This window comes from Peromyscus leucopus, chromosome X (assembly GCF_004664715.2).
Source record: "Peromyscus leucopus breed LL Stock chromosome X, UCI_PerLeu_2.1, whole genome shotgun sequence".
Taxonomy (NCBI): domain Eukaryota; kingdom Metazoa; phylum Chordata; class Mammalia; order Rodentia; family Cricetidae; genus Peromyscus; species Peromyscus leucopus.
The window spans coordinates 39,930,958-40,075,136 of record NC_051083.1 but is presented as its reverse complement, the minus strand read 5'-3'; the positions used below and the strand labels follow the sequence as shown (position 1 = coordinate 40,075,136).

General features: G+C 40.7%; 4 protein-coding genes across 4 annotated transcripts in view; 2 read left to right on the top strand and 2 right to left on the bottom strand.

Annotated features, from left to right (window-relative positions):
• Window positions 1–3,329, top strand: part of LOC114686658 (odorant-binding protein-like) — a 3,560-nt gene extending 231 nt beyond the window's left edge. Inside the window, exons 2-5 of the mRNA XM_028861294.1 lie at window positions 302–441; window positions 912–982; window positions 2,121–2,231; window positions 3,187–3,329. Of these exons, the coding sequence (XP_028717127.1) occupies window positions 302–441; window positions 912–982; window positions 2,121–2,231; window positions 3,187–3,329 (465 nt within the window). The remainder of the gene's footprint in view (window positions 1–301; window positions 442–911; window positions 983–2,120; window positions 2,232–3,186) is intronic.
• Window positions 3,330–41,531: 38,202 nt separating this feature from the next.
• Window positions 41,532–47,038, top strand: LOC114686657 (odorant-binding protein-like). The gene is made up of 6 exons (XM_028861293.1): window positions 41,532–41,588; window positions 42,033–42,172; window positions 43,071–43,141; window positions 45,189–45,299; window positions 45,979–46,080; window positions 47,034–47,038. Exons 1-6 carry the CDS (start codon window positions 41,532–41,534, stop codon window positions 47,036–47,038), a joined length of 486 nt encoding a protein of 161 aa, XP_028717126.1.
• A 24,052-nt stretch (window positions 47,039–71,090) lies between these two features.
• LOC114686656 (anomalous homeobox protein-like) lies at window positions 71,091–87,605 on the bottom strand. Its single transcript, XM_028861292.1, has 8 exons — window positions 87,357–87,605; window positions 81,952–82,079; window positions 79,178–79,301; window positions 78,186–78,394; window positions 77,764–77,952; window positions 76,676–76,887; window positions 73,540–73,654; window positions 71,091–71,307 (listed from the first exon to the last, which is right to left on the bottom strand). The coding sequence occupies exons 1-8, from the start codon at window positions 87,603–87,605 to the stop codon at window positions 71,091–71,093; spliced, it is 1,443 nt and encodes a 480-aa protein (XP_028717125.1).
• A 1,380-nt stretch (window positions 87,606–88,985) lies between these two features.
• Window positions 88,986–122,084, bottom strand: LOC114686655 (odorant-binding protein-like). The gene is made up of 6 exons (XM_028861291.2): window positions 121,971–122,084; window positions 121,379–121,518; window positions 120,839–120,909; window positions 119,596–119,706; window positions 118,216–118,317; window positions 88,986–89,188 (listed from the first exon to the last, which is right to left on the bottom strand). Exons 1-6 carry the CDS (start codon window positions 122,049–122,051, stop codon window positions 88,986–88,988), a joined length of 708 nt encoding a protein of 235 aa, XP_028717124.1. The 5' UTR covers window positions 122,052–122,084.
• Window positions 122,085–144,179: the final 22,095 nt, after the last annotated feature.

Sequence of the window (144,179 nt, the reverse complement as noted above, 5' to 3'; positions counted from 1 at the left end):
TGCTTTCAATGAGATCTGCCTACAGCGTGAAGGAAGGTTAAGATGCAAAAATTCCAGATTGGACTTTCCCTGTAGTTGATTGACACAGTGTGAACTGTATCTCAGTGTCCCAGCTTCTATCTAGTGTGAAGGAGCGATGATGTCATCTCACGATTTACTCTCCAGGAAGAAGACATCTACATTTCACTAGGTCTACTTGTTGACTGACCTAAAATATATGTAATAATTAGGATGAATGTTGCTGAAAAAACAGGAAATAGATTGACTAATCGACATTCAAAATGGGGTCTGTGCTCCTTAGGTTGACGGGAATTGGCGCACCCTTTACATAGGTGCAGATAATGTGGAGAAGGTACTCAAAGGTGGACCTCTGAGAGCTTACTTTCAGCACATGGAGTGCAGTGACGAATGCCAGACACTCACAATCACATTCAAGGTCAAGTAAGTGACATTCACCCAATGCACAGGGACAGGACTGAGAAATAGGAACATGAATGTCATTGTGAAATTTTCACTCAAATATGTGGGCTATGCATGAAAAATGGAGTTGGTCTCCTGGGTGTATTCAGAGAACAGCAGCCACAGCCTGAGTTGTGTCCTTGACTTCAGCCAGATTGGCTGTGCCATTTTCCTATGGTCTTAGCATGTTGGGTAATTCTGGTTGAAACCAATCACAAATAGTAAAGGTGTGTAGACAATTGAGGACAGAGTCTTCTCTTGGAAGCCTAGATTTACTGCCCATGCCAATCATGACCCCAGAGTTGCTGTTTCAGTCTTCAAAAATGGGTTTATTTACCCTACTCAAAAATTACTTCAACACTACTGTGTTGCTACCAACACAGTAATGAAATATTAGCAATCTGGAAAGAGTAAATTCAGAGGTGAGTTTTTGCTGTTTTGTTTTTTTTAAGGGTGGAAGACGAATGCCAGACACACACAGTTGTGGGAAGAAAAGAGAAAGATGGCATATATATTACAGACTGTGAGTATGTGTGTGTGTATGTGTGTGTGTGTGTGTGTGTGAGAGAGAGAGAGAGAGAGAGAGAGAGAGAGAGAGAGAGAGAGAGAGAGAGAGAGAGAGAGAGAGAGAGAATGAGAATGGGCACTGTTGGCCCAGGCCTCACATCAAGGGGCCCGGATTCCAGAACAATTCCATCTGATAATTTCTGAAAGTTTCAAAATCCTAACTAAACTTCCAAACATTTATTGGAATATGTGAAGTTAAACTGAATAACACACATTCCTGGAAAAAATTATTAGAGACACGTCAAACTAAATCCTAGGATATGAATGGCATATGGTTGACAACCATTGAAAATGACTGGAAGATCATCTAAAATATTAAAGGTCATTCGCAATAGTATTTCTTTTAGTTCAGATGATACGATTTTGTTGAATATGAAATTTGAAATTTTTACATATACAGAAATACTTAAGGAGTGAATGACTCAAGTCCCAAAGCTAAGAAGGGCAATATATAATATGGCAAGTTGGCAAGAAATTATTCTGTTTAATTTGAATTTTGCTTAAAACCAACAAGAGTAAAAATTCAGATTTCCGTGCCTATTATTTAGGAGAAGTCTAAATGATATTCAGAAGACAATATGATGATGTTCCCTGATTGCTTTCTTAAACTTTTTATTTTGTAGAAAACTATACAGTGTGTTTTTTGTTGTTGCTATTTTTTTTTTTTTTTTGAGGCAAGATTTCTCTGTGTAGGCCCCACGGTTCTGGAACTTCCTCTGTGGACCAGCCTGGCCTTGAACTCACAGAAACCCATCTGCCTCTGCTTTCTGAGTGCTGAGATTAAAGATGTGTGCCACAACTTATGGTCTACAGTGTGTTATTTTAATATTAGCCTGATGAGTTTTACTTTAAATAGGCTGTGGAGACTTAATGCAATTATACACTTTTTATTGAAAATAGAATTTTTTTTGTAAGAGTAAGGTAGCGTCTAAAGTGTGTGTCCTACTTTGTAGCTCTCATTTCCAATTTTATGTCATTGTGAAGGACATTTGTGATGCAATTGAAGGAATAAAAAGTGTGAAAAGTATGTCAAATATAATGAAAAAACCCTGACAATTCTACTGAGTTCTAAGTTGTTTCTGCTTTACTTGCAGACTCTGGTAAAAATTATTTCCGAGTTATGGAGAAGGCAGATGGCATCATCATCTTTCACAATGTTAATGTCGACAACAGTGGAAAGGAGACAAATGTGATTTTAGTTGCTGGTGAGTGTGGTGCCTATCATATGGTTTCTATTGCTGGGATAAAACATCATAACCAAAAGCAAGTATGGGAGGAAAGAGTTTATTTAACTTCCACTACCACATTGTGGGAGCCCATTCTCGGGTTCCTCATGACGTTACCCAGCAGGTCTGCATAGAGGATGATCAGGACCACGGGCCTGAGTGCAGGTGTCTGAGATGCTCTGCACTTGGCTGTGCTGGGGGAGGAGGTCTTTTGCTCCACCCCTTGGCGTCTCTATAAAAACCCTGGCCCAGAGACAGTCTAATGGAGACGTTTTCTTAATGGAGGTTCCCACTTCCCATGTGATCTCAGCTGTGTTAAGTTGACCAAAAAAAAAAAAAATTAGCTTGCTTTGTTTGACAAAGCTATGAGGAGAGGGATGGGGTAGAGTGGGGGCTAGGGGGTGGGAGTGGGCATGGGTGAGTGGTGGATACTGAGGGTGAGGTGAGGGTTTTGGGTGGTTGTTGATATTTGGTTCACCTGATTTAACTGTTCATTTCAATAATAATCAACAATTCCTGGGTATGGATTCTAGAATCTACAGAGAAATAAAATGGAAAGTCAGACCATGCAGATATTTAGTTCACTGGTTCCTACTATCAGGATTCCATACAGCCCCTTTTGAAAAAAAAAAAAAAACATGCTGATGTGGAAAGCATGAATAAATATCATAATTGTCATAATAATAATAACAATAACAACAACAACATACTTAGTCTTCAAGGTGGGGGAGGTCATGGTTACTCACATTTTGATTCCATTAGATGTGTTCTTTTCACTTTAGAAATCTTAGGCTGAGCAGAATTGGGATGAGGGATAGTCCAGAAGGTAGGATGTCTCCATGGGTCAGTACCAAGTGACCCATTTTAACTGGGGGCTGCTCTGAGTTACCCAGTATCTTAAGGGACATTTGGTTTTCTGTTCCATGCAATGTAGGGAAAGAAGAGAATCTGAGCAAAGCACAGAAACAGGAGCTTAAGAAGCTGGCGAACAAACTCAATATTCCAAATGAGAATATCCAGCACTTGGAGCCCGCAGGTAACAGCATTGTGTTTCACACAGCACACAAATGCATCTGAAAATATTCAGAACAATCATTGATTCACACTTTTAAATTTCAAAATCACTGGAAATATTAAGGGAATTTAACAATGTTTTTTATTTGTGCTTATTTTCTCCCTTTCTCAAAACAATCTTTCATAGACACTTGTCATCAATAAAGACGCTGTATGGGTAAGTACAAACAGGGCAGAAGAGCTTTCTCACTGTTTAATCTGGTAGAATTCATCCCTTAGTCGATTAGTTATATATTTAATAGAAAAAATCTATTATATATACTCAAATGTGGCAAAGTTATGATTGACATTGCCGTTAGTGTTTATAACATGACAAGAAGCAACTCTCCCCCTAAAGCAAAGTGTAGATTTCTTTTATCTTGATGTGAAAAATTTTGTGAAATTCTCAATTATTGAAAATGAGTAATATTTGTGGAAATCAAGAGTGTATCTTGTGTTTGGAAATACTATAAATGTAGATGATCTTTCTAGAAATCTCTTGAGACACAACCTTGCACATACTTATTTTCTCTGGTAGATAATCAAGATTTATATAGAAAACTGTCTATCTAAAGCCCAGTACAAAGCTATGGAAGTCAGAAAGGACAAACATAGACCTAACCCTGTGACATTTGTCATTTTTATCAAACCTTCCACTATAGTCCTCAACCATTGTTTTTTCATTTGCAATCTCAGAAAGTTTGTCAGTCCCATCAGCCCATGAATATCTTACTGTTTTGTTTGTTTGTTTTGCTTTTTGCTTTTGAAGCTTCATGGATGACAGCAAGATCAGGAATATTTCCCACATCACTTTTTCCGTGAAAAGAGAATCATGACAATGAAGATAACTCACCTTTCATTTTTTCTTTTCATCTTACCTATAAAGCCAGAATCTCTGAAGCAAGATTCCCTGCTTCATGGATTTTCTTCCCATCCTCCTACCATAGTACTGCCTCTTCAACTGATTAAATAAATTGATTTCTCATGCATACATTTCTGTGTTCAAACAGTGTGATATAATAATATACAACAAACAACTCCACTCTAACTATTGAAAAATAATCTAGTTTGGGATGACTAGTTCAGAGCAGCAATTGCCCTTGCAAAAGACCTGAGTTCAGTTGCTATCAACCACATTGCAGTATACAAACATCTGTAACTCCAGCTCCAGGGAAATCTCCACCATCTTCTGGCCTCCACAGGTACTGCACCCACCTGGTTCACATACTCATACACAGACACACAAATAAAAAAATAAAATAAATCTTTTAAAAAAATGTGATTAACCAGGCAAGGTGGTACATGCTGTTCAATCCAGGGCTTGGGAAGCAGAGGAAGTTGTATTTCTGAGAATTCAAGGCCATCATGGTCTATATATTGAGTTCTAGGACAACCAGGGCTACATAGTGAGACCTTGTCTCAAAACAAAACAAAATGTAAACCAATAAAAATTAAGATAAAAACTGAAATAGTCGATAATAGAACAAGAAATAATTTTTATTGGGAATAAGTACATAATTCATTGATGTGTCCTAATTAGATGAGAAAATATTAGTCACAATATCACAAACATGATATTCACAACATAATGCAAACTTTCTATGTAATGTCTTTCCGTACATGGGGCTTGATAGCCAGGATGGCCTAAGAGGCAGACGGGAGCAATCTTAGGAAGTGAGCTTAATGTCTCTCTGATGTTAAAAAAAAAAAAAAGATAAAAGAGCATTTTAAAACATCTGCCAAAAATGTTATATTTTCAGGGATATAAAATGGAATATCAGCACCCAATGGAATATTCTATTCTTTTGGCAGAGAGGCATAGCATTCCCTTAATGGGGGACCTTAAAACTACTGTACCATGAACATTATGGTGGAGGTGTATGTTCTGAGTTTTGTCTCAGATTTAGAAAACAATAGAGAAATAAGGTGAAAGATAAAAACATAGAGGCAAGAGCTTGCATGCAGACCCTCACTCATGCCCATTCTTATGATACACTTTACAGGAAAATCCGTCCTTCTTTTTTTAAAAGAAAAACACTATTCTAGTGTCTTTGGTTCAGGAAGGTTCAGGAAGGTTCAGGAATGTACTTTGCAGGCTACAAAAGAGAAATGTAAACACCAACCCAGCCACAAACCCTTTGAGCTACAGTCTATCCTGCCTGCAAAATATGCTAGGGCAATGGTGGCATAGAATTTGTGTGAGTAACCAACTGATGTCTGATTTGACTTAAGACCCACTCCATGAGAGGGAACCAATACCCAACACTGTGTGGGTGTCCTAGAACAAGAGATTAGATAGCTCAGAAACATTGAGTAAAATCAAATACTCTTGGTTTTAAAAAGAAGGAATGATAAATTGACTCCTAATGATTTCTGCTTTACTCATAGTTCATTGCCCCATTCAGCCATCATCAGAGAGACTAACTCAGGCAGCAGATGAGAACATATGCAGAGACCTACAACTAGACATTACACACATAGAGAAAGAGAGACTTTGGAACACACAACTCTAAATGGGATGCCTTCATCAAATCCGTCTCCTGAGAAATCAGGGAAGGAGTTGGGGAGGCAGAAGGGATGGAGGCCACCAGAAGAATGAGTCCCTCTAATCAACTGAGCAAATTGCATGTGAATTTACAGAGACTGATGCACCAAGCACAGGGCCTACACAGGTCTGCACCAGTTCCTCAGCATATATATTATAGCCTTCTGTGTAGTAATTCTATGGGATTCCTGAGTGTATGAACCAGTGGATCTTGTAATCTCATGCATTCTCTTGGGGGCTCTTTTCCTTCTCTTGGGTTACCTTGTTCAACTTCAATGTGATGTTTTTTTTTTATTATTATATTTTATTGCTAGTTTTGTTGTTAAAACGGGAAGAAAGAAAGAAAAAGAAATCATGCTCTACCTTTCAAAAACAAAAAATTGAAAACATATAAATAATACAAATAAAGAATAGGTCATTAAATTTCATCAACACTTTAAATGATTTTTCATCGTTATTTTTCTAAACTGTGTATTGGAATCAAGACTCTATGAACTGCTTTGATATCAGCTTACTTTATACAAAATAACAGTGTTATTACCATTTTTATAGACATTTATAATTTTTTAGAGGAATTTTGTATTTCCTCTTCAGTTTCATGCATTTCTTCAGTGGGATTTGTTCCCCTTGCTGCATTTGATGGGGGAGAGTTAGAAGAGTTGACTGTTGGAATCCTGCATGGCGTATCTATTAATCAGTTTGCTGTCAGTTTATAAAAACCAACAATCTCTTCTGAATCTCCCCATCAAAATAATGATACCCCCAGAAAAGTCACCTGAAAACAAGGTGAGACTATGTGGAAAGCTGGTGAACAGTGTGAACACTGTGATATGAATTAATTTTTAAGTTCAAATAATATTGCAGACACTCAAAGACAACTTCCTATGCCATATTTTCATGTTCCAAGGTGTGTCTAAAATCCATCAAGGATTTGGTAATGTTTATCTGTTTATTTCAGGTAGTATATCCTCCAATTTTATCTGTTACTGAGTTGTAGAATCCACTCAGTGATGATCTTCTGCAAAAATCAAAATAAGAAGTATATGTAGTCTGAATGGTTCACATAGCACATAACTTCACCCATGTTTCCTTATGAGCAACAAAACAGAATTCCAAAATTTTTCTGCTTTTGTTTGTCAGAATACATTTGTATCACAATATATCTAAGATATTGATTTAATATCAGGAACTTTAAAGTAATTTGATTGATGAGCTTGTGGACTTATATAAAATGGTAAAGTGTTGCTGTCCTTTAAGACCTCATGTCTGAACTAGAGTCAACATTTAGTGAAATGAGTTAGATTTATTGTTCAAGTAATTTTGATGAATAAGGGGATGTGTACTTGAGATTAATTCGTTCCTGATGACTCATGGTTATATCTTTAATTCAGCTCCAATATCATACTTGTCTATAGTGTGTGAAAACGCCTAAGGACTACAGTGTTACATACTCCACAGAGAAAGTGTATATGCATTGAAAATAAAGTTCTTTAATCATCATGATAATGTTTGAAAACAAATGAGTGAATATATATCTCTGCACCAGTGCAACTTATGGAAAAGATGATGAAAATGTTATTTTTCTAAGAAACAGACAGGAAAAATGTTTTCTCCCATACATAATTGGATATATCTACCCAGTGCTATACTCACATATGCTTTATAGTTCAAGGTATTAAGAAACCCCACTTGAAATAAGATGCTGACTTTTTGACACAGAATACATTATAATATCAACTAGGAAGAAACAATGTTTACTTGATTAGATTTTGAGATGGATTGTACTGTTTGAGTTTTCTTATTTTTAACACACCACTGTCAACCCATCCATTAATAATTGTTTCTATTTTGTGACTGTACCTGGCAATGTAATGTTAGTTTTATGAAGCTATAGACTTAAGCGAACATCCTGCATCATCTGATGCAAAACACACATGTCATGTATCTTCCCGTATTTTTCAGACCGCAACAAAACCTATGTAGAGTCACCTTTGTAATGTACCGTGGCATAAAATTCATGTGAACATGAAATAAGGAAAGCTCTCTAGAAATGACATTAACTCAAGCTGGATACTTTTAGCATTCAAATTTTAAAACTTCAATATTTAACTTTAGTTAATAATCCATTAAATATTTTAATTAATAACAATGTTTTTATTTTTAATAAGTTGAATTATATGGTGAATTACACTTATTGTCAGGAACATGAACATACAGTAGGATTAAACATATTTAATATAAAATTATTTCAGATCTTCTTTATTGCTCTTGAGGATAATAGTGATGGGAATCATAGTTGATCTTTTGGTGTTGGAAGATGCAACATAGATTTGTTACACAACTGCTATACAATTAGATCATAAACTTCCACTGTAACATTTCAAATAATCTGTTTCAGAAAAATATTTGATAAGGCCTCATTGTCTATATTCAGTGAATTATGCACTGCTTTGTGACTTTGTTCTTAAGTACTGATGTTTGAAATAGTTAATAAAGTCAAAATCTTGGGAGTCATGACTCTGTGTATCACCCTTTTGTGTGTTTAAGGAAATGTAAGTATGAGGTAGTAATGTTTGGAGCTGTGAACTAGGAATCCTCAGTAATCTAACTTCTCACTTTAGTCCTGTCTACACCATAGAATCTGTTCCTCAGTGTTCTTGATCACTATGTAAATGGGCAGTGAGATAAGGTGAACATTGTACCAAGTTTGTGAGTTCTGTCATTGTGGTGATGGGAAAATAAAAAAGACACAATCTCAGAGGAATGGTGTTATTATAATATCAAAATACTGCAACTACTGATGATGACGATGACGATAGTCAAAATCTCCCCTGAAAATGTTGTCTAACAATCTTGACATGTATCTACTTAAAATGTAGGTGTTAATTCTAGAAATTTCCACAGTGTGGTCCCTGGAGGGATTTAGGAGTGAAAACAAGTTTGTGCATGAAGCACATTATACTGAAATGGTTGAGTCTCATTTATTATTAACAGACACAGTGGAAGGGTTTAATTTGTGTTTTTATTTAAACAACTGCCATATGTTGCTACTTGAACATAAGTTTATGTCACAGAGTCTGTCTACTGAATAGGATTTTCCAGTCTAGTTACTGATGTGATACCTAACAGTTATTCCAGCATGTGACTTTGACAGTCACCTTGTAGACCAGTCTGGTCACAGAGTTAACACTGTACGAAAGTTATTGCTACTTTTCTAATAATGACTTTTTAACTTTTTTTATACTATAATTATATCATTTGCCCCTTTCTTCTCTCCAGCCCTTCCTATAAAAGCCTGGCTCTCTTCCAAATTCATTGTCTCTATTTCTTTAACTCTGTAGATACACAGATTGTGTATATATATATATATATTCAAAATAAATGTATATGAACAATATACATAAAAGCAGTAGTCTTGGTTTTATTACATTGTAATAAATATCTGCTTTTAAATCAGTGATTGCTTAACACACATTACACTCCATGAATTAGAATTTCCCATGGGATCTATTTATGGAGGTAGACATTTTATTGTCCACTACCCTCATACAGTAAATACATATTTATATATATATCACTCCTATAAATATATATTTCTATAAATATATTCTTTAATATATAGGTACAATTATATTCCTATGAATGTTTTAATATATTTAGGTGCTATTCCTACAAATATATATATATATGTATTTATATTACTATAAGTATATTTATATGTTATATATTTATAAATATAAAAATACAACTTTATTCCTATAAATATATAATACTTTCCCTTTTATTGAAAATAGATTCTGTTCTCATACAATATATTATTGCTGTGGGATGGTCCATCCATACACTGTGAATGTGTGTTGCTCTCATTAGTGGATAATAAAGCTGTTTTGGCCTATGGCAAGGCAGGATAAGGTTAGCAGAACAATCAAACTGAGGAATCAGATGAACTGGGGTGGAGTCATGGGGAGTGGAGAGCCAGCTGCCCAAGAAGCAAAATGAAAGAGGACTGGTAAACCACGGACCATGTGACAATGCATACATTAATAGAAATGGGTTAATTTCAAGCCTGAGCCATTGGACAAGCATTTATGATTAATATAAGCCTCTGTGTAATAATTTGGAAAGTGGCTGCCAGGTATTTGGGACTGGGCATTCAGGACAAAAAGCTCTGCCTCTCTTGACATATCATGATTACAGTTTCCATTCCCTTTACTCCTCCCAATCTCCCCTCCCCTCCAGATCTACTCCCTCACTGTTTCTCATTAGAAAAGGACAGGCTTCTAGGAGATAACCAAACATGACACAATAAAATATAGTAAGACAAAGCAAGAATCATCACATCAAAGTTGGACAAGGCAAACCAACAGATGTAAAAGATCCCCAAGAGAAGGCACAAAAATCAGAGACCCAGAGTTCACACACTAAGGAATCTTGGCTTTCTTTAAGGGATTTATTGACATTTTCTTTATTTCTTCCAATTGTTTTGTTTCTGTTTTCTTCAATTTCTTTGAGGGGATTTTTCATTTCCTCTTTAAAGGCCTTTATCATCTTTTTTAAAGTCATTTTTAAGGCCAATTTCTTCTACTTCTTCTGCATTGGGATATTCAGGTCTTGCTGATGTAGAACCACTCAGTTCTGATGGTGACATATTGATCTTTATGTTATTGACTGTATTTTTGCAAGGGGATCTACCCATCTCTTCCTCCACTCTTTCCAAGTGGTGTCTGTGTCTGAGGGATCCTCTCTTGGTCGAGTTGATACTCTTGGTCTAATGGGAGCTCTTGGTCTATTCCAGGCTCTTGGTCCAATCAGTGTTGATGGATTCTATTCCCAATTGTTGCAGGGGGGTTTTATGACTCCAATGGTCACTGGTGTTGCAGGAGATGGTTTTCTTGGTGAGGGGGCAGGGGAAAAGGCAGCTGCCTGGTCTTTGGGCCTCCAATGGCTAAGGGCAGGGCACAGAATGTGCCCGTGGGGCCTAGGGGCTAGAGACTTGGTCTGCCCAGTCTGGAGATAGGGTCTTACCTGTTCCCAATTGGGGCAGGGTGGGCTTATGACCATGGTGGTCTCTGATGTTGCAGGTGATGACTTTCTTGGTCAGGATGTGGTGGGAAGAGGCAGCTGCCCGGTCCCTGGGGCTCCAATGGCTGGGGCCTAGGGGCTAAGGACCTTTTTTGCCCAGTCTGGAGATAGGGCCTTACCTGTTCCCAATCAGATCAGAATGTGCTTATGACTCCAATGTTCACTGGTATCCCAGGGGGCTGTTTTTTTGCAAGGGGGTAAGGGAAGAGGAAGCTACCCAGTCCCTTGGGACACCAATGGCTGAGGAGAGGGGCACAGAATGTGCCCCTGGGACTTAGGGGCTAGAGACCTGGTCTGCCCAGTCTGAAGATGGTGTCTTTCCTCTTCTTGATCTGTACAGGGTAGGCTTATCCACCACTGAATTCTGATATCAGCCCAGTGCCCCAAAACATGGGGCAAGATTTTCCACCTAAAACCTGAGAAAGCTTAAAAAAAAGATTCTAAAACAGAGCTAAAAACAGCCTCCTAGTTGTTTCTTTCAGGCCAGCCATAGCCTGCGGGCTTGAGTTACTCTATGGTGGGTTCGTGGCATGTGGGCTTGATCTGTAGCATGGTGGATTCCCACCAGAGTACAAAGAGGCATCTCCAAGCTGCACATTATGCTTAGCCTTTGCTAGTACAGACAAAAAAGAGGTTTCTGGGGTATACACTGCTTTGATAGAAGCATAGACCCACTGCCTCCCAGAGTCAGCAGACAGCATGGATTCCAGAGTTGGTGGTTAATTATCTCCATCATGTTGAAAAGCTGAGATGGGCAGAGTCAGCAGCCAAAGGGGCTGCTTTAGTAGTAACCACATTGGTTTAAAGCAAGATTCACAATAAGGTAGATTCAGATGGAATAAGACTTTGAATGGTTTATAGTGTATGTAAAAATGTATGTAGGCTTGGAAGAGAGAAGAAAATGAATATAGACAGTTATATAAAGAAATAGTTTAAAAAATAAAGTATTTAAAGAGACAGTAAAGGTATTATAAAAAATAAGTCAAGTAAAGGTGGATATTACACAGAGAGTTTGGAATATATTGTATTTGGGATTTTTAACTACAGAGAGACATTTGATTGTAAAAGTCGTTGAGTTAAATCAACATGTATTTTTTAAAGATATCTTGATTTCAAAATTTATGTCTAAGGATATGTTGTTTTGGAAAAGAGGTTCTACATTTGTTTCCACAGAAAATGAGAACCTGTGGATTGCTTCTAGCCTCATATGGTTTGATCAAGGAAGACTCCTTGAGAGGCCTTCAGATGATCCAACATCTAAAATCAGCTTCAAGGCAACTTGCTCAGACAATGCAGCATCACAGACTACTCCTGTGATGACTTGACCATGATTCTTAATTTTCTCATGATCTCCATAAGATTACCAGTGCCCACAACCAGCAGGAAGTAGTATAAGAAACTATGCCCAAATTCCCAAAATAGTGTTTATAAATGTTTATTTTTATTTAAAGGGGATTGATTATAAAGGCAATCTCTAAAGAAGAAAAGGGGATAGTATAGATATGATAGTATGAAAGGGTAGATTATTGAATCTACTTTTAAAGTAAACAACTTGTTTGTAATGTTTTACAATGCTATGGATTTTAGTTTATTGATACAAATTGAAAGTTAATTTTGTTATACTGTATGTATATTTCTACTCTTGTTTAAAGTCTTTTGTTTGTGCAAATCATTTGAAATTGTAGTGCATAGTTGAGAAATACAGATTAATAATTAGTCATCTATGATAATCAAACTTACAATCATGTTAGTCAAGTTTTCTTGATACGTATATCAAGGTATACATAGATATATTTCAATTAGGTAGGTAATCTTCAAACACTTCAAAGACCTACAGCATATGGTATTTAAAACGTTTTAAAAACTTAGACTTTCTGGACAGTGAGTCAAGTCTGCTCCTAGCAGCACAGATTTACTTCAAAGAGAAAGATGGGCATCGAAGACACTGTATGTGGAGTTTATCTTCTTCTTGGCAAAAATAGCCATTTGGGCAAGAAATTGTTCTTGCCTGGACTGCTTGACAAAATGTTGTATTGACTGGACATGCAGAACCCATAGAAAGGTGACCACTGAACTTTGCAAGGCGAGATGGTCCCTGCTTCTCAGAAGAGATTGTCAGAAATTCTACAGGACACAGAGAAAAAAATGAATGAGAGACTAGGCCTATGGGCTGAAGATGAATGTTCCAATGTTACAGAGGAATTTTGGGTAACTGTCTAGGCAGGCAGCTGTCTCTGTCATTTCCAGAATTTTGGAAGTTGCTTGCAATGCATTTCCTGTTTACTTTGGTAGTATTTTATCCTTCTGGGTTCTTTGATGTAATTGAAGACTAGATAGTTATAATCATAATTTTCTTGGTTATGATAAAAGATAAATGAGATATGAAATCTTAGACTCACAAATATAGGATAGATAGAAATTTTTTTCTTTAATTTTTCAAAATAAAAGTAGACTAGATATTGTAACTGTAATTCTTGCTTGATAACTGTTTTATTATATGTAATTTTAATAGGTTAAAGTTAAAACCTTCCTTTTGTTTAGACAGAAAAGGGGAAGTGATGGGGGAATGTCTTTCTGTATGCTGCCAATATGTGTTGCTCTGATTGGTTGATAAATAAAGCTGTTTGGCCTATGTTAAGGCATCTTAGAGGCAGGAAGGAAATTCAGAGAGCAGGAAAAAGGCAGGGAGAGATGCCAGAGAGCTACCTAAGGAAGCAACATGTAATGGGACCCAGGTAAAACCATGTAACATGGCGATACATAGATTAATATGTATCTAATTTAAGATATAGGAGCTAGCTAGCAAAAAGCTTGAGCCGTGGCCATGCAGTTATAATTAACATAAGCCTCTGTGTGCTTACTTGGGGGATGTGAGTGGGAGAGATTTGTCCCAACCACCAGCAGGCCAGGACACAGGAAATCTTCTGACTATAATCTAGTAACTATGGGAAAGGAAAATTCATATTATGCACTTAAAAAAATCAGTTAATGTTAAAAAAAATAACAACTGGCATGCAGATCCCAGCTTGCAATTTATATGTGCATATTTAAGAGGGAGTGTGCCGGGCGTTGGTGGCGCACGCCTTTAATCCCAGCACTCGGGAGGCAGAGCCAGGCGGATCTCTGTGAGTTAGAGGCCAGCCTGGGCTACCAAGTGAGCTCCAGGAAAGGCGCAAAGCTACACAGAGAAACCCTGTCTCGAAAAACCAAAAAAAAAAAAAAAAAAAAAGAGGGAGTGTGTGGAGAGGTCAGTAAATTTAAAAAAAAGGCCTTGAGAGGCTTAAAAATAAAACAGAGTATAAGGGAGGTATGGGTAGTATAATACATGGTGTAAAAAATGTCAATATTGGAAGTTGAAGGTTTGAACTGGGGTGAGGAACAGAGAGGAAGAGCACAGAAGGAGATGTGAATGGGCTAATCAAGACTAGGTGTGTTTGAAAACTGATAAAGAAATCTAATTTGTAAGGTAATTAAAAAGCAAAATAATAATAATAAAATATTTTAAGTGTTGCTACACAAAACTATACTTTAAAATGAAACCCATTATTATGTGTCACAATTAGACCCATTATCATGTACAATTAATATAATTAACATATGCTAGTACAACCTTAAAACATTGACCAGGAAAAAGTTGAACATTTTCTCTCTAAGACCTGAAACAAGACAAATTTGATTAGTTTCTTTTTGAATTTTCAATTAAATTTTTTTGTTTATACTTTAATTACAACATTTCTCCCAAGGCTGTGAACTTTCCAAAGTTTAAGTCACACAGCATGGAGAGTCCCACAAACCAAGAGAAAGTGGATGGCAGCCAGGCTCTGAAAATGACAGGAATTCCCCACCAATAAAATGGTAGAATTTGGAAGATCTACCTGTCTCCATGAACAAAATCTCAGAATGCCTAGTGCCACATTTTCCCATGAATTTTACTTAAAATTGGAACACACAGAAGAATCTGGAGATTACTACATTAAAGGAAAGGAAACAAAACAAAACAAACAAATCCAAACATTGCATCCAATACAAAAGGGCACAAAAATAAGGAAGAGAAGCATCAATACATGTTTATTTATTTATTTTTTTTTGAGGTGAAGGTCAGTGGGCTGTGGGAAATTTAGTCAAATTCTACTCAATGGCCAGATATTAAAGAGCTCAAAGCTTGGCCATGTCTCCAGTAACAGAATCCCTTGTATCAATATTTTTTATATTTTTACTCTGTAGTTTTGAAGTCCCTATATTTTCCATTCTTTCTTCACTTCTCTGCTATGGATAAAATATGTGGTTAAGGTCCTTAACTGATAAATTACTTGAAATTGAAACAAATATATATGTATATGACTATATAGTCATAATATATAAATTGGAGTATATAAACATCAATATAAAATACATCCATATTTATATATGAAATGTATAAAAATAAATACATATCCACATATAAAATATATAAAAATAAATATATCCATATATGAAAAATATAAACAAAAATATATATATACATATATAAATACAATATTAAACTTCAAACAGATAATTTCCAAGAGCCATCAGAACCATTAGATGTTCTGACATGAGACAGAATTTGCTTTCATTTTTACAAGTCTCTGGATTAGGCTGTATGGTATCATCTTTCTTTAATCATGTAGAGGGTATAAAAATTCACTGCACTTAATGAATAAGAAAGAACTTACATTTTGATAAAGCTGTTGGAAATGTGGAACGATGAACCCGAGTTTGTATAAGGCCATATGGAATTTTCCAGAAGGGTCCCTCAGAAAATGGGATTAATGTGTTGTTGTTATTGGAAAAATAACAAGGAAAAATCAGAAAGGACTTTTTTTTACCTTTTTTTTGAGACAGGGTTTCTCTGTGTAGCTTTGCGCCTTTCCTGGAACTCACTTGTTAGCCCAGGCTGGCCTTGAACTCACAAATATCCGCCTTCCTCTGCCTCTCGAGTGCTGGGATTAAAGGCGTGTGCCACCATCGCCCGGCTAGAAGGACTTTAATGAGTGCTTGTAATGTCTTAGGTAATTTTCCACTTTGGGAGGTATTAAATGAAGACTGTTCTTGGTTGATTTTTCTTTTAATTTAACCAACACTATTTTCATTCTAAAGAACACTGGAATTATGTCGAATTTTCTCAAGAAATCAATGGAGGACATTGATATTTGTAGGTAAGGTCAACCTTGTACCATGGAATTGAGTTATTTCACAGAGAATCAAAAACACACAAGTAGGCAATAATCAAGAAGGAGATACATAAAAATGTATTAAGAATCAACTATACATGGTACACAATGAAGCAAGAAGAAAATATATGAAGAGCCTTTGTGGCCTTGGGTTAGGTGACCATTTCTTATTAAAAGTCTTTCGAATCTTGAAAAATAATTTTAAAAACATAAATATTGAATGGTGTATGTGGGCAAAAATTTGCAAATCCTTCTACTGACCAAAGGTCAGTGGAGAAAATGTAGAGAAATCACCAGACAGAATCAGGAGAAAATTAGCAACTGATTGTAAGTTGCATAAGTGGTTCAGAGACACATTTGTCAAATAAAATACACTAATAACAAACAGATATAAATGTGTACATATATTTAGTATTGAAAATATAAAGTTAAAATAAGCTATGACCATTACCATGACATGATATCAACAACTGAGCCATAAAACAATGAGAATTTACATCATTAAAAATTTTTACATTGCCGGGTGGTGGTGGTACACACATTTAATGTTGCATTTGAGTGATCTAAATGCTGACTTAGGGAAGCCTTAGGTAGGGAACTATTTTAACCAGGTAGATGGCTCAGTCATTTAAAGTGCTTGCTAAAGCGAACATTAGGACCTGGGTTCGATCCCCAGAATCCGTGAAAAAGCAAAGTTGTGGTGGCTCACACCTGTCATTCTAGCACTGGAACAATGAGGGAAAAGACTCATGGGTGCATCCTCGGTAGCCCTGCACATTCCTTCCACAGGTAAAACTCCCCTCTTCTATTTTTTAAACACGTTTTTAGTTGAAATAGAATTATATCACTTCCTTTCTCTCCCTGCATCCCCTCTCATGCCCCACCCACCCATTCTCAAGCTGATACCCTCTTTTTCTTCTGTTTTTGTTACTGATCCCAAAATGCAGCCTTTTGAGGATCTTCCATGAGCATTTCAAGGGCATCCTAGGTGGCCATCCTGGATCACTTGAAGATTCACATAGATCTTGCATATATATTGAAAACAAATTATTGGTTGAAAGAAAGAATACATGACATTGGCTGGAGACAGTGTCACAGGATTGATTCAGAGGATGTGGAGGGAATGGAGTGACGATGAATTTGATCAAAACACATAGTATGCAAGTATGAAATGTTCAAAGAATAATAAAAATACATTAGAAAAAGAATTCTCGAGATGGGTAAGAGTCTCTAAATAGAAGGGGAGGCATCGAAAAACAGCAGACAAAGTTGTTTTTTTTAACATTCTTTTTTTTTCTTTTTATTTTATTTTACAATACCATTCAATTCTACATATCAGCCAAGGGTTCCCCTGTTCTCCCCCCTCCCACACCCTCCCCTTCTTCCCAGCCCACCCACCATTCCCACCTCCTCCAGGGTAAAGCCTCCCCCGAGGACTGCAATCAACCTGGTAGACTCAGTCCAGGCAAGTCCAGTCCCCTCCTCCCAGACTGAGCCAAGTGACCCTGCATAAGCTCCAGGTTTTAAACAGCCAACTCATGCAATGAGCACAGGACTCGGTCCCAGTGCCTAGTTGCCTCCCAAACAGATCAAGCCAATCAACTCTCTCACCTATTCAGAGGGCCTGATCCAGCTGGGGCCCCTCAGCCTTTGGTTCATAGTTCATGTGTTTCCATTCATTTGGCTATTTTTTTCAATAATTGAGTAAAACCGAAATTTATTATAAGCCACAGTTGTCCTAGGGACCTCCATGCTATATATCTAGCCTCCATGGTTCTATGGGTTGTGGTCTGATTGTTCTTTATTTTATATCTAGAATCCACTTATGAGTGAGTACATACCAGGACTGTCTTTCTGGGTTTGGGTTACCTCACTCAGGATGATTTTTTCTAGTTCTATCCATTTGCCTGCAAATTTCATGCTTTCATTGTTTTTCTCTGCTGAGTAGTACTCCATTGTGTATATGTACTACATTTTTTTTTAATCCACTCTTCCGTTGACAGGCATCTAGGTTTTTTCCAGGTTCTGGCTATTACAAATAGTGCTGCTATGAACATAGCTGAGCATGTATCTCTATGGTATGAATCAGCATTCCTTGGGTATATGCCCAAGAGTGGGATGGCTGGGTCTTGAGTAGTTCAATTCCTAATTTTCTGAGAAACCGCCATACTGATTTCCACAGTGGTTGTATAAGTTTACATTCCCACCAACAGTGGAGGAGTGTTCCCTTTGCTCCACATCCTCTCCAACATTGATTGTCATTGGTGTTTTGGATCATAGCCATTCTGAGAGGTGTAAGGTGGTATCTCAGAGTCATTTTCTTTTGCATTTCTCTGATGATTAAGGATGTTGAGCATTTCTTTAAATGTCTTTCAGCCATTTGTAGTTCTTGTTTTGTGAATTCTCTGTTTAGCTCTTTAGCCCATTTTTTAATTGGACTGTTCAGTATTTTGCTGTCTAGTTTCTTGAGTTCTTTATATACTGTGGAGATCAATCCTCTGTCAGATGTGGGGTTGGTGAAGATCTTTTCCCATTCTGTTGGCTGTCGTTTTGTCTTATTGACTGTATCTTTTGCCTTGCAAAAGCTTCTCAATTTTGAGAGTTCCCATTTATTAATTGTTGTGCTCAGGGTCTGTGCTGTTGGTGTTTTATTTAGGAAATGGTCTCCGGTGCCAATGCATTCAAGAGTGCTTCCTACTTTCTTTTCTATTAAGTTTAGTGTAACTGGATTTATGTTCAGGTCTTTGATCCACAAAGTTGTTTTATACCCTTCAAATGCACACACACACACACCACAAAACATGGGAAATATTTTTGCTTTCCAAAAATACTATTTCTAGCCTTCCAAAATTATGTAAACATTACTAGCACGTGTGTAAGATCATGTTATATATGTAAGATCTACATGAATATGGAAATTATAAAGCACTTGAGCCCTCAAATAAGCTGAAGAAATGAGAATATTTTTATCCTGGAGTTTAGTAATAATTGAAATGCAAGTGAAAACATGTACACTGGCTAAATCATATTCAACATAAAGTCTTTTTTGTTTGAATTATTTCTTTTTTCCTTTTATTATTATTATTTTATTTTACAATTAATTTAATTCTACATATCAGCCGTGGATTCCCTTGTTCTCTTCCTTCCTGCCCCTCTCCCCTTCCCCCCACCCCACCCCCCATTTCCATCTCCTCCAAGGCAAAGACTCCTCCGAGGATTGAGATCAACCTTGTAGACTCAGTCCAGGCAGGTCCAGTTCCCTCCTCCCAGGCTGGTCCCTGCATAAGCCCCAGGTTTCAAACAGTTAACTCATGCACTGAGCATAGGACCCAGTCCCACTGCCTGGATGCCTCCCAAACAGATCAAGCCAATCAACTGTCTCACCTATTCAGAGGGCCTGATCCAGTTTGGGGCCCCTCAGCCATTGGTTCATAGTTCATGTGTTTCCATTCGTTTGGCTATTTGTCCCTGTGCTTTATCCAACCTTGATCTCAACAATTCTCGCTCAAACCCTCCTCTTTCTTGCCAATTGGATTTCCGGAGCTCCGCCCGGGGCCTGGCCATAGAAACTGATAAGGAAATGTAATCTTTACTCAAGGTCAGCTAATAAGTTATACGTTGCCATTAAAGCTATGAGGTTTGGGCTTTGCTGTCTTATTTTAGTGCATTAGGCCACAAAGTCATCAAAACAAACCAGAGAAGACCACCATCAAAGGCAAAAGTAATAAAATCAAAGGATACTAGAGCAGTGTGGTACTAAAAGGCCTCCGCTATCTTAGTCCACATTCTCAGACCTCTTGAAATGTTATTTGTAAAGCTTAAAAAGGCTTGACTGGAAACCTTCATGGCTTTTTAAAGAAACCGTGTATCTCTTGCTGACTCATGAATGCTGAATTAGCAATTGTAATATAGATTTTTGAATATACATCAGAAAAAATGCCAATAGTTTTTGCATTGCCAAAGCCTTTAGGCATTTACTGTTGAGAAAGCAGTACTATGATTAGCTAAGCAGATGGCTGTTGCTATAGCAGTAATGGATGAATTATTTCTTTTAAATTTTGACATTATAATATAATCGTATCATTGCACTCTTCTTTTTCATGCCTGTGAACCCTCCCACATGCCCATCTTTTCTTTTTCAACTTTATTAAGCATAATTGCATTCATTCATTATTGTTTGTATTAATCTTTGTTAAAAATATTTGTATATGTATATGCATATATATTCATAAATGCCTAAGTAGAACCTATTTAGTCTGTATAAATCTTTTGAGAGCCAACTATATCAGTAGTTATGAATGAAAAGGAAGTTACAAATAGCTATCAGAAAATGATGGATAAAATCATCATGTGACCATGTTCTAATTATACCTTTGTATATAACTTTCGTCAAAATTTAAAAAGTCATCTGGATCATACAGATTAGGCACTTACATAGTGCTGTGTAATACCCATTCCCATGCCTTTTCGCATTTCCCTGTTCATACAAAAATAGCCACAAATACTCATGAATTTGCAGTTTTGGTATAATTTTACCCATTCCCCTTTTGGTTTGAGAACTTCAAACATTGCATTCCTTAGGTACCAAAAATAATGGATGCTTTATTTTATTTATTCAATATGCTTTTTTTATTTTATACACTTATGTGGCATATCCTGTTGGCTCTAATCCCGTCCTTTCTTTTCACTCACCCACTTCTTTCAAGACCCATCCCTTCTCACACTCATATTGGGATGTTTTGTTTTGTGACTGATAGATTTTATTATTTATTTATTTTTTAGTTTAAAATTATTTTATTCTTTGATAATTCATACATGTATATAATGCATTTTGTTAAGATTCATTCCCCTTGTCATCATCTCTTATCTGCCACCTCTCACTGCCTCTGGACTCTTCTTTTTTCCATTATATCCCCCTTTGTGCTGGATAGTTTTATGTCAGCTTGACACAACTAAAGTCATTTGAGAAGAGGGAACCTTAGTTAAGAAAATGCCTCCATAAGATGAGACTGTAGGTAAGATTGTAAAGCATTTTCTTTTCTTTTTCCAATATAATATTTTTATTCATTATTTGTAAATTTCTCATCATTCACCCTGATTACACTCACTTTCCAGTCCTACCAGGTCTACCCCATCCCATGTGACCTCCCCCCAAAGAAAGAGAAGAAGACAAAGATGAAGACAAAGAAGAAGATGAAGGAGGAGGAGGAGGAGGAGGAGGAGGAGGAGGAGAAGTAGAAGAAGAAGAAGAAGAAGAAGAAGAAGAAGAAGAAGAAGAAGAAGAAGAAGAAGAAGAAGAAGAAGAAGAAACACCAAGTTCAATTTGTGTTGTCCATATGCTCACTGGAGCATGGTCAAACTCCCAGTGGTCAGCCCCTTAAAGAAAACTGAGTCTTTTTGTAGCACGAATCTTAAAAGGTCTTATTAATAGAACAACTTGGGGAGCCAGGTATTGGGGCGAATACTGAAAGGCCAGAGAAACAGAACAAGCCACATCCAACCTCACTTTGCCAACTTCTCAGCTGATCTTGTTTCCTCAAACTGGAAGCCTCTGAGTCCTCACCAGAATGGATCTCAGCTGAACTGCTGCTCAAAAGCCTAAAAGCTTAAAAAGACCTCTAGTTCTTGGTCCTCATGCCTTATATACCTTTCTGCTTCCTGCCATCACTTCCTGGGATTAAAGGCATGTGTCCTTCCCAAGCAAGGCAAGAGACCTCAAGTCCTGGGATTAAACCATGCCTGGCTTCTATGTCTCTCTAGTGGCTGTTCTGTTCTCTGACCCTAGATAAGTTTATTGGGGTGCACAATATATCAACCACATCCTTCCTCACCCATCCCTGCTGTGGAATAATTCTCTTGTACATTGTAAAGATTTGCCACTCGAATTGGTTTAACAAAACACTGACTGGACAGTAGTTAGGCAAGAAGTATAGGTGGGGCAACCAAACTAAGGATGATGGGAAGGAGAAGGGCAGAGTCAGGAGTCAGTAGCCAGAGGCAGAGGGGGCAAGAGATGAATATGCAATGCTGATAAAGGTACCATCATGTGGCAAAGCATAAACAGCAATATGGGTTAACTTAAAATGTAAGTGCTAGTTAGTAATAAGCCTGAGCTATTGGCCAAGCATTTATAATTCATATTCAGCCTCTGAGTTGGTTGTTTGGGACCGAGCAGTCAGGACATGGCAAACATCCATTTACACATGGCATTCCAACTTGTGGCTAAAATTTTCACATGAAACCTGACAAAGCTTAAAAAAGGATTCTAGACATGCAAGATTGAAGTCAAGCATGGCCTTTTCTCCAGTGGGCTCTGTTTGCTGGCGATGAGCAGAGGCATACCTCCTTTAAGAGATGCTTTTCTGGCTTGGGGCTAGCTACATAAACAGGCATTTCTTTTAAAAGGCCCTGCTACCAAACACTTAAATGGTGTTTATGAGTACCCAGTGGCACGTTACTTAGTGGCAGTATGGACCTAGAAACATCTCAGAGTTGGGGTGGCAAACATGGGTCCCAGAGCTGGTGGTAAACATGCCTCTGCCATGAGACTAGACTCTCAAGGAACCAAGTGGCAAGAGCTAGCACCAGCACATTGTGATCTATGTTACACAGCAGTTTCTTTGCTCATGCAGACAGAAAAGTTTACAGATGAGCAGTAAGGACAGATTCAGACAAACAGAGCCTCTAAATGGGACACAGTGTGTTTAAAAAATATGCACATTCTTGGTAGAGAGAGAAAAAAGGATATTTGCAGTCTTTGATTAAAAAATATAGCTTTAAAATAAAGTTATTAAAATGAATAGAGTAGTAAAAAATATAATAAGCCATGTAAAGATAGAAATACAGAGTCTAGGTACTGTATGTTATTGTGTTGTCTTTTTTTCCTGTCCTTGATGTACTTCAAGGTTGTAAACATTTTTATTGGGTTCAATATTTAGGTCATAAACAAGCGAATATCTCAAAAATTGGAGCACTATTTCTAAAACTCTATTAATATACTCCTTTTACAAGCCTTAGAAATCAGAGAGTAATCAACAGATATATGAAAATATGCAATTCATAGAAGATATGAAAAGGACTATCAATACATATTTCTTATGAGACTATTCAGTAGAACATTCTAGATACCTAGGAAATACAGAAATAGAGAAAATAGAGACCAAGGTACACTGTATCAATATAAAAACATTAAATTTGTATAAATCAATGGTAAGAAAAATAAGACTAAATTTCACCAAGTAACTAATAAAGCATAAGTATATGGAGTCTCCATCAGTCACCGGATAAAGGCTCTATGATGACAGCTAGGGTATTCACTAGACCGGTCACTAGAGTAGACTAGTCCAGGCACCCTCTGGACCACTGCCAGCAGACCAGGCTGGGGTCATCTTTGCGGGTTACCGAGAGCCTCCCCAGCACCCTGCCTCTTCCTAGTCCCATGATGTCCTCATCTATCATGGTATCTCCCTCCCTGCCCTCCCCTTTCCCCATGATCTCATCCCCAACTCCTCGCCCTCCACCATCCCCCTCACACCCAATCCACTCATATAGATCTCATCTACTTCTCCTTTGCAGGGTCATCCATGTGTCCCTCCTAGGGTCTTTCCCTGTTAGTTGCCTCTATGGAGTTGTGGGTTGCAGTCTTCAGTGTTTTTGGTCTTAGCCATTCTAACAGGTGTAAGATGGTATCTCAGAGTCATTTTGATTTGTATTTCCCTGATATGCTGTGGATATCGCTCTATATAAATAAAACGTTGATTGGCTAGTAGCCAGGCAGGAAGTATAGGCGGGACAAGCAGAGAGGAGAATTCTGGGAAGTGGAGGCTGAGGCAGAGGGACTGCAGCCACCACCAGCACAAGGAAGATGTGAGGTACCAGTAAGCCATGAGCCATGTGGCAAAGTATAGATTTTTTTTTTAAGTAAATTTATTTTACAACATCATTTAGTTCAACATAATAGCCACAGATTCCCCTGTTCTCACACTCTCGCCCCCCTCCCCCTCCTCCCATCCCACCCCCCATTCCCACCTCCTCCAGATCAAGGTCTCCCCCGAGGACCAGGATCGACCTGGTAGACTCAGTCCAGCCAGGACCAGTCCCCCCTCCCAGACCGAGCCAAGTGTCCCTGCATATGTCCCAGGATTCAAACAGTCAACTCATGCAACAAGCCCAGGACCCGGCACCAACACACGGCTGCCTCCCAAACAGCTCAAGCCAAATGACTGTCTCACCCGTTCAGGGGGCCTGATGCAGTTGGGGGCCCCTCAGCCTTTGGTTCATAGATCCTGTGCTTCCATTCGTTTGGCTATTTGTCCCTGTGCTTTATCCAACCCTGGCTTCAACAATTCTCGCTCATATAAACCCTCTTCTTTCTCACTAATTAGACTCCCAGTGCTCCACCAGGGGCCCAGCCATGGATGTCTGCATCCAGATTCCTCAGACCTTCCTTGGATGGGGTTTATGGCACAACTAACAGGGTGTCTGGCCATCCCATCACGGAGTAGGTCAGTTCCTGCCGTCTCTCGTCCATTGCCAGCAGTCTTTTCTGGCAGTATCATTGTGGATCTCCGTGGGCCTCCCTAGCTCTCTGCTTCCTCCCCTTCTCATGTGGTCTTCATTTACCATGGTCTCCTATTCGTTGTTCTCCCTCTCTTTTCTTGATCCAGCTAGGATCTCCCACTCTCTTTCCCTCGACCGTCGCTCTTCATTGTTCCCACTCATGACCAGGTTGTTCATGTAGATCTCATCCATTTCTCCATGTCTTTTTTGGGGTCCCGTTTTCCAGGTAGCCTCACTGGTGATGTGAGTAGCAGTTCAGTCATCCTTGTTCCACATCTAGCATCCTCCTATGAGTGAATACATACCATATTTGTCTTTCTGAGTTTGGGTTACCTCACTCAGGATGATTTTTTCTAGATCCATCCATTTGCCTGCAAACCTCATGATGTCATTGTTTTTCTCTGCTGAGTAGTATTCCATTGTGTATATGTGCCACAATTTATTTATCCATTCTTCAGTTGAAGGGCATCTAGGTTGTTTCCAGGTTTTGGCTATTACAAACAATGCTGATATGAACATAGCTGAGCAAGTGCTCTTGTGGTATGATTGAGCATTTCTTGGGTATATGCCCAAAAGTGGTATAGCTGGATCTTGGGGGAGATTGATTCCCAATTTTCTAAGAAAGCGCCATATTGATTTCCAAAGTGGTTGTACAAGCTTGCATTCCCACCAGCAGTGGAGGAGAGTTCCTCTAGCTCCACAACCTCTCCAGCATAAAGTGTCTTCAGTGTTTTTGATCTTAGCCATTCTGACAGGCGTAAGGTGGTATCTCAGAGTTGTTTTGATTTGCATTTCCCTGATGATTAGGGATGTTGAGCAGTTCGTTAAATGTCTTTCAGCCATTTGGGTTTCCTCTGTTGAGAATTCTCTGTTTAATTCTAAAGCCCATTTCTCAATTGGACTGTTGGTCGTTTTGATGTCTAATTTCTTGAGTTCCTTATATATTCTGGATATCAGTCCTCTGTCACCTGTGGGGTTGGTGAAGATCTTTTCCCATTCAGTAGGCTGTCGCTTTGCCTTGTTGACCGTATCCTTTGCTCTACAAAAGCTTCTCAGTTTCAGGAGGTCCCATTGATTGATTGTTTGTCTCAGTGTCTGCGCTACTGGTGTTATATTTAGGAAGTGATCTCCTATGCCAATGCGTTCAAGATTACTTCCTACTTTCTCTTCTAGCAGGTTTAGAGTAGCTGGATTTATGTTGAGGTCTTTGATCCACTTGGACTTAAGTTTTGTGCATGGTGACAGATATGGATCTATTTGCAGCCTTCTACACGTTGATATCCAGTTATGCCAGCACCATTTGTTGAAGATGCTTTCTTTTTTCCATTGTACACTTTTGGCTTCTTTGTCAAAAATTATATGTCCATAGGTGTGTGGGTTAATGTCAGGGTCTTCAATTCGATTCCATTGGTCCACATGTCGATTTTTATGCCAATACCAAGCTGTTTTTATTACTGTAGCTCTATAGTAGAGCTTGAAGTTAGGGATTGTGATGCCTCACAAGTTGTTTTATTGTACAGGTTTCTTTTAGCTATTCTGGGTTTTTTGTTTTTCCATATGAAGTTGAGTATTATTCTTTCCAGGTCTGTGAAGAATTGTGTTGGTATTTTGATGGGGATTGCATTGAATCTGTATATTGCTTTTGGTAAGATTGCCATTTTTACTATGTTAACCCTGCCTATCCATGAGCATGGGAGATCTTTCCATTTTCTGACATCTTCTTCAATTTCTTTTTTCAGGGACTTAAAGTTCTTGTCATATAGGTCCTTCACTTGCTTGGTTAGTGTTACCCCAAGGTATTTTATGTCATTTTTGGCTATTGTAAAGGGTGATGTATCTCTAATTGCCTTCTCATCTTCTTTGTCCATTGTATATAGGAAGGATACTGATTTTTTTTTGAGTTGATCTTGTATCCTGCTATGTTGCTGAAGGTGTTTATAAGCTTTATCAATTCCTGGGTGGAATCTTTGGGGTCACTCAAGTATACTATCATGTCATCTGCAAATAGGGAAAGCTTGACTTCTTCCTTTCCAATTTGTATCCCCTTAATCTCCTTATGTTGTCTTATTGCTCTGGCTAGAACTTCAAGTACTATATTGAATAAGTATGGGGAGAGTGGACAGCCTTGCCTCGTTCCTGATTTTAGTGGAATTGCTTTGAGTTTCTCTCCATTTAATTTGATGTTGGCTGTTGGTTTGCTATATATTGCCTTTATTATGTTTAGGTATGTTCCCCGTATTCCTGATCGCTCCAAGACTTTTATCATGAAGGGGTGCTGGATTTTGTCAAATGCCTTTTCTGCATCTAGTGAGATGATCATGTGGTTTTTTTTCTTTGAGTTTGTTTATATGGTGTATTACATTGATGGACTTTCGTATGTTGAACCACCCTTGCATCCCTGGGATGAAGCCTACTTGATCATGGTGGATAATTGTTCTGATGTGTTCTTGGAGTCTGTTTGCCAATATTTTATTGAGTATTTTTGCATCAATGTTCATGAGGGAGATCGGTCTGTAGTTCTCTTTCTTTGTTGTATCCTTGTTTGGTTTAGGAATCAGGGTAATTGTAGCCTCATAAAAGGAGTTTGGTAATGTTCCTTCTGTTTCTATTATGTGGAACAATTTAGAGAGTATTGGTATTAACTCTTCTTTGAAGATCTGGTAGAATTCTGCGCTGAAACCATCTGGTCCTGGCCTTTTTTTGGTTGGGAGACTTTTAATGACTGTTTCTATTTCCTTAGGGGTTATTGGGCTATTTAAATAGTTTATCTGGTCTTGATTTAACTTAGGTATGTGGTACTTATCCAGAAAAATGTCCATTTCTTTTAGGTTTTCCAGCTTTGTGGAGTAGAGGTTTTTGAAATATGACCTTATAATTCTCTGGATTTCCTCAATGTCTGTTGTTATGTCCCCCTTTTCATTTCTGATTTTGTTGATTTGGATTCTCTCTCTCTGTCTTTTGGTTAGTTTGGATAAGGGCTTGTCTATCTTGTTGATTTTCTCAAAGAACCAACTCTTTGTTTCATTAATTTTTTGTATTATTCTCTTAGTTTCTAATTTATTAATTTCCCCTCTCACTTTGATAATTTCCTGGCGTCTATTCTTCCTGGGAGACTTTGCTTCTTCTTGTTCTAGAGCTTTCAGGTGTGCTGTTAAGTCACTAGTGTGAGATTTCTCCAACTTCTTTATGTGTGCATTTAGTGCTATGAATTTCCCTCTTAGCACTGCTTTCATTGTGTCCCATAAGTTTGGGTATGTGGTGTCTTCATTTTCATTGATCTCTAGGAAGTCTTTAATTTCTTTCTTTATTTCTTCCTTAACCCATTGGTGATTTAGTTGAGCATTATTCAGTTTCCATGAGAAAGTAGGTTTTCTGTAGTTTTTGTTGTTGTTGAGATCTAACTTTAACCCTTGGTGGTCTGATAGAACACAGGAGGTTATTCTAATTGTTTTATATCTGTTGAGATATGCTTTGTGGCCAAGTATGTGGTCAATTTTAGAGAAAGTTCCATGGGGTGCTGAGAAGAATGTATATTCTTTCTTATTAGGATGGAATGTTCTGTAGATATCTATTAGGTCCAATTGGGTCATGATATCAGTTAAGTCCTTTATTTCTCTGTTAAGTTTCGATTTGGGAGATCTGTCCAGTGGTGAAAGTGGGGTGTTGAGATCTCCCACTATTAATGTGTGGGGTTTTATATGTGGTTTAAGCTTTAGTAATGTTTCTTTTACATATGTGGGTGCCCTTGTGTTTGGGGCATAAATGTTCAGAATTGAAACTTCATCTTGGTGGATCTTTCCTGTGATGAGTATGTAATGTCCTTCTTGATCTCTTTTGATTGATTTTAGTTTGAAGTCTATTTTGTTGGATATGAGGATGGCTACCCCTGCTTGTTTCTTAAGACCATTTGATTGGAAAGTCTTTTCCCAGCCTTTTATTCTTAGGTAGTGTCTGTCGTTGAATTTGAGATGTGTTTCTTGTATGCAGCAGAAAGTTGGGTTCTGCTTTCGTATACATTCTGTAAGTCTATGTCTTTTTATAGGTGAATTAAGTCCGTTGATATTAAGGGATATTAACGACCAGTGATTGTTCATCCCTGTCATTTTTGGTGGTAGTGTGTGTGTACTTCCCTTCTTTGGGGTTTACTGTTGTGGCTTTATCTATTGCCTGTGTTTTCGAGTGTGTATCTGACTTCCTTAGGTTGGAATTTTCCTTCTAGTGCTTTCTGTAGGGCTGGCTTTGTGGATAGGTATTGTTTAAATCTGGCTTTGTCTTCGAATGTCTTGTTCCTTCCGTCTATGATGATTGAAAGTTTTGCTGGGTATATTAGTCTGGGCTGACATCCATGGTCTCTTAGTGTCTGCATTACATCTGTCCAGGTCCTTCTGGCTTTCAAAGTCTCCATTGAGAAATCGGGTGTTATTCTGATGGGTTTACCTTTATAGGTCACTTGGCCTTTTTCCTTGGCTGCTCTTAATATTCTTTCTTTATTCTGTACATTTAGTTGTTTAATTATTATGTGTCGAGGGGACTTTTTTGGGGGGTCTAGTCTGTTTGGTGTTCTATAGGCTTCTTGTATCTTCATAGGCATTTCCTTCTTTAAGTTGGGAAAGTTTTCTTCTATAATTTTGTTGAATATATTTTCTGTGCCTTTGAGTTGGTATTCTTCACCTTCTTCTATCCCTATAATTCGTAGGTTTGGTCTTTTCATGGTGTCCCAGATTTCTTGGACATTTTGGTTCATGACTTTGTTGGCTTTAGTGTTTCCTTCGACTGATGAAACTATTTCTTCTACTGTATCTTCAATGCCAGAAATCCTCTCTTCCACCTCTTGCATTCTGTTGGTTATACTTGCATCCGAAGTTCCTGATCTTTTACTCAGGGTTTCTATTTTCAGCATTCCTCTGTTTGTGTCTTCTTTATTTTTTCAATTTCCTTTTTCAGTTCTTGGCCTGTTTCCTTTGTTTGTTTCATTGCTTTTTCATGATTTTCTTTCAGTGTTTTATTGTTTTCTTCCAGGACTTTAATGTTTTCTTCCAGGACTTTAATGTTTTCTTCCAGGAATTTATTTTTTTCTTGGAGGGCTTTATTGTTTTCTTCTAATTTGTTTGCTCTTTCCTCTAGTTGTTTATAGCATTCTTCCAATTTCCTTGTCTTTTCCTCTACACAAGCCTCTACCTTCTTCATGAAGTTACTCATAAGGCTACTTTCTTCTGCTTCTTCCAATTTTTGGTGTTCAGGTCTAGATGTTGGAGGCGGGCTAGGTTCTGGTGATGCTGTATTGCTCTTCATTTTGCTGTATGTACCTCTGCCTTGACGTCTGCCCATCTCCTTGTGGTTCTTTCTTCGTCTTATCAGTGTACTTGTTTCAGAAAGAGCTGACAGATTCAGGAAGACTCTCTCTTTTGTCCAAAAGGGAGTTCTCTTGTCCTACTCTCTGGTCCAGAAGGGAAGTCCGGGGCGGGCTCTGGTCCAGAGTGGCAATCGGGAGCAGGCTGGGAGCTGGGGGCCGGTCTCTAAGTCTCAGGAAGTGGCTGGAGTCGCGGGCAGATGGGCATGGGGGCAGGGCGCGGAGATTGCAGGGGCTGCCGGGGGGCTTGGAAAAGGGGATCCCTCCCGATGGGGCTAGAAGGGGAGCTGTCCGGTGGCCAGAACCTGGTGCCAAGTTGGGCAGGTCTTCCCGGAGTGGCTGGTGTCCAGGGATTGGGTCCGGGTTGGATCCGGGTACTCACCTCTGGACCAGAAGGGAAGTCTGGGGCAGGCTGGGAGCTGGGGGCCGGTCTCTAAGTCTCAGGAAGTGGCTGGAGTCGCGGGCAGATGGGCGTGGGGGCAGGGCGCGGAGATTGCAGGGGCTGCCGGGGGGCTTGGAAAAGGGGATCCCTCCCGGTGCGGCTAGAAGGGGAGCTGCCATGTAGCCAGAACCTGGTGCCAAGTTGGGCAGGTCTTCCCGGAGTGGCTGGTGTCCAGGGATTGGCAAAGTATAGATTAATAGTAATGGGCTGAATATAAGAGTAAGAGCTAGACAATGATAGGCCTCAGCTAATGACCAGTTTAAATAATAAAAACCTCTGTATGTTTATTTTATAAGTGAGCTAAGGGACTGCCGGGGCTTGGCGGGACCTGGAGAGAAAACTCCCCAGCTACACTGATGACTAAGGATGTTGAACAATTCCTTAAATGTCTTTCAGCCATTTGAGATTCTTCTGTTGAGAATTCTCTGTTTAGCTCTGTAGCCCAAATTTAATTGGATTGTTCAGTATTTTGATGTGTAGCTTTTTGAGTTCTTTATATATTTTGGAGATCAGCCCTCTTTCAGATGTGGGGTTGGTGAAGATCTTTTGCCATTCTGTAGGCTGTTGTTTGGTCTTATTGACCATGTCCTTTGCTCTACAAAAGCTTCTCAGTTTCAGGAGGTCCTATTTATTATTTGTCGCTCTCAGTGTCTGGTGTTATATTCAGGAAGTAGTCTCCTGTGCCAATTCATTCAAGACTACTTCCTACTTTCTCTTCTATCAAGTTCAGTGTAACTGGACTTAGGTTGAGGTTTTTGATCCACTTGGACTTGAGTTTGGTGCGTGGCAAGAGATATGGATCTATTTGCAATCTTCTGCATGTTGACATCCAGGTCTTGCTGATGTAGGTTCTTTTGGAGACGTATTTGTTTTTATGTTGTTGGCTGTATTTTTGCACTGGCATCTACCCATCTCTTTCTCCACTTGCTGCAAGTGGTGTCTGTGTCTGAGGGAGCCTCTCGTGGTCTGATTGATACTCTTGGTCCAGTGGAAGCTCTTGGTCTAGTCGGTGCTGATGGACTGTTTGTCTCAGGGAGCAGCTCTTAGTCCAATTTGTGCTAGTGGGCTCTGTCTCAGGGAGTAGCTGCAATTTTGGCTTGGGTGGGTTGGGAGGGGTGGGGCTTGTGGGTTACAGGGTCTGGTGGTAGATGGTGGTAGTCTGACCTGTCTGCAGGAGGACTGCTTGCCCATTGGCCTGAAACTGGGACTGCAATGTGTGGTGGTGTAGTGGTGCAGGGTTGTGCCCCTGGGTCCAAAGCCTAGGGGCTGGGGTGTTCGGGTATGAAGATAGAGACTCACCTCTTAGTCCTATCGGGTGGTGGCAGCGTCCCTCTCAGGGAACAGTTGCAGCCTCTGGAGAGGGGGGCATTTGGGGGAGGTAGGGCTTTTGGGTTTCAGGGTCTGATGGGGGATGATGGTAGTCTGACTTGCCTGCAGGAGGTCTACCTTCCCACTGGCCTGAAACTAGGATTGCAATGTGTGGTGGTATAGGGATGCAGGGTTGTGCCCCTGGGCCCAAATCCTAGGGGCCTGGGTATTCAGGTATGAGGATAGAGACTCACCTCTTAGTCCAATCGGGTGCTGACCACCTCCTCTCAGGGAACAGTTGCAGTCTTGGAGGGTGGGTGGGATTTGGGGGAGGTGGGACTTTTGGGTGGGGGATGGTGGTAGTCTAACCTGTCTGCAGGAGGCCTGACTATTGGCTTGAGACTGGGACAGCAATGGGTTGTGGTGTGGGGGCAGAGGGCTGTGCCCCTGGGCTCCACCTAGACAAAGACTCACCTCTTAGTCCAATGGGGCACTGGCAGGCTCTGTCTCAGGGAACACTTGCAGTCCTGGAGGGTGGGTGGGATTTGGGGGAGGTGGGGCTAGTGGTTTACAGGGTCTGATACAGGATGGTGGTAGTCTGACCTGTCTGCAGACTGGCCTGAAACTGGGATTGCAATGTGTGGTGGTGTAAGGGAGCAGGGTTGTGCCCCTGGCCCCAAAGCCTAAGGGCTGGCGTGTTCGGGTATGAGGATAGAAACATATTTTAGTCCAATAAGGTGCTGGCAGCTCTCGGAAAATGTGGTCTTAAAGGATATATTACATTATATTGTTTACTTCACAGCATCTTCAAATGGCCAGTGTGTGGCGCTGTGTCCTTCTGAAAGTAGCTTTGGACAATTAGTAACTATAGCAGGACAAAATCCTCACTTTTGAGAGTGCAGTTTGTATCATTTTACTGAATATGGATAACTGAGTTTCCTTATCTGAGAAGAGGACTCACAGTGAAATATGGCTGCTTGTAGGAACTGTATTAAAGAAATTGAAAAACAAGGGGACAAAAGCTGAAATACAGTGCTATCATGAAACTTTCAGGAGTATGAAGTTTACTGAAAAAGACATCATGCTTTTCACAGGAAAGGCAGGCCATTCACAATTGAGAAATTCATGCATTGCTCAAATTACTTTTTTTGGATTTCCTTTAAGAGTGATTTTGCTTAAATTCATGTGTGCTTCATCCAATGTTTACTTGGATGAAGTAACTGAGTTTGTTGAGGGTCTGAAAAGATAACTCAATAGTTCCAGTACCTATGTTCTGGCTCACAATCAACTGTAATTCCAGTTGCAGGGGATATAGTGTCTTCCTCTGGCTTCTGCTAGCATCAGGGGTACATGTGGTACACAGACATACATGTAGGCAAACATTTAAACACAAAAATAAATATATTAAAATTTGTTTCTGGCAAGGGATGGAATTAGAGTGTTTTTTTTTTTGTATTTTTAAATACCATCCCCATCTGATTGTCAAAGAGGATTCCATTTATGGATCTTTGCAAGTTCTGTTCATTTTCCACAGCATATATGTGAAATAAACCGTGCTGAATGACAAAAAAAGGACATGATGCTCATATGCTTATAGATATGTTGGATGAGACGGTTAATTATAGATATGAGGGATAAAATATTCATAGGCAAACTGAACTGTGCCATGAGAGGATGAGGGGTCGAGAATGGAAGAGAGAGGAACCAGGAGCCAAGAGGTCAGGAACAAATTAGGAGACCAAGAGACCAACAGATCCCATGTCTAAAATGACTGAGCCTATATAGGAATCAGAGGTTGGGAGAAGGGAAGTGATGCTCAGGGACTGGATTAGTTGACGGTAAGGAACGGGCAGGGTAAGAAGTGCTGAGGATCCAGGACTCTGTTACTGTTACAACAGAACAGATACTGGAAATACTGAGAAAGACTTTTGGACAGCATCCCCTTTGATATATTAAATGGGCATCTCAGGCATTCGTCCTGAATTTGAGAGCTAACAAATGTAACTTCTGAATCCATCTGGTGGTTTCTTGGAGGACTGATCCCAGACAAATTAGGTGATATGAGCTAGCTGGTTATCAACCCAGGACAATTGTTTGGTTTTAGAAGCAGCCTAAAGGCCCTTTAAAGTCATGGGGTTTCAATTAGCCACTGTTCCTAGAGGTTGATGTCTGTTCAGGTGGGTGTATTCTTGCAGTCCAGGAAGGCAATCCCATTTTTAAAGGGACAGATTCCCAGTGAGGGCCTCTGGCAGGACAAAAAGCATTGGCAGATGGTTTTCAAAAAACACATGAGTGTGCTTACTTTTAGCCATGATTTTAATTTTAGTAACAACTTCAATAATGGCTACAAACTTAGTGATGATTTCATGACAGATTAGTATGGTGATATTTTATTTGTACAGAAATGTGATTTTATTTGTATATTAAATAAAGTTGCCTGGGGGTCAGAGCTAATAGCAAGCCATAATAGAAGCTGGGCGGTGGTGGCGCACACCTTTACTCCCGATCACATGACAGGCAGATCTCTGTGTGTTCAAGGATGCAGCCAGCATGGAGACACATGCCTTTAATCTCAATACCAACCATAGAGAGCTAGAGGTCTGTTATTGGCAGGCAGTGACAAGGATGTCATGTGGTTGGGTTTACAACCAACAAGAAGGCAGAACAGAAAGTCAATAAAAAGACAGACACACAGGAAGTAGGCTTCTTTCAGAGGGGAAGGACAGCAGCGGCAGGAAGGGTAAGAAGGTGGTTTTTAGTCTCAGCTCTCAGCTACTGCTCTGACCTCTTGGGCTTTTAACTCTGCATTTGGCTCTGTGTTTCTTATTTAATAAGACTGTTACATCTACATTTGGCACCCAATGTGGCAAGAATTCATTAAAAACTGCTCGGCTAGGCTTGGCTTGGCAGCCCAGCCCAGCTTGACGCCTCGGGGGCCCGGTTCCCTGCTAGGACCTAGCTCGGCCTAGGCCCCAAGCCTGACTGACGGTAGCTACAAGCGCTTACCCACAGCTGGGAAACAAGCAGCCCTACCCAGATGAGGCACCTGTGAAGAATGACATTACAAGAAAAACAAAAAGGTACAAGAAGTGACACTAATGTGTGTGGGTGGCAACCGACAGTTGTCTGATAGGACTCAAGGACCACCCAACCGGAGGGAAATCATTCCTGGTACTGGAAAGCTTGTCAAATGCTCAGGGTTAGTGAGGTCATGGATTTTAGAAAAGCATCTACTACTGCAACTTTGCTAGACCAGCACAACTCCTTTCTATAGTCTAAACATCATCTTTATAACAGAAAGAAGTGTAGGTAGAAACTCCTACTGAAAAAAAAAGACTTCTCTTTATAGCAAATGGAAACCATCACAGAAAACCACAACTGTACACAAGATAGAGAATAACAGATTTTTGGGCCATGTCCCAAAGGACCAGTCTACATCTCAGCTTTTGAATTTAAGAACAAGGGATCTTGTCTCAGAAGAGAAAGAGGAAAGATCCTAAAAGCCAGAATACCAAGAATTCTTTTGTGAAATTTTCTTGGCTCGAAATTATATGACTAATAAGATGGGGGAGATGTCTGTATCAGTGGCAATGTTAACATGGAAGGGGAAATCTATGTAGAGTCCCAGCCCTGGATGATGACCATAAAAATCTAATGAGTGTGGGAAGAAGGAGAATTAACCTCTCCCAGGTAAGAAGGGCACTGCAATTGGTTGTTTATTGCAGAAGAGTCAGCCCAGAAATCATATATACTCAAGGAATAAAATGGCATTCATCAGGTTGTGTGCATGTGCACACCCATACATGTCTATGCATATATATATATGCATCAATAATAATCCAAGTAAAGGGCTATAAAGGTGAGTGGGTGGTACATAAGAGATGCTGGAAGGAAGGTATGTGGGAGGGGCTTGAGGAAGGAAAAGAAGAGGGAAATGATGTAAGTTGAAGGCTACTGAAAACAAGAAAATGTGTCAACATAGCACCTGATATGTAAAGAACACAGTTAAATATTTGACATTTGAGTTGGGATTTTCTTTCTATTACAACAGAGCATTGAACTTCATATATTTTGCAGTCTGGACCATATGTCACTTGCCTATAATTCATTTCCATCTTCTCTATATTTACTATGTCATTTTTCTCTTTGCTGAGGACCATTTACTCTTATTTTCATTATGTGTCTTGAAGATTGTTTAAGGTAGATCCATACATACAGAATTTCAATTGAGTCACTCCCAACTGCCTCCTTTCCTGAAAGCTGTGGCTCAGGAAGTTGTGTCTGCCAAATTTATTTGGAGAAAAGAGAAAATAGAGAGACAAGAAGAAAGTATAGAGCAGTACATTGTTTTCAGTGTGGCATGTGTGTGTGAACCTACGAACAAAACATGCAAGAAAGAGGGCAATAGCTTCATGTGTATAAAGTTGTGTATTCCATGAAAGCTACTACCTGGGGTTTTCTCTTTCTAGCCAAAACCTTAGTATAACATCTGTCATCAGAGTGAGAGAAGGCTCTGAGAATGCAACTTGTCCTTAGATAAAGACCTCATGTGTAAATATCCTGGGTGCTTTTACTGTGTGACCATGGAAGGCCTAGTTACTACTCTTGGCTGAATCCTGAATACAACATCAAAATAAGCCCTGAAGGCTTGTCACTCATAAGATTAATATAAAATAAAAATCAGGGAATGTGAAAGAAATAAGAAATGGATTTCAGACTGTTCAAAATAACCATAGGATTATATTTATAACAGATATTAATTTAAAATTGTGAAATACTTTCATTTCTTCCATTTTAAGATATTATCATTTGATCCATACTTTTCCTCCTTCTCAACCAGCTCATATTCCCCTCTTGTCTTTGTCATTATTCAGGACTTCTTTTAAAATTGATTGTTGTCACATTAAAAATTGTGAAAACTTGATGAACTAATATGACTGTTTTATGAGTATAGACAGAAACAAGGGAATTGGAATGAATGAATTTGATTAATGTTCCATAAAGCTTTTCAGAAATGCAAATCCTTAACTATGTTTGTGCATATGCTTACACTCAAGCAAAGACACCTGGAATTTCCTGGCACATTAATGTCAGAAGAAGATTAAGATGACAGAAAAAGGAAATATTTAAAAACTATCCTGATTTAACCTCAACCTGAAAAGATGAGGCAAACTGCCTAGGATTCAACATGAAGCCAAAACCACAGGAAACTGTTGAGGTTGGGAACTCTGAGGAGACTTGTCACTCAACTGAAAATTAAGAAAATTTACTTTTCAGACTGCCATGGTTAATTCAACTTTGTACTCTTCAGTGTGTTTTTAAAAGACACGTTTCTTTTAATACACAATGGGGCAAAATGTAGATATTAATTTGGAAATTTAAAACTACACTTTATAATGGAAAATGCAAAGGACACAGAATTTTGATAAGCAGAAGAGAAAATATTATTAATCATAAACACATTTTTGGAAGGGAATGAATGTTTGCAATGATGTATTTCAGAGTTGTTTTCCCAAATACACTAGAGCTAAGTCCAGGTGAACCCTGGATCTATGTATTTGAGAAGGAAAGCTTAAGAAACTTTAGATCTGATCATGTTAAAGTGTAAGACTTCGATTGACATTGGACATAGGAATTCACTTAGAGAAAGCATCAATGAATGAACATTTTATTCTAGGATTTTCAAAGAGATGGAGAACAAAGGTAAACTTCATTAACCTTTAGATATTAGGCACTATGAGACATAGCACTGGTGTAGTAAGTAGAGAATGTATATGCTTTTACTCCAGCAAGGACAGCGAGAACGTCCAGGGTTTGTTCCTGCCATACAGAAGAGAAACGGTGACTGAAGGAAAAAAAAACAAATCTCTTCTGATTTCACATCAACCTGAATGGATGATGATGATTGAATTTGATGATGCAGGAATCCTAAGCCAAAGGCACTGCTTGAGGTGGGCACTCTGAGATCATATGTCACTCAACTGATAGTTAAAGAGTATTGATTTTCTGAATCACCATGGTTGATTTATTTTTGGTGATGTTTATACCATTTTGTGCATTGAACAGAAAGCACATCTCTTTTATAATGTAGCAGAGTCCAAATATGGTTATTAATTTGGGAATAGTAAAAGAAACTGTTTTATTAAATATGTCAAGGGGCATATGCTGGCTGGTAGATATTCTTTGTTAAGGATTTTGATAAACCTTTGAGTAAATAAAAATCACTCCTTAAAACATATTTATTGTTCAGGAAAATTAAAATGTGTAATAAGAAACTCCTGAATCATTTTCCACTGAACATAGATTTACAGATTAAAAAAAACCACAAGATCCCTATATTTAAGAGATAAAACTGGAAAAGATTTAGGAGAACTGACCATGTGAAGCTTTAAAATCTTGGATATAGGATAAAGGATAAATGTTTTAGGAAAATCATCATTGAATTTCTGGATTTTCTTATGAAGCAGAGAGAGAGAGACAGAGGGACAGAGGAGAACTTTATCAAAATTTAGATATTTGAGACATTGAGGTGCACTGAAGAAATAGTTGATAGAAAGTTCATATATTGAGAAGATAATTGAATACATTGTTTCTAACAGCACATGTATTCAGAATGCATAACAAAATCCCTCATATCATTAATAAAAAAGAACACAGCTAGTATAAATGAGTAGTGATTTGAACAGAGGACTATAGAAAATAGTGAAGGAGCAATCATGTAACAAGTCAGTTTATTCTTTCTGAAAATATAAAATAAAACTCGCATTGGAAACCATAACAAATGTATTACAGTACTTCTGTGCCCAAGGGCTGAGTATTAGCCAAATGATGGAGGCAATTAAGTCATACAGGTGCCTACCTCTGTTCCTATTGGTCCTGAGCATCAAGCCAAGAAATACAGCAACTGAGTTCTTGAGAAACAGAAGTCAGTGAATCATCAACTTGGTTTGAAAAGATCAACAAACAGAGAAGCACATCATCAGTCTGTAATTGGATTATAAAGTGGATTCTCCTCTCTTTGTTACTGACTGGTAACAGAAAACAAAAGCACATGAAAAAAGAATGAGAACTAGTGTCCCTTCCACTGTTATTTTCATATTTGTAGAATATGGGGACCACACACAGTCCATGAGTGTCACTAAACAGAAGATTGGGTCTTGGGACAGAGTGGAGGGATTTTATGGAATAAAGAATATTTGCGGCTCAGGGGCCCAGGTCTGTGAACCTGAATGTACAGAATGTCTCAATATTTCACATTTCATTCTGTACTCCACAATATTTCCTTTTCATTTTTTTCCAAAAAGGTGATTTTCCATGAATACCTCAAGTAACATGTTTTTTAAAAATTTGTTTGTTGACAATTTCCCACATAAATAAAATTTTCTGATAATTCTCTCTGATGCCATTTCAATCTTGTCAAGTCCTCCCTCCCAAACAAGTCCCTTTCACAGCATCATTTATTTTAATTTTATTTGTGGCTCTATGAGTTTGAGTTTAATCAGGGCTACATGTGTGCTCTTAGCTTTGGAACTAACGCTTGGGCCCTAATGTTTTCACAAGCAGAAAGAATAGGGCTGGCCAATGTTCTTCCTAGTTTCAACCCATCAGTGGCCCTTAGGTTAGAATCGAAGTGTACAATCCCATGAGTGAAGTCCTCTTCCATAATCTTCAGAAGACAGGAAATGGCTACTTTATTTCCAGTATAAGCAAACATGCTTGGTGTGAATGAGTATCCAGAAAACCCGACAAATTTAAAACACATCATATAAGAAAAGAGAAAATCCAGTCAAATGGGTCCAGGACCTGAAGAGAGACAATTGAAAACACACACACACACACACACACACACACACACACACACACACACACACACTCATGTAAATACACACACATTCATATACACACACACAATCACACAGAGCAAAAGAGTGAGAAAGCAAGAGCAAGAGAGAGAGAGAGAGAGAGAGAGAGAGAGAGAGAGAGAGAGAGAGACAGACAGACAGACAGACAGACAGAGAGAGGACAGAGACACACAGAGAGATATCAAATACTTGTACAATTGTGTTGCCCAGAGACATCTTTTGTTGGGATTTACATATTTGTATAGCAACTCTGGAAAGTGGTGTGGAGAATTCTTAGTTTTCTGAAGGTAAATATATACTGTGTGACTCAGATATATAGTTCCTTGAAATATACTTAGATGACTTGATATTCTATTTCATAGATACTTTCTTATCCATGTTCATTGCTACTCTATTCACAACAAAAATGGTCTACAGCTGTCTAATGGATAATGAAATAGTGGTACTTATACACTATGTGATAATCTTCCAAGGAAAAGGAAAATGAATTCATGACATTTGCAGGTAAATGACATGCACTACAAAAGATCCTACTGGGTGAGGTGACCCAGATCTAAAAAGACAAATGTGGCATGTTAGGTCTCTTCTGTTATTCCGAGCTCCAAATCTTCAGATAAAAGTTAGGACTCAAATGTGACCATTCAAACTCATATGCATGTAACAACATTTAGTGAAGAAAGAGTCCACAAAATTGAAATAGATGAAGGAGCTACATATTAGAGAGTCTAGAGACAAGAAAGGGGAGTGCAGAATGATGTTATTATGGAATAATCTCAAAAACTGAAAGAAATAGAGACAATAACAGGATATAATCTAAAGAAAGTGTCATAAATTACAGACTAACTCTTTGTAGTGGTGTAGTCAGAAACCGTGGGTTGTCAAACAAAATTACCAAAGTGCTAACTGTAGGTTATTTGATGTGTTATAGAGAGAAGCCCCAGAGGAGAAACAAGAACTGCAGAGTCCTGGTATTCTTCTTGGGGGTTCCTAGAAATGGATGACAAGATACTATGGCTAAGCACAACAAAGACCTTGGTTTTGATGTGTAAAGAATTCAACTGTGTGGGCCGGGTCATCACTTTAGGAAATGTAAAGCATTATTTTCAGCTTGAATGAAGAGTTCCTTTGCACATTTATAAAATTTCTCTGAGTACATTATAGGCTGATTCACTTGATTGTGTTAATTTTAATCAATGTTGCTTGTTTTATGACCAGTGGACATCTAGCAGCATTTTCCTATTTTTCACACAGTTAAGCTTTGATGATAGCTCTTGTAGCTCTGTACCATGGTAGTTGAATTTAATGTACTGGGAGGCTATAGTAGTCAATGTATGGAAAGACTTAAAAGTAGCACAAGACGTATCAACATCCTCATAGGAAATCCTGCAAATGTTTTAAAATCTTTTCTTCTAAGAGTGTGGTTACTCTGGCTCATATATCCCAGGCCACAGTTTAAATTCAGTTAACTGCACAGTATTATGCTTAGATTCAGAATGTATTTTAAAATGCATGTCATGTTGGTTAAATGAGTCATATAAGACATATGCATTGTGACCTTTACCCGCCAGTATAGTTCTGGAGGCAAAACCATTCCTTAATGTTCTCACAGGGATAGTCCTTTCTTTCTGACAGGATGTTCAATTAATCATCCCAACATAACCTGACCTTAAGGCTAGTCTTCTTAGTTTAGGGATATGATATCATACACCATTCAGCAGGGCCAAAGAGGAAATACCAGACGGATGTAGGTTGCTGTGGTGCAGCACCATTGGTTGATTCCATGAAACTCCCTCTAACTAGCTGTATAAAAATCTTTGTCAGTTCAGTTCCTTCACATCCACTGACCTACTTTGAGCTTCTGCAGAAGACCAAAGACAGGTGCCACCATGGTAAAGTTTCTGCTGCTGGCTTTGGCATTCGGACTGGCTCATGCTCATGCGGAGGTAAATTCATTTGGTCTGTGCCTATGTCTGAGTTTCCTCAATAGCATATTTCTGTGGATGTGATGTGTCATTGAGTTAGTCCTTGCAAGTCTGTATTCTTGAAATAAGCTTTCTGACCTTTACTGAGATATGCTTTTCCAATCATATTTCTCTAGGATGAAACAAATGAAATAAGCAAACAATAGGTTGAATTTGCAGGCTAAAACATAAGCAGTTTGACAAAGTCTCAAGTCCAAAATGTTGTATTAATCAAGTCATCATACTACCCTGTGTTATTCTACAGCTATAGATACATAATCTTGAACTAATACATAAAATATTATTGATTGGTAGTTTTAGTTAGTTTACATATTTCCAAGGACTGGGATCAGAGATGAGAATACCAAATCATACTTTAATGACCTGTTTTATTTTTCTCCTTTTTTTGCCTTTTTGTTTTTTCAGGTTGATGGAGAATGGGAAACACTTGCCATCGCTGCTGACAATGTTGACAAGATAGAACTGGAAAGACCTCTGAGACTCTACCTTCGTGAACTTACTTGTAATGAGGAATGTAGTGAAATGGGAGTCACATTTTATGTCAAGTAAGTAAATTGTCAACCATGTAAACTGAGCAGACTATTTATGTTTCTCAGCCTTTATGTTGTTAAATTTATAGGGGAATTTTTTTCTTCTGGTCATGAAATCACATCTTTAGCAATGTGATTATATCATTCCATGATGGGGTATCTCTGGACACCACACAGAGATTAGATACTGTCTCCAATTCCATAAGTGTTTATTTAGAAATCCTTATGGCTGAATGATTGTGGTTGAATTTTATTCTCTAATATTAGATGTAGGACATTCTAAGATTCTCATTTGTAGTAAGTAAAAGGTATATGAGCATTTAGGTCAAAGCCATGCATGTTATCTCATCCAATCAATGATGTCATAAAAAAAAGTCCTCCACAAACAGGACAGATAAATCTAATTTATGAATCCCTTTCTCCAAAGCTTTAGGTTTAAAGACTCTCTCTCTGGCATTTGGATGGCTATGTTTAATGAAAGACTACATAACACCATTAGGACTAAAATGCTTAGAACCATTTCTCTCTTGTAGCCACAATTTTATGTTTCAGGATACAAATAAAAGCACTTAAAAACATGCATATAAAATTGTGTTCCCAATATTGTTGGACTAGAACAAGAGAATTAGCATAATGAAAATCATACTCAGTGAATAGCATAGCTTTGATAAGGAAGCCATCAGAGCCTATAGAGCACTTGCCTTAATGGGCACCAATAAAGTCAGTCATCTGTATGATTACAAACAGAATCATCTTATCTAAACAAGAATTAGGAACAGTAAGGTAAGTCCTAATTCTATTCACTGTTCATAGATACTATGACTCTCTGAAGTTCACTATAACATTTGAAGATCTTTAATTGGAATTTAAAAGTTATAAAGAATAAACCATGGATTCTCTGTTTGAATTTTAGTATGAATGGCCAATGCTCAATGACCACAGTCACTGGGTATAAGCAAGCAGATGGCTCCTACAGAACCCAATGTAAGTACAGGATCTAGGAGTTTCCTTTATGAACAAAAGCAATGTGAGTGTGCACATTCATGCTAATACTTCAGCCACACATAGGGACAGACATGAATCTAGAAAAATTTTGGCTTCTCAGAAAGTTATCAATCCTTCCAATGAACTGAGATACACTACTTCATAGTACATTGTAGGTCATCTGAAATTTACATGGAGAAGAACACTATTACCTAAAAATGCAAATAATTCTAACAAGATATCTTCAAATAGTTTTTCTGCATGAAAATTTATTTCTAGTTGATATTCAGTGTTTTTTCTTTCATACAGTGTCTCAGTTTGCTATCAGACAGACCTGCCACTCACTAATAGGCCTCAATGGCTTCAAGCATCTTCTTAAACTTCATGCCTTGGGCTCTCAAGTACTTATATTGAAGACATGATGTGTCATCTTTGATTCATAAATAATTTAAATTAACAGTGCTTTTTCAATATTTCCTTTTCTCATATTTTGGAGAGATCACAACATTTATGTTATTGGATGATAAACTTCAATTTTTAAAAGCAGTTAGAGGGAAATCTATTTAGGAATTTAAGACTGACTCCTTTAATTTTTTAAAAATTGCTAAAGTAATAGTAATACCATTCCACTGAATTATACACACTTTGACTTTTGACTTTTTTTTTCTTTTTTTTTATTTTACAACACCATTCAGTTCAACATAATAGCCACAGATTCCCCTGTTCTCCCCCTCTCGCCCCCCCTCTCCCCAGCCCACCCCCCATTCCCATCTCCTCCAGATCAAGGTCTCCCCCGAGGACCGGGGTCGACCTGGTAGACTCAGTCCAGGCAGGTCCATTCCCCCCCTCCCAGGCCGAGCCAAGTGTCCCTGCATAAGTCCCAGGATTCAAACAGCCAACTCATGCAACGAGCCCAGGACCCGGCACCAATGCACAGCTGCCTCCCAAACAGATCAAGCCAAATGACTATCTCACGCATTCAGGGGGCCTGATCCAGTTGGGGGCCCCTCAGCCTTTGGTTCATAGATCCTGTGCTTCCATTCATTTGGTTATTTGTCCCGGTGCTTTATCCAACCTTGGCTTCAACAATTCTCGCTCATATAAACCCTCTTCTTTCTCACTGCCATAAACCCCATCCAAGGACTGAGGAATCTGAATGCAGACATCCACGGCTGGGCCCCTGGTGGAGCACTGGGAGTCTAATTAGTGAGACTTTTGACTTTTATCTTAAGTGAACAGAAGACACATTCATCTGGCAAGTCTAATGTTTTCCTAACTTAACATGGCTATTAAAATGTAGTCCTGTAATAGAAAATGACCAGATCCTAACTCCTTCAATTATCTCATGAACCACTTTTACCATTTAATAAGTGTCAGTAAGTAGAAATACCATATAAACACAAAGAGAGAGAGAGAGAGAGAGAGAGAGAGAGAGAGAGAGAGAGAGAGAGAGAGAGAGAGAGAGAGAGAGAGAGAGAGAGAGAGAGAGAGAGAGAGAATCAGACTGACAGACAGGCATACACACACAGAAACACACACACAATATGTATGTCTGGTATACTCAAAATGTTCATCTTTACATCTTTTGCATCAATAACCTTACAAGATGATAACTTGTGCATATTACTAATTAGTATCGTCTATTTTTGCACATGTACTCATTTGCTCACCAAGTATTATCATGATGTGACACCAATGTAATACACTTTCAGGAAATTAACAAATGAGCTTTGGGATCTGGTTGAAAGGAAAAGGAATACCCAACAGACTGTTTACACAAGTCTTGACAAAAAAAAATCAGAGAAAAGGAATATGTCTGTACTTAAGATTCACTATCAGGTTTGAAGAGCAGAAATGATTGGTCACCATATTATGATGGGATGGATATCCAAAATAAATGACTACAGAAACACCTTTGCACACATGTGATATTGAATCAGAGATGATTGCTAGAGTCAAGGTCAATACTAATGTTTAGCAAATAGGTGACATTAAATAAAGTAGAAAAATGACTGACACTGAGTTTTTAAATATTTCCATTTTACAGATGAAGGTGACAACAAATATGAACTTGTGCATTTAACACCAAAGCATGCAGTCTTTACCAGTAAGAATGTGGATAGTGCCGGCACAGAAACAAACTTGATTTTTGTTCTTGGTAAGAATGGCAGTGGATTATCTGAAAATGTAACAAAAGTATCACTCTGCAAAAGAGGATTCAGGCAGATTCACCCCCAAATACAGTATCATGGGATTTCTGAATTCCTGTCCACTAAATGACAATCCCATTGTTGTGTGGACCAACTCTTACAATATATGGTAATTCAAGTAGAATGGTCATTGACGACTAGTGACAAGGGGTGAGGCTATTGGAAGATGTTGTCTTCATGTTTCCTCACTAGAAAGAGTAGAGGAAATATTGTTTTCCTAAAGTTCAGACCATTATGAGTATCATTTGATCAAGTGTATATGAAATTAAAACATGAACTCTCGAGTATAGACTCAGGAGAAATGTGAAGGTTCCATTGAGAGGCATTCATGACTCCCTAGTGTTATGTTTTTAAAAGTGGATAGGATTGAGATGTGCGAATTCTCTAGTGGAGAGTTTTTATTTTGATGCATCATAGAACACTAGAAAGTATGTCTTACCACCATTTAGACTTCATTAAATGGAACATGGAGAAATTATTATTGATTGTATTGACCCTCCCAGCATAGATGAATTTGGAGAAGTTGAGATTTTCTGTTGCATACCATGGTGGGACACTAAGGAAGCAATGCAAGTTTTATAGAATTCTACCGAACATGTCTCTGACATTGTCATTCATGCAATGTAGGAAAAGGTGGGCCTTTAAATAAAGAAGAACATGAAAAACTTGTGAAATTTGCTGAGAAACAGAACATTCCACCAGAAAACATTCAGGATGTTCGGGCTACAGGTAACATCAATGAAATATTTTTGGCTATATCATATATATATATATATATATATATATATATATATGTGTGTGTGTGTGTGTGTGTGTGTGTGTGTGTGTGTGTGTGTGGATTGATGTATATTAATAAATATATGTATGCACACATATAGAGTATAACTATATATGTATCTATGCATGTATGCATGTATGTATGTATGTATCTATCTATCTATCTACCTATATATCATCCATGTACTCAGTTAATCCCCTCATTCAGATTGTATCTAGTTATATGCTATCTTTCAATTGTTATTGAAGAAATAGTCATTGGCGAGCTGTTCTTATATTCTTATGATAACATTTCTGTCTCTCCTTACACCATTCATATTCTTTTACAGATACTTGTCCCAAGTAAAGACCTTCTGTAGGTGAGTAGAAACAGAAGCCATGTTTATTCATGTTGATATTTGTATGTATTCGTGCTTATTACATAAAAAATTAGAAGTAAGTATGTGAAAGGAAAACAATGAACTCAAAATTAGACAAAATCAGGACAGAATATTATCTGTCATTAAAAGCTGAAAATCTTAGTGTCAAAAGTGAAGGATAGAATATTTTTATTCATGTGAAGGACTTTTATCTTATTCAGAATTACTAATACATTCATATTGTGTAATATTGGATCAAGAAAAAGTGTCTTGTCATTTGAAAATTCTTAGTTAACTTATGATTATGGAATATTATTTGCCACAGATATGGTACAAGCATGATGATCTTTTCTATGTATTCTTTGAATCCTCTCAATGTCAACTTTCATGTGAGGCCACAGAATATCATTATTTCCTGTACACAGTGCTCCAATGGAATCCAAAGTATAAAGTACTTGTGGTTTCCAGGAAAGGAACTGTTTGTGTATAATCCCTTTTCTATACTCTATATTGTTATATTTAATTTTGTGTTCATGCACTCTCTAGGATGAAATCTTTCCTGCCCTTTCAACTATGTTTTCATATTTGCTTTCATGTTTGCACAGAGGACAACCGGATGACAATTAGGGTCATATCCTCTTGACCACGGAATCAGTATCACATATAAATCACCATTTCTTTCTGAATGAATTGTCCCCACTCCTGTGAAGTCAGCATACCACATACCAAATTCCTGACTTACCTCTCCTTTCCATTCTCATGATCTATGAGCTGTTCCTACTTTTCTGAATGATTAAATAAAGCGTTTCAAGAAGCAAAAAAGACCGTGTGAAAATGATCTCATTCAAAAAGCACATAAGTATCCACTAATCTAATTAAAATAATCATTCTGATGTAACAAATGATATCTGTATTACTGAAACCTATTGTAATACTTGGAAATGTCACAATTACTGGAGCCACTGCAGAACACTGCAGAAGTGAATTTTATGTTGTGCTTCATATTTACTCTTTCATTTGTAAATTTTGATTTGTGGTTGAGTGGTCCTAACAAACTAAAAGGTTTCATATAACAAACTCTTTGTGTTTACCTTTGAGTTCCACATTATTTAAAAGAGAGGATGAAATAAGTTTTCAAAAGTACATCTGAGGAGATTATCTTTTGTTAAGTGACTTCAGTAAGCAAATGAATCTGGATATGCTTTACTAGGGTGCACATGAGTCATTCACATTTGAAGAATAGAGTAAATTCATAAGAAGTATATTCCATAGATATGAAGCCCTACAAATATGCATGTAAATATTACAAATTTCTGTTTGTATTACAATGCTTCCTTAGAATGTAGTTAGCTATCAAGATAGAAAAGGCAGATGAAATTTTTTAAAAGGGCTTGGAACAGGGAAAAAGTAAAGATTTTAGACAGTGTTGCTACATCCAGTCTCCTGAAGTGTAAAGATATAACAGATGCAAATTACATTCAATATTTAACAGCAAAAGATATAAATAAGGAACAATAATATATTTTTGTTGAAAAAAAAACACAGTTATTTAACCTTTCTCTGTGTGGTAAGTTAAACAATGTCACTCTAGAAAACATACTTGAGTAATATTCTTTGAAAATTATGTATATTCAATGTACATTTATATAATTTTCATATGGCACCCATAGTGGTAAACATCCTTAAAAGCCTAGTAGAAAAATGAATACATGCCCGTATCAAGGAGATCAACCACAATGACTAAAGATTCTTTATTACAGACGTACAGGCTTGGTTGAACATACAGAATTCTATAAATACCAAATGTCATAAAATGTACTCAAGGCAAAAAAAACAGGATTAACTCAATGGTGAAAATAAAGCCTTAGACAGCATATCTCATGCTTTATAAATAGAACTCCCAGAGAGAAGAGTAACAGAGGGAACATATTTCAAAATATTAAAAGCTATCTCTGACAAACTAACTTGCCAACACAATCCTATATGTAGAAATACTGAAAGGGAAACCTACTAAAATCTTGAAGAAGACAGGGTGCCCACTATCCCCACTCCTTTACAATATTGTGTTGGAGGTATTACACTGAGCAATACAGGAAGAGAAGGAAATTGAAAGCACACATCTATGAAAAAGATGAACTTACATTATCCCCAACTTCAGGTGACACACTATTATACCTAAGATATAGGCAAATTGTACCAGAACACAAGTAGTAGAATAAACAATTTAAACAACATGACAAGGAGAGAATAAGTTTACAATAATCAACACCCTTTCTGTATTCTAACAACAATGCCACCTTAGGAAGACGTTATGGACAGAATCCCATTTAAAATAGCATCTTTCTTTAAAAGAAAATATCTTGGGTGCTACATAACCAAGAAGAAGAAGAAAGTAAACTTCCAATCTCAGGAGAAAGGGTTTGAGAAAAATCCTACTAAATGAAAAGGCATTTAATAATCACAGAATGGTATAATTTATATTGGAGAAATGATCATCCAGAAAAAAAATTTACAGATGCAATGCAATGCCAAATTAAAAAAAGAAAACAAAAAACATAACATTCTTCACACAAATAGAAAAGAATATACATCCTAATTTTCATATGGAACCAGAAATGACTCTAGATTTTATGACAAATACTGAGGTAAAAGATGAATACAGGAGGTATTATTATTGCTGTCTTTAAGATATCTTATGGAGTTAGAATGTTAAAAAAAAAAAACTAACCTGGATCAATGATGTGATGTACAGTATAAATAACTGCCACTTTACTAAACCAGCATAGCCCCTAATAGCAGCAATGACAACAAAAATGATACACACAAAGACATCACAATTTTGTGCTTATACCCATGGAAAAGTGTATTCTTCACCTCTCTTAAAGCAAACTTCTGTTTTCAACACACTGAACGATTACAGAAAACCACAACCAATCTGAAGGCAGAGATGTGGAGCCTGGTTCCCATGGAGTATAATAAAAACATCCCCATAACTGAGGTTCAGGGAACATTGTGTAAGAGTGGCCAGAAAGGTAGAAGGAGCCAGAGGGTCAGGGAGTTTGGTATGAGATTCTTTATCCTCGTAATATCAGAAGCTATACCCACAAGGTGTCATCTATATGACTGTCTCAATAGCAGCAGAATAAGGATGACAACAACAATAGGCATTCCCCAGAGTAGACTGAGGAAACATCATGAGGCCTCAGTCCTAGAGATAAAACTCACAAGCAACTGATGAAAGCCATGATTGGGAGATATAATATTTTTATTGAGGAGCATAGTAATTGGTTATTCAACACTAAATGGTAGGCTTGTAAACACATAAGTAACATTATACATACTGAACAGGTTGTATTTTCCTATGTGAAAAAATCATAGGAATAAACACACACATATATTTATGTGAAAACAATTCCAGAAAAATGAAGTTATGAATTTGGAAGTGAGCACAAAGGGCATATGGGATTGTTTAGATGGGGAGAAAAAGGAAGGGGAAGTTAAGTAAGTCCATGATAATCTTAAAACATTCTCAGAGAGAAAGTTTCAGTCTGATACAGGCACAAAAATAGTCTTAAAGAGCAAGATAATCAAGTAGAAGAGCCAAATACAAGGATTCATTACTATGGCCATGTGGACCTTAGCAAAAGGCAAAGCACCTACACTGGAGAAAATACAGTGTCTTCAAGGATCCTGCTGAGAAAACTGGGTATCTACTTGCAGTACAATGAAATGGGACTCAAGTTATTACTTTTCACAAATATTAGATAGAAATGGATCAAAGACCTCAATCTGAATCCTGAAATACTAGAAACCCTAATATTTCAACATAGGCAGTATCTTACAAGGAACAGGTGTAAGACAGTATTTTCCAGGCAGGATTCCATTTTGTAAGAATAGAGGCCAAAAACTGACAACTGTGACCTCATGAAACTAAAAATCGTCCACACTGCCATGGGAATAACGAATGGTGTAAATAGATATCAATAGATTGGGAGAGATTAATGGCCATAGATGTATCTATCACATTCTTTCTTCTGTTAGTATTGATTCTGACTATCGTGTCAAGAAAGATTGTCACAGAGTGCTTGAGAAAACAGTAGTTAGCAAACAGTTGTATGGTGATATTTTATTTGTACTGAAATGTGATTTTATTTGTATGTTAATAAATAAAGTTGCCTGGGGGTCAGAGCTAATAGCAAGCCAAAGCAGTAGCCGGGCAGTGGTGGTGCACACCTTTAATCCCGATCACATAACAGGCAGATCTCTGTGTGTTCAAGGATACAGCCAGCATGGAGACACACACCTTTAATCTCAATACCAACCATAGAGACCTAGAGGTCTGTATAGATAGGCAGTGACGAGGATGTCATGTGGTTGGGTTTAAAACCAATAAGAAGGAAGAACAGAAAGTCAATAAAAAGACAGACACACAGGAAGTAGGTCTCTTTCTGAGGGGAAGGATGGCAGCGGCAGGAAGTGTAAGAAGGCGGTTTTAAGTCTCAGCTCTTAGCTACTGCTCTGACCTCTTGGGCTTTTAACTCTGCATTAGGCTCTGTGTTTCTTATTTAATAAGACTGTTACATCTACATTTGGCACCCAATGTGGCAAGAATTCATTAAAAACTGCTCAGCTAGGTTTGGTTCGGTGGCCTGGCCCAGATCCCTGCTTGAGCCTAGCTCAGCCTAGGCCCCAGGCCCAACCAACCATAGCTACAAGTGGTTACCTGCAGCTGGTGCTATGAACAACTCAGGCCTGCCAGACCTACCAGTAGGCTGCACTCGACTGTAATTGCAACAGCTACACACAACTGCAGATAGAGCTGCTTTTGGCCAAAGTGCCAATGCCCATGTTTGAAGCTTAAAGAGGCTGGAGACCAGCCTAGACTCAGCTGAAGCAGTAACATTTGGCTGGATTTCAGCTTTTAGCCAGAACTTGCGTCTTTCTCTTTCTCTCTCTCTTTTTCTTTCTTTCTTCCTTCCTTCCTTCCTTCCTTCCTTCCTTCCTTTCTCTCTCTCTCTCTCTCTCTCTCTCTCTCTCTCTCTCTCTCTCTCTCTCTCTCTCTCTCTCTGGATTCCAACCTCAGATGCTAGGTAGCTTTTTTGAAATTCTCTCCGATTTCCACTGTTCTATGCAGACTTGGCAAGCCAATTAAGATATCAGATATTTTAAAGAAAAAACTATTGATAAGAGAAAAAGTTTTCCACATTAACCAAGTGGGTATTATGTGTACATTGTAAGAAAATTGGGCTTCGTTTGATAAAATTTTAGGCAGTCTGAAAATAGAACAACTATATGAGAAGATTAATGTTGATGGAATTATGCACATTATTATTCCCTTATCCTTATTTTACTATTTAAAAGATAGTCAATTTAAGTGCCAGGATAAAAGCTTTAGAAAAACCTGTTAAACCTGTTAAAATTAATTGTAGAGAAATTCAGGTACAGACAGAAGAAATTAACAGTGAAGTTGTTTCAGGATTGGATTATAAGGTTACAGAAAGAAAGCCTGTTTTCCCACAATCACCCTTAACTTGTCCAGTAACTGTACAGCAGCTACCTGGTCAAGTGAAAGCACAAAATATTTGGACTCCGATTGAAATGTTAGATTTACAAAGGTTTCAGGAGGCAATAGTATCTTATGTCATGCAATCCCCATTTGTAAAGCAAATGTTAAACTCCTGGTCAACTTACAATAAGATTATACCACAGGAATGGTGACAGCTGGTAAATGCTGGTCTGCAACCCAGGGCACAGCTGCAGTGGTAAATGTGGTTCAAAGAGGAATCTAATAACATAGAAAATCAATAAATGGCTAAAGGTATACAAATCTCCCAGGATCAGCTTGTTGGAGAAGGCCAATATGCTGCAATACAAACACAATGTTTATATGATATAAAAACCCTAATTCTATGTCAAGTGACAGCCTTGAATGCATGGGACAGAGTTGAGGAAACAGGAAAGAAACCTGAGTCATTTGCAAAGGTTATACAGAGCCCCAAAGAATCCTTTACGGATTTCTTACAAAGACTGACTTTAGCAGTAAAGAGAATGGTCCAGAATTCAGAAGCTAGCAAGATAATAATTGAATCTTTGGCTTTTGAGAACACAAAAGCAACACAAAAGAGAATAATCAGGCCATTAAAGGCAAGATCTGAACACTTGGAAGATTGGATTAGAGACATGTTTAATGTTGACGCTCATGACCATGATGCTATGTGGATAGGAGAAGCAATTTCAAGAGGTTTGAGGAATGTCCGATGTTTTGGATGTGGAAAGCAAGGACATTTGAAAAGGGACTGTAAACAGGGCATTCCTAGAAACAATATTTCTTCAAGGAACAATGGCAACAGAATGCCCCTTCCTTCTGGAGTATGCAGAAGTTGTGGTAAGAGAAAACACTGGAACAATGAATGTAGATCAACAAGGGACAGGCAAGGTAATACTTTGCCTCGGGCTTTGGGAAACTCCCAGAGGGACCTCAGGCAGGCCCCCACAGCAAATCCAGTGCAGACCTTTCCTGAAGTCATAGAGGAAACCCCTACTCAGAGCAATTAAATAAACAAATGCCTATTGGAATAAGCCAGGCGGATTGGGGTGATGAAACAGCTGAGACAGAGAGAACAGAAAATTCAGGAGAAAACATAAAGAAAAATTTTTGGCAAACTTCTATAAATGAACAAAGACCAAAATTAACAATAACAATAAATGTTTTTTTTTTTTTTGCTGTTGTTGTTGTCTGGTCTCATAGACACAGGTGCTGACATGGCCATAATTACACCAGAATTTTGGCATCCAACTTGGCCTCTTCAGGAGGGAAACATTCAGCTGTTAGGAATTGGAACATTATCTCAAGTGAAACAGAGTGCAAGATGGCTCGAATGTATAGGTCGAGAAGGACAGAGAGGAAAATTAAAACCGTATGTGGCTAACATAGCTATGAACCTGTGGGGTCAAGACCTGTTGTAACAATGGAGTACTCAGATTAACATCCCTCCAACTTCAGAAACAAATCATAAACTAGCACATGTTTCTGAGAGAAATATTAGAAGGTATTATTTTAATGAGTGGTCACCAGCCATCCATATTATACAAGAACAGGGCAGAACAACTGATGATCTTCCAAAGACACCAATAGCTCTACCTTTAAAATGGTTAACAGACAAGCCTGTATGGGTTCATCAATGACCTTTAACAACAGAGAAACTCCAGGCTTTAGAAGAGCTGGTAGGAGAACAGTTAAATGCTCAGCATATTGAAGAATCAACCAGCCCTTGGAATTCTCCTGTATTTGTTATTAAAAAGAAATCTGGTAAATGGAGAATGGTAACAGACGTTAGAGCAATTAACAAAGTAATTCAGCCAATGGACTCTCTACAATCTGGAATTCCTTTGCCTACTCTGTTACCAAAAGGATGGCCTCTTATAGATATTGATTTAAAAGGCTGTTTCTCCAATGATTTTGTTGAATATATTTTCTGTGCCCTTGAGTTGGTATTCTTCTCCTTCTTCAATCCGTATTATTCTTAGGTTTGGTCTTTTCATGGTGTCTTCTGATTGATACTCTGGTCTAGTTGATGCTGATGGACTTTTTGCCTTAGGGAGAAGCTCTTAGTCCAACTGGTGCTAGTGGGCTCTGCCTCAGGGAGTAGCTGCAGTCTCAGCTTGTGGTAGATGGTGGTAGTCTGACATTTCTGCAGGAGGTCTGCCTGCCAACTGGCTTGAAACTGGAACTACAATGGATGATGGTGTAGGCACACAGGGTTGTGCCTGTGGGCCCAAAGGCTAGGGGCTGTGGTGTTTGGGTATTAGGATAAAGAATCACCTATTAGTCCAGCTGTTGTGTTAAATTTCTTTAGAGAAGAGTAGAAACAAACTTTTAGGAAGACTTATGAAATTTTATAAATGATATACCAATAGGCCATTTTACTCTTTTTCTTGGGGCATTTTTTTCTAGATGATTTGTCCTTTTTCTTCAGATATCTCATTTGTTCAGTGTTCTTCAGATTCCTTCGCCTTCATTCTCCCAAAAGACAAAAACAAAAACCCTTCCCCAAGACTAATTTTGGGGAGGTTCCTTTTTGGCAAGTTATATCTGATTAAATAAAAATGCATGTGTTAATGATCTAAGTTACTTTAAAGTGGATGGTCATGCCAGTTGAGGAACTATCACCTCCTCTAATTAAGAGGTCTCTCTTGTTCAAATCGAACCTTTATCAATTTTGATGGTCTCCACAGCTTATCTTATTCTGTAGAAACAAAAGCAAAACCTTGTCTCCAACATAACACATATCCTGGTTTCCATTCTGAGGTCAGCACATTCTTAAAATATATGGGATGATTTAGTTCTGTAGCTTTTTTCTATTGTCCAATGTCTTTCTGCAGCTGTTCCTTTCTCATTAGCATTGAGAAAATTCAAAGTTAATAGAACATTATTCAGTCTATTTCTGAGTTTTTGTTACCCCTTTCTGTTTACTTAGCATATCCTTCAGAGTTCTGTTTGGTCTTTCTATTACTACTTGGCCTGTAGAATTGTGTGGTATACCTGTAATATTGCTTTATATTTAATAAGCAAAAATCTGTTTCATTTTACCAGAGAAATATGCTGGAGCATTGTCAGTTTTAATTTGTGCAGGTACACCCATGATGGTCATAACTTCTAGCAAATAAGTGATTACAGAATCAGCTCTTTCAGAACTCAAAGCAGTTGTCCATTGAAATCCTGAATAAGTATCAATGGTATGATGTACATATTTCAATTTTCCAAATTCTGAAAAGTGAAACACATCCAGCTGCCAGATTTCATTCCTCTGAGTACCCTTTTGTCTACATCCTGCTGGTAATGGCATCTGAATTTAAAAGGAACAAGTAGGACATTTCCTTACAATTTCCTTGACTTGTTGCCAGGTTATGGAAAAAAATCCTTTTTTAAACCTTTACTATTGAGTATTGGTGAAATTATGTAGGCCACTCCACATAGTTAAAAGGGAGGTTATTCTGTGGGGTAACTTACAAGTGAATGTATAGTTTACAGAGTCTGGGAAAGGCATAGTGTGGTCCGGCATTGTTCTCTGGTGAACTCTGCTCGGTCTACTTCCAACATCCAGGGTCCAGAAACAAGAGAGCATGGCACATCCAGATCTTGTGTCTTTAGGGTCCTCTCTTGGCCCTGCCTTATAGATGTGACAGTTACCAAAGCCTTAATTGGGGATGGAACTTCCAGATCAAAGCTGAAGTGGCTACCCACTACATCTCCCCCTTTTGTCTATATAAGAAGGTTCTAACCTATTACAAAGGAATGGTTATCAAATATTGTCCAGGAGTTATGAGGGATAATGACCTAGATAAGATGGAACTACAATCAATGCAAACAATATCAAGCAAGAAACACATCCTAAAATCCAGAGAAGTCTAGAGCATGGGTAAATGGCATGTTACAAAGATCATTCCAAAAGGTGTTCTTTGTGTAGCCCTGGCTGTCCTGGAACTCACTCTGTAGGACTAGGTTGGCCTTTAGCTTGGAGATTCGCTTGCCTCTGCCTCCCAAGTGTTGGGTTTAAAGGCTTGTGCCACCACTGCCCAGCTGAATTCATCATTGTTTAATGCATACTTTGACGTCTATTAATTCAACTTGCATTCACTCAGCAAGAAAATTTATACGGACCTCAGTGATTACAGGCACAGATGTACATACAATCCTGATGAGGAATGTCCAAACAGACATAATTGTATTTGCTTATCAGATACGAACCTGAGGAATACAAAACTATCACTGATATCTGAAACCTACAATTCAAATGTGTCTTTATTGTTACTGGGAAATAATGGTATATTTTAAGCCATTTTTCTATTCAGATTTTTATAGCTGGATTTTTCTTCAGTCCTGCTTGGGCCCATGCAGTTCCACAGCCCACTTATAAAATAATCACTCAGAAGCTCATATGAATTAAAATTGCTTGGCCATTAGCTCAGGCTAATTATGGACTAGCTCTTACATCTTAAATTAATCCATTTCTATTAATCTATAAGTTGCCACATGGCTTGTAGCTTACCAGTACTTTTACATCTCACTTCCTCTGTGTCTGGATGGTGACTCCTGACTTAGCCTTCCTGTTCCCCGAATTCTCTTCTCTGCTTGTCCTGCCCCTACTTCCTGCCTGGCTACTGGCCAATCAGCTTTTTATTTATCAATCAATCAATCAATCAATCAGAGCAACACATTCATAGCATCCCCAGCAGATTTTTAGTATTGCCATCTTAAATAATGAACACCTTGAAAGAAGTAAGGGATGGACTATTAAGACCTCCATCTAGATTCTAATTATATTTGTAAAATGGAAAACTTATTCATTTTTTATAAGTATTATTCAATGGCTAATATTTCCAGAAAATTCTTCCTGGTGTGCAATCTCTAATTTCCTGTTATCTGAGAACAAGAGATTGTACAGAAAATGATAATATCATTCTTTCCCCTTCACACCAAATCCATCATAATTTCTCTGCTGATAAACATGAAATTACATTTATTACATGTCAAAATTTCCAGCACTACCTTTTCATTTACACTTCCAGGTAGGTTATTTAAAATAATCTAAACACATGTTACACATGACAACTGACATTTCTTGAAGTCATAATGAATTTTAATGTAATTTTATTTTTCTTTACCACGGTCCTAATTTTATTCAGATCCATGATTTTATTTTACTTATTTTTTATACTTCACTTTAACATTTTTCATAATCCCATACACGTATACAATAAAATGTGATCTTATCTAGCTCCCCCTATTTCTGCCCTCTACTCCCTCTATATGCCCTGAACTTACCCCTACACAAGTTCATGTATTTCCAGTCACTGCTGCACATATGAGAATTCCATACATGCAAGAATGTACTTGGATCATATCTCTGTTCAGTCTAGACATCACAAGTCCCTTCCCACATTCTCCCCCCAGCTTTTCTTTCTTTCTGTTGTTCTCTCTCTCTCTTTTTAAAACATCTCCAGTTACTGTTAAACACATGAATGTAGGACCCACCAGTGACTACATTCTTAAAGAAATGTGACTATTGCTCCCCAGGAGCCATCAACTGTCAATCACTCCAGCTAGGAGTAGGCCCTTGTGAGACACTTCTCCACCAGATCTGAAATGTTGACTGTCCTGGTCATGTGCTGCTTAATGATGTAAATGGTATTTTTCTTTCTGAAATACTTCCCAATTCCATGAATGGAATTCATCATTAATTATATTTGAAAGTAATTTCTAGACCCTTGATGTAACTAAAACCCATCTTTCTGAAAAATTGAAAGTAGACTTTTTTCGTACACTTTGCTCTGATTAGTTCCCCACCCCCACAGGAACTCCTTCCAGATCCTCCCAATCTCCCATTCCACCCAAATCCACACCCTTTCTTTATCTCTCCTGTTAGAAAATGAACAGGCATATTTAAAAGGGAAGAAAAAAATAATTAAATAAAAACAAACCAAGATAAGACAAAACAAACAAATAGAAAACAGAAAAGAGCCAAAAAAAAGCACAAGAAACACATATAGATGCGGACATGCACACTTTCAGACACACGGAAATCCCATAAAACACAAACTTTTAACAAACACTATTATTTATGTTATAAATATAATTAAAATATAAGATCTATGACATATAAATATAATTATTGTTATATATTGACATACATATATCGTCATAAAATAGCAGTGTTTTAAAATAAATTTTAAAATACTTTACCTACTGAGCAATCTTTCTAGCCTCATAGTTATTTTATTATAATTGCAGTATACTTTATGTAGATTACAGTATAATATATGATATAACCAATGTGAAATATATGATATAATAAGGAACAATATTTTAGGAATGCACATTATTTAGGTGTTTTTAATACACATGTAATATGAAACATCATAATTCATATCATAATCACATATACTACAATGGATATATAATATGACATATATTCTATCCAGTACAAGGAATATCACTTGTAATTTTAAGATGCATGCTATTTTAAATAATTTAAATGTACATGCAACACTCACATATACATTTTAAATATTCATATTATATTATATTTTATTTAGAATGTGGAACAATCTTATATTTATGTATTGTGGTGAGTGGCAATGTCATCCACCTGTAAGGCAAGTGTCTGACCCGTTAGATGGCAGCAAATTATTTTACTCACCTTAGAACTTCACGATGATCCCCCCCCCCTTGTGGCATCCCTCAATACACTCAAGGTGATGAAAAAAGAAGCTCTGTTGGTCTGCCAGTGTCCCCCAGAAGTTGTTACTGCTTATATGTGTTTGAGCAGGGAGGGTCTGGTGAATCCGGTCAATTTCAGGGACTTCTTGTCACATATCTCAAAATACCAGGGATGATGGGTTTTTGCTTTGAAAATAAATTTGGAGTTATTCCAAGGCCTTTGATAGACTCTTAAGTCCTGACAAGATCTGTCATGGGATTGTAAGGACATACATTCTATAGCATGTCTGTGGGGACAGCCAGACAGCCTGTCCACACATCCTGGTTGTAGCCTGTACACTTCTTTAGGAGGGACCATGACACTTGAGGTGAAAGAACAATGTCCTCAAGCTCAGCCACCACCTCCCTGTACCCCTTTCCCATGTAGTTGCCGTCTCAGTCTTGGAGCTCTAACTGTTTAATGGACAGGACCAGCCCCTATGGTGGAAAACTACCTTGATCTGAGGGTGATCTACTTGCTACTGGACATGACTACTGACCTTGAGTTGTCCATCTAGCTGAATGCTGCCAAGGTCTATGAAGGTAGGAGCTTGAGGTCAACCTAAGTGACTTCATGCCTCAAGAAAAGTAAAGAAGCCAAGTATGGTGACTTGTTTTTTTTTTAATATTTTTATTTTATAATTAATTTAATTTTACATATCAGCCACAGATTCCCCCATCCTCCCTGCTCCCACCCCCAGCCTTCCCCTCCAATCCACCCCCTAGTCCCACTTCCTCCAAGGCAAGTTCTTCCCTGGGGAGTCAACCCAGCCTGGTAGATTCAGTTGAGACAGATCGTATCCCTTCCTCCCTACACCATGGCTGAGTAAAGTGTCTCAACATAGGCCCCAGGTTCCAAAAAGCCAGCACATGTACCAAGGACAGGTCCCAGTCCCACTGCCTGGGGGACTCCTAAACAGTTCAAGCTAATCAGCTGTCTCACTTATCCAGAGGGACTGGTCCAGGTCCATGGGGGCTCCTCAGCTATTGGTTCACAGTTCATGTGTTTCCACTAGTTTGGCTATTTGTCCCGGTGCTTTTTCCAATCATGGTCTCAATATCTCTTGCTCATATAATTGCTCCTCTCTCTCGCTGATTGGACTCCTGGAGCTCCACCTGGGGCTTGGTCGTGTATCTCTGAATCTGCTTCCATCAGTCATTGAGAGTTCTACCATAACAGTTAGGGTGTTTGGCCCTCCAATCACCAGAGTAGGTCAGCTCAGGCACTCTCTCGACCATTGCCAATAGTCTATAGTGGAGGTATCTTTGTAGATTTTTGGGGACCTCTCTAGAACTCTGCTTCTTCCTATTTCCATGGGGTCTTCATTTATCATGGTATCTTTTTCCTTGTTCTCCAACTCTGTTCCTGATCCAGGTGGGACCTCCTCTCCCCTAAGCTCTCTTTGCCCTGACCCATGCCCTCCATTACCCCCATCCCACCCCCAGTTTGCTCATGTAGATCTCATCCATTTCTCTGATCCCTGTGTCTTTCTTTGGGTCCTCTTTACTAGGTAGCCACCCTGGAGTTGTGTGTTGTAGTCTGATTATCCTTTGCTTTACTTCTAGTATCCACTTATGAGTGAGTCCATACCATGTTTGTCTTTCTGAGTCTTGGTTACCTCACTCAGGATGATTTTTTCTGGTTCCATCCATTTGCCTGCAAACCTCATGATGTCATTGTTTTTCTCTGTTGAGTAGTACTCCATTGTGTATATATACCACATTTTATTTATCCATTCTTCAGTTGAGGGGCATCTAGGTTGTTTCCAGGTTCTGGCTATTATGAATAATGCTGCTATGAACATAGTTGAGCATGTGTCCTTGTGGTATGATTGAGCATTCCTTGGGTATATGCCCAAGAGTGGTATAGCTGGGTCTTGAGGGAGGTTGATTCCCAATTTTCTAAAGTGCCATATTGATTTCCAAAGTGGCTGTATAAGTTTGCATTTACACCAAAAGTAGAGGAGTGTTCCCCTTGCTCCACATCCTGTCCAACATAAGCTGTCTTCAGTGTTTTTGATCTTAGCCATTCTGACAGGTATAAGATGGCATCTCAGAGTCATTTTGATTTGCATTTCCCTGATGACTAAGGATGTTGAGCAATTCCTTAAATGTCTTTCAGCCATTTGAGCTGCTTCTGTTGAGAATTGGATTGTTCAGTGTTTTGAAGTCTAGCTTTTTGAGTTGTTTATATATTTTGGAGATCATCCTTCTGTCAGATGTGGGGTTGGTGAAGATCTTTTCCCATTCTGTAGGCTGTCATTTTGTCTTGTTGACCATTTCCTTTGCCCTACAAAAGCTTCTCAGTTTCAAGAGATCTCATTTATTAATTTTTTCTCTCAGTGTCTGTGCAACTGGTGTTATATTTAGGAAGTGGTCTCTGGTGCCAGTACATTCAAGACTACTTCCTACTTTGTCTTCTATCAGGTTCAGAGTAACTGGATTTATGTTGAGGTCTTTGATCCACTTGGACTTAAGTTTTGTGCACGGTGACAGATATGGATCTATTTGCAGTCTTCTACATGTTGACATCCAGTTATGTCATCACCATTTGTTGAAGATGCTTTCTTTTTTCCATTGTACATTTTTGGCTTCTTTGTCGAAAATCATATGTTCATAGGTGTGCCTATTAATGTCAGCATCTTCAGTTCGGTTCCATTGGTCCACGTGTTGGTTTTTATGCCAGTACCAAGCTGTTTTCATTACTGTAGTTCTATAGTAGAGCTTGAAGTCAGAGATCCTGATGCCTCCAGAGGTGCTTTTATTGTACAGGATTGTTTTGGCTATCCTGGGTTTTTTATTTTTTCATATGAAGTTGAGTATTGTTCTTTCCAGGTCTGTGAAGAATTGTGTTGGTATTTTGATGGGGATTTCATTGAATCTGTGGATTGCTTTTGGTAAGATTGCCATTTTCACTATGTTAATCCTACCTATCCATGAGCATGGGAGATCTTTCCATTTTCTGACATCTTCTTCAATTTCTTTCTTCAAGGACTTAAAGTTCTTGTCATGCAGGTCCTTTGCTTGTTTAGTTAGAGCTACTCCAAGGTACTTTATATCATTTGTGGCTATTGTAAAGGGTGATGTATCTCTGATTTCTTTTTTTTTTTTCTCGAGACAGGGTTTCTCTGTGTAGCTTTGTGCCTTTCCTGGAGCTCACTTGGTAGCCCAGGCTGGCCTCGAACTCACAGAGATCCACCTGCCTCTGCCTCCCGAGTGCTGGGATTAAAGGCGTGCGCCACCACCGCCCGGCGTATCTCTGATTTCTTTCTCAGTCCATTTGTCTTTTGTATATAGGAGAGCAACTCATTTCTTTTGAGTTATTCTTGTATCCTGCTACATTGATGAAGGTGTTTATAAGCTGTATGAGTCCCTTGGTCAAATTTTTGGGGTCACTTATGTATACTATCATGTCATCTGCAAATAGTGAAAACTTGACTTCTCCCTTTCCAATTTGTATCTCCTTGATCTCCATATGTTGTCTTATTGCTCTGGCTAGAACTTCAAGTACTATGTTGAATAAGTATGCGGAGAGAGGATAGCTTTGTCTTGTTTCTGATTTTAGTGGAATCGCTTTGAGTTTCTCTCCACTTACTTTGATGTTGCCTGTTGGCTTGCTGTAAACTGCCTTTGTTATGTTTAGGTATATTCCCTGTATTCCTGATCTTTCCAAGACCTTTATTATGAAGGGGTGTTGGATTTTGCCAAAGGCCTTTTCAACATCTAGTGAGATGATCATGAGGTTTTTTTCTTTCAGTTTGTTTATATGGTGTATTACATTGACAGACTTTTGTATGTTGAACCTCTCTTGCATCCCTTGGATGAAACCTACTTGATCATGGTGGATAATTGTTTTGATGTGTTCTTGGAGTCTGTTTGCCAATATTTTATTGAGTATTTTTGCATCAATGTTCATGAGGGAGATTGGTCTGTAGTTCTCTTTCTTTGTTGCATGTTTGTGTGGCTTGGGAATCAGGGTAATTGTAGCCTCATAGAAGAAGTTTGGTAATGTTCCTTCTGTTTCTATTGTGTGAAACAATTTAGAGAGTATTGGTATTGACTCTTCTTTGAAGATCTGGTAGAATTCTGCACTGAAACCATCTGGTCCTGGGCTTTTTTTTTTTTTTTTTTTTTTTTTTTTTTTTTTTTGCTTGGGAGATTTTAATGACTGTTTCTATTTCCTTAGGGGTTATTGGACTATTTAAATAGTTTATCTGGTCTTGATTTAACTTAGGTATGTGGTATCTATCCAGAAAATTATCCATTTCTTTTAGATTTTCCAGTTTTGTGGAGTACAGGTTTTTGAAGTATGACCTGTTGATTCTCTGGATTTCCTCAATGTTATTTGTTATGTCTCCCTTTTCATTTCTGGTTTTGCTAATTTGGATTCTCTCTCTCTCTCTCTCTCTCTCTCTCTCTCTCTCTCTTCTCTCTCTCTCTCTGCCTTTTGGTTAGTTTGGATAAGCGCTTATCTACCTTGTTGATTTTGTCAAAGAATCAACTCTTTGTTTCATTGATTCTTTCTGTTGTTCTCTTTCTTTCTATTTTATTAATTTCAGCTCTCAATTTGATTATTTCCTGGTGTCTATTCATCCTGGGTGACTTTGCTTCTTCTTGTTCTAGAGCTTTCAGGTGTGCTGTTATGTCACTAGTGTGAGATTTCTCCAACTACTTTATGTGGGCATTTAGTGCTGTGATATTTCCTCTTAGCACTGCTTTCATAGTGTCCCATAAGTTTGGGTATGTGGCGTCCTCATTTTCATTGATCTCTAGGAAGTCTTTAATTTCTTTCTTTATTTCTTCCTTGACGCATTGGTGATTCAGTTGAAAATTATTCAGTTTACATGAGATTGTAGGCTTTTTGTAATTTTTGTTTTTGCTGAAATATAACTTTAAACCATGGTTGTCTGATAGAGCACAGGAGGTTATTCCATTTTTTTTTTGTATCGGTTGAGATTTGCTTTGTGACCGAGTATGTGGTCCATGTTAGAGAAGGTTCCATGGGATGCTGAGAAGAAGGTATATTCTTTCTTGTTAGGATGGGATGTTCTGTAGGTATCAATTAAGTCCATTTGAGTCATAACATCACATCAGTTAAGTCCCTTACTTCTGTGTTAAGTTTCGATTTACAGATCTGTCCAGTGGTGATAGTGGGATGTTGAAGTCTTCCACTATTAATGTGTGGAGTTTGATGTGTGATTTAAGCTTTAGAAATGTTCCTTTTACATATGTTGGTGCCCTTGTGTTTGGGGCATAAATGTTCAGAATTGAAACTTCATCTTGGTGCATCTTTCCTGTGATGAGTATGTTATGTCCTTTTTGATCTCTTTTGATTGATTTTAGTTTGAAATCTGTTTTGCTGGATATTAGGATGGCTACACCAGCTTGCTTCTGAAGACTGTTTGATTGGAAAGACTTTTCCCAGCCTTTTATTCTGAGGTGGTGTCTATCTTTGAAATTGAAGTGTATTTCTTGTATGCAGCAGAAAGATGGGTCCTGCTTTTATATCCATTCTGTTAGCATGTGTCTTTTTATAGGTGAAATAAGTCCATGATATTAAGGGATATTTGCTGTGGGATGTTCTTTATGTCCTGTGGGAGCCCATTCTTGAGTTCCTCGTGGCTGTACCCAGCAGTTCCTCATAGAGGATGATTAGGACCATGGGCCTGAGTCTAGGTGTCTGAGATGATCTGCACTTGACTGTGCTGGGGGATGGTCTTTATGTCAAGTTGCTCTGATTGGTCAATGAATAAAACCTGATTGGCCGTGGCTAGGCAGGAAGTATAGGCGAGACTAACAGAGAGGAGAACTAAAAGAACAGGAAGGCAGAAGGACTCACTGCCTGCAGCAGCTGCCAAGACAAGGAAGATGTAAAGTACCAGTAAGCCACAAGCCACGTGGCAAGGTATAGATTTATAGAAATGGATTAATTTAAGCTATAAGAACAGTTAGCAAGAAGCCTGCCACGGCCATACAGTTTGTAAGCAATATAAGTCTCTGTGTTTACTTGGTTGGGTCTGAGCGGCTGTGGGACTGGCGGGTGACAAAGATTTGTCCTGACTGTGGGCCAGGCAGGAAAACTCTAGTTGCAGATATTAATGACCAGTGGTTGTTATTTCCTGTTATCTTTTGGTGGTAGTATGTGTGTACTTCTCTTCTTTGGGATTTAATGCTGTGGGGCTATCTATTGCCTGTGTTTTCATGGGTGTATCTGACTTCCTTAGGTTGGAATTTTCCTTCTAGTGCTTTCTGTAGGGCTGGATTTGTGGATAGGTATTGTTTAAATCAGGCTTTGTCTTGGAATGTCTTGTTCACTCTGTCTATGATGATTGAAAGTTTTGCTGGGTATATTAGTCTGGGCTGACATCCATGGTCTCTTAGTGTCTGCATTACATCTGTCCAGGTCCTTCTGTCTTTCAAAGTCTCCATTGAGAAATCGGGTGTTATTCTGATGGTTTTGCCTTTATAGGTCACTTGGCCTTTTTCCTTTGCTACTCTTAATATTTGTTCTTTATTCTGTACGTTTAGTTGTTTAATTATTATGTGTCGAGGGGACTTTTTTGGGGGGTCTAGTCTGTTTGGTGTTCTATAGGCTTCTTGTGTCTTCATAGGCATTTCCTTCTTTAAACTGGGAAAGTTTTCTTCTATGATCTTGTTGAATATATTTTCTGTGCCTTTGAGTTGGTATTCTTCTCCTTCTTCTGTCCCTATTATTTTTAGGTTTGGTCTTTTCATGGTGTCCCAGATTTCTTGGACATTTTGTGTTATGAGTTTTTTGGCTTTGGTATTTTCTTTGACTGATGAATCCATTTCCTCTACTGTATCCTCTACACCAGATATCCTCTCTTCCATCTCTTGTATTCTGTTGGTTATGCTTGCATCTGTGTTTCCTGTTCATTTACTCAGATTTTCTATTTCCAGCATTCCCTCTGTTTGTGTCTTCTTCATTGTTTCTATTTCCCTTTTCAGGTCTTGAACTGCTTCCCTCACCTGTTTCATTGCTTTTTCATGGTTTTCTTTAAGGGATTTATTGCTTTCTTCCAATTTTTTATTTGTCTTTTCCTCTATTTCTTTATAGATTTCTTCCAATATTTTGTTTGACTTTTTCTCCATTTCTTTATTGATTTCTTTCACTTTTTTGTTTGACTTTTCTTCAATTTCATTTTTCAGTTTTTCTTGAAAGGTCTCTAGCATCTTCATGATGTTGTTCTTAAGGTCGATTTCTTCTGCTTCTTCTACCTTGTGATGTTCAGGTCTTGCTGTTGGAGGAGTGCTAGGTTCTGGTGATGCTGTATTGCTCTTTATGTTGTTATATGTACTTCTGCCTTGAAGTCTGCCCATCTCCTCATCTAATATGTATAAGAGGTGCCTGTGTCTGAGCAAGTTGCTATTGGTCCACTCTGTGCTTGTTGTGTGTGTGTGTCTCAGGGGGCACTTCTAGGTCTAATCTTAGCTCTTGGTCTAATTGGAGCAGGCAGATTCTGTGTCTCAGAGAGCTGCTCTTGGGTCAACCCAAGCTAGTAGATTCTGTGACTCATGGATCTGTTCTTGGTCTTAACAGGGCTCCAGTCAGAGTTGATAGATTCTGTGTTTTGGGAAGCCTCTCTTGGTCCAATGAGAGGTGGCAGATTCTACTTCTCAGAAAGGCACTCTTGGTGTAATGAGGGCTGTAAGATTCCAAGTCTGCTGAGGTTACTCTTGGTCCAGTGACGGCTCTTGGTCCATGAGAGCTCTCTCTCTAGGCCCAATGAGAGCTTGGGGTTGGTTTCCAAGCCTCAGGAAGTAGCTGGGGTCTCTCGGGCAGATGGGTATAGGGACAGGGCATATAGATTGCAGGATCTCCTGAGGGGTATTGGTGAAGGGGGAGCCTTCCTGCAGGAGCCCTGCCTGCTGGCCTGCAACTGGGGCCAAGTTGGGCGGGTGTTGTGTGGTGACTTATAATCTCAGCATTACACAGGCTGAGGAAGGAGGATAGTTGCCAGTTCAAAGCCACCCTGGGCTACAAAGAGAGTCCTTGCCTCAGAGAGGGTTTCAGTAGGGGCATGGGGCATGTTATGGAGACAGGAGACAGGTTTAAGAGAAGAGATATCAGGAAGAAGCTAAGGCCTGCCTGCCCCACCCAGAAGAAACCAATCCACCACTTCTCTCCATGGCAGCGCAAAAAGCTGTCTGACTCTTCTATGTTGCTCAGTTCCAGGACAAAGAGCCCTCCTTCACAAAGTCTTCTCTACAGCCAACTGAGCCTGGAGTGGGAGCCCTGGAATCCTAGAACTACCCCTACCATGACATGAGTTTCCCTGCAAACACTGTGCTCTGCCACCCCAGGGCCCAAAGGGGAGCACATCTGCACAAAGAGGGAGAAAATGGGTGCTGCAGGACACCCCTTTGCTCTCAGGACAGGAGATCCTGGTGGCTAGAGTTGTTGTTATACCAGCAATGTCCTGGGGACTAGCTATGGCCCTACCCTCACAGATGGTCCAGCACATCTGGAACAACAGATCCATTCTCTTACTTCCAAATTTAAGCCATGTTCCTGAGTCCCCCAGCCTCCTAGCTCTATGCCTCCCATCTCCAACTGTCTGTTCTTTAGTCCCCTCCTCAGTGGATCCTCCTGTGGTGCAAACTGGCCCCCGATGATCATTTTACATTCTCTACACTGCTGGGCATATACAGACCATGTCAGCACCCCATGGATGCTAAGGCAAAGCTCACCCTCAGGAGGCTCTGTTAGGAGGAAGGACAAGGAGACAAGGTCCACTTTTTTTCATCTCACCCTTGGCTCCTCCAGTTCACAAGGCCTTGGAGACCTGTGGCCCTTGTGGCCACTCCTGAATTTTACCGTCCCACCTCCCTCTGTACCCGAAGCTCCCTGAGATGAGGGAAGTCGGAGGGGAGGCAAAGAGGGAAAGAACCAGGAGGTTCCAGCAGCCTCACCTCAGCCCTTTCCTAAACCCTTCCAAGTATAAGAGCCAGGTACATCTCCTTAGCCTCAGCTCCATGCAAGGAGGTGTCACCTGCTTCCAAAACACCAAGCGGGCCTGAGACAGGGAAACTCTCCATGGCTAGAACCCAGGAAGTGGATCCCAACCCCAAAAGTTGGCAGGGCTTCCCATGTGCCTCTGAAATCTACATGCAGCCCCATTCTTAGGACTCAGCTGTATGGGGCTATGATAGTGGGAGGGGCCCGGGAGGCCCTGCATGAGAATGACTGAGTGGAAAAAAAAAAAAACCCTTTGTTCCCTTACTCCCTGATGATCCAGGACTCCTCTGTCCCAAGTGTGCTGGCTACATGGACATCACCTCTGAGTCACCCTTCCACACAGCAGCCAGGAGCACTTTCACTGAGCTTACAGTATTTTTCTGGAGCCCCCAGAATGATCATCAACACCTAGCATCCAGACCCACTCCTTTGAGATAAATGCCCTATTTGTAGAGTTCAGACTGTTTGTACAGTCATTTGCTTTCTGCTCTTCCCCAGCAGCTACATCACTCACAGAGCAGTCCCAAGACTTGTGTGTGTGTGTGTGTGTGTGTGTGTGTGTGTGTGTGTGTGAGAGAGAGAGAGAGAGAGAGAGAGAGAGAGAGAGAGAGAGAGAGAAGGAGTCTGAGGTCACTGAACTCTTCCCTGTGCTTGCCTGCCTCAACATAACTCAAAGTTTCAGAGGAAGCAAGAATTCTTTCGACAGTGATAGGACAAACTGTGATACCTCAGTAAAAGCCCCCACTCTATCCCCTACAGACAAAGAGAAGCTTAAACCAGGATTCCTAACTGTAGATAAGAACTTAGACCCCTTTTTCCCAGGTGGCTGTATCTGTTACAGGGACTTTGGAAAACACAGGGTCAGGTATTCAACCAAAAGACAAAAAAGGGAGGCGGGTTGAAATGAATTATATGGTCTGTGCCTTTAAGAACTAGCCTCACAAAGAGAGGGGAGCACTCCTTCCAACCTCCCTGCTTCACATGAGAGATTTGGAAGAGCCTTTCTGCCAAGGCTTGTAAACTTAGACTACACCTTGCTTTTGCATTCTGTACCTAAAGTCTCCAGTGGCGGCTTTGGGGACATGATCTGGGCATAACACAGGCCAGTTTGGGCTATAGAGATCCTGTCTCAAAACCAAATGGGATGGGAATATGGTGGCACACACATTTAATCTCAGCACTGGAGATAAAAGACCCAGACACAGTTTCCCCAGATACCCAAAAGAGCTGAGAAAAGAGATATCTTAAAAATGAGTCAGTTCCCCCTTCCTGGAGAGGGTAAAGACAGGTGTTTTAAAAAGAACAAAGTCAGGGTGTCTGATGGTAACCGATTAAGAGATGCCCCTCTCCAGAGATAACATGACCAGACCCCGGAGATGAGTTGTAAAACTCCTGACAGGGCAAACAGATAAGGTAAAATAAGACAAAATCCAGGCCCAGGAAAAACTGGACCAATCAAGGATGGACCCGTACTAACCCCCTCCCCTCTAAAAAATTTTATGGGTTTTGCCTATAAAAACTAACTTCCCCAAGAAAGAGTAACTCCTCCCTGCCTCACTGCCAGTGAGTGCTTGAGATGAGTTCCCTGTCATGACTTGTAGCAGAATTAAACGTTGCTTTTGCATTCTGGTACGCTCGTTCTCAGTGGTCTCTCTGGGAGTTATGATCTGGGCACAACAAAACACCATTCATGGGATAATTTGGCAAAGAATCTGCTTTCCTTTGGCTTGTGCCCTGAGAACCTGAGTGAATCTGAAGTTGAATGTAATCAGATCATTAGTTTGATAGAGAAAATGTCAAGATGGAAAGGCATCAGGCTGGTGCTGAGAAACCAGCTGTAATTGTCAGAGATCAACATCACTAAAGAAAAACCTCCTGTGCTGTGCTGGGACATTATCCTGAGGGCAACCCACTGGAGACTCCACCCTGTGATGGTCCAAATGCATTTGAAAGAAGAAAATGGAAACCTAAGGATTCCCTTATACTCTAAGGACACAGAAGCTGATGCTACCTACCATGGCCCAGGGGAGCCTGGTTCAGCATCGTCTCTGTGTGGTGCTGGTTCCACAAGTATGGAAGATGCAAGATTAGGGATTCAGGAAGGCCTGCTCCAGGGTTTCAGAGAGCAGCTCAGGCCAAGCAATGTGTGGCAGTTCTGGAACTGCCACGAGAATGCCCTGAGAGGACATCGTGTAAGGCCACAGGAAGAGGAACACACACTGGGCATCATAGTCTGATGCACATAGCAAAAGTCCTAGGCCGAGGACTGGGGGAGCCTCCTGTGGCACAGAGGTCACTGCCCCCTACATGCCCCTGCCTCTAGTAAGGGGGTCTAGGGACCCATTCCTGCTGTGGCCATCAGACAAATGGTTACTGGCAACAGATCCTCTGACTTGGGCTTCTGATCGGCCATTGTCAGGGCCTGCCTCCCCTTCCAGAACTGGGGATTGCCTAGTGCCCAGTTGAGAAGGACAGACATCAGGACTTGGAGCCAAAGTTCAGGTCGCATTCATAAGCTCCTCCAGCCCATACTCTGTAACAGACACCTGAGCATGCAGGTGAGCAGAGGGTTGTCAGATGCCCAGAATCCACAGCAAATCACACAGATGGTCTCAACTTACCAAGAAATGCACCTTCCAGGAATTTGCAAGGAAGAAATAAACAACCGAAGCCAAAGGAACAAAGGCCAGAAGAGAGGGACGCCCACCAAATGGTGCTTATGAACTAGCTGAGGAAACAGTCACATCTGGAGGAGGGTATGGTTAGGGAGCAGTTACCATCTCCCCACTGTGAATTCTGCTCTGGGATCACAGAGCTGGTGTGTTAATCTCCTTGCATCGATACAAACATATGTCAGGGCAGAGTAAAGTTTGATACAAAAACATGAATTTAGTTTAATGAAACCTTTCTTTCTGAAACAAATGTTGGGGGGCAAGGAACCCCAGTCTACTGTACCCTATCTGGCCATCTCCAGTCAACATTGCTCCTCAACACTCTAGGAGGGGGGTCCCATGAACAAAGGATGTCTTACCACTTTCCATACCCACTCACAAAGACAATGAGTGGAAGAATGAGGCTCTGTGTTCATGGGGATAGGAAGGCTCAACAGTGGAACATTCTTCTGTGATCTAGTAAGCCATCCTTCTGTGATCTAGTGAGTCCTCCTTCCCAGCTCTTGCCGGGAAGGGGAGGAGGGAGAGGGGAGGGGGGCTAAACTCAACTTTTATCACTGTCTGACTGGAGCAGACCCATATTGGACTTACGATACCACAAACATTTCTCAAAAACTTTGCCAAGATAGAGAATTACCATCCAAACTGCTCAAACAGTGAGTGTGGAATGACAAGAAGCTCTTTGGGGCTTCCTAGCCAACACTTTGGGAATTTCTTGGAGCATCAATTTTTATTCGGGGTGAGTTTCTGAAACCAATGTGGGACAGGTGCACAATCCACACTTGCTCATTCCATGTGCTGATCTGATCTCCACATGGGCTTGTGACCCATGCTGCCCTCAGAAAACTCAAGGAGCGTCGTGGCTCTCCAGAAAGCATTCCATGAGGCCTGGCCACCAGGCCATTGCACCTGGAGAAAAAACAGCACAGCATTACACATAGAGGCATGTTCTGCCAGGCTTTGGAACACCTGCCTTCCCAACTTCATGCCCCCTGGCCACATCAGACCTTTACTAGACTTAGGAGAGGGATCTGCCCCCAACACCCCTGGCCCAATTCTTGTGAATATCATAACATCCACCCACAACTCATTCTGCTCCTCATGGACCACTCAAAATCACTTGCTCTAAGTAGAAAACATGCAAACCCCATAAGACATCACCTGGCTGGAAGGCATGTGCTGGCTCTGCTCCATGACAGACACGGGCGTTGGCATGCCAGATGAGGCTGGCATCACCTCCAGAGAACTGAAAGTGAAGAGCTCTATCTTATACAATTCTACTTCTTACATCAGAACAGGCTCTGGCTCAAGGAGACCCTGGGTGGTGTGAGCCCCACAGTCCTAACTCTGTGCCTCACAGCCCTTCTGAGAGATTGATGGAAATGTGACTATTTCTGACAAGGCACTCTGTGCAGAGTTAGCCAGCAGGGAAACATCCTAACACCAGTAGCCTCATACAGTAGGTCACAGGGGACAACTGGAGAGGGCATCACTGATACTAACCCAGCCCTGGCAGGACACATCTCACAGTGGATACACTAAGCACAAGACACCAGAGCAAAGCAAAAATAAATAAATAAATAAATAAATACTTGGCAAACCAAAGGCTGGGCACGGAGCCTATGTCTACAATCACAGCCTTCCACAGGCTAAGGCAGAAGGACAGCTGGGATAGGCAGAAGGACAGCTGAGATTTAGAGGCAGCCAGATGTATACAAAGACCTTATGTTATTTACAAAACAAACAAACAAACAAAAGACCACAAATCATAAGGCATAGTATCTGTTTCTATTTATGTGGAATCCTACGGAATTCTTATGGGGTCATTTCCTCTGAGTTGAAGCACTCCTTCCAGGAAGGAGGAGGGAAGTGGATGAGACCCGGGAATTAAACAATGGCTCGTCTAGTGAAGCTGAAACTTTTTAAGACTCACAAAGGTGCCTCCCTGAGGTTATAGAAGCAGCAAGCGATTGCTGAAGGCAGGGCTTCTGACCAGTCAAGCTGCCTGGAGGAGACTCCCTCTCTGGTGAGCCAAGTTGCCTAGAGAGGATGCTGCACTTGTCAAATTGCTTGCAAGAGAGTTCCAGGGTTCCAGCTTTCATGAGGCATCACTCATGCTGGGGTGGGGTTTGGTGAAGCCCAACCGCCTTTGGTCATGTCTGCTGTGTAGGCAACTCCTTACCTACACCCCAGTCAACTCACTTGTTCACTGAGATGGACTTTTTACAGGTATTTGTCATCTGTTCCCTACCTGGGGTGAGCAGGCATTTATTCCTATCACCTCCAAGCATAGTGTCACACTCAGCAATGCAGCTAATCATTATAGAACAGAAGCACAACCCTAGTCCTGGAGTATCACCGACCTGGTGGGTAAGATGAGGAAGGTTCCATCATGACCTGGAAACATGGCCTTGGTGACCCTGAGTATAGGTAGGACAGGTGTCCACTGAAATAGGATGAGCAGTAGTGATTCCCTTTCCACCAGAAGACCCTAGACAACAATTCCAACTTCCGAAGCTCTCACCCTACTTGGAGATTTTTGACATCTTTTCTCCACCACAAGACCTCAGACCACTCCATACACTGGCCCTATCTGCAGTCTCTTGAAAACCTTGGATATCTTCTCTTAATCACGGAGGCCTGGACCACACTGGACAGTATCCATCTCTGTGTCTGAAATCCCTTGCAACGTTGGGCATTATCTGTCTACCACAGGACACTCTACTCCACCACACACCCAAGTCTCTGCAGTCTTCCCAGAAGCCCTGGTTGTCTATCTTAACAGTCCACGCCTTGACCTCTCTTAGGCTTTGCAAGCCCTTTCAAAACAACAATTTGGAACATTAAAAGTAAAACCATTATGCTTCTAAGAAACCAACAGCATTTGTCTATGGAACAAATATGAAGAGGGTTGTAAATCCAAGAGATACCTGGCTGCTGACAAGCCTGCAGACTATCAGAGGTGTGGGATGCCCACGGATGTGCTTTTGTTTGGGGTGTTCCTTTGTTGAGGAGTGTTAAGGTTTCCAGAAACACACAGAGGGAAAGATACGAAACTACAAACTCTGAGATAGTGAGTCTGCAAAGTACGCCCTAGCCTGCCTTGTGATCCACAGAAAGCCCAGGATTCTTCAGGCTTACCTATGGGGATGACGAATTTTACAGCCTGCAGTGGAAGCTGCCTGCCCACTTCTTGTTCCTGGACTCGCCTCTGGGCATAAGCTCTGAGAGTGACTACCACACAAGCCAGTAGATCCTGCAGATAAAGAAATTCCACAAACCACAGGTGAAAGGAAGGCACACAGCACACTATGGCACAGCCACTCTCTCCAGGACACAGTGGACTGTAAAAAAAAAAAACCACAAACACAGTTCACCACCCCTGGGACTCAGCCTCCCACTCAAGAAAAGGATGGACATATCCACTATGTCTATGACCTATCAGACCTCCAGAGTCAAAGTGAAAATCCATTTCTGTTAAGACTAGGCCAGGCTTTGCCACTGTGAGCTTCACACCAGTCTGATGCCAGAGTCTCAATCTGTCACACGCAGGCAGCCCCACTTGGTCAGGACATGCATCTTGTGCTTCAGGCTTCAGCCACGTGCCTGCTTCAGTTATCTCAGGTTTCACTAAGATTTTCTTGATGTGAAAGCTTTTACTACCTCACCCTCACCTTTGTCCTTCTCTCTACCTTGGTTAGAGAGCAACTTGGAAGATCTTTTGACTGCCTCACCCCCTTCATTGGAAATGAATCTTTTCTCACATAGTATTTCCTGCTTACAGTTTCCCCTCCCTCCACTCCATCCCATTGATCCCCATCTCCCAGTCTATACAAATCCATTCCCTTTCTGTCCCTCACTAGAAATAGACAGGCTTCTAGGAGATACCAACCCAATGTGACACAATACAATAAGATAAGACAAAGCAAGAACCATCACATCCATGTTGGACATGGCAAGCCAACAAAAGGAAAAGAGTCCTAAGAGCAGGCACCAGTGCCAGAGGCCCACTTGTTCACGGATTCAAGAGTCCTATGAAAATACTAAACTGAAAGCTGTAATATATACACAGAGGACCTGGTGCACACCCATAGGCTCTGTCCTTCCTGCTTTGGTCTCTGTGAGTTCCTATTAGCTTTGCTCAGTTGATGAAGTGGGCCTCGTTTTCTTGGATTCCACCATCGCCTCTGGCTCTTACATAGTGTCATCCTCTTCCTCCCTGAGTTTCCCTGAGCTCTGAAGGAAGGGATTTAATAGAGACATCTTATTTAGAGCTGTGTGTTCCAAGTTCTCTCTCTCTCTGTCTGTCATGTCTGGCCATGGGTCTTTGTATTTTTTCCCATCAGCTGCAGGCAAAAGCTTCTTTGATGGCAGCTGAATAAGGCATTAGATCCTTGACTCTTAAAGATGAGCTAGTGGATTTGGTCATCCTTGTGTGGGCAACAGGAGGAGAGAATTCTGAAAGGCAGGCTTCAGGCTGTCCTGAAGCCGTGGGGTAGTACAGCCAGCACCAATAGAGCCTGTCGTCAAGTCAGAACAAGAGGCCTGGGGCAAGGCATGCTCTAGTCTCCTGCCTGAGCACGAGAATGCCACTAGCTGCCCAGGACCTTCCAAAGTCAAAGAGCCCATTCTGGCTGTGGTGATATATTGTGGACCCTAATAAACTTGCCTGAGGATCAGAGGACAGAGACAGTCACTAAATTCGACATAGAGGTCAGGCAGTGTTGGCACACACAACTTTAATTTCAGCACTTGAGCTCATGCCTTTTCTTGGGAAGCACACACATCTTTAAGCCCAGGAAGTAATATGGCAGGGCAGAGAAAGGTACATAAGGCGTGAGGAAACAAGAACTCTCTCTTTAGGCTTAGGATTTCATAGAGGTAATAACTAGTGGCTGGCTGTTCTACTTCTCTGATCTTTCAGCTTTTACACTGATATCTGGCTCTGGGTTTTTTATTAAAAGACCATCTAAGAGTCTAACAACATCTGGTCATGTCATATGTGCTTCGACCTCTGTTTCTGCTCTCTTCTCATGCCTGAAGAACTTGAATTACTCCATTCTTAATAAATGGAGTGAAGCTGCAGGGCTAATGTTGACACTCCCCGACACAGTCACACATGTGGACATGTGGTGCTTTAAATGAGAAAGTCTCCCAGAGCCCAGGTATTTGAGATTTTACCATTTGGTTGTGCTTTTGCAAGGGCTGGGGTTCAGGGGGTTATGGAATCTTTAGGTGGCAGAGGCTTGCTGGAGGAATGTATTCCTGTGGGTGGGCTTTGAGAGTATATAGCCTTGGCCAATTGCTAGTCCACCTTCCATGAGCCCCGCATGCAGGCTGATGTGATCAGCCACTTCTTGCTCTGGCAGGGAGAACACAAGGTGCAATGCAAGGAGCATTGGTACCACCTGGGTGGGGGGAGGGGGAGAGGAGGGCAGGTAATGTAGGCTTTGGGATAAAGATTCATCCCCAGACCTGGGGAGCACTCCTCTGCCTGGAAACTGGAGAAAGCAAGCTCCCAGAAGTGAGTTTTCAAATGACATGCTTGAAATACTGGAAGGTATTGAGAACATAAAAAAATTAGGCAATATATGTTTCTTTTTAAAAAAAAAAAAGAGGCAAGTAGAAACTGCAAGAAATAAAAAGAAGCATTATGCTCACAGAATATTAAGAAATGCAGGCCTTGGAGGAGGTGGGAATGGGGGGTGGGTCGTGGGGGAAGGCTGGGGGCGGGAGGAGGGAGGACAGGGGAATCTGTGGTTGGTATGTAAAAGCAATAGAAAATCTCTTAATAAAAATATGTATGAACATGAAAAAAAGAAATTCAGGTAGGCAAACACATTGGCCTAGCAAGATGCAAAGTTGCATAATTCTGTTGTCCTCCAGACAAACAAATGCCAAAGTGCTAACCTAGAAACAAACTCTTGGCATTTCTACCCTGGAGTGCTGTGAGGGGCAGGGAGGGGCATGGCTAAGGAGACTGCCTTCCTCTGTTGCACAGGTACTCACAGATTAGGTAGGACAGTTGGGAGTATTGACATGTGCATGCAGGCACTGCCTCCCATTTTAACTCTTTCCTACTGCCTTGTTTCTCATTCATGTGCACTTTTCCCCTAGGAGACATAAATAAGAAACAATAAGAACAATCTGCTGTGACAAGAGCGGTTCTGGGTTTCACTGAACATTCCAGATTCAAGCAGATGGTGGCCACCCTAACAGAGCACCTGAGGACCTGAGTAGTTGCTGGACTAGCACAATCTCTGTGAGGTGGACTCACCTGTATGGCTGGGAACCGTGAGGGCAGCAATGTCCAGGGCTAATGGGACAGGTTCAGGATCCATCCCAGAGTCCAGCTGGTGTGTAAGGCCCAGTTGCTCCATTGAGAGGAAATGTTCCTCAGAGGATGAAAGTGTAAAGGGCATCATCCAAAAATCATGGGAAGCCATAGAGGAATCAAGCATGCTGCTGCCAGTAGCCGGAGGGCAGAGGCTGAAGACGAAGTCCATGGATGTGAGGCTGGCAGGATGGTGACCTGGCCACTCCTGGTACGTCTCGCATCCATATTATGACCTGGGAAACATAACCCAACAATGTGCTTGGGATGGCAGAACCCTGGGTGAGGTGGGTGGGTGTTAGGTGGTGCCTCCAGCCGAGGTTGGCAGTATGGGATGAAGCCAATGAAGCTGTGGAAGGTTGCAAATCACTACCTTTAATCACCCTGCCTGCTCTTCCCCGAGGTTGCCGAGGGGCTGGCTCTGACATGCCTGGAGTCACAGACACTTAAAATTGTCTGTTGCGTAGAACCAGAAAACAGAAAACGATTGACAAGACCCTAATATCAAATGAATAAATGATGGTTAGCATCAAAGGAACATTACGCAGAAGCTGACAGCAATATAATGAATATCCCATCAGGGCTCATGTACCTCAAACCTGATCAGGGCTTTTGTTAAACATTCTCTCAACCTCTGCCATAGCCTGAATGGCAGGCACTATCTCATCCCCATTGCATGGATAAGAGCTCACATGAGCCTACCTGGGGTCACACACCTGGGTACTGTCCAGCCTGGCACTGACCCCATGGTGAATCAGCAATGGGCTGCATTCAGAAGGCTCAGGCCTTGCTACAGGGGAGCAGAGTGCATGGGGAGACCCAGACAGTGAGGTACATACAGGGTGCTGCTCACTCCATGAAATAAAAAACCAACCAATGCTCAGAAAAAACGAAAACAAAAGCAATCCACTATGTCAGGGCCTAGCACAGGCAGCCCTGGAGTTAAGGTTCAAATATACTCTGGTCTGCACTCAAAGGGCAGAGGGGACTAAAGAGGAAACCTGTCCCATGGCCTGAAGGAATGACATTACCTGAAAGCCAGTGCCTGTGAGGTGGTGTTGTCTCCAGAAAAGCTCACAGCTGGGGGCTGTGAGCCCTGAGATCCTTGAGGGGTCTCAGAGGGCTGTAGAGTCCCACTTCCTTCAGATCTGGCTGCAAAGCAGAACAGAGAGGAGTGCATTAGTGTCTGCCTCCTGCCCAGCTGAGAGCAGCTCCGCAGACTGGAATCAGAATTGGTCTTGGGTCATCCCAATATTCTTATCCCTTGTTGTGACCTCAGTGCAAACAAATTGTCCCAGGCCCGGAGATGAACTCACTCCCCAACTCTACTCATTGTCCTTCCTAACAGCTACCACACCTCCAGCTCCAGATGAACACAGCCATGCCAGGGTCGACTGCCAGTCAGCTAGATCTTGTCAGAAATCAGCCCCCAAGAAGCCCTTGCGATGCTCACCTGACCACTGGGACACAGCCACAGACTCGTGAAAGGTATCCTGAGAGCTGCACCGGCTCAGGACCACTCTCCTTTGCACTGGAGACTTCTGATGTGGTCTCCTGGGCTCTTTGCATGTGCAGGAGAAGAGCCTTCTGACGTCGACGATAATTGGCAAACCAGTTGTACACCTGCTCAGGAGTCAAGCCAGTCTCCGAAGCCAATTTCTCCTGAACCCCCCCAAAAGACAACCACAATTGAGGTGTAAGGGGGCACAGAGGGGGCTTGGACAGCTCATATCCACATAGGAAACAGGGCACAGTCCAGCCTCACCCCTGCAAAGACAGCAGAGATTGCCATCAGTGAACTGATGCAGTGGAAAACAGTTTGTCTCCTGCACATGTGCTGACGAATTAGAGAACGATGCACACATGCCCCACCTCCTGCAGCCACTCCATTCTGGGCCAGCTGATGCTCTGAGCACCCGAGACCTTAAAACAGGAAACAGGCCAGAATCTACCATGAACCCCAGGATCAGTGTCAACACTGGCTCCAACCAGGAGCCACTTTCTTTGAGACACTGTGCCTTTCAGCTTTGGATCACACAGCAGGATTGGGGATCCTCTGGGAATTGACCAGGTTAAGAAGTAGGCAGCCTCACATGAGAAAACCAAACCTTGCAGAGGAAAGAGGTTGGGAAAAGTTGGGGACCAACAGCACTCCGGGAGGGGCCTGGGGAACCCAGTGAGCCCAGAAGGAAACATAGACTGCTAAAGGAGCTACAAAGTAAAGCCAGAGCCACATAAAAGATGGGGGGCCTGCCTGGGAGGAAGACAAGGGGTCTCCCTGGTGGAAGGTGGAAGAGAAGTCTGCTTAGCTGAGGGGAGGTAGGAAGAGCTGTCTAATAGAGAGAAGAGTTACTCAGCAGCACAGGGGGGAGACTCAGTTACTAGGTGGAGGAAGGCTCAGGAAGAGTAGCAGAGAAGTCCCACGGGGTGGGCTGTTGTCCTTACCAACTGGGCCTTCTTGGGATAAGCACCCACACCTGTGGCAAAGTCTTGCAGATGACACTGAACCTCTGGGAGGAAGTTCCGGTTCTTAGGGCCCTCGGGGCAGAGGGTAGAGGGTGGTGGGTTCCTAGATAAGAAGGGCCAGGAGGATTTATAGGACACCAGTTCCATCTGCTTAGGGCCTGGCACCTCCCAGGGAAGGAGTTCTGACAATCATTCTCCAATCTGCCCCTGCATCCCACTCCCAGTCACCTCAAGGGGTCTGATTCCTACTTTCTGGGATGCCAGCTGGTGGTCCACCACACTCTGCAGTCACCTGGGAGTGAGCACAGGCTCCCCCCAGAGCCTGGTCCAGCACAAACACTAACTGCCCCCCCCTCGCCACTGCCCCATTCACAGCAGACTTGTTAACCCTGTTCTCCACCACCAGCACTTCTTCTTCAGGTCAGACCCTCGAGCTGGCAAAGCTGTGAATCTCTCACCTTATACATGGATCCCTCTAGCTGCCCCTCTTGACTTGTCGCAGGCAGCATAGCTTCTCAGACAATAAGCAGGATCATGGCCCCAACCTCCCATATATACTGCCACTGGCTTCCCCTTGGCCCCTGTCTCACTGAACTCAGCTTCTCTGCTCCGTGTGTTCTCCATTCTCCTCCTTGGGCCATTCTTCCTGTTATGCTCCATGTTGGGTAGCCCCTGCAGCATGCAGGAAGCCCATAGGTGTTTCTCCCTCCCCTCTCTACACAGCATTGGGATTCAGGGTCACTGAAGGGACCCCCGGCACAGCTATCCTTCTCCTGAGTGTAGGCTGATTTTTCCTGCTGTATCTTTGAATTTCTTCATAATGGACACATGATGTGTATAAAGGCTATCTAACTGCAAAACAGGTGAAATCAGATGTGTGGCATGCATGCACTTCCCAAGAGCATCTCATCTAACACATCCCAACTTCAATCCACCTGGGACTCCAGAGCCTTTTCCAGCCCAAACACACCAGAACCAAGGACCCTGCTCCTGGAAGTTCCTACTTAGCACAGAGCTTCTCCTGCCTCAACTGCAGTCCTGGGTGACAGCTGGCCTTCAAGACACTCCAGGGCTGGCCAGCATAGTTACAGCATAGACCATGTTCTGGCCATTGCCCACATGGTCCTGAGGTTGACGGTCTCCCTGGAAGCCCCTGGAAGGGGTAGGTGAACCAAGCCTCCACCTTTTCCTAGGGCCACAGGCTGAGGACAGATCTGTATTTGAGAGGGATAGAAATAAACTCTACTATCTTGCTCGGACATCAGGCACCTCTCAATCCTTGGCTCCTGAACTGGCCATCCACCTGCCTGGGACATTTACCAGTGTAGTTACTGAAGGGACTCTTGGCCAACACAAGTGCAGAGAGCTTGGCTCTGGCAGGCCTTGCCCTTCTCTCCCATTCCCTCAGACCTGTGACAAACCATTAGATTTCATTTCTAAGGCTAGCCACCAAGTCCCGTACCTTTATAAACTGCCATTTTCCTATGTGCCACGTCTGTTTCCTTTCTGTCCAGAGCAGTACTTTGTCCTGCTCCAAAACAAACATCCCTGCCCTTTTCCCTTGCTCCCTTCCCCTGCTCCTCTCTTACTCTATCTCCTGTCGTTTTTTCTCCTCTTCCTTTGCCCTCTGTCCCTCTTTGACAAATAAATCTCCTTTACGCTGAAAACTTGGTCTGGGGGGTATCTTGAGCCAATTCAAGGTTCCCTACAGTTTCTCCATTCTTGTCTAAGTGCTGGTCAGGTAGCATTTATGATCTGGTCAAATGAACCTCCCTCCTCCAACCCCAAAGCAAAGACCTAATTCTCTCAGTCGTCTTACTGTCTCAATAGCCACACAGGAAGAAATCAACTTTCTTTCTTTTCTATTGCCCCTGAATTTACCCACTGGCTAACAGTAAGAGATCACAACTTGATCTACACCCACAACCTCCAAGCACCTAGCACACCAGGGGACACTTCACAAACATGGAGGCAAGACGCTATGACTGCTTAGCTGCAGTCTGCTGGCCTATCGGCCTTTGGGGTGATGTGATCATATCCACTATCTCAAGGATGCTTTCTTACTGAACTTCCGAGGACCTGTCTCACACTGACAATATCTGGTTATACTCTCCGGTCAAGAACAAAAACCCCTCTTCTTCCTACAGTGAGTGAACCCTGTGACTCAGGAGCATCAATGCCTTCAGTCCTCTTTCTCAGGTGAGAGGCCCCGGGTGAAGAACACAGGTTCTACCATCTCAGTATCTAGGGAACCCTGGTCTGTATCTCCCACACAAAACCTGACACAGGTGACTTGACTATCCCATGACAGCTTTCTCTTCCATAAATGATGAAGGTGAGACTAATATTGATGACATTCTCATACTACGACCCCCAGAGTCTAGCCTGATGCCCAGACATAGGGATAAGAGGATGTGAGGAACAGCTATGCAAAACTCAGTGGGGCTTCACTCTCACTGTTCCTAGTCACAGGTTCCTTGTCTAGTGATGATTGGAAGTAGAGATAGTCAGGATGCCAGCTGCATACAGCCCTCTACTTCCAGCTACCATATAACAGGTGTCAGTTGGAGTTGTGACTTGGTGATGGGCCTACCAGGGTGTGACAAATGCTGAAGTCATGATGTTCATTACATTGTAATAAATGCTGCTAAAGCAACTTCCTGTCCTTGTTTCCTCAGCCCCTTGGGGTTTGCATGGCACATCCCAACCCTGGAAGATCCATGGCGCCAGCATAGAGGGCAATCATCAAGTACCTCTTCCTACAGCGAAACTTCTGTCCTGGGCTCAGCTTGGAGACACACAGCCTCCTCATAGTCAGGTGGTAGTGGATGTCATTCCAGAGTCGTACCAGCTCCTGGCTGCCTCCTGGCACCCGACACCCCTGTAGGGAAAGCCTGCTGAAATCCAGTCACCTTACACAACCTGGAGTGTGTGAGAATTGGTCATGCGCACCAACCCAGCCTATGGGAAAGGCAATCATTGGGATCTGAACCACTGGTCCAGCAACCACCAAAGTCAGTTCAACATATAAGCCCTTCAATCCAGAATGCCCCGGGGCAAGTGCGACCTGATTCAGGCAGTAACCACACAGGCCTGCCAGATCTCTCATGCCAGCCATGAACAGATCACAGGCTTATTTCCTAATCTTGAACCCTTCAACCCTCCGAACATCTAAGTAAGCCCAGCCTCCATTCAACCACATAGGTATGGAGAACAAGGTATGGTGGTTTTACTATGCCTTGTTCTTCTCTTGCCTGGGGCAAGCACTCCCTCCATGAGTTTCCAGTCCCACTGCAGGGTTTACAGTCACCAATGCCACTAATTGCCATTCTGTAGTCACCTCAGCTGAACCATGTACTCCCTATCTGTTTACTGCATTCCTCCTGCATGACTCTGTGTTATCATTTTGACAGAGGCTGGCCTGCAACTTGCCATTGTCTTTCCTCTGCCTCCTGAGTGTTGAGATTACAGCTATGCATCTCTATGTTAAGCTTCAGGTCAGGTGTCCATATCAAATGCATCACTGCATCTGTTGTGTGACAGTTTCCTCCCAGATTAAAACATTCCATCCTACAGGGGAGCTCCTAAAGCAGGACAGTAAACAACTACTAAAAAATACAGCCTCCAGGCCTCCCTGAAACTGACCAGATTCATTGGGGCCCATCCTGGGAGAGTAAGCAGAGCTCAACTGCAAAGAAGATTCTGAGATACAGTAGAGCCAAGATCAAGGAACACTCACAGCTAAGCTAAGCCACAAACAAGACTCTGGGACCAGACCAGCTGCCTGGAAGAAGCAGAATGCAGCCAAGCTTCCTAGATGATGTTCAGACCAACAAAGGCACCTGGAAAGGACACCCTCTAACCAGTTGGTTGCTGCTGGGGTGGACCTTGGTGATGCAGCTGTCTTTGAGTCGTTTCTGCTCCTATGAGTAACCCACACCCACAGTCCTGTAAGTAACCCATATAAAACTCTTTGATTCACCAAACTGGATACCAAGTAGTATCCATCCTTTGGTCTGTCGTGGGTTCCCTTTCTGGGGTGAGTAGATGAGTGTGTTTCGTCTCCCTAGAATAAACTTTTGTCAAACAACTTAATTGGAACCCAAACAGAGACCTGACAGAATCAAAGAGTCATTGAGGAGGAGTGAGTACATGGGTCTCCTGTGCATGCAAGTCATGCAACTGAGGCTGCACAGCCAGAGGGGCGAGCATCCAGAAGGAAAACTCCAATACATTTGACCATTCCTGTGTCATGGGTGTCATTCCGACACAGTTGTCCATTCCTGTGTCGTGGGTGTAATTCTGATACAGTTGTCCGTTCCTGTGTCATGGGTGGAGTGTGCACTGAAAGCAGTGGCATGGTTCTTGCTGTGGGTAGTGAGACATGCAACTAAGGCTGGGTCATCGGGATTAGGAGTGCCTGTGGGAATAATCCCAGGATGGTATTCTTGCTTGTGTGGTGTGGAGTTGCATGCCAAACTGAAGAGTGGGGTCCACTACATGAATATGGAGATGTGATGAAAACAGTTAAAGGTTCGGAGGAAATTCTGCAGCTTTGATATTCGCGCACAACACTGGAGACTGGTAGCAAGCAGCAGAGGTTGCCTGTCCAGCATTGTGTGCAGCAGAAATATGTCAGAAACTGTGATGAGAGCCTATCAGGAACTTGTTTGCAACAAGAAAGGGATACTCAGATAGCCTCCCCAACTACAGTAGCTGATGTGGCAACTAAAGTAGATAAAAGGATGAGAGGGAGATGGTAAGAACAATAGAAGGTATTCCTCAGGTCCTATCTGTAGTATAAAAGTGGGAGAATCTGCAATCCAGCATGCAGCTGGGGGATTAAGCATGGTCCAATGCAAGAAACAAGTGTGCAAATACTGAGCTCGGGAATTGCTGGAATGAGGGAAGACTTTTAAATAAGTGATGGAACAGTCTGTCTCAGCCTGACTTGTGAGGCCATGGGACATGGGAGTGGATGGCATCAGTCTGACTGCAGTGGAAGCAGGAAAACTAAGTAGCCATCCCTCCTTAAGTGAAAGGCTGCATAACCAGAGGCTTTCTGAGAGAAACCCATCACTGATGGGCCGGCATAGCAAAGCCATTAGGAAGACTTGGTTATCTCCCTCTGAAGTCCCCACAATTAACAGGGGCTGGAGGACGACAGTGGAGGGGCAGACACTATGGTGGGAACCAGGAGTAGAAGGAGCTGTGTTTGAAGTCCAGTTCACTGGACCAGACAGAACCATGTTCATGGAGATGGTAAAGAAGAGGCTGACTCAGCAGGGACCTCGAAGTTGCCGGTGGGATGAAGCTTTAGTGACTCCGCTGAGCCCTTTGGTGGGCAGTATCTTGATCACGTGGGAAAGGCTTTGGTAGATCCAGTAACTTAGACCAGTATGTAAACAGTGTCTGTAAAGTGTGGGGGCAACTTAGGGGAGGTAACAAAATGGGAGAGCAGAGAAAGAGGTATATCTGGGCTCCTCAAGACAAATGTGACTGCATTTGAGTCGAGCTGGAGTTCTTATGGAAGGAAATAAGAAAACCTAAATGGTGTGCTATGGAGTCCCCAGAGCCTTTAAGGCCCAAGGAGCAGTTCACAAGAAGGCACCCTTGATAGAACAATACAAGGGAAGAGGATCAAGCCTGTCCCAGGGGTGGGCAATTATAGCCCCAGACTAGGGAGTGTAAATTCCCCTCAAGCAAAAGGCAATGCTAATGGTGGAAAAGGTTTGCCCAGTCTGGAACTCCCCAACAGCAGGATGTTGCGAATGGGAGGCAAGGGCTACAGCTACATCCACAGTGCCAGCCCAGAGAGTCAGCAGATGCAGCAGAGGAGAACAAGACCACGTTCCCCTTTGGTACTGCCTGGTAGGTCTGAGCAGATTAAGTCAGGCCCACTGACTTTATCAGGGGTAGAGAAATGTAAGGAAGCTCTGAAGAAGAGCTCTAGGACATGGAATGTATTGACACAGCAGAGAGTATGACCAAAGATTACAGGTGAAGGAATAGCCCACTGGAGCTTGTAGCTCTGGCACACTTTGCCCTTCCTCCATATTCCCTCTGCCTTGCTAAAAACAAACAAACAAACAAAACAAAACAAACAATAAACGAAAAAACCCAAAACCATTAGTTTACGTTCCTAAAGCTATCCTCCAAGGTCTGTTTCATTATTTGTCCACTTCCTCCTCCTGAGGCTGACCACCAAGATCCAGATATCAAAGTAATTAAAGTCCAGCAATCAAAAGCCCGCCCCAGTTAGTTCACCTAATTAGCATAACCAATCAAAATATACCACTGCATCCTAGACCATGCTAACTAACACAGGCCTCCCCTTTTCCTCCCCTTAAAAATTTCACCTGAAAGGTCATTTGCTTCTGCCTGAGTCACAGAGCAATCACATTGACTTTTCTTCCCTGACTAATGGAGGATTTCTCTGGTGTTTAGGTGTGGCTTGTGCCTAGGGTCTGGGAGGGAGCACCTGCTGTCTGGGAGCCTCCTACAATGGAGAGCTAATTAATCAGTGCCGCCTATCCATGCTTTGTACCCAACCTTGATCTATGGGAGAAGAAACCCAGCATGGAACCTTTTCATACTGTATTAGACCTTCACTGTGTCTGGCTTTAGCATCTTCTTAGTCAGGAACCTCTGGGATCTACTGACCCTTGCTGGGAACAGATGACAACAGACTTTCCGAGTGCTTCTCCAAGGTTATCTTTGTAACTCCACTATTTGTTATGGGATGGTGGTTCTGGATGTCCCTTGCACTGCCCATCCTCTGGCAAACGTTTTGTTACATAGAGGACACAATGCTGACCTCTGAGGGTTTTGCAGATTAGGAAAGCCATGGGAGAGACAACCAGGTGCAATGGTACTTCCACCTACTACCCAAGTGTGGCTGGGTTAACTGAAATCCAAAAGGACACTCCCAGAGGCCATAAGGTTATTGAATGAATACCCTAGTTCCAGGGGTGAGGGGGGAGACTACCTCCTTATGAGTCATTACCCAGGAAGTTCTCGAGAACCCGCAAATCATTAAGGCTATTGCTACTGCTGTTGACTGTAGGCCAAAATCAGAGCCTGTTGCTGAAGACACCACATGTGTATCCTTTGATTGTAGGACACGGAACAATCAAACTGCACTGAACTGGAAACTCCCAGCCTGCTGTCTGGGGTTCATAATGCCAGAGGTCGTTGGGCAAGATGCAGGTAGAGGACTGTCAACAACGTTCCTGTTTGGCTATGGACCCTGTGTGCTAAAACACTGACATGCCAGGCAGGATATACCTGTTTGTGGTATAGTGGTTAAGCCCAACAGCCTTCCGACTGGATTTAAGGACCGCTCCACAAGAGAGAGTTCACATCTGGGAAGGTAAGCCAGGACAAAAACCTGTGGCTGGGGAGGCCAGAGGTCCCAGTGGGGAAGCACCTTTGATAGTTTTACTAGACGGATGTGATGAGCCTGTCAAACCACCTTCTAAACCTGCGTTTATGCCCATAGTACACTGTTAGTGACAACCTCACCGCATAACCACTGGAGAGGTTCCGCAGAACAAGCGGCTGTTACTGTGGCATGGGGTCTATTTCTTAGTCCTGAGTGGACATCTATAGTTGCCTCCTCCAGGGCTCAGGGACCATTGCAGGAGAGGGGGAGGAAAGAATGCAAGAGCCAGAGCAAGGGCTGAAGGCACAAACATTCCATCCTGCAGGGGAGCTCCTTAAACAAGGAGGTAAACAGCTTAAAAAAAAGTAACTTCAGAAATTCATTATGATCCTCCCTGGGAGCCAGAGTAAACAGATCCAAGCTGCAAAGACTCTGAGACCAGCCCAGCTGCCTGGAAGAGATTTAGACCAAGTTGGACCTTGCTGTTATCCATAATCTGGTCTATTGTGGGTCCCCTGTCAGGGGTGATTAACAAGTGTGTTTTGTCTCCCCAAGAAAAGTTTTGTCTCAAAACTCCACCTTTGCTCAGCATTTGGGGAGGGATTACCACCAAAAAAGGATTTTTCTAAAAGGGTAGTTGCCTAGCTTACCAAGTTAGGCATTACTTGCTCAAGTCAGAGTGGGCCGTCCTGCCTCAGCTCATGACACCATGGGTATGGTGGAGGCTGCTGTGACCCATTTCTCTCTGTGCTGCCCACCATACCCTCATTATACCTGTAGAATTTGGAGGGCTAAAAGCCACTGCTCTTGATGGATCAGGACCTGAGTACACACCAGGGCCACGTCTACATTGTTTAGTAGATCCCAACGATGCTGGCTGTCCAGAATGGCTTTAACCAGATGGAGCACCTGAACAGGGTTGTGTTGGAAGTCCCGACACAGCTTGCCCGCAAGGGTCACCAGCTCTGGTGGGGGAGGGGGAGCGTCCCCATGCTCCCTAAGCAGCCTCAGGAAGTTCTCCATCCTGCAACCACAGCTCTGCCAACACAGAACATTCAGATTAACACTGATGCCAACCGTATTCTAGCCATGAGTCTTCAGACCAACTCCAGGAGGCAGGTCACATGAGAGCCTCAGGCTATACCACTTCCGAGGTAGGAGAACTCACCTGAGAAAAGCTAGAGTGGTCTCACACATCCTTCTTCCTATTCCCCCAAATAGCTGCGTCCTTACGGAAACAGCTGTGTACAGGCCACTGAACAGGGAGGGCACTCTGCAACCACCCGGTCTCACCTTTCTTCGCCTTAACCCTTGCCCCTGGCCTGATCCTTTCTTCTTCTTTCCCTTCCTATGATGCAGGCTTTTAAGAAAGCTATGATTGCATTTCCATTTGCTCTTCACTGTGGCTTCTATGAGTTTTCCCAGTGGCCCCAACATCTGCCACGTGGGTGACAAGGCATTCACCTAACCACGGCAGTCGCTCTTTTCACAGTTAGTGACACAGATTTCCAGGACTAAATGCTGGGTCCTAGAACATCTTACAACAGTAGGAAGCTGCAAGGGGAGAAAGCAAATTCACAGGCGTGAAGAGTTCCCACCTTAGGGCATTGTGTGGCATGTGGATGGCAGATTTTCAGGCATGAAACCTAATCACGGTGATCCCGTTTCTGTGGAACACACTCCAAAAGTGAGGCCAGAGAACAGGCCGCCAGCTCGGAACCTAGCCTGCTGCCCCCAGGAGCCTCTCCCAGCCCAACTGGTTCTCTCACGCACTGGGGTCTACACCATGTGCCTCATCAGCCCTGAACAGAAGGTTTGGGCTCTCACAGGCCAGGCCGGGAACATGGCTATCTCAGGACCCGGTTTTGTTCAGTGCCTCAGCTCCATGCTGTATCCGGGAAAGGGTCAATGCCTCAAGAGACCACCCGTGTCTGAGGAAGAAAGGGGCTCCCACTGAAACCCCACGCAGGCTGGGACCAGAGGGCCAGACCATGTTGCTGGATACCTTTCCAAAGCGATGCTCCCTCGGAGGAAGAGGCTTGCAAATGCTAGACTTCAAACATGTATGATGGAGCTGAGGAGCGGGCCATAGCAGCCTGGCTTTCTGGACACCAACACCCAGGGATCTACACGACGAACCTCCCCACAATAACGCCCCACCCTATCCTCTTCCTCTAGCTCCTCCCTGAAACTCCCCTCAGACCACTGACTCCCCCTTGCAAATGATAGCTACAAAGTATCTAAACTTCAGCCTTGGCTAGCTCAGGACAGAGGCCCCTGCAAGACTGGGGGAGGTACCAAGATGCAAAGACCCCTGATTCTCAGCAGGGTGGCGGTGAAGTTGGTCCAGGACTCACCCTGGAGCATCCTCATGGTGCCTATACACGATGTATATAGTTGGGGTCACTCTGGTCCTCCGTGTTCCTTGACTTGTCCCTGGCCACATGGGAGTGTGGGCATTCCTGACACAAACCCTGAGGACTGGCAAGTTGGGGGCCTTGGCAGGGCTATAACATAGCCCATTCTGGGAGTCTTCATGTACTCAGAGGGTGGGAATTCACCTTCTATGGCTGTGTGCTGTGACCCGCGCAGCTGGAACACGAAATCTGGCGAGGGATGTGGAGGTTAAACAGCACTCTAGACACCCAGTTCAGTTAATCAGGGAAGCAGCTCTCTTATTTTGTACCAACATGGGCTCTAACAGCAGGAAGCAGCTCTCGTATTTTGTACCAACAGGGGCTCTAACAGCAGGAGTCAAGGAATGGTTACTCTGTATCCATAGGCAAGATGGACACTGTTTTCCAAACAGGAAAAACCACAGGGGAACTGATCCCTAGCACTTTCTGGAACCCAACTGCACATTTTTCACACAAACAACTTAACCGGGACAGGACAAAAAAAGGGCATTTAAGATTAAGGCAGCAAACTTATTGCTGCCAATAGCTGTGGAATACAGGGAGCTAGGGGGTTCTGGGCAAACTATCTCCAGGCACTGTTTTCCAGACTGGACTAAGCAAGTTTTCCGATAGTCTAGCAAGTACACAGATGGTATTCAATAGCCCGAAGGAGAAAAATGTCCTGCCCAGTGCCCTGGAGATCATAGCCCAGGCACACTATAGGTTCACAGTCCCATGAGACTCTCTTTAACCCACGTTGTATGTTTAAGCATGCTTAATACCGTCCTGAGGATGGGATCCAGGTGATCAGAAATCTTAATCAGGACACTTGGCCATGTCACACGGTACAACCAAATGGATGAGGATGCTTGCCCATGCCTCCCTGTACAACCCAATGGATGAGTGTTGTGAACCTATTTGGAAAGTAATGGTAAAGTTACATACAGCACATTAAACCACCATTGTCTCTGTAGAAACAGCACTTGTTTTTGTTTTCTGAATTGCTATTGTTTGGATTTGGGTTTTTCTGAGACAGGGCCTCACTGTAGACCAGGCTGGCTTCTAGCTAGCTATAATGACAAGGATGACCTTGAACTCAGAGTGTAGAAAGGATAACCTGGAACTCCGATGCTCCTGCCTTTTTCCCAGTTGCTGGGATTACAGTGGAGGAATGCTCAATCAATGTAATATATATATATATTGGATGCTACACTTTTTCTTTGTTCACTGGAAAGAACGCTAACCAATAAAGCATCCTCAATTTCCTTTAGTTCTGTGTGTGTATGTGTCTGTCTGTTTGTGGGTACACATGCCACTGTATGGTTGAAGGTCAGAGAACAAGCATTTCTCACCTTCCACCACGTGGATCCAGGATCAAACTCAGGTTGTCAGGCTTGGCGGCAAGCACCTCCATTTACTGAGCCTTCTCACCGTCTCCTCCTCTCTTTTTGTCTGTTTGCTTGCCATGCCTTACATATGTACAATTTAGATTCTGCAAAGAAGTCCTGACTTCCGGAAACTTCTCCAGTGCACACTCAGTGGCAAATACTATCTTGGCGTTTTTTCTTGAGCTATTTATAAACTCTCTGCCTTCATTTAACTAAGTGTGAAATCTTAGGTTTCTGCAGAGGAACCTAAATATTTTGTCTTCTGTTTTGTTGTTTTGACTCAACTGATAAACACACATCCACCAGTATTTATGGCTTGTCAATGTAAACTTTCAGACATGCCTTCAAAGGGCGCTGCTTTACGCACATTACACAACAATCACAACAATTCCAAAAGCTGAAGGATCAAGTGGGCTGATAGATGGATGTTGCCTTTTTAAAGGTAACTAATGATTGCTCAATTGTGTCAAATGTTTGCCATTGTCAGGCTAAGAAGATGATATAGGCACAGAAACGTTTAGGGGGGATTAAGCCAGGTGTTTGACCGTGTGCTTCTCATTTAAAAACAAGAGTAACCGTGAGCTGCCAAAGGCGGGATGCTTGCTGTGCCAACTCTCATGTGTCCTGGGACAGTGGACAGGCATGTCTGTGTCTCTGAGCTCTGAGGTGGCTGTTTATAGAACAACCGACATGATGTGACAGAGCTAGCCCCCCACATACATGTTGTAGGGAATTTCTTCCTCCACGAGGGGCAGAGTTCTGTAGTTAGGTTCTAAATGGACCACAAGGCATTTTCAAAGGACTGAAGGAGTCCCAGCTTCCACTGTTAGCCTCACATGAAGAAATGCTTAATTATTTTGTGCTGTTTTCAGTACTAGCCTGAGAACCCAGGCCCCATTTTGGGCTTACATTTTAAGAGGAAATGGATTGTCCTCAAAGGGAGGCCAGTGTTGAGCAAAATTCTTATGATGCCGACAGACACACACACGAAGGGATGGCCACCATGTGCCACCACACGGGGTGTGCTAAAACTCCTTTTAAATATAAAGTCTCTCTGGACATGATGCCATAGGCTTGAAATTCCAGCACATGGAAAGAAGAGGTAGAAGATTATGAAGTTAAGGTCAGTCTGGGCTACATAACAAAACCATGTCAGAAAAAAAAACACCTTAAATTTGTGTGTGTGTGTGTGTGTGTGTGTGTGTGTGTGTGCACGCGCGCGCGCGCGCGCGCACGCGCACACACGCGTGTACATGTGTGTATGTGTGTATAAGTGTATGATGTGTGTCTGAGTGTGTGTACATATTTATCTGTGTTATGTATATATGTATATGTGATGTGTATATGATGTTTACATATATGTATATGTATATGTGTGTCATCTGACTTTTGTTCAGTTCTATGTAGTGATGCACTTTCATACGTATTCATGCCTCTTGTATCATAAAACTTCTACAATGCACTATTTTAAAAACTTTTTACCAAGCTGGTATCTTCCAAAACACCTTGTTAATGGTGCTAACCGTTTCCAGGCCTGTGTTTATATGTTCTAAATTTTATTGTGATGTTCCTGGGAATCAAAGATAATTAGACATAACTGAACAATGCACACTTCAAGCAGTACCTCTGAATAATTCAAAGGCATTGAACATTTGTCTCCCAAAGAAAAGTTTTTCCATCAGATAGATAGTTGTTGTTTTTGGTAGATTTGTGCTATCTCTCTTGGGCTTGCTGTCTCCTGACATTCTGCAGAGAAACCTGCAGAGACTTCTCTGTAGTTGTTGGAGGTTGTCTTTTCTTGTTTTTTCTTTCTTTCTCTTTTTTTTAAATACATACTTAGGAAGGCTGACCTAAGAAATTCCTCCTATACTTTTTATTTGGTTAAAATTGTCTATAAAAGGTTCTGCTTCAGCATTAACTCCTTGATGTCCCATACCTTCCCCCACATTTCCAAACTCCAATGTAGGCTCACATCAGTCAGGGGCAGATGTCCCCCAGTGACAAGGGGTAATCGTTATCAAACCACCAGATGGTAAATTACTGATATCTTGAGAGAATATTGCTCAGACAAAGGGAAGATTGTCAACATCAGAAGAAAGTGGGCATGGGGACACAGCTCAGTTGGTAAAGAGCTCTTACCTCAAACACAAGGACATGACTTTAATCTCCAGCTCCAGCATGGAGGTGCAAGTTTGTAAGCCTGACACCAGACAGACAAAGACAAGCAGATCCTTGGGTTCCCTGGCTTGAGACCCTAAACAAAGTGGGTCCCAGTGAAATATCTTGTCTCAAAAAGACAAGGTGGATGACACTTGAAAAGTAATGGCACCAAGATTGTCCTCTGGCCTGCATACACCCATGCGAATGTATCACGCATACACAAACATGCTCGAACATCAGCACACACATACATACACACACATGTACAAAATCAGTGTAAAACCACAATAAACTTGATGTGTGTGTGTGTGTGATCTCAGCACTTGGGAATCTAAAGCAGGAACACCATGAATATGCGGCCAGCCCCGGTTTTATAACAAGCTGGCTAAAGCCAACAAGAACACAAGCGCTGTGCCTGCTCTCCCCCAAGTATCTAAAGTCCAGAGCTCATGCAGAAATGGTTTCTACATGCAGTTACCTGACACCAGCAGTGGTGGTTTGAATAAGAATGGCCCCCACAGGCACACAGATTGCAATGTTTGGTAACCAGGGAGTGGCACTCTTTGAAAGGATAGGAATTGTGACCTTTTGGAGGAAGTATGTCACTGGAGGTGGTCTTGAGGCCTCAGAAGCCCATCCCAAGCCCAGAGTCTCTCTCTTCCTGCCTCCAAAGGACTGGTTGGAGAAATCTCAGCTACCATGTCTGTCTGTGTGCTGCCATGCTTCCCTCCATAAGGAAATGAACTAAAGCCTCTGACACTGTAAGCCACCCCAGTCAAATGCTTTCTCTTATTTATAAGAGTTGCTGTGGTCACGGTGGTGTCCCTTCACAGCAATAGAACACTGACTGAAATATCAATTGAATGTTTTTCAAGCCTGGTTCCAACTTTCATTTTTTTTCTGACACAGACATATCCAGAAAATTTCAGACCAAATCATAAGTGCTGATTGTTTCATGTAGTTGTCCAATGTGCTGGAAAATCAATCCGCTTACTGGAAGGAAGCAATACTGACAGTCAATCAGGCATGTGAAGACAGGTTGTGATTCTTCATATAATACAGATGCTACAGATCTGCATTCCTAATGATTGTGAAGAATTATAATCTGGGAGATCTGTCTAGCTTAGTAGTGAACACCCCAATGACCTCCATCTCCCTCAGCCACTCATCATCTGAGTCTAGCAAGATGTCAGAGAGCAGAGATCAAGAGAACTACTGTGAAAGGCCAAAAGAAAACACCTTTTTACACCTGAATTGGGAGTACCCTGTCAAAAGTGAGTCCACTGAACCAGGAGATGAGGATGAAGAGGATTCATGTTCCGATGACCTCAATGACGAGGAAGTATTAGGCAAACTCACTGATAGTATTGGTAACAAAGACTTCCCTCTCTTAAACAAAAGCATTTCTCCTTTATCCTCCAGTGTGCTATAGCCACCTCCACATTCTGATTCACAAATACTCTTGGGCTGGTGAGATGGCTCAGCAGGTAAAAGCACCACAGTGCAAGCCCCACAACCTGAGTTTGGTCCCCCAGAGTCATGTAAAAAACTTTATATGGGAGAGTGCTTCTATAATCTGAGACATCCTTCTGTCAGATGGGGGCAGGGCATCATCCGGAGGCTTTAAGTCCAGATTAATGGAGTGTAAAACATGACACAAACAACAAGGAAGACTCTGCTTTAACAATGTCAGACAAGCTTTGTGTCTGGTTCAGTAATGGTATGAGTATTATGGAGTAACTAACTTCTTTTTTTATTAGATTTGAAGACTGCACCACGGGAGGGAATTTCATGCCTAGTACTATAATCCTGGTAGGTACCCACTGGCTGAGGAGGTCACTGGTACTCTAGTAAATGTCATATTGCAAAATTGTTACGTTATCAAATTACCTTCTAAATATTTATTTTTATACCCATCAGTCTTAGTTTCTTTTCTATTGCTGTGATAGGCACCATGTCCAAGGCAATTTGTATGAGAAAATGCTGAAGTTGGACTTAAGTTTTCAGAGCGTTGGTCTCTATAATGGTGGACCCAAGACAAGGTGGCAAGAAAATAGTGGAGAGCTTACCTCTTGATCCAAAAGCAGGAGGCAGAGAGAACCGAGAATGGTATGAGCTTTTTAAACCCCAAAGCCTGTCTCCCCCTACACACCACTTCCTACAAGAAGGCAGTATCTCCTATTCTTTTCTAGACAGTAGCAACGACTGGGTGCCAAATACTCAAAAATAACAGCTTGTAGGCACTATTCTCAATCAAACATCCAGACCAAAGGTATGGACTGGAAAAGAAGTTTTTGTTTTCAGTGGATAGTAGTAGTCAATGGAGTGATACACAATTAGTCCTGGTGCTAAGAATAAGAGATCGAGTTCCCAATCCTAAATGGCACATCTATATTATCCTTATCCCCACCATGACCAAGGTTCAGGCAACATTACAGAAGGGTGGTTGGAGAGAACTTATAATCCAAAGTTGAGGTAAGAGTGTTGTGAAATTCAGTCTTGTGGGCCTGACAGGACTATCACTGTAATATACCCAGGGAAGCTGGTCTGTACAAGGCCTACATAATACCAACTCTGTCAAAATTTCACCATAGATGGAGGATCATCTCCAGGCCCAACCACTCACTGGGGACCTATGTGCAGTTGGTAGTTGCTTAGGAAGGGAAAAACATTCATTTATGAAAGGGTATCAATAGTAGGTTTCCCATGCTCCATGGGACAGCCCACAGCCATGCACATATGGACAGTGTAACTGGACTTACTGAGCTAACAAGGACAAATGACATGAAGTTGGGAGAGGGCATGGTGGGAGAGATATGAAAGGAGATAGACAGGAGGTGGATATGATCATATTTTAGTACTTGAGATCAATAACTGATCATAATACAGTACTGCTATGAATTCTCAAAAATTGAAAAAGTCTACTGTTATTTAATTCAGCCTCAGAGAATTTCTCCAAACATGGGTAAAATGAAGTCTGTTCCAGAGGATGACACAGAGGCAGGGGGATTTCTATGAGTCTGAGACTAATCTGATCTACATAACAGGTTTCAGGCCAGCAATGTATCCCATTGCTAGGGATGGGTCACCTCCCCCATACAAAAAGGCTATTGTCACTGCTGATGGTTGCATTCTAAACCTGGAAGGCAGGCCCCGTTGCTGAATATCTCATTCTTTGGTGGCAGGATTTGGAGAAATAAGGCTAGGACTCAGTGTCCCTTCCTGTGGGCAAAGTCTGGTAAGTGCCACAAAGTGTTACTCTGATTTCTTGGGGGTGGGGTGCGGTGGGATTGTGGCTCAAAGTTCTACTCACCAGAGGATTCTACAGGCTTTATGACAGAAGTGCCAGACACGTGCCAGCTAGTGCAGTAATGGAAAGCATGGTTATAAACTGAGTCAGCCTTCTGATTGGAGTTAAGACCTGCTCCTCAGAGGGGACTTCTCTTCAGGTACTGCAAACTTAGACAAAATCTGCAGTCATGAATTTCTCAGTGGAGAAACACTTGTTAATGCTTGGATAAATGCCTGTGATATGTTGAGAAGGTGCTTTTGATTTTGTGTGTGTGTGTGTGTGTGTGTGTGTGTTCACAACCATGGGTTATTATTACTGGTGGTGTTCTTTTGGATAGCCATTTTTCTTCTCACTTGTCTTTCATGACAAAAGAATCACCAGCAAGACTCACCATCACCCACACACGGGGAAACGGGGATAAACATAACAACACAAGGGTTCATGACTGCTCTGGAGTTACACATTCAAGTCAGAAGATTTTGTCACCCCCTCCAAAGCTCAGGGGCCATTGTTAAAGAGGGCACTGAGAAAGTTCAAAGCTTGGAGGAAGGGGTAAAATGCAGTTTCCTTCAAGATCAAACATCCCATCTTTGAGGAAAGCTCATTAAAATGCAGGATGTTCTAAGAAGAGGTGAAAACATTCCATCTTGCAGGGGGGCTGCTGAGCTCAGGAAGCAAAGGACTCTCTTCAAGAAGTCCCTGAAATTGACCAGATTCACCAGACCCTCCCTCCTCAAGCATATATAAGCAGTAAGAACTTCTGGGGGACACGGGCAGACCAGCAGAGCTGCCTGGAACAGACCCTCTGCAACCTGCCAAGCTGCCTCCTAGTTGTGCTGTGCGCTCCAGGTTTCCAGCTTTTGTGATCCATCACTCATGGTGAGGTGGGCTTATTCAGCAGGTTAGATGGAAATATGATGTATAATTCTTAAAAAAAAATTATGGGGATGAGGGGAGGTGAATATTCTGGAAATGTCCACTGGGTAGGTTTGTCAGGATGTGATACCAAACTGCATGAGGACTTTGTCAATTGAATTTCTTGGTACACACTTGTCTATTTTACAGTGTTTGAAAGCCTGTCCTGCTGAGGGCTCCACACATATGTTGTGACCCACAGTCTGAACGAAGCTGAGAATATTGCAGATAATAATTTTATGCATCCTTTGATGATCCAGGGACACCTAGCCACACTTTTATCTAGGTCCTCTAAGGGTCCATGCCTCACTTTATCCTTCCTTAGGACTTTTTCGTTGGGGAAAGTGCATTATTTGAGACACATACTATATGTGCTTACAACCTCAGGATTGTCTACTTCCCATACTGACCCATACTTTGTTAAAAGCTAAAGCAGCTTTATAAAAATATTGGCAGTAATGTGTACTTTTCAAAGACAAGCAATAGGGGAATAGGCATATTGGTAGCTATTCTTTGTTAAGTTTCCTGTGTTGATACAGTGTTGCTTGCTTCCTTTTACCACTTTTATTGCCCGAGATTACAATATAATTGTATCTTTTATACCTTTTCTTTCTTCCCTTCAAATCCCCCATATCTCCCATATGCATTCTAAATAAAATATAATTTAATATTTACTTTTATATTATGTAATATTTAATTAATATTTTAATTTTAAACATTTCTTTTACACATATACTTATAAATTATATAAAATATTAAGCAGAGTGTAATTACAAACAATATTAAATATGAATGCTTGTCATATTATATGGTCATTGTTGTACATATAATTGCAACATAAAATATGATACACATATTACATGTCATCATATTAATAACACACATATTATAATATTATAATATGTGGGAATCTCACCACGTATGTCTGTTTCTCCCTGTTTTTTTCACACATATTTACATGGATATGTTGGATTCTATAAAATGTTGGTCCATACCCATATGTCTGCATTGAAAAAAAAATTTCTTTCTATCAGTTCTGTATTTTCTCATTTCCATTAAGATCAGACTCTAAGTGATAAAAACCAGAGATCAAATGAAATCTTCAGTTTTCCATGATATTTGTTGGCTGAATGTGTTCAAAATCTTTCACCATCATGGTTTAGAGGTGGATTTGCGTAATTATATCACTTTATTTGTACACTCTAGGCAATAGAAATTTTACCATATATTTAGAAATTTTACTACTTACTATAAATTGCAATATATAGTAAATAGGATATTTTTATTGCATTTATGAAAATTTTAAGTTATCTTACAATATAATTATTTGTATATATCCCATTCTACCATTCCTCTCAGTTATTTCCCCACCTCTGTACTCACCCTAATTCATGTTCTTTCTCTAACAACAACAAAAAAAAAGAGGAACATAAATTTTAAGGAACAGAATTTTGCACTGCTCTATAAAATTAAACTTTTCCCCCACTAGAGCTAAAGTATTTGTTGGAGGTGAGAGAAGAAGCGCTGATTTTCCTAACGGTGTCTTCATTCTCAGATCTCAGGTGATTGGCACACCATTGCAATATAAGTCACAGAGATCTACATGATCACTGATGATGTATTGAGGGATGGCATGGGGGGATCATCGTGAAGTTCTAAGGAGAGTAAACTAAACTTGCTGCCATCTAAAGGGTCAGACACTTGCCTTACAGGTGGATGACAATGCCACTCACCACAATACATAAATATAAGAAATTGTTCAACATTCTAAATAAAATATAATGTAATATGAATATTTAAAATGTATATGTGTATGTTTCATATACTTTTAAATTATTTAAAACAGCATGCATCTTATAATTACAAGTGATATTCCTTATACTGGATAGAATGTATGTCATATTATATATCCATTGTAGTATATGTGATTACGATATGAATTATGATGTTACACATTACACGTGTATTAAAAATGCACTTAAATAATGTGCATTCCTAAAATATTGCTCCTTATTATATCATATATTTCACATTGGTTATATCATATATTATACTATATGCTGCATAAATTATACTGCAATTATAATAAAATAACTATGAGGCTAGAAAGATTGCTCAGTGGGTAAAGTATATTTAAATTTATTTTAAAACACTGTTATTTTATGATGATATATGTATGTCACTATATAACAATAATTACATTTATATGTCATTGATCTTATATTTTAATTATATTTATATAGTATATAATAGTGTTTGTTAAAAGTTTGGGTTTTATGGGATTTCTGTGTGTGTGAAAGTGTGCGTGTCCGCATCTATATGTATTTCTTGTGCTTTTTTTTGGCTCTTTTTTGTTTTCTATTTGTTTTGTCTTATCTTGGTTTGTTTTTATATAATTATTTTTTCTTCCCTTTTAAATATGCCTGTTCATTTTCTAATAAGAGAGATAAAGAAAGGGTATGGATTTGGGTAGATGGGGAGATTGGGAAGTTCTGGAAGGAGTTCCTGTGGGGGTGGGGAACAAATCAGAGTCTACTTTCAATTTTTCAGAAAGATTGGTTTTAGTTACATCAAGGGTCTAGAAATTACTTTCAAATATAATTAATGATGAATTCCATTCATGGAATTGGGAAGTATTTCAGAAAGAAAAATACCATTTAGATCATTAAGCAGCACATGACCAGGACAGTCAACATTTCAGATCTGGTGGAGAAGTGTCTCACAAGGGCCTACTCCTAGCTGGAATGATTGACAGTTGATGGCTCAATCTGTAGATGTAACTGGCTTTTTATTTTTATTTTTTTTTTATTTTTTTTTTTTTTTTTTTTTGGTTTTTCGAGACAGGGTTTCTCTGTGTAGCTTTGCGCCTTTCCTGGGACTCACTTGGTAGCGTAGGCTGGCCTCGAACTCACAGAGATCCGCCTGGCTCTGCCTCCCAAGTGCTGGGATTAAAGGCATGCGCCACCACCGCCCGTCCGTAACTGGCTTTTTAAATAAGAAACACAGAGCCAATTCAGAGATGAAAGCCAAGAGGTCAGAGCAATAGCTGAGAGCTGAGATTAAAAACCTTACCCTTCACTGCTGCTGCTGTCCTACCTCTCTGCAAGAGACCTATTTCCAGTGTATTTGTGTTTTTTATTGACTTTCTATTCTGCCTTCTCATTGGTTGTAAACCCAACCACATGACCTCCTCGTCACTGCCCATCTGTACAGACCTCCAGGTCTTCTATGGTTGGTATTGAGATTAAAGGCCTGTGTCTCCATGCTGGCTGTATCCTTGAACACACAGAGATCTGCCTAGCTCTGCCTACCAAGTGCTGGGATTAAAGGCATGCACCACCACTGCCCAGTTTCTGCTATGGCTTGCTATTAGCTCTGACCCCCAGGCAACTTTATTTATTAACATACAAATATAATCACATTTCAGTACAAATAAAATATCACCATATCAATCTTCATGGTTTCTATGGCCACAGTGTGCCAGTGTCCCATGATCTGAAAGTGAAGATGCCTGTCATTGCATTATTCAGGTCACACAGGACCACAATGAGAGATATATGCCATTTGTTCCTTTGTCTTTTAGGGTGGATGAAGAATGGGAAAAGTTTGAAATCAAAAGGAGAAAAATGTTATCAATTGATTTTGTTTTTACCTGTGACTATGTGACCTTTCTGGAAATGTTAGTTCCTTGGTGCTGGCATCATCCTATAACTTCCTGAGCCTGGAAGAATTTCTTCTTCCAGTTCCCCACCAGGTCTTACACCTGCCACTGGCTCTTTGAAGAAGTCGCATTATATATATATATATATATATATATATATATATATATATATATATATACGTATATTTGGTAAGTACAACAAGTCAGTCTATATGATGTTCCTTGTGTGTATGTTTTTTTGCTGACCATTGGTTTAAGATAACCAGTTGGTGTGCTCTTTCCTAGGGAGGATGGTTTCTCCCACTCTCTGCATCCCTTGGTTTCCTATAACATTTTGTGTAAGTTTGAGGCCTCCTGGATTTTCCACCTTTTTTTGAGACCAGGTCTCAGTGTATCCAATGTTGGCCTGGAAGTTTCTATAAGGCCTAGGTTGGCTGAGAACTCACAGTCCTCCCTATCTGTCTCCTAACTACTGCTATTAGAGGTCTGTGACCACACACTTTGCTGAATTTTATTTTGCTTCTCATTTTTTGTTACATTTATGCTATGTGATGACTATTCAACAAGAATGTATACAGATATTTTCTCCCGACACATACTATTGACATTGAAGAACCAGTGTAAGGTGTTTTACTACAATCTGTTCTTTTCTGTCCTTCTGTCATTAATTACTTTGTGTGATGGTTGAGCCAATGCAGCAGATGTGCCCTTTCAGAGCTCCTGGAGATTTGGCTAAAGTCTGGAAAGAAGTGAAATCACTGTCCTGTGAGCCACCAACAGGGTAGAGGAAGTTCTGTCTCTTTACCTCTTCTCATCCATCATCAAAAGCCACAGAATAGTTCTGAGTCTGCTTGATTGATGTGGTCCATAAGAGCCATGTGACCCAAGGCCAAGAACATGCTGTACTGCATTTCTAATGGCCACAAGGAACCGTTCCTTGCAGCATTATTGCTTGTCAACCATAAATAGTTTCTCTTTGGGGGACAGAGAGAAGGCTCTGCAGTGAGAGCCCTTGATGTTATTGCAGAAGACTGAGGTTCATTTCCTATCACACACATGATGGCTCATCACCCAGGATATCTGACACATACTCAGACCTTCTGCACAGGTATAGTGCACATACATAACAATCATGTGTGCACATACATGTAAAATAAGGATAAGAAAGGAAAATAGTTTATCTTTAAATCTGAACACATTCAATGTCTTTTTCACATAGAAATATCTTTTTATTTTTGCATATTTCTACTAAAGTCCACAAGAACATGTTCTTGTTCAATCTCAAAAAGAATCTAATACCTGGAAAACAGGACCCCAAGAAAGACACGAGGATTGCCCAATGATGGAGAAATGGCTGAGATCTACATGAACAACCTGGACATGAGTGGGAGTAATGAAGGGCGAGGGTCGAGGGAAAGAGAGCCTGTGGGTGTGGGAGATCCCAGCTGGATCAAGAACAGAGAGGGAGAACAAGGAATAGGAGACCATGGTAAATGAAGACCACATGAGAAAAGGAAGAAACAAAGTGCTAAAGAGGCCCACATGATTTGCTTTGTGGCCAAGTATGTGGTCGATTTTAGAGAAAGTTCCATGGGGTGCTGAGAAGAAGGTATATTCTTTCTTGTTAGGATGGAATGTTCTGTAGATATCTATTAGGTCCAATTGGGTCATGACATCAGTTAAGTCCTTTATTTCTCTGTTAAGTTTTGATTTGAGAGATCTGTCCAGTGGTGAAAGTGGGGTGTTGAGATCTCCCACTATTAATGTGTGGGGTTTTATATGTGGTTTAAGCTTTAGTAATGTTTCTTTTACATATGTGGTTGCCCTTGTGTTTGGGCATAAATGTTCAGAATTGAAACTTCATCTTGGTGGATCTTTCCTGTGATGAGGATGTAATGTCCTTCTTGATCTCTTTTGATTGATTTTAGTTTGAAGTCTATTTTGTTGGATATCAGGATGGCTACCCCTGCTTGTTTCTTAAGACCATTTGATTGGAAAGTCTTTTCCCAGCCTTTTATTCTTAGGTAGTGTCTGTCGTTTAATTTGAGATGTGTTTCTTGTATGCAGCAGAAAGTTGGGTTCTGCTTTCGTATACATTCTGTAAGTCTATGTCTTTTTATAGGTGAATTAAGTCCGTTGATATTAAGGGATATTAATGACCAGTGATTGTTCATCCCTGTTATTTTTGGTGGTAGTGTGTGTGTACTTCTCTTCTTTGGGGTTTACTGTTGTGGCTTTATCTATTGCCTGTGTTTTCGAGTGTGTATCTGACTTCCTTCGGTTGGAATTTTCCTTCTAGTGCTTTCTGTAGGGCTGGGTTTGTGGATAGGTATTGTTTAAATCTGGCTTTGTCTTTGAATGTCTTGTTCCTTCCGTCTACGATGATTGAAAGTTTTGCTGGGTATATTAGTCTGGTCTGACATCCATGGTCTCTTAGTGTCTGCATTACAGCTGACCAGGTCCTTCTGGCCTTCAAAGTCTCCATTGAGAAATCAGGTGTTATTCTGATGGGCTTACCTTTATAGGTCACTTGGCCTTTTTCCTTGGCTGCTCTTAATATTCTTTCTTTATTCTGTACATTTAGTTGTTTAATTATTATGTGTCGAGGGGACTTTTTTGGGGGGTCTAGTCTGTTTGGTGTTCTATAGGCTTCTTGTATCTTCATAGGCATTTCCTTCTTTAAGTTGGGAAAGTTTTCTTCTATAAATTTGTTGAATATATTTTCTGTGCCTTTGAGTTGTTATTCTTCACCTTCTTCTATCCCTATAATTCCTAGGTTTGGTCTTTTCATGGTGTCCCAGATTTCTTGGACATTTTGGTTCATGACTTTGTTGGCTTTAGTGTTTCCTTCGACTGATGAAACTATTTCTTCTACTGTATCTTCAATGCCAGAGATCCTCTCTTCCACCTCTTGCATTCTGTTGGTTATACTTGCATCCGAAGTTCCTGATCTTTTACTCAGGGTTTCTATTTCCAGCATTCCCTCTGTTTGTGTCTTCTTTATTTTTTCAATTTCCCTTTTCAGTTCTTGGACTGTTTCCTTTGTTTGTTTCATTGCTTTTTCATGATTTTCTTTTAGTGCTTTATTGTTTTCTTGGAGGGCTTTATTGTTTTCTTCTAATTTGTTTGCCCTTTCCTCTAGTTGTTTACAGCGTTCTTCCAATTTTCTTGTCTTTTCCTCTACACAAGCCTCTACCTTCTTCATGAAGTTACTCATAAGGCTACTTTCTTCTGCTTCTTCCAATTTTTGGTGTTCAGGTCTAGATGTGGGAGGCGGGCTAGGTTCTGGTGATGCTGTATTGCTCTTCATTTTGTTGTATGTACTTCTGCCTTGACGTCTGCCCATCTCCTTGTGGTTCCTTCTTGGTCTTATCAGTGTACTTGTTTCAGAAAGAGCTGACAGATTCAGGAAGACTCTCTCTCTTGTCCAAAAGGGAGTTCTCTTGTCCAACTCTCTGGTCCAGAAGGGAAGTCGGGGGCAGGCTCTGGTCCAGAATGGCAGTCGGGGACAGGCTGGGAGCTGGGGGCCGGTCTCTAAGTCTCAGGAAGTGGCTGGGGTCTCGGGCAGATGGGAGTGGGGGCAGGGCGCGGAGATTGCAGGGGCTGCCGGGGGGCTTGGAAAAGGGGATCCCTCCCGGTGGAAATAGAAGGGGAGCTGCCCGGTGGCCAGAACCTGGTGCCAAGTTGGGCAGGTCTTCCCGGAGTGGCTGGTGCCCAGGGATGGGGTCCGGGTTGGATCCTGTGGACATATAATTTTTGACAAAGAAGCCAAAAGTGTACAATGGAAAAAAGAAAGCATCTTCAACAAATGGTGCTGGCATAACTGGATATCAACGTGTGAAAGGCTGCAAATAGATCCATATCTGTCACCGTGCACAAAACTTAAGTCCAAGTGGATCAAAGACCTCAACATACATCCAGCTACTCTGAACCTGCTAGAAGAGAAAGTAGGAAGTAGTCTTAAACACATTGGCATAGGAGATCACTTCCTAAATATAACACCAGTAGCGCAGACACTGAGTGAAACAATCAATCAATGGGACCTCTTGAAACTGAGAAGCTTTTGTAGAACAAAGGATATGGTCAACAAGGCAAAGCGACAGCCTACAGAATGGGAAAAGATCTTCACCAACCCCACATCTGACAGAGGACTGATATCCAGAATATATAAGGAACTCAAGAAATTAGACATCAAAACGACCAACAGTCCAATTGAGAAATGGGCTTTAGAACTAAACAGAGAATTCTCAACAGAGGAAACTCAAATGGCTGAAAGACATTTAAGGAATTGCTCAACATCCCTAATCATCAGGGAAATGCAAATCAAAAGAACTCTGAGATACCACCTTACGCCTGTCAGAGTGGTTAAGATAAAAAACACTGAAGACACTTTATGCTGGAAAGGTTGTGGAACTAGGGGAACTCTCCTCCACTGCTGGTGGGAATGCAAGCTTGTACAACCACTTTGGAAATCAATATGGCACTTTCTTAAAAAATTGGGAATCAATCTCCCCCAAGATCCAGCTATACCACTCCTGGGCATATACCCAAGAAATGCTCAGTCATACCACAAGAGCACTTGCTCAGCTATGTTCATATCAGCATTGTTTGTAATAGCCAAAACCTGGAAACAACCTAGATGCCCTTCAATTGAAGAATGGATAAATAAATTGTGGCACATATACACAATGGAATACTACTCAGCAGAGAAAAACAATGACATCATACGGTTTGCAGGCAAATGAATGGACCTAGAAAAAATCATCCTGAGTGAGGTAACCCAGACTTAGAAAGACAAATATGGCATGTACTCACTCATAGGAAGATGCTAGATGTGGAATGTGGAACAAGGATGACTGGACTGCTACTCACATCACCAGTGAGGCTACCTGGAAAACGGGACCCCAAAAAAGACACGGAGAAATGGATGAGATCTACATGAACAGCCTGGTCATGAGTGGGAACAATGAAGGGCAACGCTCGAGGGAAAGAGTGGGAGATCCTAGCTGGATCAAGAAAAGAGAGGGAGAACAAGGAATAGGAGACCATGGTAAATGAAGACCACATGAGAAGGGGAGGAAGCAGAGAGCTAGGGAGGCCCACGGAGATCCACAACAATACCCCCACAAAAGACTGCTGGCAATGGTCCAGAGACGGCAGGAACTGACCTACTCTGGTGATGGGATGGCCAGACACCCTGTTAGTTGTGCCATAAACCCCATCTAAGGAAGGTCTGAGGAATCTGGATGCAGACATCCACGGCTGGGCCCCTGGTGGAGCACTGGGAGTCTAATTAGTGAGAAAGAAGAGGGTTTATATGAGCGAGAATTGTTGAAGCCAAGGTTGGATAAAGCACAGGGACAAATAACCAAATGAATGGAAGCACAGGATCTATGAACCAAAGGCTGAGGGGCCCCCAACTGGATCAGGCCCCTGAACGGGTGAGACAGTCATTTGGCTTGATCTGTTTGGGAGGCAGCTGTGTGTTGTTGCCGGGTCCTGGGCTAGTTGCATGAGTTGGCTGTTTGAATCCTGGGACCTATGCAGGGACGCTTGGCTCGGTCTGGGAGGGGGGGACTGGACCTGGCTGGACTGAGTCTACCAGGTCGATCCCGGTTCTTGGGGAGACCTTGATCTGGAGGAGGTGGGAATGGGGGGTGGGGTGGGGGGGAGGGGGAGGGGGCGAGAGGGGGAGAACAGGGGAATCTGTGGCTATTATGTTGAACTAAATGATGTTGTAAAGTAAATTTACTTAAAAAAGAAAAAAAAGAGAGGCCACATGAGAAAAGGAAGAAACAAAGTGCTAAAGAGGCCCACAGAAATCCACAAAGATACCTCCACAAAAGATTGCTGGCAATGACGCGAGACAGCCGCGACTGAGCTACTCTGGTGATGGTATGGCCAAACACCCTAATAGTTGTGCCAGAAACCGCATCCAAGGACTGAGGAATCTGGATGCAGACATCCACAGCTAGGCCCCAGGTGGAGTGCCGGCAGTCTAATTACCGAGAAAGCATATGGTTTATATGAGCGAGAATTGATGAAACCAAGGTTGGATAAAGCGCAGGGACAAATAGCCAAACGAATGGAAACACATGAACTATGAACCAAAGGCTGAGGGGTCCCCAACTGGATCAGGCCCTCTGAATAGGTGAGACAGTTGATTGGCTTGATCTGTTTGGGAGGCATATAGGCAGTGGCACAGGTCCTGGGCTCATTGCATGAGTTAGCTGTTTGAAACCTGGGACTTATGCAGGGATGCTTGGCTCAATCTGGGAGGAGGGTACTGGACCTGCCTGGACTGAGTCTACCAGGTCGATCTCAGTCCTTGGGGAGGCCTTGCTCTGGAAGGGATGGGAATGGGGATGGGCTGGGGCAAGGGGAGGGGGGCAGGAAGGGCCAGAACAAGGGTATCTGTGGCTGTTATGTAGAACTGAATGGTATTGTAAAATAAAATCATGGTAATAATAAAAAAATTAAAAGATATAATTCAAACAAAAAAAGACTTTATGTTGAATATGATTTAGCCAGTGTACATGATTTCACTTGCATTTCAATTATTAGTAAACTCTAGGATAAAAATATTCTCATTTCTTCAGCTTATTTGTGAGCTTGAGGGCTTTATAATTTCCATATTCATGTAGATCTTACATATATAACCATATATAACATGATGTTACACATGTGCTAGTAATGTTTACATAATTTTGGAAGGCTAGAATTAGTATTTTTAGAAAACAAGAATATTTCCAATGTTTTTTGGTGTCTGTGTGTGTGTGTGTGTGTGTGTGTGTGTGTGTGTGTGTGTGCATTTGAAGGGTATAAAACAACTTTGTCTGCTGTTTTTCAATGCTTCCCGTTCTATTTAGAGACTCTTACCATCTCGAGAATTCTTTTTCTAATGTATTTTTATTATTCTTTGAACATTTCATACTTGCATTCTATGTGTTTTGATCAAATTCATCGTCACTCCATTCCCTCCACATCCTCTTAATCAATCCTGTGACACTGTCTCCAGCCAATGTCATGTACTCTTTCTTTCAACCAAAAATTTGTTTTCAATATATATGCAAGAGCTATGTGAATCTTCAAGTGATCCAGGATGGCTACCTAGGATGCCCTTGAAATGCTCATGGAAGATCCTCAAAAGGCTGCAGTTTGGGATCAGTAACAAAAACAGAAGAAAAAGAGGGTATCAGCTTGAGAGTGGGTGGGTGGGGCATGGCAGGAGATGGAGGGAGAGAAAGGGGGTGATAAAATTCTATTTCAACTAAAAACGTGTTTAAAAAATAGAAGAGGGGAGTTTTACCTGTAGAAGGAACGTGCAGGGCTACCGAGGATGCACCCATGAGTCTTTCCCCTCATTGTTCCAGTGCTAGAATGACAGGTGTGAGCCACCACAACTTTGCTTTTTTCAAGGATTCTGGGGATGGAACCGTGGTCCTAATGTTTGCTTTAGCAAGCACTTTAAATGACTGAGCCATCTGCCTGTTTTAAAATAGTTCCCTTCCTAAGGCTTCCCTAAGTCAGCATTTATATCACCCAAATGCAACATCTTGTGGGTGGAATTTGAAATAGAGATGATTGTGAATAAAAGGTTGGAAATATTATGTTAAAAAGAAGAAATATTAGGATCCATATAACTATCAATTTAAAAAATATCTGTCTATCCCCCCAGACTCTCGGTTCTGTGGGAGCCACATTCAAGCAGGAGCCTCTGTCCAAACCTGAATTGGTGATGGACACAAAACAACCTTACAGGGACAGGGGATTCAAACCCTGGCTGTTAGGGAACTCTAGCTAAGCGCCCACCCCAAGTCATATGGCTAGGGTAGACTGAACAAAGCTGAACGCACCAATCACGAGCCCAGCTCAGGGCAGTTGGGCACAATAATGTTCTCCATTGATGAGGAAGCATAGCCCAGCCCTGCATCACGGCGACCTGAGTCAGACAGTGTGACTCACACACAGGCCTGGGACTGCCCACCCTGGCCAAAGAGAAAAACACAGGCCCACCTGGTACCTTGAAGCACCAGCCAGAAAACCATTCTTAGAGTGAGCAGAGGTGTGGTATGGTGTTTTGTGGGAGAGAGGGAGAATGGTTCAGGTCCTGTGGATGGAGGCAAATCTCAAGAGATGAGAGAGGAAGGGAGCGGGCTGAGCTGGTGAGGGAGCTGAACCCTTGACCAGCAGCAACACATGTGAAAGAGAGCCCTGTGCTTAGTCTGGGAAGCACAGCAGAGATCATCTTGTTGATGAGAGCACAGGAGAACCAACCCTGAGGATGAAAGTGTGGGAGACCTAGCCCCACCCCTCGCCTTCCACACAGCAATACTGTGAGAGATGCCATTCCTCCAACCCCCCACCCCAACCCCTGCTCATCAACAACTGGGGCAGTGGGAGAGCTGGCTCTGTGGTCACGAGTGCAGGAGAGCTGTCCCCTACCAGTTGCAACACTGGGGAGGGCAGGCCTTGCACCTCGCCAGGGCAGCACAACTGAAGGCCAGCACAACTGAGCCAACAGTGGTAGCACAGGTGTAGGACTGCCAGCCATGAAGCTGTGACCATGGGAGGCAAATCTCCATTACCCATCTGTCTGTGGCAACAGAGGCAGGGAGAGTTGCCCTCCTCCTTGCCTCCTGCCGCCTCACTCATAAATACGGGAAGCAGGTAAGAGAGCTAGCCCTGTGGTCATAAGAGTGGAAGAGCCATCCCTGACCCCCACCAGCTGGAACACTCAGGAGTACTGCCCCCATTTCCCATTTGCTATCTGGAAATGGGACCAACCCTACAGCTGCCCTGGCCCAGACCCAGGGTTATGACTTGCCTGCACCAACATGCACGCCATGTATGATCTGCTGGAGCACATGAAGAAGGGACATGACCCAAAGACCCAAATCTTCAGGGTCTCCATAACACAGGGCAGCAGCGGGATGTCCAGGAAGGGTCTTAATGGGGGCCCAGCACCAAAACTCTAGTGAAGACCAGGAGCCTCAAACTAGACCACTGACTCTTTGCAATGAACACTTGGAAGTGGAGATGAATGGACAAAGGGGTATACGGCGTGACCTACTGGGTCACAGTGCAGCTTCCATGATGAGATTTTTAATTCCTTCCGCTTTTAATTTATCTCATTTTATTGTCTTCTTTTTTTCTCTTCAATTTGTTTTATTTGGCGGGGAAGTGCAGGGATGGAGGGCAGATGCGAAGGGATGGGGAATGAATGGGATCAAGATACATGGGGTGTGAAAACACATAGAATAAATAAAATATTTTTTAGAATTATCACCAGATCTTTCCCAGGAAAAATAAATAAATGCATAAAATAAAGTGTTTGTAGTAGAATATTATTTTAAGGTGTGTTGCTTTTGCTTATGTTGCATTTGTTTAACTCTTTGAAGCAGTGTTACTGTGTCTGTATAAAACACCTGATGAAAAGGAAGAAAGAGCAAGAGAACAGGTAGAGGAGGATGCTAGGGGCCAGCCACCCAGCCACACAGCCACCCACAGAGTAAGTGTGAAAGTAAGATTTACAGGAGTAAGAAAAGGAAAAAGCCCATAGGCAACGGTAGATGGGATAATTTAAGATAAGAAAATCTGGCTAGAAACAAGTCAAGATATGACTGGGCACTTATAAGGAGAATAAGACTCTGTGTGTTTACTTGGGAACTGGGTGGCAGACCCCCCAAAAGAGTCAATAGAGTTGAAAAAATACCCAACAACAAAATATTTACAGGGACATAATTGTACTTGTATATTTAGGAATACATATGTTATAGGAATATATTCATAGGAGTTTTGACCAAAGGATTCCCATGGAAATTTCCAAATAACCCAGGCTGTTGCCAAGACAATAGATTGTTCTCCACAAACTGACAGCAGCTACTGATTGCTGAAGACAATGCCTATACAACCCATTGAACATGGAAAGGTTTAGCTGGTGCCTACATAGAACCATTAACCCCTTCATCCTGGTGTCTTTAGTATGGGGAGTTACTCTGCAGGCTACCAAAGGAGAAACACAAACACCAACAGACACAAAACCTTTGATCTACAATCTGACCTGCCTGCAAGATGTGCCTGGGCAATGGTGACACAGAACTTGTGGGTGTATATACCCTTGATTTAACTGAAGACTCACTCCACAAAAGGGAAACCATTCCCAGCACTGCTTGAGCAGCCAAGAACCCCAGATGAGATAGCCCAGAGACCCAGGGTAAATACCATACTACTGGTCTTGAAAAAAAAAAAGTAGTGATAAAATGGCTCCTAATGATATTCTGCTATGCTCATATATTATTGTCTTATTCCACTACCATCAGAGAAGCTTCCTCCTACAGCACATGGGAACAGATATGGAGAACCACAGTCAGACATTGCAACACATAACTCTAAATAAGCTCTCTCCATCAAGTCCCTCCCCTCAGAGCTCAGGGAACCCCAGGGAAGAAGAGGGTGAAAGAATGTAAGCGCCAGAGGTAATGGCGGACACCAGGACAAGAAAGCTCTCTATATTAACTAATCAAAGCTCATATGAATTCACAGAGACTGAAGAGGCATGACAGAACTTACAGGTCTGCACCAGGTCTTCTGTATATTTTTTACAGCTTTCAGTTTAGTATTTTTGTGAGATTCCTTAGTGTGTGTACTCTGGGTCTCTGATTTTTGTGCCTTCTCTTGGGGATCTTTTACATCTGTTGGTTTGCCTTGTCCAACTTTGATGTGATGGTTCTTGCTTTGTCTTACTATATTTTATTGTGTCATGTTTGGTTATCTCCTAGAAGCCTGTCCTTTTCTAATGAGAAACAGTGAGGGAGTAGATCTGGGGGGGAGGGGAGATTGGGAGGAGTAAAGGGAATGGAAACTGTAATCATGATATGTCAAGAGAGGCAGAGCTTTTTGTCCTGAACGCCCAGTCCCAAATACCTGGCAGGCACTTTCCAAATTATTACACAGAGGCTTATATTAATCATAAATGCTTGGCCAATGGCTCAGGCTTGAAATTAACCCATTTCTATTAATGTATGCATTGTCACATGGTCCATGGTTTACCAGTCCTCTTTCATTTTGCTTCTTGGGCAGCTGGCTCTCCACTCCCCATGACTCCACCCCAGTTCATCTGATTCCTCAGTTTGATTGTTCTGCTAACCTTATCCTGACTTGCATAGGCCAAATTAGCTTTATTATCAACTAATGAGAGCAACACACATTCACAGTGTATGGATGGACCATCCCACAGCAATAATATTTTGTATGAGAACAGAATCTATTTTCAATAAAAGGGAAAGTATTATATATTTATAGGAATAAAGTTGTATTTTTGTATTTATAAATATATAGCATAGAAATATACTTATAGTTACATATATATATATATTTGTAGGAATAACACCTCAATGTATTAAAACATTCATAGGAATATAATTGTACCTATATATTAAGGAATATACTTATAGAAATATATATTTATAAGAGTGATATATATATATAAATATGTATTTACTGTATGAGGGTAGTGGACAATAAAATGTCTCTCTCCATAAACAGATTCCATGGTAAATTCTAATTCATGGAGTGTAATGTGTGTTAAGCAATCACTGATTTAAAAGCAGATATTTATTACAATGTAATAAAACCAAGACTACTGCTCTTATATATATTGTTCATATACATATATATATTGTTCATATACATTTATTTTGAATATATATATATATATATATTAACAATCTGTGTATCTACAGAGTTAAAGAAATAGAGACAATGAAAATGGAAGAGAGGCCGGGCGGTGGTGGTGCACGCCTTTAATCCCAGCACTCTGGAGGCAGAGCCAGGCTGATCTCTGTTAGTTCGAGGCCAGCCTGGGCTACCACGTGAGCTCCAGGAAAGGCACAAAGCTACGCAGAGAAATCCTGTCTCAAACCCCCCACCTCAAAAAAAAAACCAAAAAAAAAAAAGAAAGAAAATGGAAGAGAGCCAGGCTTTTATAGGAAGAGCTGGAGAGAAGAAAGGGGCAAATGATATAATTATAGTATAAAAAAGTAAAAAAGTCATTATTAGAAAAGTAGCAATAACTTTCATACAGTGTTAACTCTGTGACCAGACTGGTCTACAAGGTGACTGTCAAAGTCACATGCTGGAATAACTGTTAGGTATCACATCAGTAACTAGACTGGAAAATCCTATTCAGTAGACAGACTCTGTGACATAAACTTATGTTCAAGTAGCAACATATGGCAGTTGTTTAAATAAAAACACAAATTAAAACCTTCCACTGTGTCTGTTAGTAATAAATGAGACTCAACCATTTCAGTATGATGTGCTTCATGCACAAAATTGTTTTCACTCCTAAATCCCTCCAGGGACCACACTGTGGAAATTTCTAGAATTAACATCTACATTTTAAGTAGATACATGTCAAGATTGTTAAACAACATTTTCAGGGGAGATTTTGACTATCATCATCGTCATCATCAGTAGTTGCAGTATTTTGAAATTATAATAACACCATTCCTCTGAGATTGTATCTTTTTTATTTTCCCATCACCACAATGACAGAACTCACAAACTTGGTACAATGTTCGCCTTAACTCACTGCCCATTTACATAGTGATCAAGAACACTGGGGAAAAGATTCTATGGTGTAGACAGGACTAAAATGAGAAGTTAGATTACTGAGGATTCCTAGTTCACAACTCCAAACATTACTACCTCATACTTACATTTCCTTAAACACACACAAGAGTGATACACAGAGTCATGACTCCCAAGATTTTGACTTTATTAACTATTTCAAACATCAATACTTAAGAACAAAGGCACAAAGCAGTGCATAATTCACTGAATATAGACAATGAGGCCTTATCATATATTTTTCTGAAACAGATTATTTGAAACATTACAGTGGAAGTTTATGATCTAATTATATAGCAATTGTGTAACAAATCTATGTTGCATCTTCCAACACCAAAAGATCAACTATGATTCCCATCACTATTATCCTCAAGAGCAATAAAGTATATCTGAAATAATTTTATATTAAATATGTTTAATCCTACTGTATGTTCATGTTCCTGACAATAAGTGTGATTCACCATATAATTCAACTGATTAAAAATAAAAACATTGTTATTAATTAAAATATTTAATGGATTGTTAACTAAAGTTAAATATTGAAGTTTTAAAATTTGAATACTAAAAGTATCCAGCTTGAGTTAATGTAATTTCAAGAGAGCTTTCCTTATTTCATGTTCACATGAATTTTATGCCATGGTACATTACAAAGGTGACTCTACATAGGTTTTGTCGAGGTCTGAAAAATATGGGAAGATACATGACATGTGTGTTTTGCATCAGATGATGCAGGATGTTCGCTTAAGTCTATAGCTTCAAAAAACTAACATTACATTGCCAGGTACAGTCACAAAATAGAAACAATTATTAATGGATGGGTTGACAGTGTGTGTTAAAAATAAGAAAACTCAAACAGTACAATCTATCTCAACATCTAATCAAGTAAACATTGTTTCTTCCTAGTTGATATTATAATGTATTCTGTGTCAAAAAGTCAGCATCTTATTTCAAGTGGGGTTTCTTAATACCTTGAACTATAAAGCATATGTGAGTATAGCACTGGGTAGATATATCCAATTATGTATGGGAGAAAACATTTTTCCTGTCTGTTTCTTAGAAAAATAACATTTTCATCATCTTTTCCATAAGTTGCACTGGTGCAGAGATATATATTCACTCATTTGTTTTCAAACATTATCATGATGATTAAAGAACTTTATTTTCAATGCATATACACTTTCTCTGTGGAGTATGTAACACTGTAGTCCTTAGGCGTTTTCACACACTATAGACAAGTATGATATTGGAGCTGAATTAAAGATATAACCATGAGTCATCAGGAACGAATTAATCTCAAGTACACATCCCCTTATCCATCAAAATTACTTGAACAATAAATCTAACTCATTTCACTAAATGTTGACTCTAGTTCAGACATGAGGTCTTAAAGGACAGCAACACTTTACCATTTTATATAAGTCCACGAGCTCATCAATCAAATTACTTTAAAGTTCCTGATATTAAATCAATATCTTAGATATATTGTGATAGAAATGTATTCTGACAAACAAAAGCAGAAAGATTTTGGAATTCTGTTTTGTTGCTCATAAGGAAACATGGGTGAAGTTATGTGCTATGTGAACCATTCAGACTACATTTACTTCTTATTTTGATTTTTGCAGAAGATCATCACTGAGTGGATTCTACAACTCAGTAACAGGTAAAATTGGAAGATATACTACCTGAAATAAACAGATAAACATTACCAAATCCTTGATGGATTTTAGACACACCTGGGAACATGAAAATATGGCATAGGAAGTTGTGTTTGAGTGTCTGCATTATTATTTGAACTTAAAAATTAATTCATATCACAGTGTTCACACTGTTCACCAGCTTTCCACATAGTCTCACCTTGTTTTCAGGTGACTTTTCTGGGGGTATCTTTATTTTGATGGGGAGATTCAGAAGAGATTGTTGGTTTTTATGAACTGACAGCAAACTGATTAATAGATACGCCATGCAGGATTCCAACAGGCATCTCTTCTAACTCTCCCCCATCAAATGCAGCAAGGGGAACAAATCCCACTGAAGAAATGTATGAAACTGAAGAGGAAATACAAAATTCCTCTAAAAAATTATAAATGTCTATAAAAAATGGTAATAACACTGTTATTTTGTATAAAGTAAGCTGATATCAAAGCAGTTCATAGAGTCTTGATTCCAATACACAGTTTAGAAAAATAACGATGAAAAATCATTTAAAGTTGATGAAATTTAATGACCTATTCTTTATTTGTATTATTTATATGTTTTCAATTTTTTGTTTTTGAAAGGTAGAGCATGATTTCTTTTTCTTTCTTTCTTCCCATTTTAACAACAAAACTAACAATAAAATATAATAATAAAAAAAAACATCACATTGAAGTTGAACAAGGTAACCCAAGAGAAGGAAAAGAGCCCTCAAGAGAAGGCATGAGATTACAAGATCCACTGGTTCATACACTCAGGAATCCATAGAATTACTACACAGAAGGCTATAATATATATGCAGAGGAACTGGTGCAGACCTGTGTAGGCCCTGTGCTTGGTGCATCAGTCTCTGTAAATTCACATGCAATTTGCTCAGTTGATTAGAGGGACTCATTCTTCTGGTGGCCTCCATCCCTTCTGCCTCCCCAACTCCTTCCCTGATTTCTCAGGAGACGGATTTGATGAAGGCATCCCATTTAGAGTTGTGTGTTCCAAAGTCTCTCTTTCTCTATGTGTGTAATGTCTAGCTGTAGGTCTCTGCATATGTTCTCATCTGCTGCCTGAGTTAGTCTCTCTGATGATGGCTGAATGGGGCAATGAACTATGAGTAAAGCAGAAATCATTAGGAGTCATTTTATCATTCCTTCTTTTTAAAACCAAGAGTATTTGATTTTACTCAATGTTTCTGAGCTATCTAATCTCTGGTTCTAAAACACCCACGCAGTGTTGGGTATTGGTTCGCTCTCATGGAGTGGGTCTTAAGTCAAATCAGACATCAGTTGGTTACTCACACAAATTCTATGCCACCATTGCCCTAGCATATTTTGCAGGCAGGATAGATTGTAGCTCAAAGGGTTTGTGGCTGGGTTGGTGTTTACATTTCTCTTTTGGTAGCCTGCAAAGTACCTTCCTGAACCTTCCTGAACCAAAGACACTAGAATAGTGTTTTTCTTTTAAAAAAGGAAGGACGGACTTTCCTGTAAAGTGTATCATAAGAATGGGCATGAGTGAGGGTCTGCATGCAAGCTCTTGCCTCTATGTTTTTATCTTTCACCTTATTTCTCTATTGTTTTCTAAATCTGAGACAAAACTCAGAACATACACCTCCACCATAATGTTCATGGTACAGTAGTTTTAAGGTCCCCCATTAAGGGAATGCTATGCCTCTCTGCCAAAAGAATAGAATATTCCATTGGGTGCTGATATTCCATTTTATATCCCTGAAAAAATAACATTTTTGGCAGATGTTTTAAAATGCTCTTTTATCTTTTTTTTTTTTAACATCAGAGAGACATTAAGCTCACTTCCTAAGATTGCTCCCGTCTGCCTCTTAGGCCATCCTGGCTATCAAGCCCCATGTACGGAAAGACATTCCATAGAAAGTTTGCATTATGTTGTGAATATCATGTTTGTGATATTGTGACTAATATTTTCTCATCTAATTAGGACAAATCATTGAATTATGTACTTATTCCCAATAAAAATTATTTCTTGTTCTATTATCGACTATTTCAGTTTTTATCTTAATTTTTATTGGTTTACATTTTGTTTTGTTTTGAGACAAGGTCTCACTATGTAGCCCTGGTTGTCCTAGAACTCAATATATAGACCATGATGGCCTTGAATTCTCAGAAATACAACTTCCTCTGCTTCCCAAGCCCTGGATTGAACAGCATGTACCACCTTGTCTGGTTAATCACATTTTTTAAAAGATTTATTTTATTTTTTTATTTGTGTGTCTGTGTATGAGTATGTGAACCAGGTGGGTGCAGTACCTGTGGAGGCCAGAAGATGGTGGAGATTTCCCTGGAGCTGGAGTTACAGATGTTTGTATACTGCAATGTGGTTGATAGCAACTGAACTCAGGTCTTTTGCAAGGGCAATTGCTGCTCTGAACTAGTCATCCCAAACTAGATTATTTTTCAATAGTTAGAGTGGAGTTGTTTGTTGTATATTATTATATCACACTGTTTGAACACAGAAATGTATGCATGAGAAATCAGTTTATTTAATCAGTGGAAGAGGCAGTACTATGGTAGGAGGATGGGATGAAAATCCATGAAGCAGGGAATCTTGCTTCAGAGATTCTGGCTTTATAGGTAAGATGAAAAGAAAAAATGAAAGGTGAGTTATCTTCATTGTCATGATTCTCTTTTCACGGAAAAAGTGATGTGGGAAATATTCCTGATCTTGCTGTCATCCATGAAGCTTCAAAAGCAAAAAGCAAAACAAACAAACAAAACAGTAAGATATTCATGGGCTGATGGGACTGACAAACTTTCTGAGATTGCAAATGAAAAAACAATGGTTGAGGACTATAGTGGGAGGTTTGATAAAAATGACAAATGTCAGAGGGTTAGGCCTATGTTTGTCCTTGCTGACTTCCATAGCTTTGTACTGGGCTTTAGATAGACAGTTTTCTATATAAATCTTGATTATCTACCAGAGAAAAGTAAGTATGTGCAAGATTGTGTCTCAAGAGATTTCTAGAAAGATCATCTACATTTATAGTATTTCCAAACACAAGATACACTCTTGATTTCCACAAATATTACTCATTTTCAATAATTGAGAATTTCACAAAATTTTTCACATCAAGATAATAGAAATCTACACTTTGCTTTAGGGGGAGAGTTGCTTTTTGTCATGTTATAAACACTAACGGCAATGTCAATCATAACTTTGCCACATTTGAGTATATATAATATATATTTTCTATTAAATATATAACTAATCGACTAAGGGATGAATTCTACCAGATTAAACAGTGAGCAAGCTCTTCTACCCTGTTTGTACTTACCCATACAGCGTCTTTATTGATGACAAGTGTCTATGAAAGATTGTTTTGAGAAAGGGAGAAAATAAGCACAAATAAAAAACATTGTTAGATTCCCTTAATATTTCCAGTGATTTTGAAATTTAAAAGTATGAATCAATGATTGTTCTGAATATTTTCAGATGCATTTGTGTGCTGTGTGAAACACAATGGTGTTACCTGTGGGCTCCAAGTGCTGGATATTCTCATTTGGAATATTGAGTTTGTTGGCCAGCTTCTTAAGCTCCTGTTTCTGTGCTTTGCTCAGACTCTCTTCTTTCCCTACATTGCATGGAACAGAAAACCAAATGTCCCTTAAGATACTGGGTAACTCAGAGCAGCCCCCAGTTAAAATGGGTCACTTGGTACTGACCCATGGAGACATCCTACCTTCTGGACCATCCCTCATCCCAATTCTGCTCAGCCTAAGATTTCTAAAGTGAAAAGAACACATCTAATGGAATCAAAATGTGAGTAACCATGACCTCCCCCACCTTGAAGACTAAGTATGTTGTTGTTGTTATTATTATTATTATTATTATTATTATTATTATTATTATTATGACAATTATGATTATATTTATTCATGCTTTCCACATCAGCATGTTTTTTTTTTTCAAAAGGGGCTGTATGGAATCCTGATAGTAGGAACCAGTGAACTAAATATCTGCATGGTCTGACTTTCCATTTTATTTCTGTGTAGATTCTAGAATCCATACCCATGAATTGTTGATTATTATTGAAATGAACAGTTAAATGAGGTGAACCAAATATCAACAACCACCCCAAACCCTCACCTCACCCTCTGTATCCAACACTCACCCATGCCCACTCCCATCCCCCATCCCCCACTCTACCCCATCCCTCTCCTCATAGCTTTGTCAAACAATGCAAGCTAATTTTTTTTTAGTCTACTTAACACAGCTGAGATCACATGGGAAGTGGGAACCTCCATTAAGAAAACATCTCCAGCCGGGCGGTGGTGGCGCACGCCTTTAATCCCAGCACTTGGGAGGCAGAGCCAGGCGGATCTCTGTGAGTTCGAGGCCAGCCTGGGCTACCAAGTGAGTTCCAGGAAAAGGCGCAAAGCTACACAGAGAAACCCTGTCTCGAAAAACCAAAAAAAAAAAAAAAAAAAAAAAAAGAAAACATCTCCATCAGACTGGTCTGTGGGAAACCTTGTAGGGCATTTTCCAGACTGACAGTTGATGTGGAAGGGCCCAACCCACTGTGGGAAACTCTGTAGTATATTTTCTTAATTAGTGATGGATGGGGGAAAGCCCAGACTATTGTGGTGGTGCATTCCCTGGGCTGGTGGTCCTGGGTTTTATAGGAGAGCAGGCTGAGCAAACCATGAGATGCAAGCTGCACCCGTTCATTGCCTCTGTGTCAGTTCCTGCCTCCAAGTTCCTGTTCTGTTTGAGTTCCTGGCCTGACTTCCTTCAGTGATGGGCTACAATGTGGAAGTGGAAGTTAAATAAACTCTTTCCTCCCATACTTGCTTTTGGTTATGATGTTTTATCCCAGCAATAGAAGCCATATGAGAGGCACCACACTCACCAGCAACTAAAATCACATTTGTCTCCTTTCCACTGTTGTCGACATTAACATTGTGAAAGATGATGATCCCATCTGCCTTCTCCATAACTTGGAAATAATTTTTACCAGAGTCTGCAAGTAAAGCAGAAACAACTTAGAACTCAGTAGAATTGTCAGGGTTTTTTTCATTATATTTGACATACTTTTCACACTTTTTATTCCTTCAATTGTATCACAAATGTCCTTCACAATGACATAAAATTGGAAATGAGAGCTACAAAGTAGGACACACACTTTAGACTCTACCTTACTCTTACAAAAAAAATTCTATTTTCAATAAAAAGTGTATAATTGCATTAAGTCTCCACAGCCTATTTAAAGTAAAACTCATCAGGCTAATATTAAAATAACACACTGTAGCCCAGAAGTTGTGGCACACATCTTTAATCCCAGCACTCAGAAAGCAGAGGCAGATGGGTTTCTGTGAGTTCAAGGCCAGGCTGGTCCACAGAGGAAGTTCCAGAACCGTGGGGCCTACACAGAGAAATCTTGCCTCAAAAAAAAAAAAAAATAGCAACAACAAAATACACACTGTATAGTTTTCTATAAAATAAAAAGTTTAAGAAAGCAATCAGGGAACATCATCATATTGTCTTCTGAATATCATTTAGACTTCTCCTAAATAATAGGCACGGAAATCTGAATTTTTACTCTTGTTGGTTTTAAGCAAAATTCAAATTAAACAGAATAATTTCTTGCCAACTCGCCATATTATATATTGCCCTTCTTAGCTTTGGGATTTGAGTCATTCACTCCTTAAGTATTTCTGTATATGTAAAATTTTCAAATTTCATATTCAACAAAATCGTATCATCTGAACTAAAAGAAATACTATTGAGAATGACCTTTAATATTTTAGATGATCTTCCAGTCATTTTCAATGGTTGTCAACCATATGCCATTCATATCCTAGGATTTAGTTTGACATGTCTCTAATAATTTTTTCCAGGAATGTGTGTAATTCAGTTTAACTTCACATATTCCAATAAATGTTTGGAAGTTTAGTTAGGATTTTGAAACTTTCAGAAATTATCAGATGGAATTGTTCTGGAATCCGGGCCCCTTGATGTGAGGCTTGGGCCAACAGTGCCCATTCTCATTCTCTCTCTCTCTCTCTCTCTCTCTCTCTCTCTCTCTCTCTCTCTCTCTCTCTCTCTCTCTCTCTCTCACACACACACACACACACACACACACACATACTCACAGTCTGTAATATATATGCCATCTTTCTCTTTTCTTCCCACAACTGTGTGTGTCTGGCATTCGTCTTCCACCCTTAAAAAAAAACAAAACAGCAAAAACTCACCTCTGAATTTACTCTTTCCAGATTGCTAATATTTCATTTCAGTATTGGTAGCATTAACTGCCTTGAAGTAATTTTTGAGTAGGGTAAATAAACCCATTTTTGAAGACTGAAACAGCAACTCTGGGGTCATGATTGGCATGGGCAGTAAATCTAGGCTTCCAAGAGTAGACTCTGTCCTCAATTGTCTACACTCCTTTACTATTTGTGACTGGTTTCAACCAGAATTACCCAACATGCTAAGACCATAGGAAAATGGCACAGCCAATCTGGCTGAAGTCAAGGACACAACTCAGGCTGTGGCTGCTGTTCTCTGAATACACCCAGGAGACCAACTCCATTTTTCATGCATAGCCCACATATTTGAGTGAAAATTCCACAATGACATTCATGTTCCTATTTCTCAGTCCTGTCCCTGTGCATTGGGTGAATGTCACTTACTTGACCTTGAATGTGATTGTGAGTGTCTGGCATTCGTCACTGCACTCCATGTGCTGAAAGTAAGCTCTCAGAGGTCCACCTTTGAGTACCTTCTCCACATTATCTGCACCTATGTAAAGGGTGCGCCAATTCCCGTCAACCTAAGGAGCACAAGACCCCATTTTGAATGTCGGTTAGTCAATCTATTTCCTGTTTTTTCAGGAACATTCATCCTAATTATTACATATATTTTAGGTCAGTCAACAAGTAGACCTAGTAAAATGTAGATGTCTTCTTTCTGGAGAGTAAATCGTGAAATAACATCATCACTCCTTCACACTAGATAGAACCTGGGACACTGAGATACAGTTCACACTGTGTCAATCAACTACAGGGAAATTCCAATCTGGAATTTTTGCATGTTAACCTTCCTTCATGTTGTAGGCAGATCTCATTGAAAGCATGTAAGGAGTTGGAAAACACCAAGATTGAATTACAGATAGGATTTGGATATGGTATGGAGATATATTTTATGACGTAAGATGAACATGCTCAAACCAACCTCAGGGTGTATATGAATACACCAGACCCTTTCATCCCCAAATGCACATACCTCTGAGGGAGTGATTTCAGGATTGTTATGATGTGCACAGGACACACCTAACGCAAGAGCGAGCAGCAGGAACTTCACCATGATAGAGCCTGGATTCCCTGCTTCTGACAGAGTTTGGAGTCCGACAGGTGTTGGAAAGACCCAGAATCTTCTCCACCTTTTATAGTATTTATCTTTGGCCTGAGATGTGGTGGGTGGATTGTCCACAGTGAAATTCTGATATATCCTGTTTGGCGGCAACAGCCATGGACAACAATTCTGTTTTTCTGATAGCTTCCTGATGAGACTAATTTGATTTAAGCCATGAAATTGAACTTTCTGGCCACTGTGGATGTGGGAAAGCTGTCAAAACCCACAAACATTCATGTCCCTAAAGTCCAACTTTCTCATTTGGAAGAGGTGGAAAATGTGGGGTTTTTGACTCTTGTTTTTTTAACTATGATGAATTCTCCATCAGGCAGACCCTTTGACCACTGAATACAATATGGATATTAATCACTTTTCATTCAATTAAATATCACTAGACATGTACTTCTGGAACATTTTGTAATGTTGGAACATTCGTGCAATAGCCTTTGAGAAGAAATGTGCTGTTTTATTTCCTGGGCAAGAATTTACAATTTTGATTCATGATATGAAACATTTTTATAACTTGATATTCTCATCAATAATGTGAATTTTTGTTTGTTTGTTTGTTTTTCGAGACAGGATTTCTCTGTGTAACAGCCCTATGTCCTGGAACCAACTCTGTAGATCAGGCTGGCCTTGAACTCAAAGAGATCCACCTGCCTCTGCCTCCTGAGTGCTGGTATTAAAGGCATCTGCCGCTGGGCGGTGGTGGTGCACGCCTTTAATCCCAGCACTCGGGAGGCAGAGGCAGACGGATCTCTGTGAGTTCGAGGCCACCCTGGTCTACCAAGTGAGTTCCAGGAAAGGTGCAAAGCTACACAAAGAAACCCTGTCTCGAAAAAAAACCAAAAAAAAAAAAAAAAATACCTCCCAAAGTGCAAAATTACAAGCACTCATTAAAGAACTTCTGATTTTTCCTTGAGACCCAATAACAACAACACATTAATCCTATTTTCTGAGGGACTCTTCTGGAAAATTCTGTATGGCCTTATACAAACTCAGGTTTATTGTTCCACATTTCTAACAGCTTTATCAAAATGTAAGTTCTTTCTTATTCATTAAGTGCAGTGAAGTTTTATCCCCTCTACATGATTAAAGAAAGAGGATACTATAGAGTCTAAACCAGAGACTTGTAAAAATGAAAACAAATTCTGTCTCGTGTCAGAATATCTATCGGTTCTGAAGGATCTTAGAAATTATCTGATTGAAGTTTAATATTGTGTTCATATATATGTATATATATTTATTTTATATTTTTCATATATGGATTTTTATATATTTATATATTGATATATTTTTACATATTTTATGTATAATTATGAATACATTTTATATTGATGTTTATATAATCCAATTTATATATTATGACTATATATACATATGTATTTGTTTCCATTTCAAGTAATTTATCAGTTAAGTACCTTAACCATATATTTTATCCATAGCAGAGAAGTGAAGAAAGAATGGAAAATATAAGGACTTCAAATCTACAGAGTAAAAATGTACAAAATATTGACACAAGGGATTTGTTACTGGAGACATGACCAAGCTTTGAGCTCTTTAATGTCTGGCTATTGAATAGAATTTGACTAAATTTTCCACAACCCACTGACCTTCAACTCCCCAAAAAACAATAAACATGTATTGATGCTTCTCTTCCTTATTTCTGTGCCCTTTTGTATTGGATGCAATGTTTGGATTTGATTGTTTAGTTTTGTTTCCTTTCCTTTGATGTAGTAATCTCCAGATTCTTCTGTGTGTTCCGATTTTAAGTAAAAATCATGGGGAATTGCAGTACTAGATGTTCTGAGACTTTGTTAATGGAGAGAGATGGATCTTCCAAATTCTACCATTTTATTGGTGGGGAATTCCTGTCATTCTCAGAGCCTGGCTGCCATCCACTTTCTCTTGGTTTGTGGGACTCTCCATGCTGTGTGACTTAAACTTTGGAGAGTTCACAGCCTTGGGAGAAATGTTGTAATTAAAGTATAAACTCAAAAAGAATTAATTGAAAATTTAAAAAGAAAAGAAACTAATCAAATTTGTGTTGTTTCAGGTCTTAGAGAGAAAATGTTCAACTTTTCCCTGTTCAGTGTTTTAAGGTTGTACTAGCATATGTTAATTATATTAATTATACATGATAATGGGTCTAATTGTGACACATAATAATGGGTTTCATTTCAAAGTACATCTTTGAATAGCAACACTTAAAATATTTTATTATTATTATTATCCTTTTTAATTACCTTACAAATTAGCAGATTTGTTTATCAGTTTTCAAACACATCTAGTTTTGATTAGCCCTTTCACATCTCCTTCTGTGCTCTTCCTCTCTGCTCCTCACCCCAGTTCAAACCTTCAACGTCCAATATTGGCATTTTTACACCATGTATTACACTACCCTTACCTCCCATATACTCCGTTTTATTTTGAAGACTCTCAACGAGCTTTTTTAATTTCCTGACCTCTCCACACACTTCCTCTTAAATATGCACATATAAATTGCTAGCTGGGGTCTGCATGGTAGTCGTTATTTATTATCATTAACTATTTTTTAAGTTTAATAATATGAATTTTATGTATCAATTGAAATAATTGTCTTGGATATTGCCCATAGTCTTTTTGTGTTTTTGGTTCCCCATCTGCTTTTGCCACCTAGTGGGGTAAATCTGGACTTAACCAAATCAGTTGGTAGAATGTCTTCATCTCTGTGGTTTTAAAAGAAATTAAGAAAAATTATGCTGGCTGGAGAGATGGCACTGTGGTTAAGAGCACTGGCTGCTCTTCCAAAGGTTCTGAGTTCAATTCCCAGCAACCACAGGGTGGCTCCCAATCATCTGTAATGAGATCTGCTGCTCTTTTCTGGCCTACAGGCATGCATGCAGGCAGAACACTGTATACATAATAAATAAATGAATCTCAAAAAAAAAAGAAAAATTATGCTTACTTCTTGTTAAAATGAGTGGCAGCATTCACCATTGAAACCACTTAGTCCACAACATGTAGAGGGAAATATTTTATTACTGACTCAATAAATAATTAACTGAAAAATAGTTAATGTCATCCTATATAAGTTTCCTGTATCTTCATGTCTTAGTTAGGATTTCTATTGCTGTGATGAAATATCAGGACCAAAAGTAAATTGGGGAGTAAAGGGTTTATTTGACTTACACTTCCACATTGTAGCCCATCACTGAAGGAATCAGGCAGGTACACAAACAGGGCAGGAACCTGGAAGCAGGAACTGGCACAGAGGCCAAGGGGAAATGCTGTTTACTGGCTTGCTTCTCATGGCTTGCTCAGCCTGCTTTCTTTTTAAACCCAGGACCACTAACCCAAGGATGACCTCACCTCTCACCTCAGTGGACTAGGCCCTCCCCGCATTGATCACTAATTGAGAAAATGCCTTACAGTGGATCTTATGAAGACATTTTCTTAATGGAGGTTGCCTCCTCTCAAATGGTGTTAGCTTCTGCCAAGTTGAGATAAAACTACTCAGAACACTTCATTTAATTCAGTCTTGGTGAAATGCATGTCAATAGCAAAGTATCAATTTTCTGCATATTATCAAACCTGTAGTGCTGAAGTTTTCTTAATAAACCCAATTTGTATGTATGTTTGTGTTGTTGGATGTGTTTTTCCTTGATTTCATTTCTTTGATTTTATTAATTTGATCATTCTCTTTCCTTCTCCTACACACTTTCTCTTGTCTCTTCTCTTTATCTCTTTAAAGAATTTGTTTCTTTGAAGATTTATTTTTCTTTTTGGCCTGTGTTTCTATTATGTCTAGGTTGACTACAGATGTGGAGTTCTAGCAACTAGTGTAAAATAACATGGATCTCAATTTAAGTGACAAACAGAAAGAAAAACACACGATTCAATAAATCCCCAATCCTCACATATTTTGTACAACAAATTTTGCAAAATGATGTTTTATTGGTAAAATTCGCACCAATGACTCAACCGAATAACTAACTACTCAAAATCCTATCTTTTTGAAACATCAAATTTAAATATTGAGTCATCTTTGGGGAATATTGAGAAGTGGAGAGATAAAGGTTATAAGAAAATAAGATCGGAGACTTAGAAACCGGCCCCCAGCTCCCAGCCTGCCCCCGACTTCCCTTCTGGTCCAGAGGTGAGTACCCGGGACCAACCCGGACCCCATTACTGGGCACCAGCCACTCCGGGAAGACCTGCCCTACTTGGCACCAGGTTCTGGCCACTGGGCAGCTCCCCTTCTATTTCCACCGGGAGGGATCCCCTTTTCCAACCCTCCCCCCCCCAACCCCTGCAATCTCCGCGCCCTGCCCCCACTCCCATCTGCCCGAGACCCCAGCCACTTCCTGAGACTTAGAGACCGGCCTCAATTCCCAGCCTGCCCCCGACTTCCCTTCTGGACCAGAGGTGAGTACCCGGGTCCAACCCGGACCCCATCCCTGGGTACCAGCCACTCCGGGAAGACCTGCCCAACTTGGCACCAGGTTCTGGCTACCGGGCAGCTCCCCTTCTAGCCCCACCGGGAAGGATCCCCTTTTCCAAGCCCCCGGCAGCCCCTGCAATCTCCGCGCCCTGCCCCCACGCCCATCTGCCCGAGACTCCAGCCACTTCCTGAGACTTAGAGACCGGCCCCCAGCTCCCAGCCTGCCCCTGACTTCCCTTCTGGTCCAGAGGTGAGTACCCAGGTCCAACCCGGACCCCATCCCTGGACACCAGCCACTCCGGGAAGACCTGCCCAACTTGACACCAGGTTCTGGCCACCGGACAGCTCCCCTTCTAGCCCCACCGGGAGGGATCCCCTTTTCCAAGCCCCCCGCCCCCACGCCCATCTGCCCAAGACTCCAGCCACTTCCTGAGACTTAGAGACCAGCCCCCAGCTCCCAGCCTGCCCCGATTGCCATTCTGGACCAGAGCCTGCCCCCGACTTCCCTTCTGGACCAGAGAGTTGGACAAGAGAACTCCCTTTTGGACAAGAGAGAGAGTCTTCCTGAATCTGTCAGCTCTTTCTGAAACAAGTACACTGATAAGACCAAGAAGGAACCACAAGGAGATGGGCAGACGTCAAGGCAGAAGTACATACAACAAAATGAAGAGCAATACAGCATCACCAGAACCTAGCCCGCCTCCAACATCTAGACCTGAACACCAAAAATTGGAAGAAGCAGAAGAAAGTAGCCTTATGAGTAACTTCATGAAGAAGGTAGAGGCTTGTGTAGAGGAAAAGACAAGAAAATTGGAAGAACGCTGTAAACAACTAGAGGAAAGGGCAAACAAATTAGAAGAAAACAATAAAGCCCTCCAAGAAAATAATAAAGTCCTGGAAGAAAACAATAAAGCACTGAAAGAAAATCATGAAAAAGCAATGAAACAAACAAAGGAAAGAGTCCAAGAACTGAAAAAGGAAATTGAAAAAATAAAGAAGACACAAACAGAGGGAATGCTGGAAATAGAAACCCTGAGTAAAAGATCAGGAACTTCGGATGCAAGTATAACCAACAGAATGCAAGAGGTGGAAGAGAGAATTTCTGGCACCCGATTTCTCAATGGAGACTTTGAAAGCCAGAAGGACCTGGACAGATGTAATGCAGACACTAAGAAACCATGGATGTCAGCCCAGACTAATATACCCAGCAAAACTTTCAATCATCATAGACGGAAGGAACAAGACATTCAAAGACAAAGCCAGATTTAAACAATACCTATCCACAAACCCAGCCCTACAGAAAGCACTAGAAGGAAAATTCCAACCGAAGGAAGTCAGATACACACTCGAAAACACAGGAAATAGATAAAGCCACAACAGTAAACCCCAAAGAAGGGAAGTACACACACACTACCACCAAAAATGACAGGGATGAACAATCACTGGTCGTTAATATCCCTTAATATCAACGGACTTAATTCACCTATAAAAAGACATAGACTTACAGAATGTATACGAAAGCAGAACCCAACTTTCTGCTGCATACAAGAAACACATCTCAAATTCAAAGACAGACACTACCTAAGAATAAAAGGCTGGGAAAAGACTTTCCAATCAAATGGTCTTAAGAAACAAGCAGGGGTAGCCATCTTGATATCCAACAAAATAGACTTCAAACTAAAATCAATCAAAAGAGATAAAGAAGGACATTACATATTCATCACAGGAAAGATCCACCAAGATGAAGTTTCAATTCTGAACATTTATGCCCCAAACACAAGGGCACCCACATATGTAAAAGAAACATTACTAAAGCTTAAACCACATATAAAACCCCACACATTAATAGTGGGAGATCTCAACACCCCACTTTCACCACTGGACAGATCTCCCAAATCGAAACATAACAGAGAAATAAAGGACTTAACAGATGTCATGACCCAATTGGACCTAATAGATATCTACAGAACATTCCATCCTAACAAGAAAGAATATACCTTCTTCTCAGCACCCCATGGAACTTTCTTTATAATTGACCACATACTTGGCCACAAAGCAAATCTCAACAGATACAAAACAATTAGAATAACCTCCTGTGTTCTATCAGACCACCATGGTTTAAAGTTAGATTTCAACAACAACAAAAACTACAGAAAACCTACAATCTCATGGAAACTGAATAATGCTCAACTGAATCACCAATGGGTTAAGGAAGAAATAAAGAAAGAAATTAAAGACTTCCTAGAGATCAATGAAAATGAAGACACCACATACCCAAACTTATGGGACACTATGAAAGCAGTGCTAAGAGGGAAATTCATAGCACTAAATGCCCACATAAAGAAGTTGGAGAAACCCCACACTAGTGACTTAACAGCACATCTGAAAGCTCTAGAACAAGAAGAAACAAAGTCTCCCAGGAAGAATAGATGCCAGGAAATTATCAAAGTGAGAGGTGAAATTAATAAATTAGAAACTAAGAAAATAATACAAAAAAAATGAAACAAAGAGTTGGTTCTTTGAGAAAATCAACAAGATAGACAAGCCCTTATCCAAACTAACCAAAAGACAGAGAGAGAGAATCCAAATCAACAAAATCAGAAATGAAAAGGGGGACATAACAACAGACATTGAGGAAATCCAGAGAATTATAAGGTCATATTTCAAAAACCTCTACTCCAGAAAACTGGAAAACCTAAAAGAAATGGACATTTTTCTGGATAGGTACCACATACCTAAGTTAAATCAAGACCAGATAAACTATTTAAATAGTCCAATAACCCCTAAGGAAATAGAAACAGTCATTAAAAGTCTCCCAACCAAAAAAAGGCCAGGACCAGATGGTTTCAGTGCAGAATTCTACCAGATCGTCAAAGAAGAGTTAATACCAATACTCTCTAAATTGTTCCACATAATAGAAACAGAAGGAACATTACCAAACTCCTTCTATGAGGCTACAATTACCCTGATTCCTAAACCAAACAAGGATGCAACAAAGAAAGAAAACTACAGATCCATCTCCCTCATGAACATTGATGCAAAAACACTCAATAAAATACTGGCAAACAGACTCCAAGAACACATCAGAACAATTATCCACCATGATCAAGTAGGCTTCATCCCAGGGATGCAAGGGTGGTTCAACATACGAAAATCCATCAATGTAATACAGCATATAAACAAACTCAAAGAAAAAAACCACATGATCATCTCACTAGATGCAGAAAAGGCATTTGACAAAATCCAACACCCCTTCATGATAAAAGTCTTGGAGCGATCAGGAATACAGGGAACATACCTAAACATAATAAAGGCAATATATAGCAAACCAACAGCCAACATCAAATAAAATGGAGAGAAACTCAAAGCAATTCCACTAAAATCAGGATCGAGGCAAGGCTGTCCACTCTCCCCATACTTATTCAATATAGTACTTGAAGTTCTACCCAGAGCAATAAGACAACATAAGGAGATTAAGGGGATACAAATTGGAAAGGAAGAAGTCAAGCTTTCCCTATTTGCAGATGACATGATAGTATACTTGAGTGACCCCAAAGATTCCACCCAGGAATTGATAAAGCTTATAAACACCTTCAGCAACATAGCAGGATACAAGATCAACTCAAAAAAATCAGTAGCCTTCCTATATACAATGGACAAAGAAGATGAGAAGGCAATTAGAGATACATCACCCTTTACAATAGCCAAAAATGACATAAAATACCTTGGGGTAACACTAACCAAGCAAGTGAAGGACCTATATGACAAGAACTTTAAGTCCCTGAAAAAAGAAATTGAAGAAGATGTCAGAAAATGGAAAGATCTCCCATGCTCATGGATAGGCAGGGTTAACATAGTAAAAATGGCAATCTTACCAAAAGCAATCTACAGATTCAAAGCAATCCCCATCAAAATACCAACACAATTCTTCACAGACCTGGAAAGAATAATACTCAACTTCATATGGAAAAACAAAAAACCCAGAATAGCTAAAAGAAACCTGTACAATAAAACAACTTCTGGGGGCATCACAATCCCTAACTTCAAGCTCTACTATAGAGCTACAGTTATAAAAACAGCTTGGTATTGGCATAAAAACCGACATGTGGACCAATGGAATCGAATTGAAGACCCTGACATTAACCCACACACCTATGGACATATAATTTTTGACAAAGAAGCCAGAAGTGTACAATGGAAAAAAGAAAGCATCTTCAACAAATGGTGCTGGCATAACTGGATATCAACGTGTAGAAGGCTGCAAATAGATCCATATCTGTCACCGTGCACAAAACTTAAGTCCAAGTGGATCAAAGACCTCAACATACATCCAGCTACTCTAAACCTGCTAGAAGAGAAAGTAGGAAGTAATCTTGAATGCATTGGCATAGGAGATCACTTCCTAAATATAACACCAGTAGCGCAGACACTGAGACAAACAATCAATCAATGGGACCTCCTGAAACTGAGAAGCTTTTGTAGAGCAAAGGATATGGTCAACAAGGCAAAGCGACAGCCTACTGAATGGGAAAAGGTCTTCACCAACCCCACAGGTGACAGAGGACTGATATCCAGAATATATAAGGAACTCAAGAAATTAGACATCAAAACGACCAACAGTCCAATTGAGAAATGGGCTTTAGAATTAAACAGAGAATTCTCAACAGAGGAAACCCAAATGGCTGAAAGACATTTAAGGAATTGCTCAACATCCCTAATCATCAGGGAAATGCAAATCAAAACAACTCTGAGATACCACCTTATGCCTGTCAGAATGGCTAAGATCAAAAACACTGAAGACACTTTATGCTGGAGAGGTTGTGGAGCTAGAGGAACTCTCCTCCACTGCTGGTGGGAATGCAAGCTTGTACAACCACTTTGGAAATCAATATGGCGCTTTCTTAGAAAATTGGGAATCAATCTCCCCCAAGATCCAGCTATACCACTTTTGGGCATATACCCAAGAAATGCTCAATCATACCACAAGAGCACTTGCTCAGCTATGTTCATATCAGCATTGTTTGTAATAGCCAAAACCTGGAAACAACCTAGATGCCCTTCAACTGAAGAATGGATAAATAAATTGTGGCACATATACACAATGGAATACTACTCAGCAGAGAAAAACAATGACATCATACGGTTTGCAGACAAATGGATGGATCTAGAAAAAATCATCCTGAGTGAGGTGACCCAGACTCAGAAAGACAAATATGGTATGTACTCACTCATAGGAAGACACTAGATGTGGAACAAGGATGACTGAACTGCTACTCACATCACCAGTGAGGCTACCTGGAATACGGGACCCCAAAAAAGACATGGAGAAATGGATGAGATCTACATGAACAGCCTGGTCATGAGTGGGAACAATGAAGAGCGACGGTCGAGGGAAAGAGAGTGGGAGATCCTAGCTGGATCAAGAAAAGAGAGGGAGAACAAGGAATAGGAGACCATGGTAAATGAAGACCACATGAGAAGGGGAGGAAGCAGAGAGCTAGGGAGGCCCACGGAGATCCACAACGATACCCCCACAAAAGACTGCTGGCAATGGACGAGAGACGGCAGGAACTGACCTACTCCGGTGATGGGATGGCCAGACACCCTGTTAGTTGTGCCATAAACCCCATCCAAGGAAGGTCTGAGGAATCTCGATGCAGACATCCACGGCTGGGCCCCTGGTGGAGCACTGGGAGTCTAATTAGTGAGAAAGAAGAGGGTTTATATGAGCGAGAATTGTTGAAGCCAGGGTTGGATAAAGCACAGGGACAAATAGCCAAACGAATGGAAGCACAGGATCTATGAACCAAGGGCTGAGGGGCCCCCAACTGGATCAGGCCCCCTGAATGGGTGAGACAGTCATTTGGCTTGATCTGTTTGGGAGGCAGCCGTGTGTTGGTGCCGGGTCCTGGGCTTGTTGCATGAGTTGGCTGTTTGAATTCTGGGACATATGCAGGGATACTTGGCTCGGTCTGGGAGGAGGGGACTGGTCCTGGCTGGACTGAGTCTACCAGGTCGATCCCGGTCCTCGGGGGAGACCTTGATCTGGAGGAGGTGGGAATGGGGGGTGGGATGGGGGAAGGGGGAGGGGGGCGAGAGTGGGAGAATGGGGGAATCTGTGGCTATTGTGTTGAACTGAATGATGTTGTAAAATAAATTTACTTAAAAAAAAAAAGAAAGAAAGAAAATAAGATCGAGCCAATCTGTATTTCAATGTGGTTCATGAGTTCCACCCCCAACTGAGCAGTTATTCGCTTCTTGGGGACAGAGAATAAATTTTGAATGATGTGGCCCTTAGTAGATCAACTACACATTAGCAATGGTCCCATACCCATGAGTGTGTATCCCACACTAATACAAATCTGTAGGTTATTTAAAATTAAATGAGAGTCAGGTGGTAGTGGCACACACCTTTAATCTCAGCACTCAGGAGGCAGGGGCATGCCTATCTACAGGTTTAAGGACATCCTGGTCTACACAGTGAGTTCCAGAACAGGCAGGACTGCTTCACAGAGAAACCTTGTTTCAATAGATAGATAGATAGATAGATAGATAGATAGATAGATAGATAGATAGATAAGGAGGTAGCAAGTAGAGGGATGAGAAAGCAGCTGGGAGGAGTTAGGGAGAAATAGGGATGGACATGAACAAAATGCATTATGTCTATGTATGCCATTTTCAGAAACTTAATGAAAATATTACATTAATTAAAGCAACTTTAAACATGTTCAATGTTAATAAGTCAATATGTAAATGAGGCATTGAAGAACTAACAGGAAATAAAGATACTACCTAGAAATGCTTCATATAAAGTCCCCTCTTAGGTTTACTGAAAGCTCGACTATTCAACTTTAATTAAATTCTGTTTAAAACCAAAGCCATTTGCTGCGGCAACATCAAACACACTCCACCCCTGTCTGTGGGAGGTGACAATTTTACCTGAGATTGACCTCTGATGTTTGCTGTGGTATGTGCAAGCCTTCACTCATAGGAACACACACACACACACACACACACACACACACACACACACACACACACTCATACACACAATTTTTTAAAAAACAGACACATTGACCCACCAGCACCTATTAGACTAAGAGGTGAGTCTTTGTTCTCATATCCAAACACCCCAGCCTCTAGGCTTTGGGCTCAGGGTCATAATCCTATGCCCCCACACCACCACCCATTACAGTTCCAGTTTCAGGCCAGCAGGCAGGTATTCTGCAGGCAGGTTGGACTACCACCATCCCCCACCAGACCCTGTAATCTACAAGCCCCACCCCTTCCAAACCTACCCACCCTCTGAGACTGCAGCTCCTCCCTGAGACAGAGCCCATCAGTGCCAATTGACCAAGAGCTGCTCCCTGAGACACAGAGTCCATCAGCACTGATTGGACCAAGAGCCCCAATTATACCAAGAGCTCCCATTGAACCAAGAGTATCAATTAGACCAAGAGAGGCTCCCTCAGACACAGACACCGCTTGCACTGAGTGGAGGAAGAGATGGGTAGATGCCAGCACAAAAATACAGTCAATAACATAAAGACCAATATGGCATTATGAGAACCTAGTGGTTCTATATCAGCAAGACCTGAACATCCCAATGCAGAAGAAGCAGAAGAAATCAACCTTAAAAATGACTTTAAGAAGATGACAGAGGCCTTTCTAGAGGAAATGAAAAATTCCCTTAAGGAAATCAAAGAAAAAACAAAAAATTGGAAGAAATCAATAAATTCCTTAAAGAAAGCCAAGAAAAAGTAATTTAACAGGTGAAGGAAACAGTTCAAGATTTGAAAACTGAAATCAAGACAATAAAGAAGACAAACTAAGGGAATGCTGGAAATGGAAAATCTGAGAAAATGAACAGGAAACACAGATGCAAGCATAACCAACAGAATGCAAGAGATGGGAGAGAGAACCTCTGGTATTGAAGATACAGTAGAAGGAATAGATTTATCAGTAAAAGGAAACACTGAAGCCAACAAAGTCATAACACAAAATGTCCAGGAAATTTAGGACACCATGAAAATACCAAACCTAAGAATAATAAGGATAGAAGAAGGAGAATACCAACTCAAAGGCACAGAAAATACATTCAACAAAATCATAGAAGAAAACTTTCCCAGCCTAAAGAAGGAAATGCCTATGAAGATACATAAAGCTTACAGAACACCAATAGACTGGATCACCCCCCTCCAAACAAAAAAAGTCCCTCGCCACATGATAATCAAACCACTAAACATACAGAAAAAGGAAAAATATTAAGAGCAGCAAAGAAAAAAGGCCAAGTAACATATAAGGGCAGACCCATCAGAATAACACCTGACTTCACAATGGAAACTCTGAAAGCCAGAAGGTCCTGGACAGACCATTGTGCAGACACAGAGACCATGGATGCCACTCCAGAATATTATACCCAGAAATACCCTCGATTGCCATAGACGGAGTAAACAAAATATTCCATGATAAACCAGATTTAAACAATACTTATCCACAAATACAGCCCTACAGAAAGCACTAGAAGGAAAAATCCAACCTAAGGAAGTCAGATACACCCATGAAAACACAGGCAATAGATAATCCTACAGCAACAAATACCAAAGAAGGGAAACACACAACACTATCACCAAAAAAATAACAGAAATTAACAATAACTGGTTATTAATATCCATTAATATCAATGGTCTCAATTTGCCTTTAAAAAGACACAGGCTTACAGAATTGGTACAAAAACAGAATCCATCCTTCTGCTGCATACACGAACACACCTCAACTTCAAAGACAGAGAATACCTCAGAGTAAAAGACTAGGAAAAATCTTTCCAATCAAATAGAATTAAGAAGCAAGCTGGTGTAGCTATCCTAATATCAAATAAAAGAGACTTCAAATGAAAATCAACTGAAAGAGATCAGGAAGAACATTACATACTTATCACAGAGGGAATCCACCAAGATGAAGTCTCAATTCTGAATATTTATGCCCCAAATACAAGGGCACCCACATTTGTAAAGAAACATTATTAAAGCTTAAATCATATATCAAACCTCTGTTTCTGTGCTTTGCTCAAACTCTCTTCTTTCCCTACATTGCATGGAACAGAAAACAAAGTGTCCATTAAGGTACTGGGTGACTCAGAGTAGCCCCACTTACAATGGGTCACGTGGTAGTGAGCCATGGACACACCCTACCTTCTGGACCCTCCCCATCCCAATTCTGCTCACCCTAATATTTCTAAAGTGAACAGAACACATTTAATGGAGTCAAAATGTGAGGAACCAGTATTTCAGATGTGGTATTTTAAAACAGATCCACAAGACTCACCTGTGGTTACATCTACATGACCGTTTCTGCTTTTAAATAAGCAATTCAAATATTAATGTGTTGAAATTTGTGGCATGGGACTCAAGCTGGATTGATTATTCATTGTCTTGCCACTCCCATAATCTCTGTGCCACCCTTATCCCAGCACATCCCATAGGCAGGACAGACCATAGTTCAAAGTTTATGTGGCTGGGTTGGTGTCCTAATCCCTCCACTGGAAGTCTTGCCTAGTCACACAAGATGGACAGTTCAGGCTATGTATCCCCTATTGCTTATAGTCTTAGCTGGAATCATCCTTATAGATTCCTGTAAGTTTCCCCTGTACTAGGTTTCTATATCACCCCCCAAGACCCCCCTTTCCAGTCCCATCCTTTACTACTCTCCTCCTCCAGCCCTCCTCTACTTGGTACCTCATTTCAAGTCCTACCTCTACCCCCAGTCCAGCCATGAAACCCTCTCTCTCTCTCTCTCTCTCTCTCTCTCTCTCTCTCTCTCTCTCTCTCTCTCTCTCTCGCTCTCTCTCTCTCTCTCTCACACACACACACACACACACACACACACACACACACACACACACACACCCTTGAGCCTTCCTTATTACCTAGCCAATCTGAGGCTGTGGACTATAGCATGGTTATCCTTTACAGCTAATGCCCATTTATAAGGGAGTTCAGAACAATTTTGCCTTTCTGGGTCTGGATTACCTCACTCAGGATGTTTTTTTCCTTAGTTCCACCTATTTGACTGCAAATTTCATGATGTCATTTTTTAAGAGCCGAAGAATACTACATTGTGTAAATGTGCCAAATTTTCTTCATCCATCCTTCAGTTGAGGGCCATCTAGGTTGTTTCCACTTTCTAGGTATTACAAATAAAGCTGCTATGGATGTAACTGAGCAAGTGTCCTTGTGCTATAATTCAGCAACCTTTGGCTATATGTCCAAGAGTGGTATAGCTGTGTCTTGGTGTAGTTTAATTCCCAATTTTCAGCAACACCACCATATTGATTTCCATAGGCACTGTACAAGTACTCACTCCCACCAGCAATGGGGGCGTGTTCCCTGTTGCTCCATAGCCTCACTAGCATGAGCTGACACTTGTGTTTTTTATCTTAGCCATTCTGACAGGTGTTAGATGAATTTTCAAAGATGTGTTGATTTGCATTTCTCTGATGGGTAGAGATGTTGAATATTTCTTTGTTTCTCAGTCATTTGTGATTCTTCTGTAGAGAATTCTGTTTCCATTTTTACCCCATTTTTGAATTGGATTATTTGGTTTTTTTAATGTCTAGTTTCTTGAGTTATTTACATACTTTTGAAATCGGGCTTCTGTTAGATGTGGAGTTAAGATCTTTCCCATTCTATACATGGCCCTTTTGTTATATTAATGATGCCCTTTGCCTCACAGAAGCTTTTCAGTTTCATGAGGTTCCATTTATTAACTGTTGATCTTAGTGTCTGCATTATTGGTTTTTCACTCAAGAAGTTGTCTCCTGTACCTACATTCAAGGCTATTTCCTACTTTCTCTTCTATCAGGTTCAGTGTAACTGGATTTATGTTGAGGTCTTTGATCCACTTGGACTTGAGTTTTGTGCAGGGTGATAGACCTGGATCTATTTGCTTTCTTACACATGCTGTCATGCAGTTATTCTTTCTTTCTTCCATTGGAAAATTTTGGGGTCTTTATCGAAAATCAAGTGTTTGCAGGTGTGTGGATTTATGTCTGTATTTTCAATTCAATCCCATTGATCCATCTGTCTGTTTTTATGCCAATATCATTCAGTGTTTATTGTTACAGCTGTGTAGTAGAGCTTGCAATCAGGGGTAGTGATACCTCCAGAAGTTCTTTTATTATACAATATTGTTTTAGCTATCCTCAGTCTTTTTGTTTTTCCATATGAAGTTGAGTGTTGCTCTGTCAAGGTCTGTAAACAATTGTGTTGGGATTTTAATGAGGATTGTGACTCTTTTTGGTGAAATGGCCATTTTTACTATGTTAATCCTACTGATCCATAGGAATGGGAGTTCTTTCCATCTTCTGATATCTTCTCCAATTTCTTTCTTCAAAGACTTGGAATTCTTCTTGTACAGGTCCTTTACTTGCTTGGTTAGAATTACACCAAAACATTTTATATGACTTTTGGCTAGTTGAAAGATGTTGTTTTCCTGATTTCTTTCTCAGTCCATTTATTGTTTGTATATGGAGGGCTGTAGCAAGAAGCTTAAAAGGTTTTTTTTAATAAAAAAAAACCCCAGGAGCCAGGTATTGGGGTGAATTCTGAAACATCAGAGAAGCAGAACAAGCCACAGCCAACCTCACCTTGCCAACTTCTCAGTCAATCCTGTTTCCTCAAACTGGAAGCCTCTGAGTCATCAACCGAAGGGATCTCAGCTGAACTGCTGCTCAAAAGCCTAAAAGCTTAAAAAGCCCCAAAAGCTTCTAGTTCCTGGTACTCACGCCTTATATATCCTTCACACTGCCATCACTTCCTGGGATTAAAGGCATGTGTCTTTCCCAGGCAAAGGCATAAAATCTCAAGTGCTGGGATTAAAGGTGTGTGTCACCATGCCTAGCAGTTCCCAGTGTGTCCTTGAACTCACAGAGATCTCTGTCTCCAGAATGCTAGGATTAAAAGCATGTGCTACCACTGCCTAACCTCTATGTTTAATACAGTGGCTGGCTCTGTTATCTGACACCCAGATAAGTTTATTAGGCTACAAAATATATCAACCACAGAGGACTACTATTTTTTTGTTGTTGTTTTGGGGGTTGTTTTTTTTTTTTTTTTTTTTTTTTTTTTTTTTTTTTTTTTTTTTTTTTTTTTTTTTTTTAGTTAATCTTGTTTGTAGCCGCTTCACTGAACTGTTGATCAGCTGTAGGTATAATTTTTAGGTTCACTTTTGTATACTATCATATCATCTGTGAATAATTATACTTTGACTTCTTCCTTTCCAGTTTCTATCCCCTTGATCTCCTTTAGTTGTCTTATTGTTCTAGCTAGAACTTTAAGTACTATATTGAATAGATATGGAGAAAGTGCACAGCCTTTTCTTGTTCCTGATTTTAATGGAACTGCTCTGTGTTTCTCTCCATTTACTTTGATGTTATCAAACATCTTGCTGCATATTGCTTTCATTATGTTAATGTATGTCCCTTGTATTCCTGATGTCTCCAAGACTTTTTAATGAAGAGGTGTTGGGTTTTGTCAAAGGCTTTTCAACATCTAATTAGAAGATAATGTGGGTTTTTTTTCCCTTCAGTTTATTTATATGGTGGATCACATTGACAGATTTTCATGTTGAACCATCCCTGCATTTCTGGTATGAAGCCCACTGATCATGGTGGATGATCTTTTTGATGTCTTCTTGGATTCAATTATTTCAAATATTTCAAGTATTTACTGAGTATTTTAGCATCAATGTTCATGAGGGAAGTTGGTCTGTAGTTCTCTTTCTTTGATGAATCTTTGTGTGATTTGGGTATCAGGATAATTCTTGCATCATATAAAGAAGTTAGCAATATTCCTTCTGTTTCTATTTTGTGGAATAATTTGAGGAATATTGGTATTAGCTCTTCTTTGAAAGTCTGATAGAATTCTGCACTAAAAACGTCTGGCCCTACACATTTTTTTCTGATTGGGAGATTTTCATGATTGTTTCTATTTTCTTAGGGATTATGTGAATATTTGCATTATTTATCTGAACTATATTTAATTTTGGTATGTGATATCTATCAAGAAATTTGTCCATTTCTTTTAACTTCTTCAATTTTTGTGGAGCACAGTTTTTTTTGAAGTATGACCTAATAGTTCTCTGAATTTCCTTAGTGTCTGTTGTTATGTCTCCCTTTTTGTTTCTGATTTTGTTAATTTGATAATTCTATCTTTGCTTCTTAGTTTGGATAAAGGTTTGCCTATCTCATTGACTTTCTAAGGAAACAATTCTTTGCTACATTGATTCTTTGTATCATTCTCTCTGTTTCTATTTTATTGGTGTTAGCCTGCCATTTGATTATTTCCTGACATCTAATCCTCATGGGTATGTTTCCTTCCTTTTCTTCTAGAGCTTTCAGGTGTGCTATTAAATTACTAGTATGAGATCTCTCCACATTATTTATGAAGGCACTTAGGGCTATGTAGGAAGATGGAGCAGATGCCTTAACAGGCTGCTTAGTCTTCTCTCAGAGATCATGCCTCAATTTCAGTTTCCTGAGACTGAACAAGCAGTTTCTGAGAGCATCAAACAAAGGACAATTAATTACTAATGCCTCTTACAACAGGGACTAGGGAGATACCAAGCCTGGGCCACTGAGCCAGTCCTCACAGTCAGTGCTTACTAAGCCAACCAGCCTCCAAAGCAACTCATGGACAAAGGCTGGGACTTGCCTAGGCCTGCCCGAAATGAAAAAAACTATAGCCTTACAGCCCCTGACTAGCCCTACCCAATTAGAATGTACTAATATGATTGCCACTTGCTTAAACCAATCATATCTAAGAAGACCTAACTGTTCTAGGAATGCCCCTTGGCTATGCTTAAAAGCAGCCCACACATCCATTTTGGGGATGTCACCATTTTGTCTTTATGTAGAATGGTCAGCCCCAGTATACTGGGATGTTTCTTGAGATAATAAATGCTCTTATTGATTACACACGTGGATGATAGTCTTTTGTGGGACTTCTCCTTGACCCTAACATATGGCGAGTTGGCCAGGAAATCCCCTCAAGACTGCTGACATGTGAGCATTTTCCTGAAAGCCTGACTGGTGAGTAAGAGCTCTTTGTCTTGTCTATATTGTGACTTTTACTATGTTGCTGTCCTGTTCCATTTGTTTATGTCTCTGGAAAACTCGAACTTACTGAATCTGGAGGTCCAAGTGCTAGATGGACTTTTTATTGACATTTGCACCATATGTGGGTCCAGAGAAGTCTGAGATTCACCTGTATTTATAAGAATCAGAACTGGGATAAGCAGGTCTTTCCTGTCAGGTGGGGCTTGTATAACCATAAGAGTGGCAATCTGTTAGATCTCGCTTAACCTCGAGTGAGATTGTCCCAAATCTAGTGTACTGATATCATTATTATTTGTTACTGTCTACTAACCTCCTTCATTTTTCTGAAAAGGCTGAGGCAAACAGGCTTTTCTCTCCTCTTTGAGCATTTTGTTGGGCCATTTCCAGGACTTTGGGGCCCAAACTGATGACTTGGAGTTTATTGTCTGGAAAGGAAATCTTTCTGAGGAAGAAAGAAAAGAAAGAGGCAGGGCAACGGCTGTTTCCATCCATTGTTCTCTTGCTCTAAGGCCAGGAGTGCAGGCAGGACTTGGCTTGGCTTGCAGGAGAGGCTTGCAGCCAGCCAGTGGTTATCACAGAGGCCAGGGAGGAGGCTACAGGGAGGAACACTCATACAGGCAGTGCGGCGGGGTAGTTGACTGCCTGCAATTGATGAGCTGAGGTGAACACTGAACAGAGAATCTGGGGTTAATTATGGCCAGAGGGTTTAACAATCTCTTTTGAAGGGCAGCCAAGGACACTCTCTGCCCACTACTTCCCCCTTCCTTCCCTCCCTCCCTCCCTCCCTCCCTCCGTCCATCCCTCCCTCCGTCCATCCCTCCCTCCTTCCCTCCCTCCCTCCTTCCTTCCTTCCTTCCTTTCTTCTTAAGATCAGTTCTTCACTCACTGTGATACAATCCATGGTTTTGTGATAACATCAAAGTCTTTTCTGCTGGCTAGCTGCTATGTTTCCACCTTAACCCTTCCCTGTCCCGATACTGCTTAAAAAACTGTTGAATTGGCCAGGCGGTGGTAGCGCACGCCTTTAATTCCAACACTTGGGAGGCAGAGCCAGGCGGATCTCTGTGAGTTCGAGGCCAGCCTGGGCTACCAAGTGAGTCCCAGGAAAGGCACAAAACTACACAGAGAAAACCTGTCTCAAAAAATCAAAAAAAAAAAAAAAAAAAAAAAAAAAACTGTTGAATTGAACCAGCCTGTATACTTGGGAAAGTTTTGACTTTAGAATAAAAGTCAAAGATTATATTATGTTTGGGGAAAAATATGCTTTTGTTTCCAAAGGAAATGAAAGAAATACATGGGTTTTGGCCATTTGCATTCAATGATTAATAGATATTTGTCACCATTTAAGGGAATTGGTTACAAATTATTATTGGTTATGATAAGAAAAGAACTACTCAAATGTTTCACATTGGTGCAGGGTTTTTATATGTTGATGCAAATTCAGAATTATTTTTGTTATGAGATATATCTATTTCTGCTTTTATTTAAAATATTGTACCTATGCAATATTCTGAACTGCTGGAAGAAACCACCAAAAAAGACTTTAATGAAAATTTGCATGTTGTTTGAGAAGCAAAAGAAAAGGCAGGGAAATGCTTATAAGATAAGAAAAAACAAGCAAACAGAATCTGAAAGGTGCATTTGACTACAGGGTAAAACAATGGCATGGTTATTGTTACCAAACTTAGATATATTTTCAAGATTATGCCTAGGTTTGTTTAGCTCAGATATATTTAATAGATAACAGTCCTCAAAGTTGTCAAACATTTGATGAATATGGCATTTAAATTATTTGAAAACAGCTTGTTATGACAAACAGAGACTCTCAGCTCCTAACAATGACTCCCAAGGTCTCCAAAGAAGAAATGAAACAACATGAAGATACCACCTGGATTGTTGTTAACACTGACCACTGGGCAAGATGCCCTGATGCAACACCTCCTGCCAGGACCTGTCTTAGACTGTGGACAAGCAAGACACCTCAAAATATGGTCAGTCTTCTCCAAGTTCCTCCTCTACAGGGAAAACTCTCACCTTATGGATGTGGCAGCTGAAGACTGATGCTGTCCTGCCAACACTATGAAGACCACAGGAACCTGGGATGAGTATCTGGATAAAGGACAGTCTCTGTCATTTTTAAAAATAAATTTGGAAGCTACTTTTTCTGCACTTAGATATGAGTTCCCCTTCTCAGATCTCTGATGGTATTGATGACTAGGCTAGCTGTGACTTTATCAGTTTAGCAGCATCAGACAACCAGATTCTTCCACAAAGTTGCAGCCACCTTAATAGTTCATTAATCAATACATTAACTAGTCAAAACTACTAGGTCTCATGAGAAAGGCAAAATGGTTTGTCTTGCTCACAGGCTTCATATTAAGGGATAAATAGGTTTCAAACATGATTTAAAACGACTATTTTCAATAATAACTGCTTATATCTCTGATAAATGATTAAATAAAGAAAGATATGAGAGTCTCTATAAATTCTAAGAGTCTGAGATATATAAATGTCTGAGGATATGGAAACTTAAATTATGATAAAAAGATGACTTGAGGTATGTCAATGTAAATATTAGGGTTCTGAGGACATAAAGATTTGGGTTGTGAGGGACTAAGGATGTTTTTAAAATGTTGATGCAATTTATGGGGATATTAAAAAGGATAACTTAAGATATATTAAAAAAATACTAGATTTCTTTTCTTCACCATGCTGTTGTTACATTAAAATTTTAAAAATTCAAAGTTTGACTTTAATAGAATTCTGATAAGCTGATACAATAATGGAGCAATGACTTCTTACTGTTTTTGTAACAAGCTCAAGATTTTAAAATATTTTTGGTTGTCTTCTGCATATAGACTTACAGGTGCTTTTCATTGGGCAAACAACATTTCAGTCCAATTTATACCTGGCTCTCTAGACAGAAGAAAATATACATGCTTTTTAACCCTAATCTGTAGCTTTTTCTAGGACTCATAAGTCTACTCCTGCTGTTTTACAGATACCTGTTATCTTCTTTTTCTACAATATGGATTTCAATACAGATTGATAATACTAATATATCTGAAACTTTTGTGTCTTTTCATAAAATTTTCAGAAAATTAGGAAAATCATAAAACTTAGATCCACTTCTCACAGGTCAAAAGAATTCCAGGTAATTACAGTCTAATTTTCCCCACCTGTCTATTCCTGAGCATGATATTCTTCTTTCTCCTGGTCTTGGGACTTTTCTCCCTTCCTCAATTACTGAGACTATGGGTCTAAAAATCCAAATTATGTTCATAAATTTTAACTTTTAGTCCTAGTTTTTATCTGTCTCAACAGGTTTCCACTTGCCTGACAGACACATTCAAACCTCAATTGCTGATGACAACCTGATTCAAATGACTGTGAGCCCTGATCTTGCTGAAAGCTGATATGGACCAATCCAGTCAATGTAAATGCTGTTTCTTCAGCTGGTCAATGATCCAGATACTTCTAAGTCCCTCCTTGCCTTTGACTAACATTCTAGCCTTCCAGAACCCTGACAGCAATGTCCTAATGT

Excerpts from the sequence above, each read along its gene's own strand:
- LOC114686657 (XM_028861293.1), top strand. The coding sequence starts at position 41,532 with ATGGTAAAGTTTCTGCTGCTGGCTTTGGCATTCGGACTGGCTCATGCT. Across the intron at positions 41,589-42,032 it reads TGGCTCATGCTCATGCGGAG|GTTGATGGAGAATGGGAAAC; the intron begins GTAAATTCATTT and ends TTGTTTTTTCAG. Across the intron at positions 42,173-43,070 it reads GGAGTCACATTTTATGTCAA|TATGAATGGCCAATGCTCAA; the intron begins GTAAGTAAATTG and ends TTTGAATTTTAG.
- LOC114686656 (XM_028861292.1), bottom strand. The coding sequence starts at position 87,605 with ATGGAGAACTTCCTGAGGCTGCTTAGGGAGCATGGGGACGCTCCCCCT. Across the intron at positions 77,953-78,185 it reads GGCTGTGTCCCAGTGGTCAG|TCTGCGGAGCTGCTCTCAGC; the intron begins GTGAGCATCGCA and ends TTCTGATTCCAG. Across the intron at positions 71,308-73,539 it reads AAAATTCGTCATCCCCATAG|GTGCAATGGCCTGGTGGCCA; the intron begins GTAAGCCTGAAG and ends TTTTTTCTCCAG.
- LOC114686655 (XM_028861291.2), bottom strand. The coding sequence starts at position 122,051 with ATGGTGAAGTTCCTGCTGCTCGCTCTTGCGTTAGGTGTGTCCTGTGCA. Across the intron at positions 121,519-121,970 it reads CTGAAATCACTCCCTCAGAG|GTTGACGGGAATTGGCGCAC; the intron begins GTATGTGCATTT and ends TGTGCTCCTTAG. Across the intron at positions 118,318-119,595 it reads AAATGTGATTTTAGTTGCTG|GGAAAGAAGAGAGTCTGAGC; the intron begins GTGAGTGTGGTG and ends CATGCAATGTAG.